This window comes from Thamnophis sirtalis, unplaced genomic scaffold, assembly GCF_051295495.1.
Source record: "Thamnophis sirtalis isolate CommonGarterSnake01/CBP01778 unplaced genomic scaffold, rThaSir2_p1.2 scaffold_6, whole genome shotgun sequence".
Taxonomy (NCBI): Eukaryota; Metazoa; Chordata; class Lepidosauria; order Squamata; family Natricidae; genus Thamnophis; species Thamnophis sirtalis.
Window position 1 is genome coordinate 20,007,922 of NW_028261386.1, and position 114,113 is coordinate 20,122,034.

The 114,113-nt window shown below is 42.9% G+C and overlaps 3 protein-coding genes across 5 annotated transcripts; 1 reads left to right on the forward strand and 2 right to left on the reverse strand.

Moving 5' to 3' along the window:
• Positions 1 to 6,229: 6,229 nt before the first annotated feature.
• SEPTIN4 (septin 4) lies at positions 6,230 to 55,687 on the reverse strand. Of its 3 annotated transcripts, XM_087717329.1 has the most exons (13): positions 55,598 to 55,665; positions 36,027 to 36,185; positions 33,513 to 33,830; positions 31,583 to 31,676; positions 30,598 to 30,684; positions 27,672 to 27,795; positions 24,042 to 24,176; positions 21,450 to 21,567; positions 19,930 to 20,031; positions 18,621 to 18,717; positions 16,402 to 16,564; positions 9,737 to 9,836; positions 6,230 to 6,973 (listed from the first exon to the last, which is right to left on the reverse strand). In XM_087717329.1, exons 2-13 carry the CDS (start codon positions 36,153 to 36,155, stop codon positions 6,917 to 6,919), a joined length of 1,524 nt encoding a protein of 507 aa, XP_087573455.1. In that variant the 5' UTR covers positions 36,156 to 36,185; positions 55,598 to 55,665; the 3' UTR covers positions 6,230 to 6,916. The 3 variants fall into 3 exon arrangements, with proteins under 3 accessions (XP_087573455.1, XP_087573457.1, XP_087573456.1); XM_087717331.1 differs by lacking the exon at positions 36,027 to 36,185 and having other exon boundaries at positions 55,598 to 55,687; XM_087717330.1 differs by lacking the exons at positions 6,230 to 6,973; positions 9,737 to 9,836 and adding an exon at positions 16,025 to 16,254 and having other exon boundaries at positions 55,598 to 55,672.
• A 28,247-nt stretch (positions 55,688 to 83,934) lies between these two features.
• LOC148044877 (uncharacterized) lies at positions 83,935 to 87,669 on the reverse strand. The gene is made up of 2 exons (XM_087718001.1): positions 85,113 to 87,669; positions 83,935 to 83,951 (listed from the first exon to the last, which is right to left on the reverse strand). Exons 1-2 carry the CDS (start codon positions 87,667 to 87,669, stop codon positions 83,935 to 83,937), a joined length of 2,574 nt encoding a protein of 857 aa, XP_087574127.1.
• A 5,089-nt stretch (positions 87,670 to 92,758) lies between these two features.
• Positions 92,759 to 112,520, forward strand: VPS37D (VPS37D subunit of ESCRT-I). The gene is made up of 4 exons (XM_014059263.2): positions 92,759 to 92,941; positions 97,872 to 98,043; positions 104,927 to 105,009; positions 111,451 to 112,520. Exons 1-4 carry the CDS (start codon positions 92,813 to 92,815, stop codon positions 111,946 to 111,948), a joined length of 882 nt encoding a protein of 293 aa, XP_013914738.1. The 5' UTR covers positions 92,759 to 92,812; the 3' UTR covers positions 111,949 to 112,520.
• Positions 112,521 to 114,113: the final 1,593 nt, after the last annotated feature.

A 114,113-nucleotide genomic window follows, 5' to 3' on the forward strand; every position in this document is an offset into this window, starting at 1 on the left:
TTCTAGATAACAATTATCAAACCACGTCCTGATTTAAATCAACAATACTGAGCTCCCTTACAAGGTTGTTAGTTGGTTTGCAAGGCAATAATGTAGGTGAAATATTGGAATTGCTTCAAATGATTTTTGCCTCAACTTTAATCTGGGCCTCTATTTTCAGTTTTTGTTTCCCTTCAGATCCGAATTTCCAATATCTTAAGAGCCCTACTGTATTTTGTTATATACTGCAGGATACCAAGGATATTTGTATACAATACATTAATTAAAATCCTAATGTGTTCTTATTTTTTTCAGGAAACTAAAGAGTGCACATCCTCTTCCCAGCATTCTTAGAAAGTAGGTTACATTAGAGGCCAAGCCAGAATTAAATCCAAGTTTCCCATCCTGGCTAGTTACAAGGTTATTGGTTTCTTCGAGCCTATTCATAAAGTTCTGGTTAATCTATGATCAGTGCAGGGGTGGGTTTCTCGCCCCGTTCCAACCGATTCGGTTGGAACGGGGCCGGCGGCGTCCTCGTGCACACGCGCAGTGCACGCATGCGTACTAGCACCCGTGCAATGCTCCAGCTGCTCCTGGAGGATCGCGCAGGCGCTGTATGCGTTCTGCGCATGCGTGGAAGCGCAGAACTCGTCAAAACCGGGTAAGAAACGCAGGTGGGCAGGTGGATCCTTCGGCGTTCCCGGAAGTTACTTACTTCCGGGTTCGCCGACCAACCGGTTTGCGGGGACCGCCGCGAACCGCCTGAAACCCACCCCTGGATCAGTGATATGAGTAGGGAAAATGCAACATGTGATTATTAGTGTATTGTCACAGAGTAACATAAACTGTCAGTTTAGGATTGGGAATTCAGTGTCAAGAAATATTTTCCTTAACTCTTTTTGGACATCCCTTGGAAGGCCCATTGGTGTTCTTGCTCTATTCTTACAAGTCTTTCTCAACCTTGGCTACTTTAAAATGTGTGGACTTCAGCTTCTTGCTGGCTAGGAAATTCTGGGTATTGAAGCCCACACATCTTAAAAGTTGCTAAGGAGGGAGAAACATTGCTTTGGAAGCTGCACCTGTCTTCCTTCAACCAGGCAGCAGGGGCACATCCTCACACCTACATTAACATGTCCTCCTCCTGTCCTTGAGCTGGGAAAGAAGTCTATCAAAATAATTTGGACTCTAAACCATGTTTTACTTCTCTTCAAAGAGACTGATAAATGGTTCTTGCAGACTTAATCTTTGCTATAGAGTAGCAATCTTTGGATGCCTCAGCTTCCTTTTCTCTACCACACAGTATTCATGTATCAGTGGGAATAGCTACTCCCAATCATTCGGTGTATCATGCCAGGACATGTTCAAAGGGGCATGTTTTCAGGATGCCACCTCCAACACAGCCTAGCCCAGTCCACCCTACAGCAGACAGGCAACGTCTGTAGTGGTACCACTGGTAAGGTGCAGTTTTCAAAATCTGAGAGTTGGCTTGGATCTTTCCGTACAAAGAATCTATCGATTTTCCAATTATTTGGGATTATCTTAAATCAGGGGTGTCAAACTCAATTTCATTGAGGGCCGCATCAGGGCTGGGGTTGACCTTGTGGGGGCCAGTCAGGTGTGGCCAACTGGGTGGGCATGGCCAGCTTGACACCACTCCCCAAACTGCTGGCATGCTTCCTCTTCTCATTGGGTAGACAGGGCCAAAGCAACGCGGGCTGGCCCCTTACATTTTCCAGGACTGCCCCTCGGGTCGGATCCGACCCCATCACAAGCCAAATCCAGCTGTGGGCCTTGAGTGACACCCCTGCCTTAAGTCTAGGAATGAGCAGATTTGTATTGGAATGTCTTTTCTGCGCACTGACCTGAGCAATGGCTCCTGAATTTCCCTGGCAACAGGAACCCTGGATATGCTACTTCATTGCCTTGGCTGATGACTGTTCCAAAAGCATCTTCTGTTCCAAATACTATAGAAGGCCACTTCCATTTTTCAAAGGGTAATCATTTCCCCCACTATAGGAACAGTATTTTTCAACCCAGCAACAAACATTCTGTAGTGGATGTGGGTCTCTTGCATGAATTGGAGATATCGCTGTTTTGATGCAATGCAATCAGACCAATCCCCACCATTAAATTAAGACTTTCATACATCACACCTGGAAAAGACCCCTGCTTTGGCTCAATGTTTTTTGTTTTTTTTAAAAACCCTCAAGTCTCAAACAGATTCATTGAAATTAGCTACTTTTATTGGTGGGATTAAAAAATAAACTACTAGAATGTATAAACCTATATATATATTACAACCTTTCAATAAATATTTCCCAGCCTCAGACAATTTTTCTCTTTTTTTATAGGAAAATATCAAGATTTGAAAAATGAATGAATAAAAGCAGAAATGCTGTTTTTTTTGGGGGGGGGGTGTCCTAAACATCCTACAACTCTCGCGCACACACACTCATCTTTTGTTACTCCTGGGACTAACCCAGCAATTAAGGCAGTGAGAATAAAGGAATACAATATTTTGGAAGCATTGTTGAGAATACACAATACTATGCATTCAGGAGCATCCATAGGACAAGAGGGAGAGAAGTTAAAAAAGCAAACTCCCCAATTGTGTGTTCAAAGCCCTGTCCCTTTTTTTACACAGGTTGTGATGCAATACATTTAAAAAGGGGCAGGGTTGCAAACACTGAATGCATTAAAACCTCCCCCCCCCCATACCACTGTATGCATTCCAGAATCCCTGCACTACATCTAACAGCCGTCATGTTTTATGCTTGGCATCTAACCACAGCGGCTTATCTTCACAACATGAAGGTTAGACATTAAAAAAAAAGATTGAAAAGAAAAGATAACTTTGGGGTTACTTTCTGCACTTTCAGTTATGGCACAAGAACAGTCCTCCTTGTATGCAACACGGAAGTTGGACTGAAGCGAAGGGGGGAATCGCTTGTCTGAATGTGCTAATGGGCATCCTTGTGGACGGCTGCTTCAGCTTTCGCCATGCCTCGATAGGAAATAATAAAATGATGTTTAAATAAGGTTATAAATAGTGATACTTTAGGTATTTGCCTTCATCTATGTAAACATTTCAGAAGTGCAAATGCCACCTATGTGTCCTGGAGGATAAATTAATAATAAAAAGTACGGTATTTTTCGGAGTGTAAGATCCACCTTTTTCCCTCAAAAAGAGGCCGAAAATCTGGGTGCATCTTATAGACTGAATACAGCATTTTTTGCCTCCTGAAACCCCGCCCCTTCACCAAAATGGCCATGCAGAGCCTTTAGGAGGCTTTCAGAGTGCTTCCGGGGACTGGGGGGGGGGGTCAGAAATGAGCAAATAACTGGCTGCTTTTTGCTTGCTTTTGTCCCCCCCCTCAGCCCCCAGGAGCACTCTACAAGCCTCCTAAAGGCTATGCATGCTCTTTTTTTGACAAAAAATGGCCCCATTTTTGCAAAATCAGGCCTTTTTTTGCTTGGTTTTGCCCCCAGCCCCCAGGAGTACTCTACAAGTCTCCTAAAGGCTATTCATGCCCTATTTTTGAAGAAAAAAAACGGGCCCGTTTTCACAAAAAAAGGGAGGTCTGCAGAGTGCAAAAACTTTTTTTTTAATTTGCCTCTTCAAAATCTTGGTGCATCTTATACTCCAGTGTGTCTTATACTCCGAAAAATATAGTAATCAATAATTAAGAATAAGAACATCAAATGATAGCATCACAATAGGAAGATAATTATAGTTTCAGATAGAGGACTGCTTAACAGTACCAATCAAAAGCTTCCCCATTCCCAGTTTTTCTTCACGTTATAGGGAGGAAATGGAAGAGAAATATAGGGTGTTTACTAGTGAAAATTACATTCTCATCCCCCCCCCAATAATATTGCACAAACCAGGTTAATTGCACAAGAAAAGCCTTAACTGGAAGCACCTCTATAAATATTGAAGCCAAGAGTATGGGGTCAGCCTCTGTAATAGCAGCTTGCTCTATCAATACTAGCAAGTAGTAATATTTCCTCCATGCAATGAAAAACATGTTTATGTATATCAAGATATCTTTAAAGCACAGAAGCAGGCCAGGTTATGCTAGGCTAAGGCTAGGCTTTCCTCCCACCCTGGTCAGTTGGCAATCCTATTGCATTTGGAGCTGGGTGGAAAGGACTGGTTAAAATCTAAGGATTTCTTACTTCAAGACCTACAATTTTGGGGGCCTTTCTTTAATCAGACGTTTCTGCAGGTGACATTATAAAAGTTGCTATAGAGATGGTTCTATGATGCCCAGTGGGTTCCAAAGCTTCTAGAAAAAATAACCAATATTCTGCAATTCTTGGGCCATATTACAAGTCTGTTTGGATCTGGATTGATTGACATTGTGGCAGCTATTATGACAGGCAGCTTATTAGAAAGAGAATGAGACAGAAGGGTACTAACAGGTAAGTAAAAGTAAAGGTTCCCCTCGCAAATATGTGCTACTTGTTCCCTATTCTAGGGGGCAGTGCTCATCTCCATTTCAAAGCCGAAGAGCCAGCGCTGTCTGAAGACGTCTCCATGGTCATGTGGTTGGCATGATTAAATGCCAAAGGCGCACGGAACACAGTTACCTTCTCACCAAAGGTGGTCCCTATTTTTCTACTTCAATTTTTACGTGCTTTCGAACTGCTAGGTTGGCAGAAGCTGAGACAAATAAAGGGAGCTCACTCCGTTATGTGGTGATAGGGATTCGAACTGTCGAACTGCTGACATTTCTGATCGACAAGCTCAGCATCTTAGTCACTGAGCCACTGCATTCCCCTCCTAACAGGTATCTATCAACCATTGACTCCTACTGAGCCTCCATGACTAGAGGAAAGACACCACTAATTACCATTGCTACTAACATGAGAGCTTTGGTCTGATCCAGCAAGTTCTCATGCTGTGCTGGCCTACAAATGGAAGATAGTTAGCTTTATTCAGAAGCATCATCTTCTTTTTGCTCCAACAGGTTGGTGTCCCAGTCCTACTCGCTTGCACTGTGAATTCCTCTCCATCCTCTGCCAATCCTTTGCTTCTCTTTCATTGTGGAGCCTACAAGGAGAAAAGGCCTGTTTAATGAGAGGCCATCCATACTTCAGCTCAAAACTGGACCAGCTGGTGGCTTTCATGGGTTGCAACCCATATCTCCAGTGAGATCGGATCACTTTGGTTTCTCTCAGGGCACTTTCCATCGGCACCACTCCTTGAAAGAGGAAAATGCCTTATTGCCATGGTTGACCATCAGGGATTCTGATGGTCCTTCTGAACAGCCTTGAAGTGAGGGAGACCTAGAAGGATGGATGGATTGGCTGTTTCTCTACTTTTGAAAGCATCTCACCAACATTTTCTGTGAGCAACCAATCAGCTGGTTTGAGAACGATGCATAGCTTTGTTCTCTGGGATCTTCTTTCAAAGCATAACGGCAGCATGCATCATCTCAGCAGAGACGGAAATTTTTAGCAGATTCAGAAGACTGATCCCCGCAAGAGCAGCAGCATGCAGATTCTAAGGACTGACCCTCCAGAGATTGGAGAGTGCCAGGCATTTTTTTTCTCCAGACTTTTAGGAAAATTTCCATTTGGAATAAGCCACACATTACAAGATCCACTTGCTGAAAAGTCCTAATTTAGGTGTTCTTGATTGAAGGTATGAGCTGATACATATTCACAAGAGAGACACGGTCACTTAAAACACGTGGGAAGGGACGATTTCAAATGAAACTGAATATTCCTTGCAAGAAGCTTGGTTATTTTGCACGTCCATCAGCGGCTGGGTGTGCATGGCTGTGCGTGGGACAGTACATTTCTTTTTGTTTTTATCTTGCTTTGATACAATAGCTTGAAAAAATTAAATAAAATTAATAATATTAGCTTGCAAAAACTATATTAACTCCATGGTTTGACTCCTCTCACTCACGAGGAGATAAATATAAAATAGAACCAAACAGAGTTTTCGCAAAGGCTCATGTATTTAATTCAGTCAAAAGTTTCTCAGTGCAAGATTCCGGCAGCTCCCAAGGTGGCGCAGTGGTTAAATGCAGCACTGCAGGCTACTGCTAGATCAGCAGGTCAGCGGTTCAAATCTCACCGGCTCAGGGTTGACTCAGCCTTCCATCCTTCTGAGGTGGGTAAAATGAGGACCCAGATTGTTGGGGGCAATATGCTGACTCTCTGTAAACCGCTTAGAGAGGCCTGAAAGGCCTATGAAGTGGTATATAAGTCTACTGCTATTGCTATTGCTATTTCAAGGGGACTAATCATAAGAAATTTAATTGCTGGCGTCTGCTAACGGCCTTCAGATTTTCCAGAAGGATTATTTTTAAAAAGCATTCCCAACATCTGATGCGAGGCTGAAAGTTCTCAATTTTACCATCGTAAAGATCGGAATTTTGTCATTTCATCTCTTGTGTACATATATTTTTGCCAATAATTTCACGGCGGACTTGGAGAGAATATCTTGTGTTTTTGTGTATGTCTGCTTTTTTTTTTTTTTACACTTGCATCTTTTTTACAACCGGGTTAGAAAGTTGTAAAAAGTTGCTGGTACAAATGATCACAGTCTGCCTTTCAGATGAGAGTTAAGTTTCCTTTCAGTGCTGGGTTTGCAGAATAGTTCGTCTCTGCACTCTGCAGAAAAATCACCACAATTATGATCAGTAGCCAGACGGGATGGAGAAAGGAAAAGTTCCCGCGTGTTAGAAGGTTGCGGTAGCATCTTGAAACCTTTCTGAGTTTTCTCATTTCTTAGAAGGGTAAGTAATTGTAGAACTTTGGTTTTAAGGCGATCATTGCAGCAATTTATGTTTGAAAAGGACCAAGTACTGGAGATGGGGTGAAATTCAGGGGGATGTAAACATTTTTCTGCTTTGGAAGGATGCCAGCCAGCAGGGGCAAAAAAAATATATACTGGGGAGGGGAGGGCAATTTATGATTACTATGAATCTTCCATCTGCTGTTGGATTTTCTGCAACCTTTCCTGCAGTCTTCGTAACTGAAAGGAGAAAAAGAAACCAGGAATTTATCTGCTTCGTTTTTCTGTGCAAATTGAAGGCCCAAAGCAACTTCCAAAATAAATACCTCCCCCCAGCCTAAAGTACAAAGTTGAAAATACCAAAACACATACATTACAAAACAAATTAACAAACTGATCTGTAAAGGGCCGTCTAAAAGAGAGATACTTAAACATGTCTTATAAAACTTACAAGAGTAGAGGTCAAATGTAGCTCTTAGAATAGTGTTTCTCAACCTTGGCAACTTGAAGATGTCTGGACTTCAACTCCCAGAATTCCCCAGCCAGCATTCGCTGGCTGGGGAATTCTGGGAGTTGAAGTCCAGACATCTTCAAGTTGCCAAGGTTGAGAAACACTGTCTTAGAAGAAATGTATTTCACGTCCACAGGTTTCACAGCTGAGAGTCAAGCAATGGGCTGTTGTCCTCTTTCCCATAAAACCATGTTTCTCAAGCAACTGGAAGAGGTGCCAATTCTGCTCTCAGAATTCTGGGAGTTGAGGTCCACACCTCGTAAAATTGCCACGGCTGAGAAGCACTACTACAGATTCATATTATACAATGGCAATGTCTAGGAGCCCTTGTGGCACAGTGGTTAGAGTGCAGAACTGTAGGCTACTTGTGCTGACTGCTGGCTGCTTGCAATTTGGCAGTTCAAATCTCACCAGGCTCAAGGTTTGACTCAGCCTTTCATCCTTCTGAGGTGGGTAAAATGAGGACCCCAAAATTGTTGGGGGCAATATGCTGGCTCTGTAAACCACTCAGAGGGCTGTAAAGCACTGTGAAGCGGTATATAAGTCTAAGTGCTAGTGCTAGTCCCAGCCCTCACCCTGGCTTAGCTTGTAATAAGACCCCCATATCATTCAATTACTTTACAGAATAATATATTATTATTATGAGCTGGCTCCTGCAATTTGGCAGTTCAAATTTCACCAGGCTCCAGGTTGACTCAGCCTTCCATCCTTCCAAGGTGGGGAAAATGAGAACTAGATTGTTGGGAGCAATAGGTTGACTCTGTAAACTGCTTAGAGCGGGGCTGTAAAGCAATATATAAATCTAAGGGCTATTATGCAAATTCAGAATACAGATTAAATCAGTAGCCAGATGAAGTGCACTGTACCTATAATGTGTTAAGTCACCAAGTTTAATGGACCTAGGAAACATTTTCCCACGTTTAGAAAAAAAAGTGGGAGGCAAAATTTTGTTGTTGCTGTTTCTATCTGGTTCGTCATCATCCTGCCATTTATTCTTTTTAAAAATGTTTTCAATAATTAACAGGAAAAAAGAATAACAGAGTTGGAAGGGACTTTGAAAGTCTTCTAGTCCAGCCCTCAATTGGTGAACCACCCAGAGCTGCTGAAAGTTGGAAGCATATAAATGTAATTGATAATGATAGTCATAATCTCAACTCTTGGGAAAAGGACGAATGATGTCACAAAGTCTTGCTCATTCTCTCCTGGTAAAAAGACTCATGGGATACCAGCCACTTCTTAGAGCAGTGTTCTTAAGCCTCAGCAACTTTAAGTTGTGTGGACTTCAACTTTCAAAATTACCCAGCACCCATATTAAAGAAGGTAGCCTAGCTTTGTTTTTGATCTAATTATGGTGATCAGAGGTGGCATTCAGCCAGTTCGGACCAGTTCACCCAAACCAGTAGCAGTGAAATGCAGGTGCCCCCCCCCCGCCCAGGCTCTAAAACGTCCTATGTAGCCTCGTTTTCGATGCCGTGCGCATATGTGCACCCCACGCATGTGAGCAAAGCGCATGCATGGAAAGCAACACGCATGCATGGAAGGCATGGGCACAATGCAAACATGTGCGTGGCCATGCTCACAGTGACGAACCAGTGGTAAACGTAAGTGAATCCCACCACTGATTATGATCAAGTGGTCAGAACCACCACTTTTTGCTGATAGAATTGAGTATGCTGTGGAAGCAGAAATGTGTCAACAGGGGGGATGCACAAATGCCACTATCTCTGATCCTGAGGACACAGACAACCTCCAAGTGGCCTTAACTACTCTCTAAAAATGCAAATAACTGGTTGTCTGCAAGGAATATAAATCCTTCCACTTCCCACCAACCAGCCAGAGCTGAAGCAGCTTCTTGGATGAGAAGCGAAATGTCAAAAACCAAGAAAGTTCAGCTGCCTTTGGGACAACCATGATCTGGATGACTGAGAGTCTCCAGAGACACAACGTGTGAACCTGCTGTTAAAGAAACTCGTCATCTTGATGAGTGAATCTGGCTTGTACTGAGCTAAATTGAGCAAACCCCCAATGTTGTACAATACAGTTCTCTATACAGGTAATCCTTGAGTTACGACTACATTTGAGCCCAAAATTTATATTGCTGTGTGAGATATTCGTTAAGTGAGTTTACCGCATTTTGCGACTTTTCTTGCCACCATTGTTAAGTGAACCATTACATTTGTTAAGTTAGTGACCCGGTTGTTAAGTGAATCCAGATTCCCCATTGCCTGCTTGTCAGAAGTTCACAAAATCTGATCACGTGACCCCAGAACACATCGTAAAATATGAGCCATTTGCCAAGCATCTGAATTTTGATCGTGTCACCAGGAGGATGCTGCAACCGTGTGAAAAATGGTCTTAAGTCACTTTTTTCAGTGCTGTTGTAACTTTGAATAGTCACTTAAATGAACTGTTGCAAATCGAGGACGACCTTGTATGTTTCTAAACTTTCAAGCACCAGCAATCTCCCCCCAAAACAGTACCCTGTTATTCACCTCCTCATCCTTCTCCCGGATCAGTTTCTCTGTCTCCAAGTCTGGCACCGTGGGTGTAGTTGGGATGGGGAAATCAGTCCCACTTTCTCGAGTTAGCTTGCTGTTGTTGTGGTTGTTTTTCAAAAAACAAAACCAGAAAAGAGAAAAAAGAGGAGGAAATACATTAAAATGTTCTCAGAGAAAAAGTGGCCCCAAAAAAATGTTTGGGTATGCAATCCCACAAGGGATCCCATTCGCTTCCCAATCAAACTGCTGTATTTGGTTTCCAGCAAACCCCCTTCTGTTACTTATTCCATGATATCATTTTACTCTGGCTTCCCCCAGCTCTTTGAGGTCACCTTGCAAAGGCACTTAGTAGTTTCACATTTATTTCTACAAAAACCTCCTAATGGCAAGAGTGGTTTGATGGTGGAACCAAATCAAGAGATGAAGCAGAAGAGAGGCTGGATAGTTTTAAGTCTGGGATCTCTTGTAGGGATCCACCTAGAAAACAGGTCGAAGATAGGACTTTTAGGCTAATGGCCCTTTCCAAATCAGTTTTAACAATCAAGCAGAATAGAGCTGGAAGGGAACTTGGAGGTCTTCTAGTCCAACCCCCTGCTCAAGCAGGAGACCCTATTCCATTTCAGACAAGTGGCTATCTAGTCTTTTCTTAAAAACCTCCAGTGATGAAGCACCCACAACTTCTGAAGGCAAGCTGTTCCACGGGTTAATTGTCCTCACTGTTAGGAAGTTCTGCCTTAATTCCAGGTTGCTTCTTTCCTTGCTTAGTTTCCCTCCATTGTTTCTTGTCTTGCCTTCTGCTGCTTTGGAAAATAAGTTGACCCCCTCTTCTTTGTGGCAACCCCTCAAATACTGGAATACTGCTATCATGTCACCCCTAGTCCTTCTTTTCTCTAGATTGCCATACTCAATTCAGGTATGAAATCCTCTTATCTTTGCTACTGGTTTGGTAGCGGGATCACTCTCTCTCACACACGCAGCATACCTGGGTATGCGCAGAACCTTCTGCGCATGTGCGGAGCATGCATGATGACATCAGGGTGGGTGGGTGGGTGGGCGGAACCTCACACTTCTGCCACTATCGGTTTGCCCGAACCAGTGCGGACTGGCAGAATACCACCTCCGACCCAATTCCTGCAACTGTTTATGTTTTTGTCGCCAGGTCTTTAATCATCTTATTTGCTCTTCTTTGCACTTTTCCCAAAGTCTCAACATCTTTTTTGTAATGTTGTGACCAACATACTAAGCCAGTGATGGCTAATTTTTTTGCCACTGCAATGCCAAAGGCGGCGGGGGGGGCTGCGCGCGCACACACACACACACCGTTTTTGGCACGTGATAGGATGGTGGACCTGTTTTTTGCCCTCCCCAGAAGCTTTCTAGGAGCCTGGGGAAGGTGAAAACGCCCTCCCCCCACAGGCCCTTCGGAGGCCGGAAACAGCCCATTTTCTGACTTCCGGGTTGCCTGTAGGACCATTTTTCACCCTCCAGAGGCTTCAGGGAAACCTCCCGAAGCCTCCAGAGGGCAAGAAACGGCCCTACAGGTAAGCCTCCGGAGGGCAAAAAATGGCCAAAAATGAAGGCCAAAATCAGCTGCCCTAAGAAATGGCTCTGCGTGCCACATAAGTTCATTATCATGGTACTAAGCTATACGCTATGGGACTATCAACTAGAAGAGCAGTACAAAGCTAGCAAAATGCACGATGCGTTTAATTTATTGCCCAAACCAAGCTACAATGACTTGTTCAATAAATCACGATTAAAATAAACATACCTTAGTGTCATGTGAATTCTGTCTAAGACCCAGAGCATTTAACTTGAAGAACAAATGATCTGTTTCAATTAACTTTGAAGGAATTCCTGAAATTGCAATAGGGATTTTGCTTAAGAAGAAGGGATCGGCTTCAGAAATGGAAGGGATGGGCTTCAATTTCAATGTTGCCTCTTCAAGGGATTTCTCTTTTTAACAGCAACTTTGGATGCTCATATATGTTCACCAGAAGTACACTAATCCAGACAAGGTAGAGATAAAGAAACTCTCTGCTTTGACTTTGGAGGGACAATGTTACTTCTTCATTTTTTATGACTAATCTCCCATCCCACTTTACCCCACCCCATGTCCAACAGCTTTGATTGAGCACAACAATGGAAACCGGTATGTGTACTGTCATGGTAGCCTTTAAGTGATGATAGTTCCTAATACATGCACTGGGTGGCATTGGTGTTAACACCACTTGAGGCCTATGTGTTTCCACCCTTGAATCATAACCCAATGCAGAACACATACATCGTCTACAGCAGTGGTAGTCAACCTGGTCCCTACCGCCAACTAGTGGGCATTCCAGCTTTCATGGTGGGCGGTTGGGGCTTTGCCCGATACTGAAGCACTTTCATTTTTTTAATTTAATTGACTTCCCTACTTTATAAATCACCATTACTTTGGAACCAGTGGGCGGTTAGAAAATTTTACTACTAACAGAGATACAAAAGTGGATGGTAGGTATAAAAAGGTTGACTACCCCTGGTCTACAGAAAGACTCGGATTCTGTTCTGGAATCTCTGCTAGAAAGTGATGGGAAAAACCTACTCTCTGTCAAAGAACATGGAGAACTGCTACCAAAGGAGACAAAGCTGGACTTCATCTGGAATGGAGTGACATCATCCTGAAGTTCAACTTTGTGAACTAACCTTCCGATGGGCCTGGGACCAAAAAAGACTAGGCAGCTACCTGGAGCCTGAGACTTTTTTTGAAGGACTTGGTTTGGTAAGTCATGACTAACTCGTCTTCTCTGTTATCATTTCACAGATCAGGAGATCATTATGGAAAGTAGATTACAGACTGCAAATTGAAAAAAACATCCTAATGATTATACTGAACTGAGACTGTGGATTCAAATCTGAAGTATAGAGCCGAGGCAGCGCAGTGGTTAGAGTGCAGTACTGCAGGTACTTCAGCTGACTGCTAGCTGCAGTTCGGCAGTTCAAATCTCACCGTCTCAAGGTTGAGTCAGCATTCTATCCTTCCGAGGTGTGTAAAATGAGGACCCAGATTTTGGGGGGCAATATGTTGACTCTGTAAACCGCTTAGAGAGGGTTGTAAAAGCACTATGAAGCGGTATATAAGTCTAAGTGCTATTGCTATTGCTTTCCCAATTAATATGGGGATCTCTTATTTCCCTCTAAACAGGATGACAAGCAGAACAGGGGAATGGAAATCTGCAGCTTAAATTAACCAAGTGAAGGCAGGGCGGGGAAGAAGTTTCCCTCTAACACCCCCTCCCCAACACATACACTTCCAGATTTTCCCTTCGCTTAGTGGATTGTTCCGTGTCCTAATTCAGGCACCCTGGACCAAAATCTGCCAGTGGTGGAACCACAGTTGAAAAGCCAGAGAGATGGAAGCAAAGCCTCTGAAACCACTGATTCTCAGTCCTCTTCTCCAATAGGGGTTGCCAAGAAAATAATCTTCTTTCCCAGATAGAGAGAAAAAAAGGGATGCGAAAGTATGTGTCTCAGAGGGTTATTGTTGGGTGGGTTGAAATGTGCAAAAAAGAGTTGCAAGTGCTGAATGCTTATATGGTCATGAGGAGTCGAAAACAATTTGGTGGCACATAATGACTTCCTCAAAAATACAATACAAGTATAGACTACTTTCCATTTATGGAGGACAAAAATCACGGTAAATGTGGGGAAAATCCTGAATAAGAATCAGGATCCAATAAAAAGGAGGACAGTTTCTTCCAAGTTCTCTATACCAGTGTTTTTCAATCTCAGCAATTTTAAGATGTGTGTAGTTCAACTCCCAGAAATCCTCAGCCAAGGCTCCCAGAGAATTCTGGGAGTTGGTCCATTAATCCTGAAGTTGCTGGGGTTGAGAAACACTGCTCTACTATGCACCATTTCTCCCACAATTACATACTGTCTAATTTGCTTTGTTCAGAAAACAGAAACTTTCAGTCAGAGCTGCTGAGAAAATAATTCATGTCTAACAGACATGGATGTATAATATACAGGGCTGTCCCCAAGTAGTTTGAGAAGTCTAACAGCTGCCAATACTTACCACAAGGAGAGAACAACCTGCCTTGCAGTTCAACACAGACAAACCAGGGGTGAAATGCTCTGAAGTTTGCTACCGGTTCGCTTTGCACGCATGCACGCCAAACAAGCGCTTCACGCGCATGCACACCGCAGGCACTAAGAAGCCTTTTCTGAGCCTGCAAAGTTAAGTAGAAGAGCAGGAGGGGAGGGGGGGAACAGTTGTGCCATGCGATTCGCTAGAAAGCAGGATTTCCTGCTTTCTAGCGAATATAAATCGTACGGCACAGCTGATGGTTACACAGCTGATCATCGGAACTTTTTAAACAACTTTTTTAAAGCATTTTTTTTACTACCAGTAGTTAAAAAATGCTAAAAGAAGTAAAAGAAAAAAAATTCTAACAATCAGCTGTGTGACAATTAGCTGTGCCGCACGATCGTTGAAACTTTTTTAAAAACTTTTTTTTAGCATTTTTTAACTACCAGTTCTCCTGAACCGGTAGTTAAAAAATGTTTTTAAAAAGTTTTTTTTTAAAGTTCCAACGATCAGCTGTGTGACAATCAGCTGTGCCGCGTGATTGTCGGAACTTTTTGTTTACTTTTACCGAACCGGTAGCATCTCACCCCAACACAAACCAATGCAAAAACAACAGCAGCACATAATAAATTTCTTGAATGTGCTACCTCCTCAGAATCCTTACTAAGGTTTCTTTTCTCTTCTTTTTCTATACTTGCATTCCTTTCCACCCAATCTTATTGCCCTTTGCTTTCTCACTAAGTCCCTTCCAGCATGCAGAGTGCAAACTGCAGCAGTGGAAGAGTTACAGAGGATCATCAGGTTAGTGCAGTCAACAGGTTAAGCCCCCAGATACTTAGTACTAACTCAAGGACCACCCAAGCAGATTAGCACATTTCATTAAAAGGCATAAAATGTAGGATTTAAAGGTCCCTGTAATCTGTCTCATGTGTAATCTGCATAATCAACCTGTTTTATTCTCCTTCCTCGACTTTAATCCCAATTTAAATCCTCCATCTTTCAAGCCACTCAATGCATCTGGTGAAATCAGATACAAGTCACAAAAGCTTATAGGTTTTAATAATATGTATTAGTCAGAAAAGAGACCATCAGATTTTCTTCTGATGCTTTGCCAATATAGACTAAACCAGAGTTCCATCTTATAATTACTAAGATTGAAAACACTGGACTAATCTACCTCTCCTCCAATGGCTACAGCGGAATATCCAGGGATTATTATTACTCAATTATTTTGTAAGCTAAAACAATGCCCCACGCTTATTTCTTAACTGTGCACCTGGCACATTGAGAAACATTCTGGTTTCTCAGGCTAAAACATGGATTTTATGAGTCAAATGAAACATCTTTTCTAGTTGGCCACAGCTGGCCAGAGAGGAATAGTGGCAAAAGGAGTAAGAGATGCAGTAAGACTTTAAAGGTAAGCTCTGTGAAAGAACAGCATCAATGAGTTAGCAGGACAGATTTCAAGGAAGTATGAGAAACAAGCAAGATCTGGGGAAACCGAACAACAGAAAAGATGAGTTAAGAGAAACAGAATCTCAGGAAAGTTTTGTTCAAGACCATCCTTGATAAGTCAGCAAGATGGTGAGCTGAAGGAAGTCAAGGGGCTACAGGGTATTCTATTTTGTCTCATGATTTTGATTTTCCTAGCCATACTGTAGAACACCTCCCCTTTTTTTATAACCAGCATATCCCATGGCTGTGTCAACTGGGAAAAATGAGAACATTTCTGAAAGTTATCAGATTTGGGGAGAAATGGGAAAAGTTAAGCAACCGGACTCAAGTATGTTTCTCCTTATAGGACAATTCACTGAAAACCTCAAGGTCCAATAAAAGCTGTTTTTCTCTGCGTTCACTTTGGTGAGTTTTCTTCCTGATGCCAACTTGGACATCCCACTCCCCTGGCTCAGCTGATAAAGGGAGGAGAACTTGTGGCTTAGAGGTTAATACAACTGCCTAATATGTAAGCAGCCCAAGTTCGAATCCTAGCAAGGGTATGGCTAGCTGATGAGAGCAAAATAACTTGAAACAGATCTATACTAGTCTCCCTTCATTTCTTTATCAGCAAATATATATATATATATATATATATATATATATATATATATATATATATATATATATATATATATATATATATATATATATATATATATATATATATATATATATATATATATATAGAATTGCCTATCTACAAATATCTCTATTAACACAAAATTGCACAAACCAGGAAAATGGATTTCAGTGTACATAATTTATTCTGTTTGCAACAAAGTGCTTATCCATCTGTTGTTATAATAAATACCTGCCTAAATCATCATTTAAAAAAAAATCTGTGAATTTAAGCCAGCATTAATTTTCCTTGATGAACTGCCTCCATCAGTCTCTGATTCCACCTGAGAATTTTTAAGGCCGCTTTGCCTGCCTTTCCTCCTCATACCTGTTGGAGAGGAGGTTACAACAAGGTTACTGAATGTGGGGGTCCCCACCTTTCACATCTCCTTCATCCTTCTCAGCTGTGCCATCTGCCCAGCTCCCCTCCTCCCCAGTTCCACCTCCTCCTCCTTCCCAGCGCCCCCTAACTTACTTGCGATTCCGCTCCTTCACCACCATGCGAGTCATGCTCTGAATGCACTGAGCCCGGTAGTTTTCATAGTGGGTCTCCCGAGTCACATCCTTCAGGTCCTGCATATGGGTCCTTACCAGCATGGTGCGCAGCTTGACAAAGTCACAATGCATTGGGTTCTCCACTGGCAAAAGAATGCAGAGCTGAGTGAGCGCAATTCAAGACCGCGTAGCGCAGTGACAGTCTCTAGCTCAACAATCTCACAACTGGAAACAAATCCACGGGAAATGAAAAGCCTATTGATGGCTTTTAGCAACTAGAGTGAAATGGAGCCTGTCTGGGGAATCGCTGAATGTCCCGACTGGCAGGCAAAACATGAAGGAAAAGCTTATCGTTTCCTATTTTGCTTGCAGCCTTTTGGTTCCTCTGGCATTCTTAGGAGTCTGCACCCCAGAGGGACCTGGCCAGTTCAAGATAAGACCCAACAGTATACAACTCCCACCCACATATTGGGAGGAAATACTTTCTGATGTATACACACACTGATCAGCTTCAAGTAATTTTGTTTGGATCTGTTGATGCCCTCTCTTCCATTTTTCATTATTACAAAAATGCAAAGGAAATGTAGCTCCTCATCACAAACATTGCAGTTGTTTTAGTTTTCCTAAAGTTGATTTCCCAAAGGTCCCTCCCTCTATGCTGCTAGTAGGGGTTCGTGACCCGACAAAAGCGCTGTCATAAGCGCGCCAACAACACCGCGGTGCTAAAACCGTGATGTCAAAAGCGTGCCGACAACAGCGTGCCGACAACAGCGCGCCGACAGAAGCGCGATTTAATTTAAGGTAAGGTTTAGAGTTAGGTTTAGGTTTAGGGTTAGGGTTAGGTTTAGGGTTACGTTAGCGCGCTTCTGTCGGCGCGCTTTGGTCGGCGCGCTTTAGGGCTAATTCATCGCTCATTCGTCGCACGGTTTTGTCACCGCACTTTAGTCACCGCGGTTTAGTCAGGCGCGCTTTTGTTGTGCGCGCATTTGTGGTGGAACCGTAGGGGTTGTGGACAGGCCCTCCTCTGTAATAAACTGCAGGACATTTTAAAGCAGCTGTTAGATTCACCACCTTAATTAATCACCATTTTCCGTAGTTTAGCTGTTTTGAGTGGTCTCATCTATAGTATTATTATCAAGAAGGATTATATATTTTCTCAATTTCTCATAGAATCTTAGAAAAACAGAGTTGGTAGGGGCCTTGGAGGTCCTCTAGTCCAACCCCCTGCTTAGGCAGGAAACTCTATACCATTTTAGACAAATGCTTGTCCAATTTCTCTCTCCCTCCCTCCCTCTCCCCCCCCCTTTCCCTATTTACCTACCTTTTGGCTTTCCCAAGCAATGTTTCACTCCAATTCATTTTTAGGCATACAACAAATCTTGAAATTCAGCATACTTCAAACACAAGCTTTGAAACTGGGTTTTTCAAGTCCAACAGGGACAAAAGGATAGGATGGCACCAGGGTTGGCTCTACCCTGGAACAGACTGAAGCAGCCACCTCAGACAGCAGGTGCCAGGACACAGCAGAGAGGAAAGGTTGTTTGCTGCACAGCCTGTGTTGTCTCTTGCTTTTTGCCTTCAGTGCACTAAAGGAGGCAATCTCAACTATAACACAGAAGAACGACTCAGCAACCAGTCCATTGGCTTTTGGATGGGATAGGGGAGATGCAGTCTTGTTCTTTGTCTCCCACATCTACACTGGGGACCTCTGTAGGGGTGATTTAAAAAAAAAAGGCCAAGAAGGGCACAACTGCATAACTGAAGCCCCACTGTTCTGTCAAGTGCATGCAAAAAAAGGCATCTGGCTTTGGATAGTTGTGCCCACCATCTTGACTTTTTTGTGGGAATCTCCCTATAATAAACCATTGGGATTGCCGAGAGGTGGCATCTTGTCTCCATCATCCCTATCTCCTGATTTTTCCAACAAGATATGGAGCAAAACTACCATGCTGAGGCCATGCTTCCCACAAAATGACTAATTTAATGCTTGGGGACAGGAAGCTTTTATTGATTTTTACAGCCAAAGCTAAGACATTAAGCTGCCAAAGTCAATATTTTGTATTTCCATCCCACAAGAGCATTGGTAATTGGATGTTAATTCAAACTAGGGGAGCATGGAACATTTTTGCTGAATTCGGTATTGAATCAATGTCGACCCATTAGCTGCAGCCCCCAGTTTATTGAGCCACTATAGGTTACCTTCAACAATTCCCCAAGGATACAGCCTCCCCCGGATTCGTCTGCCTTTCGTCTCCACAATGGTGTTACTGCCAATCACGGCGAAGGGGATGCTGTCCTGCAGAAGGACAGTGGCAATTAGGAGTCAAATAGGATGGCAGGAGCCTCCCCCAATCTTTGCTACTTCACATATATTTGGTGACGAAAGAGTGAGCATTTCTCAAAAAGATTCAAGGAACTGCATCATGGACTTGCACCAATTGCACTACCGAATTAGGCAGCGAAGTAAGAGATGGTGGGATTCTGAGGGCATCAAAGAAGAAAAAGGCTTGGAAAAGAGATGATCCCTGTTGTACAGCAAATGACTACGTTGCACAAGTGCTTTGCATTCCACCAATTTCCTTTTGTTTGTTTAAATGAAGCGGATTCTGCTTTTTAAGTTATTCAGGCCAGGCATCAAAAAGAGGAAAATTTAATAATCGTTAAATTTTATTAGTTAAATTGATACGCTGCCCATCTCACTGTGGGGCTACTCTGGGTGGCCTACAACAATAAAACAGAAAAAAGTGATAAAATATAACCTGTGGATTCCAAACTGAGGACCCATGTTTATAAGGACGGCAACAGTTTTAAACAAGGCTGTCTCCCAGCCCACTCTCGGTCTCCAGATGAATAAGATTGCAATGTCCCAGGCTGACATTCTGCAGTCCAAACACATCTGGAGGACACCAGGTTAGGGAAAGCTGTATTAAATCAAAAGCATAAGAGTCTGGGATGGGAGAAGGCTGAAAAGAAATATTTTCTTAGGCTAAGAGTTTAATCCAAGCCTAGCTGCCTCTCTTTAGTATGGCTTAACTGGAATTAGAGATACATGCCTGGCTTGGAACACTTGCCTTAATTTAAAAAAGGCAAGCAAATATGAAACATATTGTTTTCAGATATTAGGAAAAGCTCCTTTACAGTCAAAGCATCAGCACATGTGGAATATCACTGGGGGAAACTTAGGCTTTCTTCTGAATTTGTTCTAATCCAATCAGGTACATCTAGCCCAGTGGTTCCCAATGTGGGGCCCACGCCCCACGGGGGGGGGGGGGAGAACAATTTGCTTTTTAATGGGGGCAATTTGAACCTTGTTTGAACCAAATTAATGGCCTTTTAGGATTCCTCCATGTGAGTAGAGTTCATTTTTTGAGTAAAGTAAGAATTATATGTCATGGGGGGGGGACGGGAGCATCAGGATTTTAGAGATGCTTAGGAGGGGCATCGCCAAAAAAAGGTTGGGAACCACTGATGTAGTGGATCCGAATGTCCACTGTTGGTGGTCCCTCACTTTGAGTGCTTCGTCCTGCTGCTTGAATTCATCATCTTCATCTGAATCACAATCAGGAAACTGATAGATCCGGATCCCAAAATGATCAATTTCGTCACGAATCTAAAACAGAGGAACATGCCAGCAGCCAATGAAATTCAATCATAATTTTGGTTCCTTATATAACCAAGCGTTGCCCAGGTATTTATTTATAGTGGGAAAACATCCAGACCAAACGTAATTTCTAATGTTGGATTTCCCCCCGACCAGAGGGAGCCTCCTTGTGGAGTACTGTGAAACTGTTACCATGGCAACTCCACTGAGCTGTACAGTAGAAGTCATTTAACGGCAGTACAATAAAAGCCATGTTAAGGCACAACAGGCTGCATCTTAACAGAACACCCCCCCCCCCGAGCAACCTGCATGAACATGGGCACCCAATGCCACTCCAAGAATTCTTCAAGAGTCAATCAGGATCTTCTAGAAAGCTTACAGGGGAGTGAAGAGCTCAGCATTTAATCAGCATCACACCTCCAATTCCTCACCCGACTTTCTCATAAAATGCATGTGGCCACTTTGAGGGACAGACTGAAAGCCATCTGTATGCTCATTTTAAAACGAGTACAGATTTCACAATGTCACAGAATCCGGATATTGGGGAGGGGGAAGGTTGGAGAGGAAGGGAAGGCTGAGCAGGACAAAGTCAGTGTGAGGAAGAGGGGATGTAACAAAAGCATTAGACGTTCATATGGCTCCATATGGCCTACATTTAGCTCAGCATTTAAAATCTGAATTACAGCAGGTTGTGCATCTATACACAGGTAGCTCTGGCGTTCGTTACAACCATTCATTTAAAGTTATGATGGTGCTGAAAAAAGTGACTTGCAACTGGCACTCACACAACCAGTGTCCCCACAGTCATATGATCATGATTCAGGCACTTGGCAACCATCGTGCATGTATGACTGTTGCAGTATCCTACAATCATGTAATCTTCCCAGCCAGCTTCTGATAAAGGAAGTCAATGCAGAAGCCAGAAGGGAAGATTGCAAGTTGCGGTCACATGATGTCTCAGTTAACAACTGCAATACAGTAAACTGTATTGTGGTCATAAATCGAGGACTATCAGTACTTAATACTTTTATTCTTCAGAAACAGTTTCAAAATCTTGGACATTTCCTTTTCTGTTTTCCTTTTTCAATTAGTTTTGCTTAGGTTACTCTATTTATCTCAATGTTGTGTTTTTTACATTGTACATGGAACTTTGAACTTTAACTTTAATAAAATTTGTATGCCGCCCACTCCCTTGGGACTCTGGGCGGATCACAACAAGTAAAAACATTTAAAATATTTAAAAATACAATGTTAAAAATTAATACAACATTCATTCCATCAGATGGGGCTGAAAATTAATCAACAGCCCCAGGCCTGCCGGAACAGCCAGGTCCTGGTCACTTTACGGAAGGCCGGGAGAGTGGTGAGGGTCCGTGAGAGAGAAGTGAGAAAAATGCCCCCAAGTTTGTTCCAATCTCCTCTTTTACCTTGCACTTCATTCGTTCCACCTCGGAGGGCATGAGAGTGTCAGCCTTGGCCAAGACAGGAACAATGTTCACACGCTGATGGAGCGCTCTCATGAATTCAACATCCAGAGGTCGCAAACTGCCAAGAGCAGACAAGAGTTCGCCATATGCAGAATAAGTATATACATAATTTTGTATTTATTTATTTAGTCATGTTCATATCATGTACATTGGACAGCTGTATGCAACGAAATTTCATTTTAATGGATGCCGATTAGTGTACCTTCAAAATGACAATAAAGTTATTGCTCTGTTCTGTTCTATTTTTATTCTATTCCTGGGAGCTGTGGAAAGAGATTGTTTCCTCTTTTGGCCAATAAGCAAAAAAGTGGGAGTGCCTGATATGTGCTAGAATCTGTACCAATTATTTGGTGGCAATCAATGATACTCCACAAAAATAACAAAGGTACTTCAATTAATTATATAAGGAAACGTTAAAAAGAAAGACAGTATTGGCAGATGTAGCGAATCCTGACTGAAAAAAATTTGTATTTTTGGCAAAGATACAACACCCTTATTTCATGTAGTAACATCTGCAGAACAAATGATTCTCCAATTTCCCATAGGAGATAACCCTAAAAGGAGAAGTATGGACTTCCATTCAAACTGTTTAAGCATCATATCACTTGAATCACACATTTTAGAGTTACTTATATTGAAAGTGTGTGTTGTTTTCCAATTACTTTAACCCCTCATGGAATCTTTCCCAATTACTTTAACCCCTCATGGATAGACATCTTTATCCTAGATCCTGCTTGGGTCTATCTGAAGGACTTCAAGAATTTGAACTCTATGGGGAGCAAGGATCCCATCAGAGAATTCTTCTCCTTTAACCCCAATGTCCAGCATCCTGTGAGGAAAGATATGCCATGATGTAAAATCAATATAGCATTTTGTCCCAGATAAGCTGAGAATTTTAAGTGCTAAAATGCATCCAAAAATCAGTTTCTGTTTATCCATAGATGGGCTTATCTTCAAGTATATACAATAATGCTGTACTTTTAAAAAGTACCCATATTTCCCATATATCTATTTATAGATAAGCCCATCCGAAGACAAGTAGGCCCTCAAATTTGTAACCAAAATACTATGAAAAATACAGGCCAGCTTATCCACAGGAGGTGTGTTTTTCATAGTAATTGGTTTAAAAATTCAATGAGTTGCTTATCTTTGGATTGGCTTCTATGTGAATAGATACGACATTAATTGCACATAGACTTTACAGGTGGTGTAGTATTCTAACCACATATAACTTCCAGGCTGGAAAACCAGGGGTTGCATATTGGTCTTGTGATCCGCCAGCAGCCTGCGGATCTGGCAGCAGATTCAGACAGTGAGGAGGTTGGGGAGGATCATGGGCCAGTTCTGGAGTCTGGGGAAGGCTCGGACGAGACTCTGTGTCAGAGGCAGAGAGGGAGCCAGGGGCATCTGGTAGTTATGTGCTGTCTCCGGAGCCTCCAGAGCCTGACATCAGCAAGGCAGAAGAACAGTGTGAACTATTCCCAGTGTGCGCATGCGCAGAGCTGCCAGAAGGCAAGAGCAATTAAGACAAAAAGGGAGACTTGGGAGTAAAGCTTGGAGATGATTGGCCCCTCCCATAAGACATAAAAGGAGCAAACAGACGTGAGGAAGCAATTAGTTCATCTAGTCGGTTCAAACTCTGAGATGTCCTGTTTGACGCTGTGCTATGTTTGGCCTTGCAAAACTAATTGGCAGTTAGGTCTTTGGTAGCTGTTTCAAGGGAGATAAAGGTGGGTGCTTATCAGTGGTGGGTTTCAATTTTTTTTTAGAACCTCTTCTGTAGGTGTGGCCTGCTTTGTGAGAGTGGCTTGCTGGCCATGTGACTTGGTGGGAGTGGCTTGCCGGCAATGTGACTGGGTGGGTGTGGCCAACTTTAAAATGTGGTGAAACTCACTTAACAACGCTCCTGCTTAGCAACGAAAATGTTGGCTCAGAAACTCTGGTATTGAAGCGTGCAAGTCTTAAAGCTGTCAAGTTACAAGACCCTTGCACCCCTAACCCTTTAGAAAAAAACCCAGGGGTGTTTAAACTTGACAGCTTTAAGACTTGTGGACTTCAACTCCCAGAATTCCTTCTCTCGCTCTTCATCTTGATGATGTGCGGACGGGCGGGGGGTGGGAGCTGGAACCAGTTCTAAACGGCACTGTGGATTTGTGGAACCTCTTCTATAGAAGAGGTTAGAACTGGCAGGAACCCACCCCTGGTGCTTATCAACATTACCCTGAAAGACTGTGTCAACTCGAGCAGATATCTGTCGGAATCTTCACAGAATGTTTGTGAATCATTATGGGCTGTGAATGACCATAATTCATAGTTGTCTAAATTAAAGAGGGTTTTTGGGACTAAGTTTGTGATTTATGCTTTCCCAGGAAGCCTACGTCAGAACAAATGGAGAACATGAGGGATGGGCCAGACAAAAACTTGCTAAGAGTTGTTTAGATAGCAAGGCAATCGTGAAGACTTTAGTCAACTTTTTTTAAAAAAAAGAAAAAGCATGTTCCAGGATCATGAGTTGGTTGGTTTAATTCATACCCGTGACCAAAAGGAGAGATGAAGTAGAGGCAGCAATGGACACGGTTGTCTTGAATATTTTTCCGGTTAAGGCCGCTTTCATCCCGGAAATACTGCTCAAACTGCTGATCTATATAATCAGCCACAGGCTTCCAACTGGGAAAGAAAGAGAACATAATTTAGATTTGGTGGGTTGAAATGGAGACAGCCATCATGTTTGCACAATCGAAAGTTTTACTGTAAATATCACACAGAACTTTTTTTTTTAAATGCTGCATTAAGGAATTTGGAATTCCAGAACTGGTTATCCTAAACGATTTTTTCATACCAGCAATATAGCATAGGGCTATATTGATAGATATTATTGCTGGCAATTGGGAAATCCCTGATTTTTTTCCCCAAATCATCCAGGATCTATATCCAGATCTACTTTCTGCCATAATTAATTAAGGGGTTACATTCTTTTTCTTAGATGGAGAGAAGGAGAAAGAGCAGGAAGATAAGGAAAGTTGCATAAATGCTTGTGAAATAATTATGGCTAGCTACTCTTGGAAGCCTAAAGTTTGAAACCCACCTCTGCTAATCTCAATATATGTTCTTGAGTGAGCCACACACTTCTCGAGTGATCGTCTGTAAGTACCATGTTTTGCCGAAAATAAGACAGGATCATGTTTTCTTTTGATCACCTAAATGAGTGCTTGGCCTTATTTTCGGGGAGGTCTTATTATTTTTGAGGTGCAGGAGGCAGGTAATAAACTGCAGAACATTTTAAAGCAGCTGTTAGATTCAGCACCTTAATTAATCACCATTTCCCGTAGTTTAACTGTTTTGAGTGGTTTCATCTATAGTATTATTATCAAGAAGGATTATATATTTTCTCAATCTCTTATAGAATCTTAGAAAAACAGAGTTGGTAGGGGCCTTGGAGGTCTTCTAGTCCAACTCCCTGCTTAGGCAGGAAACTCTATACCATTTTAGACAAATGCTTGTCCAATTTCTCTCCCTCTCCCTCCCTCCCCGTCTTATTATTTTTGAGGTGCAGGAGACAGCGAGCGAGGTCACTTCATGGCTGCTGCTGTGTTGCAATATTTTAGGGGAGGGCTTATTTTGGGGGGAGGGCTTATTTAAGCACATGCACTCAAAAGTCTGATTGGGCTTATTATCCGGGCAGGTCTTATTTTTAGGGAAACAGGGTAGTATGGAAGCAAGGGTGAAATTTTGAACATCTCTTCTTATAGAGGGGAAGAAGGTGTGTTTTAGAGTACTTCAGTAGGACTTCTAATGTGTTCGTGCCTGATAAGCCATTGTGGAGATAAAGACTAAATATCTCCCTTCCCGTCTCCCTGCTGGTCCACAATTGCTGTAGCTCAGAAATCAGTAGAACTACTCTAAAGATGCAGCAGTCTTGCTTACATGTCAACACAGCTCACTCAATCTACCAGGAATCAAATTATCCACTGATATGGTATCTAATGACCTCAGGAATGGGGGGGGGGGAAATCCCGCTCCAGTTATTTTGAAAGAAATTATATCTGACAGGATCTTAGCCACCTTTTCAAAAACATTTAAATTGATTATGCACCATCACATTGGTATTGACTTTTAGCAACCACACAGATAGATTTTCTCCAGAAAGATGCGTCCCTAACTTGGTTATCCAAGTCTTTCAACAGGGCACTTGTTGTTCATCCATCTTGCTGTTGGTCGTCCTCTTTCTTTCCTCTTTTCCCAGCATCACAACCTTCTCCAGAGAGCTAGGACTTCACATAATGTGCCCAAAATAGAATAACTGAGCCAGGTCATTTGTGCCTTAAGAAAGAACTCTGGTTGATTTGTTCAAGGATCCATAGTATTCTCAAGAGTCTTCTCCGACACCAAAGTTGAAAAGTGTCAATACAGGTAGTGCTTGAATTATGATAGCAATTGGAGCAGGGGTGAAATCCATTTACCTTTGCTATCGGTTCGGCAGCAATGTGAGTGCGCACATGTACAGTGTCAAAAAGGTAAGGTAAGTGAACAGGGAGGGTGGGGGTGGAATCCGTTGTGCCGCACGATTCATATTAAATCCTGCTTTCTAGCTAATATAAGTTGCGCATCGCAGCTGATCGTTGGAAAAACCTGTTCACTCAAACTGATTTCATTTATGTTACTACTGGTTCAGGCGAACCGGTAGCATTTTACCCCTGAATTGGGGCCAGAAGTTCCATTGCTAAATGATGCAGGCGCAAAATATTATGTCAGGTGATCACATTGTTTAAAGATGGCAATGCTAGCAATTCCGGCTGCTATGATTAACTGAGACTCCCTTAGATTCAAAGGATCTACCCTGATCTAAGTCATTCTTGGCCTGGTCCCTCCTTTTTAAGTAAGGGGCTGCCTCCTCTTCAACTCCACACCACCACCACCACCACCAATTTCTCTCCATCTCTCTGCCCTTTTGGTCACCTTGCATTATGATACCTCTGTCACCCTGCTCTCTGCGTGCCCGGCCATGTTGTCGCCCCATCGTCCTGCACTCAATGCTCCTGCCATTTCCCCCGGCCCTGATGCCCTCAATTGACCTTCCTGCTGCTACTGAAGTGCCTGGCTTAGGCCTTCATGAGATAGTTGCTGGCCCCACTGGGACGTCGTCCCAAGACTGTGCCAGCCCCCCTTCCAAATCATATGTTGCCTTCTCATGAGATTGGACCTCTGCCTTCTGTACTGCACAGTGTTCACTCTGCTTGTCACAAGCAAAAATGTGTGCCAGTTGCGAAACACACTATCAGCAATCACATGACTGATGAACATTGCAACAATCATAAATCGGTCGCAAAGTTTATGTTTTTTACTACTGTCGTAACTTTGAACAGTCACTGTATCAGGTAGCCAGTAAGCGAGGACTACCTGTAGGTTACTCTTACTATTTTTCTAAGCACATTCAGCAGTTCGATGTGATCTACACAAAGATATTTCTATAACTAATGAAGAACATAGCGCTTCTTGTTGGTATTTGGCTTTCTCAGTCATCCAGCGTGCATCAGCAATAATGATCTCATGTTTCTAAAGCCAGTTTGAACATCTGGCATCTCTTTTTCCACGGAGGGCTCTAATCTGCGTTGGATGATCGGACACATTATTGTGCTAACATGTGATTTTTAAAATTAGCAATGGCTTAAGCAAAGAAAGAGCCTGAGTTCAGGGTGCCCCCTTCCTCTTTCTCTCCATACCACCCTCTCTCTCATCTATACCCCTAGGGAGTTGAAAAGGAAAAAAAAAAAAAAGAGATGCCATTTGGAAATATAATATTCTCAAGATCTGATGCAAGACAGGAATTCCTTTCTAGTTCAGATTTAAATTTTCTTTAATGAATACTATCAGACTTTCAACATCCGGATCTGAGCCCCAGATGAACAATGCATGTAAAAAAGACTCCCTCTTGAGCAAGTCTCAGTTCTTCTTCCTAGTGCCTGCAGCAGGATTTACCTGTCCGCCAGCCAGCTGGCCTTTGTCTCTTGCAGATTATTTTTACCATAGTCTTGGCCTCCATCCAAGGGTTAGCTCATCCCTGCAAGAAACACCTAATGGGATTCCCTCCCTACAATTTCCCATGATTCTGCAATCAGGCTTTTTCCTTGAGCAAATTCCTTTCCACTTTCCAGGGAAACATACCATTCTGTGTTGTTTACAGCATCTCCAAAGCCTGGTGTGTCCACAATGGTCAAGCGAAGTTTCACCCCTTTCTCCTCTATGTCTACCACATGCTTGGTAATCTCCACAGTCTGGACAATCAGTTCTATTCCCCGAGAGAGGAAAAAGGAGAATTGGAGAGGGTGTATTTGCAAAGTTCCAAATCAATTGAAATGTCAACTATGCAAGAATAAGATCTCTAATGGCGGGCCTTTCCACCAGAAATAAGATTCCTTTCTTATTTCCATTTTCTTTCAATTGTTTAGAAATCTTTTGGCTGCTTAAAACAGCATTGCTCCTGCGTCTTTGATTAAAAGCTGGAATTTAACAGAATCTGAAAAATCCAGGGAATGCATGCAGGAGCTAGAAATACTGCCATTGACCAATACCGTTTCATTGACTGCTTTGTACGGTTTTCCTAGTGCAGATTCTTTTAAGATGTGTGTAATTTCCCAGCCCTCTACTTTATTCTGTTTTGTGGACAACTGCTTAAAAAAAAAAAAAAAAAGGAACTTTCATCCTTTTTCTTTTTGTTTAAAAAAATAAACTTTCTATAAAACTAATAAAAGTGATCTATAAGTTTTCAAAGGAGAAGGAAACTGGCTTCCTTAGTCACACTCCCTCACACTACATCGTCAGGACTAGTAATAGTGGAACTACACTATATTGCCAAAAGTATTCGCTCACCCATCCAAATAATCAGAATCAGGTGTTTCAATCACTTCCATGGCCACGGATGTGTAAAATCAAGTACCTAGGCATGCAAACTATTTTTACAAACATTGGTGAAAGAATGGGTCGCTCTCAGGAGCTCAATGAATTCCAGCGTGGAACTCTGATAGGATGCCACCTGTGCAACAAATCCACTCGTGAAATTTCCTCGCTCCTAAATATTCCACAGTCAACTGTCAGCTGTATTATAAGAACGTGGAAATGTTTGGGAACGACAGCAACTCAGCCATGAAGTGGCAGGCCACGTAAACTCATCCAACATCAGTGTGTGACCTCACAAATGCGCTTCTGGAAGAATGGTCAAAATTCCCATAAACACACTCCTAAACCTTGTGGACAGCCTTCCCAGAAGAGTTGAAGCTGTTATAGCTGCAAATGATGGACCGACGTCATATTGAACCCTACGGATTAGGAATGGGATGTCACTTAAAGTAAGTTCATATGTGAGAAAAGGCGAATACTTTTGGCAATGTAGTGTTTTTTCAGTGATGGCTAACCTTTTTGTTGTCACGTGACAAGTGTGTGCGCGTGCATGACATCCCATGCCCCACCCCCTGCACATCTGCGCACAAGCCCCAACGATCCCCACATATGTGCATGCAACCACTACTACCAGCGCCGTTTTGGGCCTAATAGGCCTCATTGCATCCTCCTGGGATCAAAAACAGGCTGGGAGAGGCGTGCCGCACCCCTCCAGGCTCCCATCACCCCCGTGCATGCACACGACTTCTCTGCCCCTCCACACATGCGCATGTGTCTCACATATGCACCCTGCCACCGACGCATGCACGGCAGGGACCCAAAAATCAGCTGGGAGACGCGTGCGCAGTGCAGCTGAGCTGGGGTGATGGCTCGTGTGCCTGCAGAGAGGGTTATGTATGGCACACAAGCCACAGATTTGCCATTATGGAACTATTTCAATTTATTTTCACTTGCTGGTAAGGCACACAGGCTCACCAAGAAAAGATTTCCTCCTGGAGGGCGGATGGGTGTAGGCGTAACTAACCAACAGAAAGGAAGTGGAGCTAAGGAGCAATGATCCAAAGGACTTCTGGGAGCTGAGGATTCAGAATGTTTTCATCTTTCAGGCTAAGTATCACCATTATATAATTTTGCTTTATGATTATTTGATTTGCTTATTGTTCCACTGTTTCTTTTACAGTTATTGTATTTTTTTTTCCATTTTGAATTATATTATTACGTTTTTTGTTTGTGAGCTGATAAGACAGTGTTTCTCAAACTTACTGTCAGACCTGGAAGCCATCTTCTACATTGGTTTAGGTTTAGGTTTATTAGATTTATATGCCGCCCTTCTCCCAGGGACTCAGGGCGGCGTACAACATTAAAAGAAACACATAATACAAAAGTTAAAAAAAAATTAAATAGAATATCCCAAACCCAATTAAAATTGACAATGACATTTTTTTTAAAGAATTCAAATTAAAATTATCAGTAATCAATAATTTGTTTTGTTTTGTTCAGGCCAGGCTGGCTTGCTGGAAAAGCCAACTTTTTAGGGCGCATCGGAAGCGGAGGTCAGGGATTATACGAAGCTCCGGGGCAGCTCATTCCAGAGAGAAGACGCTCCCACAGAGAAGGCTCTCCCCCTGGGGGTCACTAGCCGACACTGTCTAGCCGACGCCACCCTGAGGCCAACTCTGTGGGATCGCACTGGACGATGGGAGGCTATTGGTGGCAGTAGGTGGTCTCACAGGTACCCTGGGCCTAAGCCATGGAGCGCTTTAAAGGTCATAATTGGGCCTTCAGACCTGCCACAATTTCTACTGTGGGAAATTCTTTTCTCTGAGAGTCAAGGACATCTTGCCTTGCAGCTGCAATGGTGCGACTGGGAGGAATCTCCAGTTTTGGATGGTACCTGATTGGACCATGTGACGGACATGTGAGTGCTGGGCAGGGACTTGAACTTTCACTTGGGTGGAGAAAACCCGGAAGCTTTCAGATTCGGGTTTTCCCAAATGTGCCAATATGACATCTCTAATAAAATAGAACTTTGAGGAAACTTAAGCCTCAGAGTCTTCTTTCGTTGGGGGTGTTACTTGGTATTCTGACATCAATTTTAAGATGGGTGAACTTCATCTGCCAGAATTCCCCAGCCAGTATGTGTGTTATGTATTGAAAGTAAGAATCATAAAGGAACATACAAAGAAGCAAATACCTTCTGCATTTAAGAATTTGCGATCTTTGTATAGATCTGTAAGAAAAAGGCTGTTCACCAGAGTGGACTTCCCCAGCCCAGACTCTCCTGAGGAGGAAAAGGAGGAACAGTTAATATTACATATAAGGAAAATGAGTTCTTAAGAAAGAGGTTTTCTGAGGGAAAAAGTGGGCAAATGTGAGGAATACTTTAAATAAAAAGAAATTCTTTAAATAAAGAAAATCAGTGGCAATTTGCATAGCAAGTTTGTATACCGTGTTTTTCGGAGTATAAGATACACCTTTTTCCCCTCAAAAAAAGAGGGTGAAAATCTGTGTGCATCTTATACACTGAATACAGCATTTTTGGCCTCCTGAAACCCCGCCCCCTTTGCAAAAATGGCCATGCATAGCCTTTAGGAGGCTTATAGAGTGCTTCTGGGGGCTAAGGAGGGCAGAAATGAGTGAGAAACGGGCCTTTTTTTTGCTCATTTTTGCCCCTCCCCCAGCCTCCAGGACCACTCTATAAGCCTCCTGAAGGCTATGCATGCCCTCTTTTTGACAAAAAACGGGCTGTTTTTGGGAGGTCTGCAGAGTGCAAAAACTTTTTTTTTCAATTTGCCTCTTCAAAATCTTGGTGTGTTTTATACACTAGTGTGTCTTATACTCCGAAAAATACGATAGTTAAAGCTAATCTTCCTATTTCTAGCTCTTTGGCATCTGCAGCTTAGACTATCCATCAGTTCACAACGAATACTAAGAAATCGAACTTTACAATCCAATCCAATAAAAATACTGTGGAATTATTTCTAAGATCTGATCTCATAGATTTAATGCAACAGAAAGTATTTTCCTCACCCTTTAGACTTTTATACACACATTATCTAAACATAAGGCAAATGAAATTTAGTTTTAATTATAGTTCTCTGCCATGAATAATGTGCTTTTAATCTGCAACAATTATATACTGTCTCCTGAAACAGCCCTTGTAATTTCAGCATTGATACCTGCAACCATTAGTGTGAAATCAAATCCTTTTTTCACAGATTTCCGATGGACCTGATTAGGAAGTGTTGCAAATCCCACATATTCTTTATTGTCCTAAGAGAGAGGAAAAAGAAGAGAGAAAGGGGGGGGGGGAAGCAGTATTACAAATTGCCAAGCCTTTTTTGCAAGAATCATTTGTCTGAAACAGGTTTTTCAAAGTTATTCAAAGAATAAATTTAACTTGGTTACAGAATTAATCTATTGCCAAGTTCGCATAATGCACTAATAATATTAATTAAATAGGCTTAGTTTCTACACCACAAATAAACTTTTGAAAAGTAACTAAACTTCTCATGTTAAGCAAATTGATTTGATTAAACACACTGCGTAAATACAATAGTTGTATCACTGGAGAGAAACATTCTTTATCAAAGTATTTTTATGAATGACATAAATCTTCTATGCAAGGAAATGGACCACTGTGCCTCTATACACCCAGTGTTCATGTCAGTGAGTCATCAACTTGTCAATTAAATAGCCTTTGTTTTATTTCTGTGCTTTCTCCAACATGGGAGTGTTAATACCACTTTATAATGCCTTGGTAAGGCCGCACTTGGAATACTGCATTCAGTTTTGGTCACCACGATGTAGAAAAGATGTGGAGACTCTAGAACAGTGGGTCTCAACCTTCCTAATGCCGCGACCCATTAATAAAGTTCCTCATATGTGTTTTCCGATGGTCTTAGGCAACCCTTGTGAAAGTGTTGTTTGACCCACAAAGGGGTCCCGACCCACAGGTTGAGAACCACTGCTCTAGAAAGAGTGCAGAGAAGAACAGATGATTCTTCTGTTGATGATTAGGGGACTAGAGACTAAAACATATGAAGAACAGTTGTAAGAACTGGGTATGTCTAGTTTAATGAAAAGAAGGACTAGGGGAGACATGATAGCAGTGTTCCAATATCTCAGGGGTTGCCACAAAGAAGAGGGAATCAAACTATTCACATGGGCACCTGAGTGTAGAACAAGAAGCAACAGTGGAAACTAATCAAGGAGAGAAACAACTTTAGAGCTGAAGACAAATTCCCTGACAGCTAGAACAATTAATCAGTGGAACAGCTTGCCTCCAGAAGTTGTGAATGCCCCAACACTGGAAGTCTTTAAGAAGAAGTTGGATAGCCATTTGTCTGAAACGGTGTAAGGTTTCCTGCCTAGGCAGGTGGTTGGACTAGAAGATCCAAGGTCCCTTCCAACTCTGCTATTGTATTGTATGGCAATGCCAAGGATATATCCAGCTTCAAAAGGATCATTTGGAGGGATTTCATTACTACAGCATTTGAAGCACAGCAAAACATTACCATATTTTTCAGAATATAAGACGCACCTTTTCCCCTCAAAACAGAGGGTGAAAATCTGGGTGTGTCTTATACACTGAATACAGCATTTTTGGCCTCCCAACACCCTGCCCCTTTGCAAAAAAATGGCCGTGCTTAGCCTTTAGGAGGCTTCCAGAGTGCTCCTGGGGTCTGGGGAGGGCAGAAAATGAGCAAAAAACACACTGTTTTTTGCTCATTTTTGCCCCCCCCCCCCCAACCGCAGGAGCACTCTATAAACTTCCTAAAGGCTATGCATGCCCTTTTTTTTTGACAAAAAATGGGCCCATTTTCGCAAAAAAACAGGTCATTTTTGGAAAGTCTGCAGAATGCAAAAACTTCTTTTTAATTTGCCTCTTCAAAATCTTGGTGCATCTTATACTCTGAAAAAAATATGGTACTTCTAGAAGAAGCTTATTCCATGACACAAGCAAAATACTGCCATCAATAGGGATGAAGGAATCCAGGTTGAGTATTCCTGTACATTCAAGCATCCTAGGTCCAGTTCTACAAAAGGGAGATTCTCAAGGGGCTGGAAAGATGGAAGATGGACAGAAATGCTGTAGAGATCCTTTACCTCATCTGAATCATATGGGTCAAGCCTGCCCCAGGGGCTTCTGGGGCGGGATGGACTTGGTGGTGCTGGAGCAGCCATGTGTTGCGGTATCAAGTCTAGAGGGTGAGGGCGGTAGAAGGCCTTCTGCTCCTTTTCCTCCAAAGCATCTTTGGGAATGGCCTGGACTGCAGCACTAGGGAACATTTCAGTCCCACCTAGACTGGGTCTTTTCTCCTGAGGGATGGCTTCTGGCCGATGGAAGGCCTTCTCTGTTGGGGAATCGTTAAGGAACTGGACCAGCTCAGCTTCTTCTGAGTCTTCCTTCAGAAAGTGCTTTATCTGGGCAGGAGAGGGTTTGGGGGAGAACAAAAAACAGAAAGCAATACTCATGTGAAGAGATGGACCTGAGTGTCCTATCCTTTCAGCTACCTTTCCATCCTGTTATTCGCAGGTCTTCATTCATGGTGTAGTATTGATTTCTTTTTTTAAAGTAAATTTTATTCATAGACACTTTTCTGAAAAACAGTGCATTGTCAGGGTATACCATTTACAAATAAAAAAGTTACACCCCCTTCCAAAAAAGTGGTGTTAAACATTGACATACAAGCTAATACCGTGTTTCCCCGAAATTACGAGATGTCCTGATAATAAGGCCATGCCACATTTTTTCTGGTGGGCAGAAATATAAGCCCTCCCATGCAAATAAGCCCCTTGGACAACCCCCCACCTCTGGCCAGGCAGAGCGCCGCTCACCAACCTAGCGGTATCCTGAAGGTGCCAAGCCGCGGGAACCGGGAGGGAGGCAAAGATGATCGTGTTGCCTAGTGCGGGATACCGCTAGATTGGTGAGCGGCTCTGTGCCCTGCTGAAGAGGGGGGTTGCCAGGCGGCTGCTCTCTTGTGAGCGGGCTCCCAAAGAGCCGGACACAGCCTCATGGGCGAATGGCTGTGTTGCGCTGTCGCAGCAGTGCAACACAGCTGCCATGAAGCGAGCACACTCATGAGCAGCCACCCGACAAACCCCCTTTCCAGCAGGGGACTTAACGCTGCCACTGTATGGCTTTTTCTGCGGCTTTCAAACTGAGTCTTCCGGCAGTGGCCCCTCTGGGCATACACTCTATGGTTGTATGCTCTGCTGCATCTGGCTCACAACCATAGAGTGTATGCCTAGAGTGGCCACTGCCAGAAGACTCAGTTTGGAAGCCACAGAAAAAGCCATGCGGCAGCGGCGGCACCAGAAGTCCCCAGGCTCTGCGGAGAGAGCTAGGCCAGGGCATTGTGAGGCTGGGAGGTGCATGAGCGAGAGCGGAATAGTCGCTCGCGCAACACCTCTCTCCAGCCGTGCAGAGCCCCATTCACTGCCATTTCGAAGGCGCCAAGCCGCGGGAGCTGGGCAGTGGCGAAGAGGCGCTCACGCGGCTTGGTGATACCCCTAGGTCAGTGAATGGTGCTCTACACTGCTGGAAAGGGGGTTTGCCGGGTGGCTGATCATGAGCGTGGTCATTTGCCTATGAGGTTGTGCCTGGTTCTTTGGGAGCCCGCTCGCAAGACAGCAGCTTCCCAGCAACCCCAAAATAAACCCTCCCCTCATAATAAAGCCCAAGCCATATTTTGTGTGTAAAAAGAAAATAAGGCCCTGTCTTATTTTCAGGGAAACACGGTAACAATAATGATATAGATATCCCTGCCTAAGCAGGGGGTTGGACTAGAATACCTTCCAACTGTGTTATTCTATTATTCTATTCTATTCTATTCTATTCTATTCTATTCTACTCTATTAACAATAGTAATAAAATAACCAAAAAGCTTTTAGCTAGGTTTCTTCTTCTTACATTAAAGTATTATAATTATTTATTTTCTTACTTTCAGTACTAACATTTATGATCTTACTTTTCTCTAATTTCTACCTCTTGCTTCTATCCATTCATATAATTTATTCCAAATCATATAATATTCTGTATCTTCTTGATCTTTAATTTTAAAGGTTAATCTAACCATTTTGGCACAATCAAAAAAATTTCAAATTACAGCCCCCTCTGGTGTATTGATTTCTAATACTGTGCTCCAGGATCCTTTCCTTTCCAGTGACTATTTCAAAAGCAGCAAGTTCTTCTTTCTTTTTATTCATAAACATGTGCAACTCTAACTTGCTTATTTAATTTGTTGTTAAGGAAATATCCTCTAATCCTTTTCTCTGATCAGTATTTCCTGAGAAGAGCATTCTGGGATCGCTCAAAATTTTTTTAAAGGAGTTATTTTTTTAACAATTAACCACTATGCAGTTGTGCCACCTGAATATCCTCGCTACTTAATTCATCATCCACAAATTCCAGACAGGAAAGGTAAGAATTATGGAGCCTCTTTTGATCCATAAATAATATACGCACATTATCATTTGCAGTACTGGGAAAATAAAGGATAGTTCAAGAAGAGTCATCTGCTAGGGACAAGAACCCAGACTGGGGGAAGAGGGAGTAAACTGAGGTTTGCAGAGGAAAATCAAGGGTCAATTCCATCGTGTATGCAAAATTCTTACTCTGTGCTCCTGAGGGATGCTGGCAGGCTCTTCAGCCTGCCCAAAGTGGCTGGGACTGGCACCCTCTTTCAGGGCACCAGCAAAAGGCATCTCTGCTTCACTGGGCTGCATCTCCTTGGAGTCTTCCATGACCGCTATGGTTCCTTCTACCTCCTCTCCCTGAGTCGAGAGGATTGGGCAGGGCAGGTGTTAGAATGAGGAGTGAAAGGAGCAAAAGACAGATAAAGCAAAGAGAAAAGCGCAGAAGAAGTCCACAAAGGCTCTGGCCTCAAACCTACATGCTCAGAAGTCAAAGCATATTTGCCAGTGATGTTTACGCGATTCCCTACTACAACAAAGATGCTTTTGTCCATAGTCATATATATGGGTGATGTGTGTGCATCAGAGCAATCATTTAAATCAGGGGTGTCAAACTCTAGGCCTTGGGGGCCAGATCTGGCTTGCCGGATACCTAGATCTGGCCCATGGGGCCACCCTGGAAACAGCGAAGGACTGGCCTATGGTGCTTCGGCCAGTGAAAATAGGCTCCTGAGTTCCATTTTCAGCTGCCATGGCCTCCTGCAACCCATTGCCAGTGAAAACGGAGCTTGGGAAGGCTGCACCTGTCCCTTCCAAGCTCCGTTTTCACTGTCAGAGGGTTGCAGGAGGCCGTGGCAGCTGAAAACGGAGCTTGGGAGCCCATTTTTGCCTGGCAGAGTGCTCGGGCCAACACAGGCACCCCTGATACGAATGACATCAAGTTGGCCACGCCCACCCTGGCCACGCCCACCCGAGGTCAAACGCAACCCTGATGCAGCCTTCAATGAAATCGAGTTTGACACCCCTGATTTAAATAATTAGGCAAATAGCTTCCTTGCACCTAAAAGGAAAAGTGTAATATATCTGTCAGGATTGACAATATCCATTTCTCAACATAATCCTTGACCTCCAACCATAAATTTAGTAACCTTCGAAGTTACAACAGCACTGGAAAAAAGTGACTTATGACCATTTTTCACACTTGTCAAAAGGTCACAAAAGGTGACCCCAGGATTTAGTGCCACTGTAACAGTTACTAAACAAAACCTCTTCTGTAGGTGTGGCCCGCTTTGCGGGAGTGGCTTGCTGGCCATGTGACAGGGTGGGAGTGGCTTGGCAGCCATGTGACTGGGTGGGCATGGCCAACTTGTAAAATGTGGCAAAACTCACTTAACAACGCTCTTGCTTAACAACCAAAATGTTGGCTCAGAAACTCTTGCATTTGAAGCACGCAAGTCTTAAAGCTGTCAAGTTACAAGACCCTTGCACCCCTAACCCTTTAGAAAAAAAAAACCCAGGGGTGTTCAAATTTGACAGCTTTAAGACTTGTGGATTTCAACTCCCAGAATTCCTCCTCTCGCTCTTCATCTTAAGGTTTATTGCATTTATTGCATTTATTGCATTTATATGCCGCCCTATTCCCGGAGGGACTCTTGATGATGTGCGGACGGGCGGGGGGAGGGAACTGGAACCGGTTCTAAACGGCACTGTAGATTTGTGGAACCTCTTCTATAGAAGAGGTTAGAACTGGCAGGAACCCACCCCTGCACCGAACGTACAGGCACTTATGTGAAAATACACGATGAAAGTTAAGATTAGAAATACTCTATTGTGCAGAAATGGAGGCTAGGTTAATATCAGCAATATTCTATTGTACGGAAGAGCTTAGCATTAGTGCTTTGGTAGTATGCTGAAGTGGAGATAAATATTAGCAATGTTGTCTTGAAACAGAGATGGAGCACTGGAATTTTCGCAGTCCCCATCTATTAGGTAACTTATTTTTCACTTCCTTCACTTTTGCAGTTGGCCATTTATTGCTGTTAGAAGTTGCCTTTGGTTAGGTGCTGGAAGAAGTGAGCGGTTATATTAAGGATGTTCTTTTCCACTGCATTATTTTAAAGTAATGCAAAGTTTAACATGTCAGGATAAATCACTCCTCTAGTGGTAAAGGATGTTTGCATTCATATAGCAACATTTTTAATCAGAGCGGGTAAAACCTCAGCTTAATTAGACCTAGCCTTGAGTATTTATTAATTTCATTAGTCTCGTGGCTGAGCACTGTGGTGAATGTAATTTCCTTTCCACTCAGAATAACTCAGACGTCTTCTTAAATAGACTTTGAATCACCTTCAGAAGGGAGGCACTTCTATCCTGGAAAGACTGAGAGATTCCCCTAGGTCCGTGATGGTGAACCTATGGCATGAGTGAGCTATTGCCCCAGCTCAGCTCCAACCGTGCATGCGCATGCACGCTTCCTGCCAGCCAGCTGATTTTTGGGTCTCTACTGCGCATGCAGGCAGGGGCTGGGGGTCCCATGAACATGCGCAGGGGGAGCACAGTCGGGTGAAGCACGCCCCCCGCACCCCATTTTTGGTCCTAGGAGGCTTCAGGGAGGCCTGCTAAGCCTAAAATGGGCTATGTGGGTTGCAGCATGGGTGCCCCCCATGGCCTGTTTTTGGTCTCAGGAGGCTTCAGAGAGGCCTGCTAGGCCCAAAACGAGGCACGGGGGGTGTCATGCGCACATGCGGTGGGGGGGGAGAATGGTGGGGTCATGCACGCATGCACAGGGATGAGGTGTGGGGGGTGTCATACATGCATTGCATTATGGATGTGAGCATGCGCATGCGTGCTGCCTCGCACACACTTTCAGCTTGTGAGGACAAAAAGATTAGCCATCACTGCCCTAGGTCAAATGGTGGGGAACAATGGCCCCTTTGTAACTTGTGTACTTCAACTCCCAGAATTCCTGAGCCAGTCATGCTGGATCAGGAATTCTTGGAGTTGAAGTCCAGAAATCATGAAGGGGCCATCATTCCCCACACCTGCCCTAGATTCTCCTTCTCCAGGGGACACAAACAAGATTGTGTTTGTGTATGTGTTTTTTTTTCAATGAAGCAAAGATGTTGGATGATGATTCAGCATCCACTACATGGTAGTTCTGAGGACCCAACCAGGGTGGATAAAAAACTATGTTTAAAAAAAAAAAAATCAAAAAATCCATTTTTTAAAATTTAAATCAGATTTTTTTTATTTTTAGCAACCTTTTTTTAATAAAATGCTTTTGGAGTAAATAGTTTTCTGTTTAAGATACATTAATAATTTAGTTTATTCAGCATGAAATGGAGCTTAGTTATGTAGCATGAGGCTGTATATTTTGCAATATTGGGACTATCGGTGAGTCAACAGGGGGTTAGAGGAGGAGCTGCTGTGGGATAGAGATGACAGTTGCTCTTTAAAAAATATTTAAATCGAGTTGATTTAAATCAAGCATTTTTACTAGTGATTTAAATCATGATTTAAATTGACTTGATTTAAATCAAATCCACATGGGACCCAACCCATATAGATGATTTCTGAATCAATGTAGTGTCCAGTATAGAAGATGTGACGATCCAGTAATCTAATTAATGCTGCTGCCAATAAACTAAAAAAGCAATTGAATCTTTGAAGTGACGACTTCAAATATTAACAATAAACTAAAACACTGCAACAATATCCAAAAAATCAGAATACAAGCCTCGATAATCACCCCACAAGATCATGGTGGTTACAAAGATGCTTCGGGGCGTGGGGAACAGATCTAAATTTGTCGCCTGTTTCCAGTCTCTATTATGCACCTATTCTCTGTTCCCAATTGCTGCCATTGTTACTCAAAGGTGGTTACAGAGATTTTACTTACCTTGAAGCTGCCTTTCAACAGCATCAGAAAAGGGGGAAATACTTCCTTTACACACTACTGCTAAGGACAACTTAAGCCTTATTTGCTCATGGGTCGAGAATGGGAAGATCCCATCTGTTTTTAAACTGTAAATCCCAATATCCTACCCAAGGTAGAATATGGTTTAAGAAAAACAGCTGTCTAATATACTGTACAAATATTTTATATGTCCATTTCCTACCACGCCTGTACTGGAATTCCCTGAAAAGGGTCTAAAAAATGAAAACACATCACACGCAAAGCTAAGCAAAAAATTTAACAAAAAAAATCACAAGCTTTCCTCACGAATTGGTTCAAATCAACTTGATGTTTTGCTGCTAAAATGAACAGTTTGGAACTTTGGGTTGGAGACATCTACACCTCTACAGATCCCCCGGGGAATTCCAGATGTTCCCCAGTCCCAAAGGATAGACTGAGATCACATCAAATTACTGAACCACCTACGCTGGTACTATAGGCCTGAGGCACAAATTGTTCACAGCTCTGCTTTTGGAATGCACTTTCATTGCAAAGGCCATCAGAGATCCAGGTTGGTTCTCCCCCCCCCCTCCTCCGGGCTATTGTCCAATACATGCTCTGCCAATCCTCCTTCAACTGGAAATTGCTTTATTTTTTTTACAATGGCCTAGGAATAAAGGCAGCATCCTCTGTTGCAGAATGGAACAAGGCAGGAATAGGGTCACAGTGACTCCCCAGCCATCCTGCACCCTAGTAGAGTATAGCTTGGCTTATCCAACCTAATCAATATCACCCATTATGCCTGTGTAATTGCTGCATCCATCCATTCAACCATGACCTTGAAAAGGCTGTGGTATGGGTATAGTTTACATGGAGCCTTCCCAAGCATTGTCGCAGCAACTCATGCAACCTTCTACAAATGGTCAGCTCTGGATTCTATAGCCTAGGAAGAAGATGCTCTGGTCCCCGAGTCTTGTAGAAACGTTGCAAAAGATCAATAAGCAATTCCAACATCATCAAAACTGCACCACTCAGTAATGGGCTTCCAGAAGTCAGTGAAGGCTAAACATTTTTGGGGTGTGATTGTTTGCCACAATTATGATGTATCTCTTCTTTTATTTTTATACCGTGGGTGTTTTAAGGAGGAGCCGTGGTTAGAATATAGTATTGCAGGCTAATTCTGCAATACCAGGAGCTTGATCCTGACTGACTCAAAGTTGACTCAGCCTTCCAGCCTTCCGAGGTCGGTAAAATGAGGACTCGGATCATTGAGGGCAATATGCTGGCTCTGTAAACCACTTACATAGAGTGCTATAAAGCACTATGAAGTGATATATAAATGATATTGCTATTTAATATAATTGTCATTTTATTGTATATTATTCTGATGTAAGTTACCAGGATTTGGAATGATTTTTGGTAGCATATAAATTTAATCAATAAATAGACATCGTGAAAATTAAGCCAAGTAGGAGAGCTTGATGCTTTTGGTCATCAATGTCACTAAGACAATGATGGATCCAAGGGTACCTCATAACATATAGCTCGTTGTTTCAGGAGGAGTTCAACCCCTAGGTAACCCAAGCAGTTTTGTAAATATCAAGAACCATACATTCAAAGTACCTCTGCCTTATCCGAGTTCAGATTGATTTTCTGCCACTCAATTATTAATTACATTTAAAAATCAAATTTCTAAGCCGCTGAGTTTGAAACCACTCTGGGCAACGTAACATATCCACACACAGACACACAGAAAACCAATCAATGATCAAACTCCATAAATAGCTTCAGTCAGAGGGAACAATGTCTCTCCTACACCAGCAGAAACACAAAGAGCTTCACCCAACCACACTAACTCAAAAACCCCGGGTAAGGTAGAGCCCAGATTTAATGTCTACGTTGGGGGTCAAGTACCAATTTTGTCTATGCATGGTCTGATTTGTGTCCCAAGACAGATAAAGTTGAGTATCATCAGCATTCTTTTTTAAAAAGAATTTGCGTATCACATGAACTCCCTAAGGTTATCACCAACAAAACCTATAAAAACAGCACAGAAACACCTTAAACATACAGGAATACTAAAATCCATTATGGGGCCAGTCACTCTCCTTCCAAACACTTCTGGAAGAATTCAATTATCATCAGCTCCCTGGAAGTTATCACACTTATAGTCAAGAGCCGAGGTGGCGCATTGGTTAAATGCAGCACTGCAGGCTACTTCAGCTGACTGCAGTTCTGCAGTTCGGCTGTTCAAATCTCACCGGCTCAGGGTTGACTCAGCCTTCCATCCTTCCGAGGTGGGTAAAATGAGGACCCGGATTGTTGTTGGGGGCAATATGCTGACTCTGTAAACTGCTTAGAGAGGGCTGTAAAGCACTGTGAAGCGGTATATAAGTCTAACTGCTATTGCTATAACTGCTATTCATTAAACTGGTCTCAAAAGAGAAACATGGATCACAGTCAAAAAGGCCTGTCTGCCAGCTCCTGCCACTTGAAAACGAGAACCTTTCGGACCAGCAGTTCAATATAAATGAAGCATCTCCTAAGCAGGACATTCCCTAAAGCTCACCTGCTCCACAGCAAGGACCAGGCCTAGGCTAGACCTTCTCAGTCTTACTAAAAACTTTTATGTAGAAGGCCTGATTGACGGAAACCATGACAGGCACGAGAGATCAATATTTGCAAGCCCACCTTTTGATAAATATAACATGTAAACAGTTATGAATTAACAAATGAAATGAAGGAAATTAATATATTTTATCAATAGATGTGCCATCCAAGAAAATACTGCATTTTTCGGACTATAAGACACACTGGTGTATAAGATGCACCAAGATTTCGAAGAGGTAAGAAAGAAAAAAGGGTTTTGTCCTCCCAAGCCTGCAGGAGCACTCTGCAGACTTCAACAGGGCTGGGGGAATGTAAAAACGTCCCCATTTTTGCGAAAAAAGGGCAGAAAATGGGCCGGTTTTTTGCAAAAACAGAGGCGTTTTTTGACTTGCCCCAGCCCTGCTGATGCCTGCAGAGTGCTTCTGGAGGCTGGGGGAGGGCAAAAATGCTTGTTTTTGAGAAAAATGGCCCATATTTTGCAAAAAAGGGGGCATTTTTGCCTTCCCCCAGCCCTGCTGAAGCCTGCAGAGTGCTGCTGGGGACAGGCAAAAATGCCTTAGGTTTTTGCAAAAAAATGGCCCTTTTTACCAGTTTTTCACAAAAATGGGATGCGGGGCAGGGCTTCGAGAGGTCAAAAATGGCTGCATTCAATGTATATGACACACCAACATTTCCACACTCTTTTAGGAGGAGGAAAGTGCATCTTATACTCTGAAAAATACAGTAAGTATTTTAAGTTAAGATATCATAAGAATATAGTAAGGTATTTCAGGAAGAGTATAAAATGGTTGTTTTTTTAAAATTTGTCGTAATAAACTTTCCTCCTGTACCCAAAACCTTAAGAAAACAGGTGCAATTCTCCACATTGCCAAATCTCGACCCACAATTCAATCTTTCATTTCTCTGCCATGACCAATGAGTTTTGTAAGCAATTTCTTGCTTGTTCCCTGATGAATGAAGTCATTTTTCCATTCTGATGTGAGCTCTAGATTGAAGAAAGAATGTTTTTTTAAGTTTTTTTATTAGATACACATTAAAAAATTGGACACAGTGTAACCGTCCTGGCTATCTCTTTGCCATATATTCTAAAATATAAAGTTAAACACCATAACCACCATGCTTATTTACAATTGGTCTATTCAGTATTTACAAATATAAAGATATCGTACTTCCATCCATGTTACTTTGTTCTTGTCTTATACACTTGCACTGTTATAATTTCATACATAATTCTAATCTCCATTCTATAAATCTTGTCATTGCTTATTTTGCATCTCTCCTTTTGTGTTCCAACCATTGATAAAATTTAACACCCCCACCACCCAAAAAAGAATGTTTTGCAATGCAGTTTATGAATTAGAGAAAAGTGTGGGGGTGGAGGTACTTTTATTTGCATGGCTGCATCCCAGCAATGCCTGCATGTCTTAAAAGCTGCATCGAAGCAGCTATTTTAAAAGGAAGCATGCTGTTTGTCCAGGAAGAAAGCCAATCATTCAGCTCTTACTCCAGATATATGATACAGCAAAATGGAAATGTATGCAGAGTTCCCTGCCTTTGCCTCCGAATAAAAGAGTCATTTGACCTCTTCTAATGGGTCTTCTCTTTTACTTACATTCACTAATTTATCTTTATATATTATAGTATCAATTTTGAGGGATTTCTGGTGATTTAACAATCTATATGCTTTATGGATTTCATTATTTATTTGTCTTATCACTCTTTTAAATGATATGATGTTTTAACGTACATTTTCCTGGAAATGCAAGACATCATATGCAGTAAGGAACTATTTTAAATATTTAAAAAAAGCCTTCCAAATCCAAGAAGTAGGACTCTGGAACAATTCCTCTGATGATCTGATTGCCCAATCCCTCAAAAAGGACTCAGTTATAGCAATGATGACCCTTTTCCAGGTATTCAAATGAGCCTACGTGTTTCTAAAATGGTGGAACAGGAAAAAATAAGAGCTACAGTCCAACACAACTAGAGGAAAGTTGACTCAGCAGCTCAGAGATATGAAGCCATGTTATAAATTCAATAAAAGTTCAAGTAATTACATACATCCACAGGCAGTGTTGTTAATTGTAGGCTTGCTGAAGATGAACAAGCAATTTAAATGTTATTCGCATCTGGAAATTTTAATCCCAGAACTACACAGTTTAGCATGTAGCAAATGGGCATATCAAGAAGTTAATGAAATTAAGTAACTAGTTAAACCAGAACTGCCAGATAAAACTGTCAACCAATTTAATCCTTCTTGTTTTAACAACAGGACTTTGGTGAGTAAATCTAAGAAAGATAATGTGGGAGAAAAAAACTATTTATTTCAGCAGCTGATTTCCAATAATGGTCTATTTTGAGTGTTGGCCACAATATCAGGCAGGCATTGCCTCTGACCACAGAGGATTTGCTTATTCAGAAATAACATTTGGTCTAGTTCAGCGTTTCTCAATCTCAGAGACTTTAAGATGTATGGACTTCAACTTCCAGAATTCTTCAGACAGCAGGGCTGGCTGGAAAAATCTGGGAGCTGGAAGTCCACACATCTTAAAGTTGCTGAATTGAGCAGCTCTGGTCTAGAATATAAGAATCAAGTTGTTAACAGGGACCAGATGCTAGGAGCATGATTGAAAAAAGCTTCCTATTTCCAAGCATATTCAATGTAAAATCTGATTACTTCTTCCCCCTGTTGACTAAAAAGGTCTTGGGAAACTTTTAAGAGTAGGCTTTTCCAATGACTACATCTCAATGTCTCTTCCAATAGAACCCCACTCCACCAGTGGACAAAACCAAAAAGCCTCAGTTCACGTTATGATAGCCTAGGTCCGTGATGGCAAACCCTCTCTGCGGGCACACTAGCCGTCACCCCAGCCCAGAGAACCTCCCGCAGATCAGCTGGTCTTTGGGTCTCTGCCGTGCAGGTGCGGGGCGCATACAGGGGATGCATGCATAGGGGGGCATGGTGCATGCGCACAAGGTGTTCGTATTCCATTTGGGGGCCTTGTGCAGCACCCCTGCATCCCATTTTGGTTTTCAGGTTGGTGCAGGTCGTCTTCCAGGCCAAGAACGGGGCATGGGCGGGGGGCATACAAAGTATTACAGGTACCGGTAGTCTTCAAATTGTGACTGCAATGGAGCTTGCCATCGCACTCATGATGGTCAAAACATTTTGCAACCTTTTTTGCAGCAGTTGACAAGAGAACCAATGGTTTGCTATGGATCGTTTGCTATAGTTGTGCCAAAATTGTCAACCACCATCACATGATCATGGGATGTTGCAAACAGCCATAAATGTGCTTTCATCCCTGAGCGCCTAATAGGCACTCAAGCGTGACCCGTCAAAACCGCGGTGGACTACAGCGCACCCGACAAAAGCGCGTACGTGACGTCATCAGCAGCGCGACGAAAAAAATTAAAAATAAATTAAATTAAAATTAAATTAAAGCAAGCCGATTCACATAAAGGTAAGGGTTAGGTTTAGGGTTAGGTTTAGGGTTACATTACGTGTTAGGGTTAGGTTTAGGGTTAGGTTTAGGGTTAGGTTTGGGGGGGTTAGGGTAAGGTTTTCGCTTTAATTTTAAATTTACCGCTCACAGCGCGATGTTTTCGTCGCGCTGTGATGATGTCACGTACGCGCTTTCGTCGAGCGCGCTTTAGTCCACTGCGGTTTTGTGGTGGAACCCACTCAAGTGAGGGTGGGGGGGACATGCATGGCAGAACTTTGAATCTGGGTCCCCCCGTAGGTCCGTTGGAACTTCGACTGGTCACTATCTGACTGGTTGAAAATCGAGGACTATCTGTATAGCAATCTAACTGGGGGGGGGGAAAGGGCTTTAGTCAATTTAGCAAGGAAGTTCAGCAAACTATAGAAAAGTGCCTATATCTTTTAAAGCTGGTGGAGATAACACCAGGATGGTCAAACTGGATTAATTCCCCTGATCACCATCGAATAACAGAATTACAGAGTCAGAAAGAACCTTGGTCTTCTGGTCTAACCCCCTGTTCAAGCAGGGAACCTTGTAACATTTCAGACAAATGGTTGTCCAATCTCTTCTTAAAAACGTCGTGTTAGAGCATTCACAACTTCTGAAGGCAAGGTATTCCACTGATTAATTGTTCTAACTGTCAGGAAATTTCTATTTAGTTCTAAGTTGCTTCTCTCCTTGATTAGTTTCCACCCATAGCTTCTTGTTCGGCCCTCATGTGCTTTGGAGAATAGCTTGACTTCCTCTTCTTTGTGGCAGCCCCTGAGATATTGGCACACTGCTATCATGTCTCCCCAGTCCTTCTTTTCATTAAACTAGCCATGCCAATTTCCTGCAACTGTTCTTCATATGTTTTAGTCTCCAGTGCCCCTAATCATCTTTGTTGGTCTTCTTTGCATTCTTTCTAGAGTCCCAACATCTTTTTTATATCATGGCAACCAAAACTGGATGCAGTATCCCTTCTGGTTATTGCTAACTCAGCTCCATAAAAAGAAATGTGAACATTTTAAACAACCTCTGCAGGCTCTGTAAAATCATGGAAGGAGGACACACAGTAGTGCCAGAGGATTGGAGAAAAGGATCTCTTGTTCCTATACTCAAACAAACAGGAGAAAAAGAAGATCCAGCTAATTACCAACTAGTCAGCCTGATGAAGATACCAGGCAAAAGTCTGTAACGCATTATTAAGCAGTCGGCCTGTGAACATTGAGAAAAGAATGTGGTGCTTGGCAAGAGCCAATGTGGGTTTATCAAGAATAAAACATGCCAAACCAATATGTTCTTCTTTTTTGGTCGTGTGACCAATTCAGTTGACCACGGGAATGTGTTGGACATAGTGTACCTTGACTTCAGCAAAGCTCCCACAAGATTCTAGTAGGGAAGATGATCAAAAATGGACTGCACGAATTCTAAAATTAGCTCAATATAGAGTGGATTGAAGAATTGTACCCAACTGGTATACATCAATAGTTCCACGTCAAGCGGAAGGGAAGTGTATGTGGCACACCACAGGTTATGCTGAGGCTTTCTGTTGTTCAACATATAAATGACCTGAATCGGGCATTTGAAAAGATGAAATTTGCAGATGATACAACAGTAGGAATATAGTAAACACCTTGGAGCAGAGGTATCCAACCTTGCCAGCTTTAAGACCTGTGGATTTCAACTCCCAGAACTCCCTAGCCAGCCATGGTGGCTAGGGAATTCTGGGAGTTGAAGTCCACAAGTATTAAAGTAGCCAAAGGTGGACAATCCTGCCTTACAGTAAACTATCAAGATTCAGAACCTTGACAAGTTGGAATAATGGGCAGAAACACAATGAACTTCAACAGCTAGATGTAAAATCCTATATGTGGTTAGGAACATATCTATAGTGGATGGGACTATAGAGAGAGGAGTACATGTGAAAAGGATCTGGCTATCTTGGTGGATCCCAAGCTGACAATGTGATGCAATTGCCAAAAAAAAAAAAAAGCAATCCAAAGGTGTATCCAAGAAAATATGATATCAAGATCAAGAGTTGTGGATTTGGGCAGGGAGCTGGACGAGATGGTTCCAAGATCCTTACATTTTACAAACCAACAAATATCATACTCACTGTGAAGTCAGACCTGGTCCTCTAAGAACTCAGCAAAATACTGCTATGTTAAAAGGCATATTTTTAGCAACACATGATGATTGGCGTTTTTTTGGCACCAAGAATAACAAAACCTATCCATTGACATTCAAACAGATGACCCATCAACAGTATGTTCTGTTTTGTTGTGTGGGTGTGTACCAAAAATTCCTAAATTTTTGCCATCATACCTTTAGTGTACTCTTAATGTAAACACCCGCCATAAAAATCCAAACACGACAATGAACACAAATGAGCAATGAAAACAATACAATGAAACTTTGGAAACTTGGCTTCATAGTAACAATGTAACTAAAAGGCATTTTGCACTTCCCCTGGATTCTGTCTGAAATTCCCAAGGGAGATATACCTCCCAGTTTTTGAAAACTCTGATTAAAAGTGGAATTTGTGAGCACTCAAGAGAAAATGGATAAAAGAGGAAGAAGGGGAAAAAGAGTTGTATTAGTAGATTAAAGGGGAAAAGTAGTATGATTCGCATTGTTATGCAACTAATTAAGAAATAAAGAAATTATAGTATATTGTTAATTGTAAAAATTGAAAGAAATGCTTTATGTCAAAACGTAACTAGAGGATATATATTGCTTATAGTAAAATAAACCAATAGAGAAATATGAAATGATAAATTGGTGTGATTTTTGAAGGGGCAATTGAAGATATTGTTTATGTATTAAGAAAAAATGAATATAGAAAATGGAAAATAATGGAAGAAAATAATTTGGCTGAAAGAAAACCAAGCTATGATGTAAAATGGATTATGTAAATGAGAGGATGTAAAAGGAAAGATCCGGTCAATACTTTGTTTCTATAATATGTATAAAGTTGTATTAAAAAATAAATAAAACTTTTTAAAAAAAGGAAAACTCTGGTATATAGTTATACACATTCACATATAATATACATGTAGTCCTCAACTTTACAACAATTCATTTAATAATGATTGAATGAATCATTATTGAGTCATTCAATAATTCATTGAATTATTCAATGATTGAATGAAATTAAAAGTTATGACGGCCTCAGAAAAAATGACATACAACCCATCCTCAAAGTTATAACCATCCTACCAGCCTTGTAGTTAATATGATCGCAATTTGGACATTTGGCAAGGGGAACACATTTACACCAGTTGCAGTGTGTTGTGGTTTTGTAATTGCAATTTGCAATCTTCCCAGATGGCAAAGTCAATTGGGGAGCCGGATTAACTTAATGACCAAAATAAAAATGGACATAAAAATGGTCTAGCCATGTGACTCATCTAATGACTGCATTGCTTAGCAACCAAAATTCTGGTCCCAACTATGATCATAAATCAAGGATTACCTGTAATACAGACTTATACATACAGTGTATATATTTGCATGCACATTTGCTCATTTTCTTTAAACAATAAGGTAATTTTTCAACCCCAAAGATACATATCTTAAATACTATTATGTTATGCCACTACAGATTAAATGAACAGAGCATTATTTGATTAATATATCAATTAACACTAAATTGCTAGAGAAGCTCAGCTGCAGTCTCCTGCACAAATCTCAGGGAACAGAAAAGCCAGATCAGAAGCCTAGATGCAGGGGTACTGACCTCATGTATTTTTGGAATTGGTGGGTGTGCTCTCTGGGACTGTCCAGAAGCTCATTAAAGATGTCTTGGACTTGGAAAGCCCGAATTCCTGATGTCTCATTTAGTCTCAGCTATGGTTCCTACAGCTGTACCCGGGCCTCCAAACTGAAAATACTGAGGTTTTTTTTAAATAAAGCAAAACAATTCCCCCAAACCTGGCACCCTCTCAGTGTTGGGCCCGAAACTCCTAGAATTTCCAATGAAATTCAGGAAGACTGTTGGGAAACTGTAAGTATCTTGTTCCCTGCACACCTCTGGTCTTTGTCCCATTACAGTTTCAAAATGAACTTCTTAAGCACATTACACTGACCCAGATTTGAACCACGAGGGTCCTTAGAAAAATGCTTTCTTAGCTGATGGCTCTCTAGAGCTAGAAAGCATCTCCTCCGGGAATTTTAAAAATCATTGATTCCAACTTACTGTGGCACTGCAAAAGGATTGGTTGCCTGCAAACATTTGACTTTCTGCCCTATATTCTTACAGTAAGAGCCACTCTGAATGAAGGTCAATTAACCTGTATTGTGATCCGAAAAATAAGAATTACTAATGCATCGCCAAATCACATTTTAAACTCCGTCCTCAAAAGCAAATAGTTTGGAACCCACTTTAACTCTTGCATAAACGGTGTGACTGAACAAAATACATTCCACATCTTCCTGAGCCACACCATCCAGAAAGATGTTTTTGAGCTCAACAGTTTTTGAGACAATTATTCTAACATTGTTTACTGATCATTTGAACTTACAACAGCATTGAAGAGTGACTTATGACTGTTTTTCACACACACCCTCTCCTAGAAGAATGAAATATCCTAGGAAATATTGAAAAGGCAAAATATTACATTTCCCTGGATCAGAAATGGAGAAACATGTTTTAGGCAGGAAACTGACTCACTCTTAATAGCCCCCACCTTTATTAATGGGCCATTAAAATGCCTGAGCCAGTCTATTCTACAAAGCAAAGATCTCCCCCTCCCTTCAGTTCCAGGGTGATGGGATTAAGGCATGATAGTATTAGCCCTTAGCCATCTCACTACAGGGCAGATGGGAAGAAGCAATGCTCAACCAAACTTGGATTCAAGACAGCCTACAGAGTTGCCCCTGCATGGTCCCATGGGAGTCTGACAACCAATCAGAATACAAGATCAAGATCAAAGGCCAGAGAGGGCATCTCTTTTCTTCTTCACCCAACATCTGGAAGCAAGTGATCCCCATTTTCTGTCCAGGAGCTCAAGCCATGTGATCCTGTCCACCATTAAACCATCTTTCCAAGCAGCTTCCATGTTTCCAATGTCTTTTTCCCCACTTGGAGCTGAACCCAGAAGGACATTTTCTTCCAACATGACTACTGCTGGCATGTATTCATGATGCTTGCAGTATCCTGGGTTCACATGATCCCCTTTTGCCAAGCAAAGTTGATAGGGAAGCCAGAGTCACTTAACAACCGTGTTACCAACGTAACAACTGCAGTGATTCACCTGATAGCTGGGCATGAAAAGTTGTAAAATGGGGCAAAACTCCCTTTTAACCACTGTCCTGCTTATCAATGGATATTTTAGACTCAATTGTGGATGTAAGTCGAGGACTACCCCTATAGGAAGTCTTTGGTTAACAACACTCGTTCTGTGATCATTCAGAGTTACAAGTGCAACTGAGTGCGTGGTACTATGATCAGTCTTCAAAGTTACAACTATTGAAGCAGCTCCATGATCACGTGGTTGCATTAGAGGGGCTGGCAACTGACTCACAGTTATGGCACATCATGTGATTGCCATTTGCAGCCTTCCCTACCAGCTTCCAACGAGCAAAGTCAATGTGGAAGCCAGCAACAGGTAAGGTCACAAGTCATTCCTGGAGTTTTTTCTCCCGATGAGCCCTACCCAGACTCTCACTGCAGCAACCCACAACCACTGTGCTTGGAACTGGGCATCCACCTGCACTCAGCACCACTTTTATATGCCCACTGGTCTGCATACAAGCCGTCTAAAGCAACCTTGGCAACTTTTAAGACTTGTGAACTTCAAATCCCAGAATTCCTCAGTCAGCAAAGCAAAGCTGTCTGAGGAATTCTGGGAGTTGAAGTCCACAAGTCTTAAAAGTTGCCAAGGTTGGAGACTCCTGGTCTAAAGGAAGTCTTGTTCTGACCGGAATTTATCTGTACTTCTTGCCAGTTTTCCAACAATGACTGTGTTTCTTGAAGGCCAGCAGCAAATTGCAAGTTGTGATTGTGTGAGGTCCTTTCTCAATAACCTGCGATCCTCACTTAACAACAGCAACTGAGACTGCCAGGATCGCCATCACTAAACGAGGTAGTCACAACGTTTTATAACCATTATCACTTAGTAAAGGAAATTCTGGCCCCAATAACCATCATTAAGCAAGGACTTTCTGTGTTAAAAATAGAAAGGGTCACAAAAACCCAAGAGACTGCCTCTCACGCTTCCAAGTGAGTCTACTATATCTTTTTCCCCGCTCTGAGAGTCTTAATGCATTTCATTTTTTGTAAGAAGTCCAATCACATTATTCAATAATTCTCAGTTCGTAGAGATAGAAATGTCATGCCATTTCAGAAGAAAATACTGCCTGGATCTCTGCATGATGTGCTTGCCTGGTCTCTGATCAGCATCTTCTCTAGTTATAACTAGTTTTTTTTTTTTAATCTGCTGTCATAAATGTTCCGTTTGGAAGAGAACAGGAAGATTCCTCTGATATATTTACCTTCCTTGACTGGTTTTGAATAAAACCTCCCTCCAGTTTCCAAAGTATCAGGACATTTGACAAACATTGGACCGATCTAAATATTTCAATACTTGCTCGCATATGCCCCCCAAAATGGAACAGGGATTATATAATATCTTTTTGCCTTAAGCACATTCCCAAAACGTGAACCCACTAAACCAGTCATGAAACAGGCCGAACGGCACTTTGATTGCTTGCAATTTCACATGCACACAATAAACATTCTCCCAGATTTTTAACATCATAATTTTTAACATCATCATTCCTTTGAACAACAAAGACACTAAGTGGGGGCTATAAATAACTAAAACAGGACCATGGAGCAAACAGAAAAAAAATCTTTACATTTTTTTTAGAAATAAAAGACAGCCAAACAAACAAACAAACAAACAAAAGAAATACAACAAGGATATGTTTAGCCCACTGGTTGTCACTGAAAAATAAAAGGAAAGGAAATTAAAAAATGGGGAAGTATAATAAAAGTTCCTCCAGAAAGGGCTTGGCTTTCCTTGTTGGCTGGAGTCCTGGACAGGTGCATTTCAATATACTCCACCATATCGCTGCAGGTGATACTTGAATCTTTTAAATCTAAAATGGTTAAACATCATTTTTTGAAAAAGTCTGCTTTGAAACTAATTTGGAATCGTGTCCCACCACACCTTAATTGTGGGATGAAGTTTGAAAGTAGTCATGTTAGAGAAGATAATAATGGGTGGGTAGGTTGTGGGCCATTTTCTCTAAAACCGGACTGAATGTCAAATGATTGTGGAAAACCCTTCACTGATTACAACTATGCCTCTCTGTTATTTTTGCTAGCAAAGCTGAGGCGGGGGGAGAGGGGGGATAGAAAACCCTGAGAAGCCGTTTCCTGTTCCCACAGAACTGCCGGCTGGCTTCTAGGAGAATTGAAAATATGCAGGGATTTGGCATACTCCTTGGCATGTTCTCCTGTCTGACGTAAAAAGCTGCCATAAAAGCTATAAGGGAGAGAGTTGGCTAATCCATAACAGGGTGAGAGAATAAGGATTTGCTGGCAAAAAAAAAAGTAAACCAAATTAGAAAGAAGGAAAAATATGTTCTGATTCTCAGGACCAGGAAATCTCATATGGCTGGAAAACAGTTTTGGAAGAAGGAAGGTTCCATTTACTCAAAGATCTCATTTCGAGGACAAATCAACCACATAGCATCCCAAGGCAGGAGAAGGGAACATGGTGAAGCCACATACCAGTCCACCCGCAGCCAAAAAAGCTGACTGGTTAACTTCCAGTTGCTTATTTCTCAGCCCTTCCTAATGCCTGGATTGCTGTTATTATGGGGATGAGTTGGAAGAGGGAATACTATGCATGAGAGTGAAGGTTCGTTCTCCTAGCTTATACGTTGGTTTCCGAACATTTTGTTACCAGGCTAGGTAACATCTTCAGCAAAATTTAGAGTTCTTAAACTCCGCTGAAGATGTTACCTAGTGTTGTGGCTCGCCAGCAGCTAGCAGAGCTGGCAGCAGATTCAGACAGTGAGCATGTTGGGGAGGAACATGGGCCAGTCCTGGAGTCTGGGGAAAGGCTCTGAGGAGTGCTCTGTGTCAGAGGCAGAGAGAGTCTCAGCATCCATCGTTATCTCAAACTCCAGATTACATTGTACGCTGTAACAAAAGAAAATTCCATTCTGTCAACCTATTTGCATCTATCAAAATCAAATTTTGAATTGCAGAGGATGGATGATCTCTTGGTTGGAATTAGTGGTGGTCTCAAGGTTTCACTCAACTGGCTCAATGACAGCAGGTTGGAAAAACCATCAGGAATATCTGCTCAGGAACAACATCCCACTAGATTCTAGCACAGGGGTTCCCAACTTTTTCTATATCCCGCACCCCTAGAACACTTTAGATATATTCTCGCACCCCTTACAAAAGTAAATACCTGGTTTGAATTATCCATATACACTCTAATTTTGAAACGTCTAAACCCAAGTTTTTCCACCCACTGGTATATTGTCTCACACCTCCAGGGGGTGCAAGCACCCCCCAGTTGGGAACCCCCGCGCTAGAATACTCTGCACCAGAGGCACCCCGAAAAGTATTTTTCCCCATAGGTAATGCTTGGACTGTAAATATGTCACAAATAGCTATCCACTACATGGAGGAAAGGCTAAATGCAGGGCAATGGGGGGGGGGATCCTTTTTATTGGAAGAGAAGAGACATCCTGTGGTAGGGGACACCCCCCCCAAAAAAGAGCAAGACACTGGCCTATGAAGAGATCATCATGCTTTGCTTCACTCTGTCTGCACTAACACAGCCCATCTATTTCTAAATTAATCCAGGATCTGGATTCACCTGAAATCATCATTTAACTAAGGAATCTGGGTTGCACACAGGCTGCAACAACCAAAGGGAAAAAAATAAGGCTAGCATTAAACACATGTTGGGGTGTAATGCATCTGCTAGTCCTTCACTGATCCACTGATCCAATTAAGGGAATTGGGTGAAACAGCTACTGTGAGTATCATCAAATGCTTCGCATATATCACACCTCAGCTCAATGGTCAAAGGCCTATTGAGATAGGCTGGTATTCTCAACCCATTTCTGCAAGCCATAAAGCTGGGCCAGAGAGAATGGGATGAGTTCCAGATTTCCTGCCACCGTTTCCAGACTCCCAGATTTCCTCGTTTGAATCAGGTTCGTTTTGGATGCTCGCGCAGAAAAAGTAAAGCCCCTGCCCCCCCCCCCCTTCCTTAAGCGTGCGGTCCAGGCTTAAAGTAGGAACGATGAAACGCGACTTATAACCTATGCGCCACTGGCTCCTTGCTTACGTAATGGCCTGAAATAATAATAATTAAAAAAAACTCTGTACACGCTCAGACGACCGCTGTCCTGCGGTATCCAAACTTCCACCTCTTCCAAAAAGGAAGAATGGTCGTCCCTTCCAAACGAATCCCAAGAGAAAGTTCTGGGCTGGAAAGCAGCAGCGCCTACTTTCGCCTGCATCGCCGATTCTCCAACCGCCGGTGACACCCGGAGACGGGATGAAGAAATGCGGGCCCTCCCGGCCTTACTTAGACCCAAAAGCATCCCTTCCCGGGTGGAGGGGACACCATGAAGCAATCACCCCGACGGGCGCCAACGACGCCGCGCAAAACCATTCGCGCGATCCGCCTTTGGCTCCCCGTGGGGAAAAGGACGGCGGCGCGTTTCGGTGCCACCGCAACGGCAGCCGCTCCGCTTCCCGACTTCCCTGCCCCAGCCGCTCCGCCCCCCCCCCCCCCGGCGGGAGACCCCGACTGGCTTACCCACTGCAGGGGCAGCAAATCCGGCGACTCCAGTCCTCCCGCCGCGCCGCCAGGTGAAGCTGTTCGGCTCGCTCCGTCCCTCTCAGGCCGGGCGCAGGATTAACGGAGGCTGCAGGCAGGCATGTGACTGGGACCGGACGGGAGGGGGAGCCGCGAAGCAGCACCGCAGCAGCCTGGAGGGAAGAGCCGCAGCTCTCCCTGAGCTACAAGGAGAAACACCAGCAGGCTCCTGCTGATAACTTCTGAGCCTTTTTCTCTCCCCCCCCCCCCCGCCTCCTGCCTCGAGAGAACTTGAAAAGGGCAGTGCCTCTGAGCATGTGCAGCATGCATACCTATGGCATCCTCTGAGCCAGAAAGCCTGTACAGGAGGAGTGTGATTCCACAAGGTGTTCTCCTTGTGCAAGCTTCAGAGGTTTTCCCCGCATCTTTGGAAAACTGCGCTGTAAAGGTGCTGTGTTCTCACGATAGGCTTTTAACGTGTTAAAGTCACTTCAAGCAGGGGTCACCAACCTTTTGGACCTCAGGGACCACTAAATTGATAATTTTAAATCCCGTAGACCACTAATATGATTTTTTAAAAAAGACAAATAGGATTTAGCGCAATCTAAAAAATGCAAATAATTTTTCTACGGACCACCAAATTTTTCTTGTGGGCCACCAGTTGGTGACTGCTGACTTAAAGGAACAAGTTCGCCTAATCAAAATGAAGATGGGAGGATACAAAGTTTTTTAAAAAAATAGGTTGGTTTTGTTTAGCCGGTGTTTCCTTGAGCATAAGCAAAAAGATCTAAAACTGGAAGATTCTGTTTTAAAAAAAAAAACTGCCAAAAACCTCGGAGGCCAAAATGCTGTGGAAGATGATGGCTCTGGACATGGGTAGACTACGGCCTGAGTTTCAGCAGTAGATCTGCTTTCTGTGCCAGCATTCATCTCGTAGGTCTTGATGGATGAATAATGAGGGCTGCTATGGACGTGTGAGGAATGCAGAACTTTCTGGTTCTCAGGATTTGTTCTGGGAACTGAATCTCTGACTGAATGTCACCTTCAGAAGTGCATTGAGTTAGATCTAGGAAGAATAGGAACCTTAGAGCCATCATTCAGCCTGGAAAGGATTTTTAAAGAGAAACAATCCCCAAATGTAGAACTGCACTCATTTAGAAGAAGAACGTATGAATTTGGGTTCGCTATCAGAAAAATATATATATACTGCTTCGGTCATTGGACAGATTTTAGATGCAGAACTGGGAATCCAGGACACTCCCAAATTCTCAATACAGATAGTCCTCAACTTAGGACTGGTCACTTAGCAATTGTTCAAACAACTACTTAAGGTAAAGGCAAAGGTTCCCCCTCGCAGATATGTGCTAGTCGTTCCCGACTATAGGGGGCGGTGCTCATCTCCATTTCAAAGCCGAAGAGGGAGCACTATTCAAAGACATCTCTGTGGTCATGTGGCTGGCATGACTAAATGCCAAAGGCGCACAGAACGCTGTTGTCTTCCCACCAAAAGGGGTTCCTATTTTTCTACTTGCATTTTTACATGCTTTTGAACTGCTAGGTTTTCAGAAGCTGGGACAAGTAACAGGAGCTCACTCCATTACACGGCGCTAGGGATTCAAACCACTGAACTGCTGACCTTTCTGATCGACAAGCTCAGCATCTTAACCACTGAGCCACTGTATCCCTATTTGTGTTGCAAATAATAATAATAAAATAAAATAATAACAAATAAGTAGCAAACCAGCTACTTATACTCCCCAATTTCAAAGTTATAATGGCCACAATCCCCCCCCCCAGTTACGTGATTGTATTTTGGGTGCATGGCATCTGGCTCACCTTAATCCTGCAGTCATGTGACTGATTTTCTATTTTTATTTTAATTTCCAGCATTTACTTCTATTTCCTGCAAAAAAAATGCCCATTGTGTACAATTTATTTGTTTATTGACCGTGCCGTTCACAAACAACCATGGGATTTGCTTAGTGATTGTCACACAAAAAAAGTTGTAAAATTGGTTCTGTTCACATTGTGACCCACTTAACAACCATAATGACTTACAACTGTAATTCTCAGCTCAGTTATGGTCATAAGTCAAGGACTATTTGTATAACAAAGTTGGCAGAAAAGACAGAAAAAAGTTCTGAGCATGCAAACAACATGCAGTACATGTCAGGAGGTGGAAAATAAAAATAAAAAGGAAAATGAAATGGGGAGATTAGAAGCTTCCTTTAAGCCACCCCAGGTTTCAAAGGCTTGAAAGAAAGTGTCTTTGATCATGTTCAGAATTCTGAGATTAATTTCAATCCTGGACGATGTATGCACATGAAGGAAACTATTTGCAATGCTTTTAACTGTTTGGTACAAAAACTTCGGTAAAGTGTCTTAGAAAGCAAGGACTCGGGCAATTGTGTCCATGTTGTACTTGCAAGAACTGATTTGTAAAATTAAATCAAGGATCAAGGTAAACTTAACTGGGACTTTTTCTATGCAGGAACACAAAATCCCACAAAATTCCTATTTCATTTGAAGGTGATGTAGCCTAAAAATCTTAATGTCACCATCTCTTAGCTTCCTAGTAAACAGCCTCAGTATCTGCTCAGAATCAGCATCAGTTAAGAAGATATTAAAACAAGATTAGTGAAGAAAAATATTAAAAATGCATAGCTAATAAGACTGACTCCTTTTATCAACTTTTCATATTTAAAAAAGATATCAAATTCAGTGAGCTCACCTTAACTTGTAAACAGAGTTATAAAACTTTTTTTCTTTTTTAAATGTGGCCTATCAAGGCAGCCTGGACTTAATAAAGCTACCTCATTAATTACATCACTATTGCACTGTTTGCTTTATATATGTCAGCTTGTCTGAATAGGAAAATGTCAAAACATTAAAACAAAAATATTTCAATAAAATGAAAGCAAATCTTGTGCAGATTTCATTTTGGATCTGCGCAATCTAACAAAGCAGGTTTGGCACAATTGTTTTGAAAATGAAGTTGCTTTTCCTTGATTTTGCTGTGGATAAGGAAAAAAAGGGAGTAAGCATTGACCTAGATCATGGTTCTCAACCTGTGGTCCCTGGACTCCGGGGGCAGGGGTTATGATGTCATTGCAGGGGTTCAGCGAAGGCTTGAAAAAATGTTATGATTTAAATCTTGAGTTAAATTTTGGGGGTCCATAGCCATGATCCATGGCCACAAAAGGGGACTTGTGGTGAAGAAAAGAGTAGGAGTCTGTCTCTGGCGATATTTGGTCATCCAGATCATGGTTGTCTCAAAGGTGCTTTTTTCAAGAGGCAACTGGACTTTCTGGTTTTTCTTTGAAGACGTTTTGCTTCTCAGAGCTGAAGAAGCTTCTTGGATGAGAAGCGAAACCTCTTCAAAGGAAAACCAGAAGGCCCAGTTGCCTCTTGAAAAAAGCACCTTTGGGATAAAAGAGAAGCCTAAAATATTCTGCATCGGATGAAGATGGTATCCCAAGAAGAATCTCAACACAATGAAAGTAGTGATGGGGATAACACTGTAAATATCAGAATAAGCTCTGATGCAGATTGTTTGCAAGAGATGTCTCCACTTACAAGTGCTTGGAACCAGGGAAGACAGTATATAGTCTACAAGGGCAGCCTCCACCATCAAGGAAATCAGAGCAGAAGAGTGAAAGGGAAGTTGTGTGCTTGATGTTGAACCTAAGACTTTCAGCTCCACTGCCATATGAACAGCTCTCCTGGAGCAGATTGACACACATACAGTTGGCAGGATTCGCACATCATGTGATCTTTGATTGCAACTTACAGGAATCTTGGCCCACGTGTTTTTTTTTTAAACCATGCCCAACCCCTCCATTACAAAGTTATACACCTCCAACTGCAGGTATAAGAGGCCTAAACCAACAAAGATTTTGACAGAGTTTGGTCAGTCCTATTTTTACCACTACAGGTAACTCTTGACTTACGACCACAAATTGAGCCCAACATTTATTTTGCTAACTGGGACGTTTGTTAAGTGAGTTTTGCCCCATTTTACAACTTTCTTGCCACCATTGTTAAGTGAATCACATCAGTAGATAACTTAGAAACACAGTTGTTAAATGAGTCTGGCTTCCCCATTGACTTTGCTTGTCAGAAGTTTCAAAAAGGGACCACATGGATCTCGGGATACAGCAACAGTCATAAATATGAAGCAATTGCCAAGCGTCTGAATTTTGATCACAGGGATGCTGGAAATGTTGAAAAACAGATCATGAGTCACTTTTTTCGGTGCCGTTATAACTTTGAACGGTCACTTAACAAACCCTTGTAAGTCAAGAAGCAACCTGTAGTTGCTTTGTCTGTTTCCCCAGCTAAACCTTATATTGGAAACCATCCCAGTTTGGAGTGGGTACAACTTGGGAGATGCTGTGGGGAGACCAATCAGTGCTTCTCCTTTTCCCCAAATCTTTACATGTGGGTCTTTTATCAAAACAAAGCTGACCTAGATGCATTTAGACAAGCACATACATCACTGCCTGCCAATTATCTTGGGATGCTGGGCTCACCAAAGTTTGCTCAATAACTCTGTTGTCACCCTGTTCCTTTTAGCATCCTTCCTTCCTTTCTAGTGTTTCTTTAGGCCTCCGTTTCCAGTCGGGCTCCTTGACTCCAATGTCAGAGCAGAAAAGTGAACTCCTTAGCTGGGATAGGATGGATGAAGGCAGACCACTCTCAAGCCGCAGGGTACAGATGTGGAGTCTGCCGCCTCCGAGTGGCATGGAAGAGCTATAATTATCCATGGAGGCCCAATTATTTTGGGAAGCCTCTGGCTGGCTGCCCAGGCGTTTCTTTTAATCCGAAGGGGCCAGATTGTGGGATGCCCAGCCAGATGGCTCTTCCCTTTCTTCTCCCATCCCAGCTTCTTCTCTCTCTCTCTTTTTTTTCTCTACTTTTGTTCCTGGGCTGTAGGAGTTACATGGTGTGACTACCGTTTGGGTAGGTGAAGCTTCTCCCAGCATGCAGAGAAAATGACTCTGTAGTTGTTGTTCCCATGCTGAGCTTTTTGAATCCAGCCTAGCCTAATCCTGTGCTGCAATTAGGTGAATTACAGACTGATGAAGATAAATTAAAGATTGAAATTCCACACCAGCCCTTATCCTAGCATGGCATTACTCATTAATGCCCTTCTTGTTACCCCCAGCCCTGTAATACATATAGGATCGTTCTATTCAGCAAAGATTTCCAGTAACATTACTTCCACGTTCTCACTGATAAGTTTCAGTAAAATCTATGAGGGACATTAATTGAAACCTTATTCATGAAGCTGTTGTACACAGGCTACATTTTGACATTGCAGAACACCTTGTAAATAGTCCAGAATGATCCAAGTCAAGAGTACAGGTAGTCTTTGATTTATGACCACAATTTTCATGTTGTAGGCCCCTTGATGGTAAACCTATGGCACGCATGCTACAGGTGGCACACGGACCCATTTCTGATGGCACAGGAGGCATTGCCCTGTCAGCTCCAGCATGCATGCGTGTGCTGGCCAGCTGATTTTCAGCCATTTTTTGCCCTCCGGAGGGTGAAAAACGCCCCAATGGCCAACCCGGAAGTCCGGTCCCGAAGTTCTGGTTTGCATATTGGGCTGTTTCTTGTCCTCCCGGGGCTCCTAGAAAGCCTCTGGAGCCTGGGGAGGGCGAAAACGGACCTACTGGGCCCACTGAAAGTCAGAAAACGGGCCATTTCTGGCCTCCAGAGGGCCTCCGGTGGGTGGTGGAGGCCATTTTCACCCTCCCCAGGCTTCAAGAAAGCCGTGGACGCATGCACGGGGTAGCGGGGGTGTCATGCATGCATGTGCAGGGGGCACGGCCCAGGTGGCATTAAATTAAGGGGTGGGCATGTGAGTGAGTGCAATAGATGTTGCAATGGTCATAAGTGTGAAAATGGTCATAAGTCACTTTTTTCATTGCTGTTACATCTTTGAACAGTCACTAAGTCAACTGTTGTAAGTCCAGGATTACCTGTATTTGCATTAACTGTGGTTTGGTGATTTTTTTGGTGTGTGTGTGTGTGTGTGTGTGTGTGTATCCAGCCTATATTACTAATTTCTGGATACATTCATAGAACACATTTAAACAGGTTACTAAAGTAACTCATATATATGCATTTAAACATATAAACAGAAAAGAACAGTTGCACAATGTACTGACTGTCATTGAATAGTGAGCCTGCAAAAGGCACTATGCTGTTGCTGTTGTTAGTTGAGAAGTTGTGTCTGAACCATCGTGACCTATGGACAATGTTCCTCCAGGCCTTCCTGTCGTCTACCATCCTCTCGAGTCTATTTAAGCTCATGCCGACTGCTTCAGTGACTCCATCCAGTCATCTTATTCTCTGTCGTCCCTTTCTTCTTTTGCCCTCAATCTTTCCCAGCATTAGGCTCTTCTCCAGTGAGTCCTTCTTTCTCATTAGGTGGCCAAAGTATTTGAGTTTCATCTTCAGGATCTGGCCTTCTAAGGAGCAGACAGGGTTGATCTCCTCTAGGACTTACTGGTTTGATTGCCTTACAGTCCAAGGGACTCGCAGGAGTCTTCTCCAGCACCATAGTTCAAAGGCCTCAATTCTTTGGTGGTCAGCCTTTCTTATGGTCCAACTTCCACAGCCATACATTGCAACTGGGAAAACTATAGCCTTGACTAAACACACCTTGTCTCTGTTTTTTAAAAGGCACTATAGAGATCAGCATTTCAAATTTTGGCTGGAGACAGCTTAATGTAGAACCTCATTATAAAGTGCCCCTTGGGCCAATTGCAGTCCTGAGTCTAGCCTATCTTATTGTGGGAATATAGCATTCACACAGGAAAAGAGATAAATTTGCAATTCTTTCTACCAGCCTTAGCTAAGGAAAGAAAGAGTTGGGAATCAAACAGAAAGCTATTAAATCTGCAACCTGTCACTTACAAATGGTGGTAGGATCTTTCCTGAGCTCTTTATAACGGGACCATTCTATGGTTTTCTAAACATACCTTTAATTTTAAAAAAATATTACCTATTTTTTCACATATATTTCAAAAACACATTTTGAAATAAATAGAAAGCGCAAGAAACTGTCCTGCCAAATGAATGCAGTTGCAGTATTTTGATGAACACCAATGCTTAGCCATAGAGTAACATATAATACAAATGCTTAGACATTTTAATGAGAACAGTGCCTGCCACTTAGTTCAAAAGCACTATCAAAACAGTGACTGAATAATTCATCATTTTTGGATAACCTCCCTCATGACACAAAGTCACTGTCTCTTCGCGCTCAAGGTGGGGGGGAAGGGGGGGGAGATTTTATTAACTGGCTTTGTGCCCAAAGCAGAACTAAAACTAGAGGTCTCCCTGTTACTAAATTGGTGCCTTAAAAACTACACCAAACTGGTTTTCACAGCAGACTTAGAGATGTACACACAGGTAGTCCTCAACTTACAACAGTTCGCTTAGTGACCATTCAAAGTTATAGTGGCACTGAAAAAAGTGACGTATGATCAACCGTTGCAGCATCTCCCTGGTCACGTGATCCAAATTCAGACACTTGGCAACTGACTCACATTTATGACGGGGGTAGTGTCCTAGGATCGTGTGATCGCCCTCTGCAATCTTCTGACAAGCAAAGTCAATGGGAAGACGGATTCCCTTAAAACCGTTTTACTAACTTGACTGCAGTGATTCACTTAACTGTGGCAAGAAAGGTCATAAAATGAGGCAAACATTCATTTAAGCAATGTTTCGCTTAGCAACATAAAAGTTGGGCTCAATTGTGGTCATAGGTTGAGGACTTCCTGTATATCCCACCGTTGATATCTGGCTAAAATCATTTCTTGACCTGCTCCTTAGAGACAAATAGAGTTTTCTCTTTGCTCCCTTGGATTTCCCAAATTCTTATACAGTGACAACCCTTTGTTCAGAAGCTCGGAAACATTTTCTCTTTAGTTCCTCTTTCCAGCCCAAATATGTTACTTCTTGCTATCCTGTTTCCTGCTGAAGAACTGCTTGGGGCTTCTCCCCCGCCCCCCTCCACCAAAAAAAAGCCTTTCCCCTAAATAGGAAGGTCTCGTAGGGAATACTGCAGTCAAGAGGAATCTCTCTGAGGCAAAGGGATGTACAGTGGTCCTCTGTCTGGGCAGCAGCTGTCAATCTCATCATCTGGTAGCAACCCAAGTCTATTCGGACTTTTGACGTGTGCACAGGCTTGCAAAAATGGCACGTGCTGGGACACTTCCAAACAAAGCACTGGGCTTCACTCATCTAAGAGAGCGTTTGCAATTCATTTAGGGCAGGGGTCGGCAACCTTAAACACTCAAAAGAGCTACAAAGGTCCTAACCGGAAGCCCCCGTTCAATTTTGGAGCCAAATGGACAATATAGTTTCCCGCACAATATAGTTTCCTCCTAGCGTGGCATCCTTTGCCTGTGCTAGCCAAAAGCCCTGTCAATTGTGGAGCCAACCAAAAAAACCCAGCTCTTGCCATAGCCTCCTCCTGGCGCACAGTGGTCCCCCCGAAAAAAATGGAAGCTCCTTTCAAAATTGTAGCCCTGACCAGCAACAGGGAGCTGCAACGGAGGAATGAAAAAGCCACATGTGGCTCTAGAGCTGCAAGTTGCCGACCCCTGATTTAAGGCAAAGAGGCATTCTTAGAAACAAAGACAGTGCCAGAAGAGGCCATCTATATATGACATCTTCCCATATTTTGAGAAAATGGACTCCTTGGGTTCCATGTTGGAGACCCCAGAGCTAAGGTTTATAGGAATTGTAAACCAAATCTGAAAGGCAATAAGTTTCATTCCTTTGTATGGACGTGATACGTGATTAATAGATTAGTAAAATGTGCAACACACCCAAACTTCAACAAAAAAAGGATGATGACACTCATTTTGTATCCATGTCCTAGCTGTGTGGTCCTTACCTTTCCCATCTATTAATATAGGCTTTATATAGACTTTCTCCAAACAGCAAGACAAAAAGATATCCAAAGATGCTTCTTGAAACTTAGATGACCAAAAACTCTGGTTCATAATAAACGTTTAATTTTTACAGTGGAGAGTTGGGGGGGGGACCATGGTCCTTTTACGACTTGTGGACTTCAAATCCCAGAATTCCTGAGCCAGCTAGGAATTCTGGGAGCTGAGGTAAATATTTGAGGAAATGCTTTTCAAGTGTTTAAAAATGTGAGGAAGAGACACTGGCTATGCAACGCCAAACACTGCATTCTCAGTAAACAAACTTGCATTCTACAAAAACCAGCAGGTGTTTTCATTAATCCCACCCAGCATTTTGCCTCTTGAAACTTATTCCACCCAACTTCAGGACAGAGGCTGCACTGCCTTCTACTGGCTGAAAAACAATTTTATTCTACTGGAGAACTCTCTTGTAAGGCTGCAGAATGGCTGGCTGATTGCTAATTTAATGTTGCCACCTACAGGAAGAATACTGTTATCTTATGAGATTGCTCCATATTTTGGAAATGTACAACCTTTCAGTAAACTACAGGTGGATGCTGGGGTCACATCCTAAGGAGTAGGCAAATTATAATAAACTAAAGTCAAAATTACAATTTTTAGCAAATATATTTAAAAACTTTTTTTTTTGCTTTCTACTTACAATAAATTACAACTTGGTGTCAATATCTGGATGGCTTTGGGAGCACACTTGCACTCTGCACATAAATCAGATCCAGGGAAGTAGAAAAGCATAGCGAAGAAGAGCATGTGGGATACTCAAATGCGCAACTTTACATATAACATGATATTTTGTTGGGTTTGATTTAGCATTCCAGCCGGTTGTGGTCTATTTGAAATTATTAATCTTCTATAGCAGAAATTATCAACCCACCTGTATGTTTAAAATAAATATGGACAATTTTCAGACTTGAATATTTGCTGGAACTATTTTTTTTCTCCTGTTAATCTTGTCTAGCTAAAAGTTCCCCGTGGATACATGAGCATCACAGAGTTTGAAAGTTTCAAAACTATCGCCATAAGAGTGGGCACATCCTTTTGGCTACCTTTTGGGCAGTTGTGTACACATACACAGACACACACAGACACACACATACACACTTCACATTATCATTGGAAACAAAGGGCATCTAATATCATATCTCTTCCTAAAACCTAAGACACACATTATCTATTCCAGAAACCTGAGGTGAGAACAGTCCTTACCAAATAAAAGTGGGGATAGAATAGGGGTGAAACCAAATCCAGATGGGTTTGTAAATCTCTCAAACGTTACAATAGTGAACAGCTCATTAAATGGATAATTTCTCTCTCTTACCTCTTACCTCTTCATCTGGAGGGAGGAGATTCCAAGGAGTCATCATTTCCAAAATTGAAAGGAAAAACCATTCGAAGATAATAGATTAGAAAGAGAAAGGTCTATATTAGATACTTATAATTACAGCACCATCAATCTGAAGACATAAATAATTAACAATAGGCAACCTGGAGCAGGAGGGAAAGTCAGGGACTCCTGCTTTCTCAGAAGGTAAGAGCCAAAATTACCAAACTGGGGAATTTAGAACTGAAAGAAAAGCTAATTAGGCATTCATTTCAACCAAGAAAAGGGCTTTAACTTTGGCCCCTTAAACTGACAAAGGACAAAATAATCCCCCCCCCCCGCAAAGTTAGGGCCAACCATTCTTGTAACATCACTGCCCATTGGTATACCCATAGCCCCCAGCTCTAAGTGAAGGTAATCTACATTTCGATTCACAGTCTAAGACTGGTGGAAACTTATGATTCATTTCCTAACCATTATTATTGTTGTTGGTCACACCATCAGCCAGATGTTTAGACTGCATTTGGCATTTTTATATGCCTATCAAATACTTCTCAAGGATAGATAGATGTTGTTGTTTGATGTGTTAAATATATCACTGCAGAATGTAAGCTGTTCCAAATAAAGGTGCCTTTTGCAATTGACTGGTGGTGATTTTGCCAATGCTGATGGTATTCAAGTGGTGCTCCAAATGTTTTGGGATTGCACCCAAGGTGGCTATTAATATTGATACTATTTTTGCTTTCTTTTGCCACAGTTGTTATACCTCTATTTTCAGGTCTTAATACTTTTGTGATTTTCCCAGTTCTTTCTCTTCTGCTTGTCACTGTCCAGATATTTTTCTCTTTCTAATTGACAGTTGTTAAGTCTAGAACATTATGTGACAGGTGCTTGACTTTTTGAATTCTACAGTCCCATAACACTTTAGCTTCTTCATTTTCTATTACTTTTATATTTTGTGGCCTCACCAGTCCTTGCTTGCAAACAAACAGCATTTCCTGCAATTACTCCAAAGCGGGATTGTTGCAACTATGTCATGCTTTTTTTTTGTAGCCAGTCTATGTATCTTCTTGCAGCAGCTAACTAAGCAGTCTATTATTTCTTCAGCTTCTTTGCAGAAGCTGTACTTTTTGCTGTCTACTGCTGTCTTCTCAATTCTGGCTTTGTATGAATTTGTTCTTAAGGCTTGGCCTTGTGCAGCCAGAATTAGCCCTTCTGTTGTTGTTGTTGTTTTCTTCAACTTTCCTGCTCTTGTGTGGCAGGGAGTTGAATGTCTTCTTGTACAGTTTTCCAAAATAATGTTGTCACTTAGGAACTGATCTTTAGTTTCTCTGCTGTTTGGATAGTTTCCTTTCTGCTCAGGTGGAAAGAGCTTGTTTTCAACTAGATGCTGTTGGACTGCATTAGCTAGCAATTTGAAAGTTAGTTGGTTAGCAAGGTAATTGGCCTGTGGTTGCCTGGTGCTGCCCCTTTTGTTGGATCTTTCATTATCAGGGAGGTTTTGCCATATGTTAACCAATCTTCAATTTCACCTCCTTGCAGTATGTTGTTAAACTGCTTGAAAATGAATGGGTGTAGATCAGTCAAATGTTTCAACCAAAAAAGCCTGTAGTTCATCTTCACCTGGGTAGAACTAATTCTTGATCTTCCTTGTTCTTTTTCCCACCATTTCTGCTGTTATTACAAGTTCTTTCATTTCACCTTTAAAAAAAAATTATTCACCTCCTCTGTCCAAGCTGCATTATTGCTGTATTTCTTTGGGCTGTCTCATCGCTGCTTCCAGAACTACGCTGTTCCTTCTTTATTGGGTGTTGACTGGTTCACTGCAGACTCTGTATTGATGGATTGGTAAAAATATTTATGATTCAACCGAAATTGGAGATTCTGTATGTAGTGTGCAATTCTGGTTTTGCATCTGCCGATCTTCTTGACTAGCGCAATTATTTGCTGATTTATTATTTGCTTAATCTTCCTTGTTTCTTGAAGATAGTTCTTAATCAGGTGTTTTGAGGTTTGTTTGTTTTTTGTTCTTCATCTTCTTTTTATTTATCTGTTCTTATTAAATAATAATAATAGTTGTTGCTGCTGCTACAATTGGTTGCATAGTCAGTCAGATATTTAGACTGGCTTTTTATCCACTTATTGAGTCCTTCCCAAGGAACTTGAATAGGCAGGTGTTGTTCGATGGTGTTGTTTGATTGTTGCTTGATGGTGTTAAAGGTATCATCCCAGGATATAAGATGCTCCCAATAAAGCTGCCTTTTGCAATTGACTGGTGGTGACTTTGTCATTGTTAATGGTGTTCAAGTGTGTTCTGGTTGCTTTTGGGTTGCACCCAAGGCACCTATTGCTATTGGTGCTATCTTTGCCGTCTTTTGCCACAACTGTTCTACTTCTATTTGCCATAATCAATATACCTATTTTATTATTATTTCTTTTATTCATTAAATATGATACTCAGTCAACTGAACATTTAAAAATGTGTCACAAATACCACTGACTGGCATTGATGGTTGACACAGGTTGTTGCCAGCACCTAGGTATCAACCAAGTATCTTCTTAAAATGTATGTTGTTCCGAGTAGCACAGTTTTTTGCAGTTCCACTGGTGTTATTGCAGGAAGCTGCAATTTCTTGATATATTTTTTAAAATTCTTGGACATGGTACCAAGTGCACCAATGACAATGAGTATAACTCTTACATGTTTCAGCCATAATCATGCAGTTTCGATGACCCAAGGTGCCCATTACAATTGGTACCATCCTTGCTTGTCTTTGCCATAGTTGTTCTATTTTTATTTGTAGGTCTTTGTATTTTGTTATCTTCTCCAGTTTTTTCTCTTCTATTCTGCTGTCTCCAGGCACTTCCACATCTATTATTATTATAGCAATAGCAATAGCAATAGCAGTTAGACTTATATACCGCTTCATAGGGCTTTCAGCCCTCTCTAAGCGGTTTACAGAGTCAGCATATTGCCCCCAACAACAATCCGGGTCCTCATTTTACCCACCTCGGAAGGATGGAAGGCTGAGTCAACCCTGAGCTGGTGAGATTTGAACAGCTGAACTGCAGAACTGCAGTCAGCTGAAGTAGCCTGCAGTGCTGCATTTAACCACTGCGCCACCTCGGCTCTTATTATTATACTTTATTAATTAAATATGAAACTCAGTCATCTGAACATTCAAAAATGCATCACAAATACCACTGGTGCTAATGGTTGATATGGGTTGCTGCCAGCGTTCTAGTTATGTTGTTGTTGTTGTTGTTGTTGTTGTTACAATGTTAATATACAGGAGAGGGATATTGCACTCAGGGTGGTCCAAAGCATTTTTAAGTATGCACCACCCTGTGAGTCAGCACCCTGCTCCACCTATAAATTTATTAAACACTAATACTAATACCTGACTCAAAAATACATCCAACTGAACCCCAAAATTGTCTACTTCTAGCAGAAGTCCAATCCAAACCAAACTTCTCTTTCCATACCAGTTTCTCTCTCCATTACAACAGAGGAAGACTGATTCATATGCAGGGCTGTTCATGAAGATTTCCTCCCTTGCAATGAACAGAGAAGGTTACGCCTGGAAAGTTCAACAAATACAGACTGAGCCGTGTCAGCTTTTTTGTTGTTGCTGCTGTTGCTCCTGTTGCCCTGAATGAGCGCAAAAGAGATTAGATCTGCCTATTTCATTTGGCTGTCAACTTTCTGGGTTACAGCTTTCATTCTCAAGTTTGCAAGAAAGGGATTAAAATCTCAGGATGGGCACCGCCTAGCCCAAACTACAAAAACAAAGTTTAAAGTTTCAGAAGTGAGACAGTTGCCTTATTCCTGATTAGTAACACCAGCTGAACTTGCCATCCAAAGCAGAAAGTGTCACAACTCCCTTGGGGCTGGAGACATCCCCTGAATCTCTTTTTGGCAATCCCCAGAAACCTCTTTCACCAGAACTGCCAAAAGTGATCAGCATAATTTCTCTTAGTTTTGAGATGGCACTCACAGGGAAAAAAAACTATTAAACCAGCTTAGGGTAATTCCAAAAAACACAGAAATAAACAAGAAGCCCCTATTTTCCTTAAAATCCAGGAGAAGGACAGAGAATCCTGACTTCCTTCATATTCCATCCATTTTCATATTCATCCTATCTATTTCCACCGTCTAAAACCTATTAACTGGGCCCATCTTAAGACTTCCTTCTCTTGCCCAAATGCTATCACCATTCCAATAAAAACTAGCGTTATTCACCTGACGGCAACTTCTTTTAAAGTTGGAGTTTCCATCGCAATAATGCATATTGTACTTATTACCTGTTGAAGCTCCACAGCATGCCCTGATACAAGGAATAATATTACAGCCTCAAATTGGAAGGGGGAGATGGTGGAGGGAGCCTTTACTTTTTAAAAAAATAATAATTTTATAATGCAATCTTGATACTAAGTACCAGAACTGGTGGAGAAAAATCCACTCAGATTTAAGTAACACTGTATAACACTTTGCTGTACACATATTTGTCCAACTGCTTTTTGTTAGAATGCTTAAAGACTTTTTTTTTAAGTTTTGCTGTAGATAAAATTTATTTAAATAGGGTGAATTATCCAATTGCACTAATTTAGATAATGAATCTGATTTAAGGCAGTCAAAGCTGTTGTTCATAGCTGCTATATACACACTTCAAGGTACATTTGAGGAGGATGCCGCTGACGCCGCCGAAGATGCCGCTGAAGCCATATTTAAGGAGTTCGAGGATGTTTTTGGCACCGGTCTGGGTGAGTACAAAGGTACCCCCATTTCCTTTAACTTAGACCCTACAATAGCCCCAATTAGGCTAAAGCCCAGGAGAGTACCTTTCGCTCTCCATCCAAAAATTGACAAAGAAATTGATAAGCTAGTGAGCCAGGGCATTTTAGAACCAGTTGATCATGCGCGCTGGGAAACCAATTGTGACACCTGTCAAGCCTGACAGGTCTGTACGCATCTGCACAGACTATAAATGCACAATTAATAAAGCGCTACAACAAAGCGCTTATCCTGTACCTGTTGTACAACACCTACTGCATTCCCTTGGCCCAGGAAAAATATTTGCAAAATTAGATATGGTGCAAGTATACCAACAATTGCCAGTAGATGGTGCTACCATGGAGGCCCAAACCTTTGTGACGCACAGGGGTGCATTCAAATACAACTGCCTGCAATTCGGTGTTAGTATCGCTCCCGGACTGTTCCAAAGTATAATGGAATGACTTTTATAGGGGATTCCAGGAGTCGTCCCCTATTTTGATGATATTTTGTATCAGCTGCAAACAAAGCGCAACTTTTAAAACGCGTACAAAAGGTTTTGGCTAGAATTAGAGACAAGGACCTCCACCTTAAAAAAGAAAAATGTAAAATCAATGTACCAAAGTATAATTTCTAGGGTACATAATCAATGGGTCTGGAATTCACCCGACCTCACAAAAAATTAAAGCCATTAAGGAAGCCCCCACACCTCAAAATCAAACCGAGCTACAGGCGTTCCTCGGGCTCCTTAACTTCTACAGCGTCTTTCTCAAACAGAAGGTGACAGTTGCTGAACCACTACATCAACTCTTAGTCAAGAACACGAAGTGGTCCTGGAGCAAAACCGAGGCCACTGCATTCGCCACTGTGAAAAGACTATTATCAGCAGACTCGTTCCTAGTCCAATACAGCCAAACCCTGCCTTTGGTGTTAACCTGTGACGTTTCCCCTTTCGGTGTTGGCACAATCCTCAGCCACCGCATGCCAAATGATGCCGAAACCCCCATTGCATTTTACTCCAGGACATTATCCGCCGCTGAGAAGAACTACAGCCAACTGGACCCCGAGGCTTTGGCTGCAGTAGCCAGAGTAAAAAGATTCCACGAGTATCTCTACAGCCGGAAATTCGAACTGATTACAGACCACAAGCCGTTGCTAGGACTGCTGGCGGGGGACCGCCCCACTCTGGTTTCACTATCTCCCCGAATGACCAGATGGACAATATTTCTGGCAGCTTATTCCTACAGCCTCATCCACCGACTGGGCACCACGTTAGGGCACATGGATGCCTTGAGCCGCTGCCCATTGCCCGAAGTCCTCGCTGACCCCATCCCCAAGACAATGGTCCTCCTCATTGACTGTCTGGAAACAGGACCCATCTCATCTAGTGACGTTGCACGTCACTCTGCAAAGGACACCATTATAAAGCAAATTTTGAACTGGGTGTGGAGGGGGTACTCCAAGGGGCCTGTTGGGGCCGAATTCAAAATGTATTTTTCTAAGCGGGATGAATTGTCAGTTATTAATGGTTGTTTGTTTTGGGGGGACAGGGTAGTCATTCCCGAGAAATTGCGCATAGCAGTCCTAGAAGCACTGCACGTAGGACACCCAGGGATTGTTAAAATGAAGTCTCTTGCAAGGAGTTATGTTTGGTGACAGGGACATACAAGAATGGGTAGCCATGTGCAAACCCTGTCAGGAGTCCAGACCAGCTCCCCCAGAAGCGCCCGCCAAGGAATGGGAGCACCCACAAGCACCATGGTCCAGAATACACATTGATTTCGACGGACCAGTCCATGGCCAAACTTTCTTCATAATTGTGGACGCATTTTCTAAATTGTTAGAGGTAGTCCTGATGAGTTCCACCACAGCAGAATCGGTCATCAAGGTACTACGGAAACTATTCACCACGCATGGGTTTCCCGATGTATTAGTCTCCGACAACGGGCCTCAATTCACGGCCATGACATTCGAAACATTCTTAGCAGCCCAGGGAATCAGACATGCTCTGGTCACACTATTCCATCCGGCCTCCAATGGCCAGGCAGAATGGATGGTAAGATCCGCAAAGGAAGCCCTCAATAGGATGGGCCCAGGCAATTGGCAGACACAAAATGATCATTACTTACTCATACAACACATCACACCCAGTGCTACTACCACTGGGGGAAGCCCAGCTGTGCTTCTCATGGGCTGCCGCCTTAGGTCTTACCTAGACCGGCTACACCCAAATTATTCCATCTCAACACCCCCTGACTCCACTAGCAAAGTCAGTTCTTTCAACATAGGAGATTCAGTATATGCACAAAATTACACCGGGGGAACATTATGGATTCCTGTAACTATAATTAGCATTACCAGTCCTTGGTCATACACAGTAAAACTTGAGGATGGTAGAAACTGGAGAAGGCATATTGACCAACTCCATAGCCACCTGGCTAACTCACTGCTTAGACAGCCAAACATAAGTTCCACACAATTTGATAGAAACTACACATATAATAACAGTCCTGAGGAAAACCCAAGAATGCCGTATGACTTATCCAGCTACAGAACACTGGAAATCATACATGCTACTATTCGAGTGCTTCCTGGAGGTGAACTATCTCATGGGCATTCCAGAAGTCCGGAAAAAGAACTTATTCCTAGGGTACTGCGGTCGGGAAGTTTTCGAGATGGCAAAAAACCTCTCCGAACCGACCCCTCTACAAACAGTATCCTGGTCTGCACTACAACAGACACTGAAGACCCACTATGCACCAAAACCATCTAAATACGTTCGCTGGTACCAGTTCAATATACGGAACCAGAAGAAGGGCGAATCGATCAACGAGTACGTGGCGGCTCTCCGGAAAGCCACAGTCCTCTGTTCTGGTGGGAACAGAAGTGAAATCTCATTGGCTGGGAGGTCTGACAGATCCCTTTAAAAGGGGATGCTGTCTGACCATTCCCCAGCCGGATGTTTACTTGACTTGCAATAAAAAGCTGTTGTTATGAGTCTTTGTGTGCCTTCTTTAGCCGATCTAACACAAATGACCTTTGCAATGTTAATTAAAAAAAGATGAAATGTCTGCTGTTGAATTGCATTCATATAAATCAAATGTAATTAATAGTGAAATCTTCTACTTGTCTCATTGGAAGCCCTACTGGGTTCAATGGAAGTGACTCTCTCATAATTATAAACAGAATTGTGCCCAAATATTATTTCCCAAATATTTGGGAACTCTTTAGAACCCCTTTCATTGTAAAAAATAAAATAAAAGAAGTTCTCTTAGGAGATATAGCGGGCTAACCAGTTTCCTTTGAAACAAACTCACTATGCAGTGAGTTCATTGCTTACTCAAGAGTCAAATCTGCTAAAACCCATGGAGCTTATTCTCTATTAAGTGTTCATAGGATTATGTCTTAAACAGTAAAATATAAATGCAACGTGTCTTAATCCAATAGTTATGAGTGGAATAACAATTCAGCATCATTTTCCATGTGCAACTCTGAACAGCAGAAGCAAAGCAAAGTATTGCTTAATACCTGAAATCAAATATTTCCTTAAGAAGTGTGAAGGACGTGCTCAATCATCCTGTTCTTACCACCCTTGATGTTTGTAAAGTACAGAAAATAATACAGAGAAGATGCATCTTCCAGGAAAGGCTGTGACCAAGGACAAGTGAGATAAAACAGGAGGCATGCTTCTGTCTTTTCAGAGTTGAAATCATGAGCTCCTAATACCCACCTTTCAGCCACCAGAGAATGTCAGCATACATCTTGTCCGAGACATCTGAAACAGAGATGAAGAAAATGGTTAGGAACTGGAGCGAAACTGTGGCTGAATGAGGGTGTGGACTCAACTACTCACTCTTTCATTTATGCTCCTCGTCCTGGTCAGATTCCTGAGCTTAAGAACTGGTTCGAAACCTGCTACATTTCCACCTTCCACCAGAACCTTGTACTGATCCCTTCTCATCTCTAGCAAACCTTTCCTACTCGAAAGTTATTGGTTTAGCATGAAGAGCCCTGCCTTGGAACTAATCTGACCCCCAGCAAACAAAGGCTGTGTATTACTGAATGTATTTCTATATATTTAAATGGAATGCGTCCCCACCATGCAGTGGTCAAGGACATTTTCTGCACAGAGAAGGGCCCAAGCAAAAATGCTAATTTTCATTTTGCAAATCAATGGGCTGAACCCACATCCATGGCCCTGAGCCAATCCTGTTCATTTTAATAGGCTTCTGCTTGCAAACTAGATTTCTAAATGTCCCGTTCTACATTCAGTGTTTAGTGGCTTCCAGCGTTTATCACCCAAACTTAATAATAGCTATGGTAATGGCAAAGGTTCCCCTTGCACATATGTGCTAGTCGTTCCCAACTCTAAGGGGCGGTGCTCATCTCCGTTTCAAAGTCGAAGAGCCAGCACTGTCTGAAGACATCCTGTGGTCATGTGGCCAGCATGACTAAATGCCAAAGGAGCACAGAACACTGTTACCTTCCCATCGAAGGTGGTTCCTGTTTTTCTACTTGCATTTTTATGTGATTTTGAACTGCTAGGTTGGCAGAAGCTGGGACAAGTAATGGGAGCTCACTCCATTTCGCAGCACTAGGGATTCAAACTGCCGACCTTTCTGATCGACAAGCTCAGTGTCTTAGCCACTGAGCCACCGTGTCCCACTTTATAGCTATCATAAAGATTAATAAAATAGAATACAGTGCAAGCCTTTTTTGAGATCTAGAGCCACAACAAGCCTCCAAATCAGGGAAAGGGTATTGATGGGAGTCAAGATAAAGGAGAGGAAGGCAATATAAATTAAGTTGGATTTTATTAAAATTTACTTGATTATTATAAATGACTAAGTACACTTAATATGGAGAGCAAGTTTAGTGTAGTGTTTAAGATGCTGGCCTAAAACCAGGATATTTGTGAGTTCTAATTCCACCTTGAGCATAAATCTAGCTGGGTGACCTTGGGTCAGTCACTCTTTCTCAGCCCTGGCAATGGCAAACAACCTCTAAAAATGTTGCCAAAAAAACCCTCACCACCCTCCAGGAAGTCCACTAGAAGTCAACACTGACTCAAAGGCACACAGACAGGGGGGAAAACCCAATTAATATGAAGAGCCAGGTTGGCATAGTGTTAAGGAACCAGGTTTAAAAAATATGGAACTTATGAGTTGTAGTTCTGCCTTAGGCATGAGGAAAGTTTAGCAATGGAAAAACTTTCCAAAAATATTACTAAAAACAAAAACCCTGCAGGGACTAATTCAGTGTTTCTCAAATTTGGCTAAGGAATTCTGGGAGTTGAGGTCCACATATCCTAAAATTGTCAAGTTTGAGAAACACTGGATTAGTCAACACTAACTTGAAGACAATAATAATATCTGTAAGAAAGAACTGCTGGGACCACAAATAGACAAAGTAATTGAAAATAATGTATCTAAAGTGCGCTGGGACTTCAGAATTGAAAGAGACAAGCATTTGCCACACAACACCCTAGACTTAACTATTTTTGATAGGAAAAACAAAAAAGTCTGGATAGTAGACATTTCAATACAGAGATAGCAGAACAGATGACCCCAAAAAATGGAGAAAATCACAAAGTATTAAGACCTGCAAATAGAAGTATAACAACTGTGGCAAAAGAAAGCAAAGTTAATACCAATAGTAATAGGTGCGTTGAATGCAATCCCAAAACATCTGGAATACAACCTAAACACTGTCAACATTGACAAAATCACAAATCTACTGCAAAAGCCTTACTTGGAAGAGATTATATCCTGCAGTGATACTTTTAACTCCATCAAAGAACATATCTGCCTATCCCAGGTCCTGGGAAGGACTTGATAAGTGGTCAGAAATGCTAAATCCAGTCTAAACCTCTGGCTGACAGAATGACTGATAATATCAAAGTATTTTCACATTAAAATAAAATTAAAATTGAAATTAGGTTTTAAGATTTTGAGGGGCTCCCTGCAACATTCAGTTTCAGTTTCCATGATCTTGAATTAAAATCATTTTATAATCCTTAAAATTCAGCAGTTAAATGCCAATAGCAAGGAACAATAAACTGACTAAAATGAAAGTAGAGTTCCTTAATTATTTCCAGTGGCGGAGCTGTTATATTTTGGGAGGAAAGGGTTTGGTAAGTATGGGGCCACTCCCAAAAGAGTTTCTTCCTGGTACTTTCAGCCCACTATAATTTATTTATAGAGTTAAAGTGCTACAGTTTTAAAGCACTTCCCTGGCTGGTTGTAAGGCAGTCCTTTAGGTAAAAAGGATCCCTAAATTTTGCCAGTCCTGATGTATCCTCTATTCTGCCCATCCAGGTCTCACTGCAAGCTTCCTTTTGAAGGAAGAGCTGCAATGAATACACTAGTTAAGAAGATCTGTTTTGGAGCCGAAATGTTTTTGAGTACTTTCCATTAACTGTATATATGGATCTGCTCACAGTCTGCACTAGTGATGAAATATAAAAAAATTGCCACTGGTTCTCTGGGCATGGCTTGGGGGGGGGATGTGATTGGTTGGGTGTGGCCAACTTTTTAAACATTTTTAAAACATTTTTTACTACCTATTTGCCCGAGCCGGCAGTAAAAAATGCTTTAAGAAATGGGGGAAAAAATGGTTTAGCTGTGGCCTGCGATTGTGGGAACCTCCCCCTCCCTTTTTAAAGCATTTTTTAATTTCTGATTCAGGCAAATAGGTAGTTAAAAAATTCTTTTAAAAAAGGGAAAAAAGGCTCCCACGATCACACAGCACAGTTGATTGTCATGGAACATTTTTTTCACTTTTTAAAGCATTTTCTTTTTCTTGCCGGTTCCAGTGAATAGGCAGGAAAAAATCCTTTAAAAAGTGGAGGGAAAGTTTCCGACGATCACGCGGCTCACAGCTAAGCCACACGATTCTTAGAAGCTTTTTTTACTACCAGTTCACAGAACCAACGACAATCGTTTCTGCGATTGTCCCCGGGAGGATTTCACCCCTGGTCTGCACCAAGGAAATATGTGCAGCTTAGCTCAAAAGATTACGCATCTCACTGTCCACAAGAAGCACATTTTTGTGATTGCCTCCGTTTGGCTTTGACAGAGAGTAGAAACTTTTCACTTATAAAGATTGGCTGCTTCCACAAAACTTACTCCTCTCAAGCAAATGAATTAATTCAACCAACCAAATGCACTGGGTTTGCACGACACACACAGTTTAAAAAAAAAAATGAATCAAAGTGATACTAAACAAGCTGAGCATGTTGAACAAATGAATCTGCTGAGGCTTTGCCTAATCTGATGATGCTCAACTGTACAATTTGCACACTTACAGCCCTTAAACCTGTAAATCGGGGATGTGCAATTTCCATTGGCTCAAAGGACAATGCTGGACTTTGCCCCATTTGTTGATAGCCAGGTACTCCAAAGTGGCCTAGCCAGGACCTATAGTTCTCTTGAAGGGAAGGATGGATCCCTTATTATCTTCTTCCCAAACTCAGTTGTTGGCTGTGGGTGGCAACAACAAAAAAATCCAGGTCAGGTTTTGAAGCTGTGTTTTAAATCATTAATGAGTAATAGGGTCTTATCCCTTTGCTGAGCTAAAGTGCTCTCAAGCCATCTTTAAACCAGAAATTATGCCAGCATGAAATGTTCCACATTCCCATTGCTGATCCCTGTCCTGCCTCCCTTGTCTCTGTATTACCGGCCACCAATCTCCTGATTTTCTGCCAAGGTAAAGGGTGGACAAAAGTAAAGGGTGACAGATTTTTACATACCTTGAGGCTGTTCTTTAATACTTAAAATTAGAAGGGAAATAATATTTTTAATACCAGTACACTTAAAGGATGACTTAATCACGAGCAGGGAATGAGAGGAATATAATGTAATGAGAAGATGTAAAAAAAGAGAAAAAGAGATATGATTAAAGTACGTTTGTGCTATGGTAAGGTACTAGTGGAGACATAGAAAGAATCCTGGATGAATCAGAGCATGGGAAGAACACCCCAAAAAGACAGTGCCAGGAACCACTTAAGCAGTGCCAAAAAACTAAAAGAAGCTCTACCTCTTTAAGAAAATCAAAACCCCAAAGTGAAGGCACCAGCTGCAAAGAAAACTCAGAACAGCTCCTCAGACTAATTGAAAGACTGGGCATGCTGCCAAAAAAACCACACTAACAAAGTATCAAAGCCTGACCATGGAAACACTTAACAGAGCAATAAAGATAAGCAGGATTAAGCCACAAAGGCAAACCGAGGCACACTAGAACACCTCCTTCCTGCGTCCCTGACAGGATTAACCTTTAAGATAGAAAAGACAAAAGACCTAGGCCCAGGATTAGCCCATTAAACCAGGAAAACAAAAACCCCAGGCAATCACTTCAGATAGAGGCACATCAAAACCCATCAAACTGTAGGAGCTTCAAAGGAAAATCAAGTATAAAAAGGCAATCCCCAATCTGCTAGCTAGCCAACAATGCTTGATCTGAATCACTACAACCTCTTTTCTTCCTGAATTAAAGGATTCTGCTTTCTGGCAGCTGGCTTCTGTGTCAATTTCTTGTCAGCGCCAGTGACTACGTCTCAGCTGGGGAATGAACCAAGGAGATTTCTTCCAACAAGAGAAATGCTCCATCTGATTTGGTGGCCAACTGAGACATGAAGACCTAAATCAGTGGTAGTCAACCTGGACCCTACCACCCACTAGTGGGGATTCCAGCTTTCATGGTGGGAGGTAGGGATTTGCTGTAACTCTGCTTTATAAAATTTATAAAGTAGTTACTTCCCTACTTTATAAATCACCATTACTGTGGAACCGGTGGGCGGTTAGAAAATTTTACTATTAACAGAAATACAAAAGTGGGCAGTAGGTATAAAAAGGTTAACTAGCCCTAACCTAAATAAACTATATCTATACAGGCAGGCAGCTGGCAATTACCAAAAGTTCATTTAGTGACCATTCAAAGTTACACCTGGCACTGAAAAAAGTGACTTTTTTTACACTTACAGCATCCCCATGGTCATGTGATCAAGATTCAGACTCTTGGCAACTGACTCACATTTATGGCAGTTGCAGTATCCCGGGCTCATGTGATCCCACCTTCTGACAAAGTCAACGGGGAATCCAGATTCACTTAACAACTGTGCTACTAACTCAACAACTGCAGTGATTCACTTAACAACTGTGGCAAGAACTGAGGCTTAAGTAATGTCTTACTTAAGACTTAAGTTAAGAATAACTTAAGTCATTCACTTAAGTAATGTCTTACTTAGCACCAGAATTTTGGGATTCATTTGTGGTTTTAAGTCAAGGACTCCCTGTAGTACTCTGTCCAAATACTAATGAGGTCCAACCTTACTTAACTTTTTCGATATCAGACAAGATGAGCTAAATGCCTGCCTCTAAACCAGGACTTAATTATCATAGCTAAAACTACAACTTTTTCGAGTGTGGCTAATTCCCAAATTCTTTAGTAGCATAGCCAATGTCTTACTGTGAGAACAAGAACATATTAGCTTGCCCTTTGTGATTTCATTCAGTAACAGTAACAATAACAGAGTTGGAAAGGGACCTTGGAGATCATCCAACCCTCTGTTCACGCAGAAGACCTGTACTAGGAATTCAAACTGCCGAATTGTGGGCCTTTCTGACTGACAAGCTCAGTGTCCTAGCCACTGAGGCAAGTAGGCAGGCGTGTTTTGACCTATTTTCCTCCACCGTTTGTGCCCATGAAATAGCAGCATGTGAATTAGGAAACCAAAAATACTGAAATAACTTTGGATTGTTATTTTTTTTTAAAAAAAAATTATTGCCTGAATAAAAAGCAACCATCACTTCAGTGCCAAAAAAGCCTGCCTGAGGCTCCTCTTTATGTGGGCCCTGCCACTTCCTGCTGCTGCCCCTCCTCACAAAATGCCCAACTCCTGAATTATCACTTTGAAGTAGCCAGGATCTGGTGGAGGAAAAGTGCCTGCCTGTCTTCTGCTGAGCCACTGTCCTAGCAAAGATGCCATTGGGGTGCCACCTCTTGTCCACAAGCAGAAATGCAGGAGAAACAATCAGAAAATAAGTTTCACTTTTTTCTTCAAAAAACCAGAAAGAGCCTCAGGAGAAGTCGGATGGATTCCGGCCTGGTATTGAGCCAGAGTGCTACTGAACAGGGCTCTATAGTTAGGCTGAGGACAAATCCATGAAGCCTCCTTCTCCTGGCATGAGGACAACCCTTTAACTATTTCCAGAGAGATGTCCACATACAATGTACCTTATCTGTCAATATTCATCCACAAGTAGGCAGCCAAGTGTGGTGGAATATAGTACATCAGGGGCAGAAGTGGGCTGCAGCTGGTTCGCACTGGTTCAGGCGAACCAGTAGTTCCAACCATCGGTTGCCGCCCCACCCCACCCCCGGTGCTATCCCATCCTATATAATCGCCATGCTTTTGATGCCATATGCGCGCTCGCATTTTCAGTTCTGCCTGAACCAGTTGTTACATTATGTGACAACCTCCTCTGATCAGGGGGTCTTTCCCAAGGAGCAAAGAGGCAGCTCAGAGTGGAATCTTTGGAATGTAGAAACCCACAGCAGACCCTCCCTAACTTTTCACAGGGTATGTTACTGTAACAGTTATGGTAATAACTATAACAAAGTGGTGTTCAATTATCCGAAAAGCAAACCTTGTGTCATGCCTGCAAGCCATCTTTATTTTTGGACTTCAGGCCTACCACAATTTCTACTGTCTATTTTCTATTATGGGAAAATGGGAGGGGAGATTATACGGAGTTGGGCGATATGTAGCCATAATAACATTCTTCTTAGAAAGCCAAGGTTATCTTTGTGTCTGCACCTGGCCAGAACTGGATGGGAGGAATCTGTCTTCGTGGCAGTGGAAGATTGGACCATGTGATGAACTTGTGGGTATTAGGACAGGATCTTGAACTTTCAGCTGGGTGGGAAAACCTGAAAGCTTTCAGATTAGGGTTTTCCCAGATGTGCCAACATGGCTCTTTTAATAAATTGGAACTTTGAGAATTAAGCATTATTGGACAGTGTGTTATCTTTTTTTTTTTTCTATCAATTGAAGTTTTGTGAATATTTTTTACTTTTTAAGTGAAAGTTTTGGATTTTCTTCTTCTATTTCTTTTTTTATCTATGGATTAAATTTTTTCCTTTACTTCTACAATACTGGTTGGGATGGATTTTTTATTTTTATTTGGTTTCATTTAAGAACTTTATTTCTTCTAAGCCTGAAACATAAAGAAGATTTAAAAGGTATATAAAGAGGGTAGTAACCTTAGAGCGAAAAGAAGTTACACTGCCACTTGGAGATTGAGACCTGGAAACATTGCTTTATCTTTTTTCCTTTTGATCATTTTGACCTTGCACTTCAAAAGCTTCAGCTTGTTTATAAAGAAGAACATGGATTGTTTACGCAGGTTCTCTCTGGATGTTTGTTGCTAGCTGGAAAGAAGTGAAAACAAAGATTTGTTTTTAAACTAGAGTGGCAGTGTTTATTAATTGGAAGGATGACACTACTTCAAAAAGAAACCATAACATTACAACATATTAGGTCTGGAATTCAAAAATTATTAGAAACAACAGAGAGAATTGAGAAGAGATTGGAAACTATTGAAAATATAAAGTTCAATGTGGCAAAACCTGATGGAAAAATGGAAGATACTCAGCAAATAGAAGATATTCAGCAAATGGAAAAAGTGGAGGCTGGAGTCCTAAAAACCCAGGGGAAAAATGAACAAAGAGGCAAGATAACTGTGGATATTGACAGTGAGTGTGGTTGGAGATGGAAAGAGTGGAACAAGGAAAGGGAAGAGATGAAAAGGTGCTTTATTACAGATTTCAAGGTATAGAAGAAGAAGAAAGAGAAGAATGGATGGACTTAAGGAGAGAAATTTTGACAACACTACTGATAACCAAAGATAAACTGATTAAGGAAGCTGATGGAGGGTTTCGAGATTTTACAAGATATGTAATAAGCAACAAGTTGCAAAGAGAAGTCCAAACAAATTTGATTAAGGAAATAACCAGAAGACCAATTCCTCAAATGGCAAAAGAAATAGGACTACACTATTACTGGAAAGACACAGGTTGAGATATGATAATTAATAATAAAACACTAGTTAAATTTTTGTTAAAATTAGAGCATTATGTTAAAAATGTAGTGATAATGATAAAGTTAGGTAAATAATTGATAATGATAACAATGTATACATATGTATTGGTTTGATAAGAGGAAATTTGGTATAAATGTTTAAATGGCGAAAAAAGGGGAAAAAGTAAGTTAAACATAGTCAAACTATTGATAAATAAATGACTGATAATGATAATAATGTAATAATTTGTATTGACATGATAAAAGGGAAAATTGGATATAAATTGTAAACAATGATTAAGAGGTTTAAAATTTTTCTTAAAATTAGAGCATGTTAAAAATGTAGTGTTAATGGATAAAGTTAGATAAATAATTGATAATGATAACAATATATATATGTATGTATGTATGTATGTATGTATGTATGTATGTTTGATAAGAAGAAATTTGGTAAAAAATTTAAATGGTGAAAAAAAGGGAAAAAGTAAGTTAAACTTAGTCAAACTATCATTAAATAAATGACTGGTAATGATAATAATGTAATGATTTGTATTGACAGGATAAAAGGGAAATTGAATATAAATTGATGATTTATATTCATGATTAAGAGGTCTAAAAATTTTGTTATTAAACATAATTAATTTTTATTTTGAATGTGTTATAAAGGTATAATGTTGTTGGATGATATTGAAAATAGATAAAGGAATGCCACTATGTAGTTTTGTTTTAAATTTTGGAATGTTTGTTATAAAGGGACATTAAAACAACTATAGTCATATGAAGGATGAGGTATGATGATAGCAATATATATAAATATATGTGATGTAAAATAGATAATTTGATATGAATCAGGGGTGATGACTGTGGAAGGGATGCACGAAAGCTCTTTGTAACCAAGTGACACACTTTCTACAATTTGTAATGGAGAATGATTTTGTTTGTTTTTATTCAAAAAATAAAAACTTTTTTGGGGGAAAAAAGATAGACTCTTCTATAAATGTAGCCAACTTTTTCTTTTAACTGGTGGCTACCTTTGATTGCTAAGCTGTTTTCCTCTTAAATAAACTCCACTTCTACTTCAAGTAATTGTCCTGTGCTCTTTGAAATCCAGCTCAGAATGAACCAGAATTTCTTTTAATACTTGATTCCTTGCTCCTGACACCCAAGGTTCCTTTAGTAGTGCTTTCCCTCTTATCCCATCTCCGGATCTGCACACAGGGGATTTAGGAAATATTCATACCCACAGGGAAGATAACCTGAAATGATATGCTCCATATCCACAAATGTGTGGTGCTAATTAACCAATTGATGCTGCCCTGCTTGTTTGGTCTTTGACCTGTTTTCCCACCTCTCAACTATGAAGATCACCTGAATCCCAGGTGCTTTTTTTCTTTTTTTAAATGGGCTGACAATATTCTTTTCTTGATGCATGTAACGGAATTGTAAAAGAAAGGATATACCTTTTGTCCTTCTGTAAGCTTGCCTGGCAGGGAATTTTCTTTCCTCCTTTCCACTCTTCATTTTTTGTCCTTAAGGTACTTTATAGCTCTCACACTGCTCCCCATAGCCAAGTCCCATTCTTAAACTCCAGCTCTTTCGACAGAATTATCTGGCAGTTGCCCAAATATGGATGACCACCAGATGGCAGGCATGAGACAAAAAAACCTTTCTTTGCTACCATCTAATGGTCAATGCATCACATGGTGGAATAGTCAAGCCAGTTTCAAAGAACTATGAAAAAGTTCAACTGACTGATGGTACAATGAGAATTTTAAAAAAAATTAACATTGCAACACAAAGATAGCCAAAAAGTTGTGTATGTCAACTGGAGAGAATTTCCACATGGTGGTTAAGGTGGACAGAGCAGGAGCTGAAACCAGGGAAATCACCAATGATGGCTCTTACAATATAATGTTGCACATTAAAGCTACAGGACTAGAAGCATTACACATGAACCAGGGGTGGGTTTCTCGCCCCGTTCCAACCGGTTCAGTTGGAACGGGGCCAGTGGCGTCCTCGTGCACGCGCGCGGTGCACGCATGCGTACTAGCATCTGTGCGATGCTCCAGCTTCTCCTGGAGGATCGCGCAGGCGCTGTATGCATCCTGCGCATGCGTGGAAGCGCAGAACTCGTCAAAACCGGGTAAGGAGGGCGGGTGGGCCCTTCGCCGTTCCCAGAAGTTACTTACTTCCGGGTTCACCGACCAACCGGTTCACAGGGACCACCGCGAACCGGTTGAAACCCACCCCTGACATGAACCATACAAGTGGTTACAAGTGAACCATAAATGCCTGCTCTGGGGAACAGCAAGACTTTCTGTTGCCTCTGGAACAGGAGGGTAAGCATAGATTAAACTTCAATAACATACCCACAAAGAAAGCACTAAACCTGGCAACTGACTTCCCTCTCTGTAACTTGAGGAGGTCATCAGCCTCAGGGTTGTAGATTGCACGTTCTGGTCCTTGGCATCCAAACTGTGAAGCCAAAGAAGTAGATGGTTTTTCTGAGCCCACTTTCATCACTGCCTGCTTTTTCCATGGGGCAGTAACACAGTCACATGGGAAATCCAAAACTGCCTCCGACTCCATAGTTGGCTTGTCCAATAAACATTCTTGAGCTGGCCCACTGAAGTGCATCTCTTGCCAGTTTTGAGCTAGGTGGGCAGTGCAATGCTGCCTAGGTTCTGGAACTGAGGAACTTCTGTACATCTCCCTCCAGTCTGGGGCTGGTAGACTGGCACGCTTCTTCGACTCTGGAAACCAGTGGTCAGTGTCTGCTTGAAGTAAAGACCACCAAGGTGACTGAGGTCCAAACTTATCTAGACACCGTGGAGGTAAGATGCCACAGGTCCTGGCAACCCCTGTGTGTGGCAAGGCTCTGAGGTTGGTTTCTGCATCAGGCTGATTCCCTGCAGCCAACCAAGTGGGGTCAAGATTCCCTGGGTGAAATGCAGGTATGACCTTGGGTGTGGTTTCAGGCCTGCTGGTGAGCAAGTTCCTCTGAGGCAGGAACTCAGCTCCTTGTGCAAAGAATGGCTTCTGGGCTGCTTCCCATTGTTGATGCAGCATACACCTGTACTCGGATTCACTCTCTGGATGGAAAGCAGGTTTACTGAGGAGTGAGTTTTGGTCACTTGGTAGGGATTCAGACCACAAGGGCTCCTGGTGGATTGAAGTACGCATTGCTTTCTTCTCCTTGTATCTTCTTTCTTCTTTGTTTTGCCGTAGGGAGCCTTTGCGAATAGGGTAATGTTCCTTGATGTTCGTAATTGGGGTAGAAACTGGTATGGAGGAGAGTGACTCATCTCTAAGAGAAAGATCTGGTTTGAAGGCCATTGGCTCCATCTCTTGGTGGAGCTGACAACGATACTCAGACTCGGTCTCTGGATGGATGACAGGCCTTTTGGCTTCCTGGGTCAATTCATGTTTTGTTTGGAGGTTCCTCCTCACATCAAGCTCCATAGGTATAGCCTGCTGGTATACTGGTTTAGTCCATGTTAGGAGAGAGTTCTTTCTCTTCTCGGCCTCTGAGGAGAGAGAAGCTCGATGAGGTAACTCAGACCTCGGAGATAAACGTTTGTGGTCCGTGTCCATCTCTTGATAGAATGGCCTCATATAATCTGATCCACGTTCTGCATGGAAAGCACACTTATCATTTGGTTTTATTTCTGAATGATAAGAAGATACGATGACAGTTGGCACTGGGGATGATTTGGGCCTAACTTCTGCTCCAGGAAGTGGTGTCTGGGTTGTTCTAGTCCACATCTCTAACTGAGGACACTCCTTTTTTGAAAAGAAAGTGTCTTGATAAAGAGTTTGTGTTTGAATACATTTATCTTTTGGACTGGGAACAGGTTTACGAGCTAATTTCTTTGGGGTTCGGGATGTATATTGCTGTCCCTGTTCAGTCACTAACTGAGAAGTCATCTTGGATGTTTGAGTCCATGCATCCTTTAAGCTGTTATCAGGGTTTTCAAAGAATCGGGGCAATGCTGGTAAGGAGTCATCCCACCCTGGGATGAAAGGCGTGTGTTTATTTTCCATTTCAGGTTTCTCTGCAGTTGATGCAGATCGGCGTCTCTGGTAAATCTCATCTCTTTGTGAATTCAGGCTCTGCTTCATTGCTATAAGCATACGACTAGCTGTCATTTTAACCTGGGCAGGTTGGAGGGAGTATTTTCTATGCGAGTCCATGACAGCTTGAGGAGATATGGTTCGGGTTGATGGCTTTCCTTGTTGTGGAGGGTTGGTTTCTCTTTGGGGTGGAGTATTCTGGTTGAATTGGCTCCCTCGCCTTGGGGAAGTACTCTGAGGGAACTCACCTCCTCGATGGGGTGAAACATTTGGTGGGACCTCCATCGCTTTGTATGGTGAGGCACTCTTGGTGGTGTTGTTCCTTTTCTGAGGAGGAATCTTCTGTGCTGGGTCATTTGGTTGCAGAAACGAAATCTGGGAGACCTCACTCTCTCTCCGTGAAGAAGGACTGGAAGAAGTGGGCATCACTCCTCTTGGAGAAGGCAGTCTTTGGGCAGCCTCACTACCCCTCTGAAAATTAGCAGTACTCTGTGGGATCTCAATCCCTCTCCGTGTGGAGGGAGCTGTGGGATAAGATTTTCGGGGAGCTTCATTTACCCTTCCTCTTTGAGGATAAACGTTCTGGGGAACTGTGCCCTGGGAAGCGTCACTTCCTCTGTGGGGAGAGGCGCTCCGGTTGATGTCATTTCCTCTGTGGGGTGAAGCAGTTTTAGCCATCTCGCTTCTTCGTAGAGAGAGAGGTGCCATTGGAGGGCTGCTCCTCCGACGGGACTGTGGACTAAGGGTCCATTCCCGCTGAGGCGAATCTGTCCTTGGAGGTTGATTATCATGATGGGAATATGGGTTTTGATATGGATCATAAGCTACTTTGACTGGAATAACACGAGACATCTCACTTGCCAGCTAGCCCAGTATGGTTGGTGATATTTTGTCATTTGATATTATACATTGATCAATTTTCCTTGGATTCTCCTTCAATTTTACACTGACCTTATCCATCCAACAGTGGGCCATTTCTGTTTTTCATAATGGCTCCTTTATTTCCTCAGTTCTACACTAGCCCAGCAAGATCATAAAGCAGTGATGTCATTCCCTTAGACTATGACATCAACTACTCCACACCCACTGGAAGCTTTCTTAGGGATCACACAATTCTGCCACTTCTAATTTTCAGTGTTTCACTTTGTTCATTTCTTCATTACATACCCATCCATATTTTTAATATCCAAATCATCTTATAAATTGTAAGAGTTTAGAAATAAGATGCCATTACCAAACAAGGTCCCACATCTGTGACAGGCCTTTTCTGGAGCTGTCCTCACCCTGCAGCACATATTGCCTCCTAAAATACCGAATGCCCCCCAAATTCATAAATTGCTTCAGATTTGGCTATTTCATCAAGTGTTTCAGCCTAGTGGTGTTTTAGATAGATTGACGTACCTGTTTTATTGCCCTGTTTCCCTGAAAAGAAGACCTCCAGGGATAATAACCCCAATCGGGCTTTTGAGTGCATGCGCTAAAATAAGCCCTCCCCGAAAACATTGCAACACATCATAAGAGCCGAGGTGGCGCAGTGGTTAGAGTGCAGTACTGCAGCCACTTCAGCTGACTGCTAAGCTGCAGTTCGGTGGTTCAAATCTCACCGGCTCAAGGTTGACTCAGCCTTCCATCCTTCCGAGGTGGGTAAAATGAGGATCCAGACTGTGGGGCGATATGCTGACTCTGTAAACCACTTAGAGAGGGCTGAAAGCCCTATGAAGCGGTATATGTCTAACTGCTATTGCTATTGCTACATCAGCAGCCCTGAGGTGACCACACTCGCCACCTCCTGCACCTCAAATATAAGAAGACCTCCCTGAAAAAAAGGCCAAGTGTTTACTATTGGGGGGGGGGGGGGCAAAAGACAACAAGACCGTCTTATTTTCAGGGAAACACAGTATATGTATTTTTTTATTTTGTAAATTGCCTCGAGTCCATTAGAAATTGGCAGCATATAAATTTGTGAGAAACTCAGATAGGTGGTGAAATGTATAATTTAAAAAATCCTAAAACACAAGAAGCACAGAAGGGCACCAGGCGCTAAAGGCTTGTTTAGTGACTATCTTGTACCACAAAAGTTCGCAATTACAAGAATGATTAAAAGTAACTTTGCATTGTTGACCTCTGAAATTCTGTAAAACAAAGGAAACTGAAGTAAGCTCATATGCAGTGTCACAATTTCACTTAGCGACTGCTTTGCTTAATGACACAACTGCTAGTCCTAATTGTGGTGGCTAAGCGAGGACTATCTGTATGCTGTATGCTTTATTGTTGACCACTATGTACATTAATGTTTGGTTATTGTAATTGCTTTTACTTTATCTTTTGATCAGAATCGTTTGTTGAGATGGATGGCCATACAAATTGAATCTAAGAATGAACAAATGAAGGAATAACAGAATTGAAAGGGACCTTCTAGGTCTTCTTAACAGCAGATAAAGACATTTGTAGAGAGAGCAGCAAGGGAAGTGTGTAACATTTTTTACTTTTTAGCTGCAGTGCCCATGGAATAAAAAATGTCTTATGTCACATGATTGGATCCACATACCTACTGTAAATTGCACCACCTAGATAATCTTGGCTGATCTTAAACTAAGCAGGACCTGGTTAGGATCAAGCTCGGATGGGAAACCAGGATACGTCAGATCTGTAAGATAATGGAAAAACAACCAGAGAGAATGTAGCAGCAAATCTCTTTACTGACTATTGCAAGAAAATGACCCCAGGAGTCAGGATTAATTTATGAGGGTCTTTACTTAAAATCCACTTTCTAGCTATTCTTAGAAGTTTGACTCCCCCACAAAAGCTTTCTGAAATTGAAGGCAACTTTTTAAAAGTTGAAAGCCAGCTCCACTAGCTGCTAGTTTGCTTCCCAGTTCAATACAAAGTGCTGGGGGTCTTTCATATCTTACACAATATGGAGCCCAGTGATTTGAGGAACCGCCTCTCACTGGTTACTCTACCTATCTAGCAGGAGGGACGGGTTATAGCAGGGGTGTCAAACTCAAAGGCCCGGGGAGGGGGGGGGGAGATCCTGCCTGCGGGGAACTTAGATCCAGCCCATGGGGCCGCCCTGGAAAGAGCAAAGGACTGGCCCACGGTGCCTCTAACAGAGAAAATGGGCTCCCAATCTCTGTTTTCGGCTGATATGGCCTTCTGAAACCCTCTGCCAGCAAAAATGGAGCTCATGTGGCCCTTGCAAGCTGTTTTTTCTGGCAGAGGGTTGCAGGCCGTCCCAGCCAAAAACGGCACTCAGGAGCCTGTTTTCTCTGGCAGAGCACTTGGGCCACCGCAGGTGCTCCTGACACAAGTGACATGCCCATCCCGGCCCCCCGAAATCAAACACAACCCTGATGGAGCCCTCAATGAAATCAAGTTTGACAGCCCTGTGTTATAGGTTCTGTCTACTGACGGGACCCAGGAGTTTTTGGGGTGTGTGGCACTTACCCTTCGAAACAATATCCTCCCCCGCAGGTGAGAATGGCCCTGACGATACTGACCTGCCAGATGGTCCTCATAACCTGGTTTTGCCATTGGTCCTAGGAATCCCATAGAAATACCGAGCCCACAAAATGGCTTTATTGTGTGTAGGATTGTGATTGCATTCTCCCATGTGTTTCGCTCCAGAGGCTTTATAGGAGCCTGAGAAGGGCAAAAAGAGCCTCCCTGCCCCCTGTCCCGGGGGTCCTCCGGAGGCTTCATGAGCTTCCCTGAAGCCTCCGGAGCGCAAAAAACCCCGCCCTACGGGCAAACCGGAAATTCAGAAACAGACTTCCGATTTGCTCCGAGGGTAATTTTGACTGCTCCGGAGGCTATTGCCATTAGGAAATTTCTTAGTTCTAGGGTGCTTCACTCCTTGGTTAGTTTCCATCCATTGTTTCTTGTCTTACCTTTTGGTACTTTGGAAAATAGATAGAAACCCCCCCCCCATCTTTGTAGAAGCAACTCAAATATTGGAACAATGCTATCATGTCTCCCCTAGTCCTTCTTTTCATTAGACTAGACATACCCAATTCTTGTAACATTCTTCCATGTTTTAGCCTCCAAGCCCCCAATCATTTTGTTGCTCTTCTCTGCACTCTTTCCAGAGTCTCAACATCTGTTTTATATTGTGCTGACTAGAACTGGGTGCAGTATTCTAACTGTGGACTTACCAAGGCTTTGTAAAGTGGTACTAGAACTTCACCCGCTCTTGATTCTATCCCTCCATTTAGACCAGGGGTCTCCAACCTTGTGGAGTTCAATTCACAGAATTCCTCAGCCAGCAAAGCTACCCATGAGATGGGCAGCTATAAATTCAAGGAAGGACTCACTGGAAAAGAGGCAAATGCTGGGAACAATTGAGGGCAAAAGAAGAAGGGAACGACAGAGAATAAGGTGGCTGGATGGAGTCACCAAAGCAGTAGGCATGAGCTTGAATGGACTCCAAAGGATGGTAGAGGACGGGAAAGCCTGGAGAAACGTTGTTAATGGGGTCGCAATGGGTCAGACACAACTTAGCAACTAATAACAACATAAATTCAACAAATAAATGTTTATAACCATCTTGGTAACTATGATCACCAAACAGCTTGACGAAATCCATTCAGGAAAGTTAGTACAGGGGTGGCACTCCAACCTAGGGAGACCCTTCCCAAATGCCAGGGATTTGGGCATGCCAAAGCAACCTCTGGATGCTTTTTCAGGAATCCTACCTCCCTGCATTGGCCCTGGAAAGAGAATTCATGGCAGTTTCTCTTCAACTGACACTTTGATGGATTTATAAAAGGGTGCTTAAACCTTAAACTTTCCAGTTGCAAGGTAAGGCTGTGAAAGTTGGACCATAAGAAAGGCTGAGTGCCAAAGAATTGAGGCCTTTGGGCTATAGTGCTGGAGAAGACTCCTGCGAGTCCCTTGAACTGCAAGGCCATCAAATGGGTCAGTCTTAGAGGAGATCAACCCTGACTGCTCTTTAGAAGGCCAGATCCTGAAGATGAGACTCAAGTACTTTGGCCACCTAATGAAAAGAAAGGACTCACTGGAGAAGAGCCTAATGCTGGGAATGACTGAGGGCAAAAGAAGAAGGAAATGACAGAATGAGGTGGCCGGATAGTCACTAAAGCAGTAGGTATGAGCTTAAATGGACTCCAGAGGACGGCAGAGGACAGGAAGGCCTGGAGGAACATTGTCCATCATGGGGTCGCGATGGGCAGGACACAACAACTAACAACAACAAAACCATCTACTAGGAATGTTAATTGCACCAAAGGGGATTAAGGGGTCAAAGGGGTCACGATTCAAATCCCCACTGGACCATGGGGCTCATGAGATGATCTTCCCAGCACCAGGTACCATATCAATTTATATCATCATCATCATCATTCTGAGATTTGTTCATTTTGCCCAGCACCGGCCTACCTCACAGTGTCGTTATGAGGATACCATGAAGAGTTACCCCTGCTTCGGGCTCCTTCTAAAGTCTGATGGAGGATTAAATCAGTTAATCATACCTAAAACGAAACAGGCTAAAGACCTCACAACAAGCCGGCCATTCCCGCCTCCATGGCCCTGCCTGCCTTAAGCTTAGCACAAAGAGGAGGTGACACGCGCTTGCAGCCACCAAGCGACAGTCCCATTTTCCCAGCGCAGAGCGCATCCTTTCTCTTCCCCCCCACTCGAGATCCCCCGCACGCGGAGACGGGCTGGGTGTACTTTACACATGCTCAGACGCTCCCTCTGCCTCCCAGGCAGCAGAGCCCCCTCCCCTTTGTCTGCTCTCCTCCTTTGAGAGGAGGGGGCTGCCCAGCACGTGCAATTAACGCCCTCCTTCGCCGCCGCCTGCGCCGACTTTCTGCCGCGCCCACCCTCCTCCCCAGCCGAAACAACGGAAGCTCGGCGGAGGCGGCCCCTTTAAGAGCGGCGGGGCCGCCCTCTGGCGGTCTGCGGCGGCGGTGCAGGTGCAGGTGCAGGATCCCGCTCCTCCAGGTGCGGCCGCTCCGTCTGCTCCGTCCACATCATGGAGCGCGATCGGGGCCCGCGGGCCTCGGCGGTCGATCTGGGCTTCGGGGCGCTCAGCACGGCGCAACTCCGCGCCCTCATGCGGGACGAAACCTGGCTCGAGCGCATCGTCAAGCTGAGCAGGAAGGTAAAGCCGCGGCTCCCGGGTTGGAAGCCCAGGAGGAGAGAGGATCGGGCCCTCCGGAGGGGAGAGAGAGAGAGAGAGAGAGAGGTGGGAGGGTGGCATCCTGCTTTCCAGCGGGGTCTTCTGCTGCACGCACCCGCGGCTTGCTTTACTCCGACCCCAGCAGCCATCACTCTCCATCCAAATACAAAGACCGCCCCCGCCCCCTTGGAAAATAATCCGAGCATACAAAGGGGCATCGATGCCCGCCGAAAGTGCCCGTGGCATCCCTGGGGCTGTGCCACCCGACCCCCTTTTGCAGCAAATGCAGCTCTGGTTGCCAGGGGGGCTGGGAGTCTGGCAGGGGAGAGGGGATAGTGCCAGTCCAGCCAGGCCTGTGCTTGGTGCCAGAAACAATGCCCAGACCTTCGGCCTTTTCACAGAAGCTCTTGGCCCAAATGCACAAGACTCAGAAGAGGAGAGCTGGGCCCCAGGCGGGGAGGCCCTCTTGCCCCAACTGTTGGCTATGCCCTTGGAAGATCTACCCCCTTCTCATCCCGTTCTACTAGCTCCGTGGATTACAAGACGCTCCGTATCTCCCTGCCCCAACCTCTAAAAGCTGCCCCTGGGATCCAGTTTGAACCGAGGTGTTCTGCTACCTCTCCAGCCCCCAGAGATGCTATAGGCCCCTTTGTGGACTGTTGTCAGATTTTGGTCTTCTCCACCCACCTGTCACTCAGCTCCCCTCCTTTCCCTGAAAAGCAGTCTCTCTCCCCCACCCCCCCAAACATTCTTTGAAATACACCCCGTTTATTATGCCGAGGAGAAGCAGCATCCATTTGTTTGGGGTCCTGGAGATGGAGTCATCCAGGGAGGGTGTGGGTGTGATGGTTTAGTGGGAGGGGGGATGCTCCCAAGGCCTCAGTGCTTTTGTCTTCGCAGGATAGATCCATCCTGGACCAGACCCTCCCTTCCCTCTTTTTCTCTGGCGAAAATCAGCCACAATGGTGACCACAAAGCCCTGTTTTGTTTCTCTGTGCTGAAAAGAAAGGGATTTCTTTTCCCGAGATCCAGCAAAGCCTCATTGACTCAGCCATGGAAACACGGGCGGGGGTTGGGGTGGGGGGGGTGTTGACTGTGTCTAGCCAGGCAGGCAACATGTCTTGTGCTGGGCAACAGAGAAAGGTTGCCGAATTAAGTGCCACAGCATGTCAGGCATTTTCATCATAAATGGCGTATGATTTTTGCCTTTCGACAGGCGTGGAAACAAAGCAGAGCCTCCCTCCTTCTTTCCCTTATTTATTTGGCATCCAGCTAACTTCCTCCTTGCACGCCCCCCACCCCAATTGCAGGAATTCCCCACCCCTTTTTGTGCTCCCCCCCCCCCCAGACCTTCATTGGAATCTGCTCCTGGTCTCACAGTTGCAACGTCACACATGTTGTCATCCATCCTCACAAGGAGACGTTGAGGCTGTTGATTTTGGAAAGGCACCTTCTCTGCCTTCTCTCCAACAATGGCCAGAAAAACAGCCTCACTTTTACAAGATCTTTGTCAGTTCGGCTAAGCTGGGTACTCTTAGCTTCCTGCCCTTGGTGTGCTCTCCAGGCAATGCCTTGATACCAAATCCTTAACCGGGTCAATTAGAAGACTTAGCAGCTGCTCTCAATCGTTGGGCTAATTGTGGTTAATTTTAATCTCGGTCTTTTGTTGCTTGGTATGTTGTGTGAACCCAGCCTGTTTGGAGAGTTATGGTTCAGTCTCCTATTCAAACCAGAGTGGGTTAATTTAGTTACCAAGACAGCGTACAGTATTGTGTGAACAGGGGTATTGAGTTGCTAAATCTCACATGGAGCCCAGTGCCCTCTGAAAAATTGCCCATCAAGATAGTCAAGTCCTTTCCCCATAGTTTACCATCCCCAATGGCCCCCATAATTCTAACTAAGATGGTCCAATAAATACATTTGTCTTCCCCAAATATGAGCTCAAATGAAGTACAAGATAAACCACAAAAATTATATAGTATGTTTACTAAAAGACCATCCCAAAATGTTACCTTTTAAGCTTAGGGCAATTTATCATAGTTTCAAGACTCCCATAGACTCACAGTTTGGTTTACCAAGTCAAGAAATAGTAAATATTTATCAAGTCAGTAAATAGTAACTTTTGCTTGAAGGGTTGTACTCCCCCAAAATACCTGATGCATAATTGAGATTGGGGGGGGGGATCTATGTATTCTCCAAAGCACTTGAAAGCAGGACAAGAAGCAATGAATGGAAACTAATCAAGGACAGAAGCAACCTAGAACTAAGGAGAAATTTCCTGACAGGTAGAACAATTAATCAGTGGAACAACTTGCTTCCAGAAGTTGAGGCTGCTCTCACACTGGAGTTTTTAAGAAGAGATTGGACAACCATTTGTCTGAAATGGTATAAAGTTTCCTCCTTGAGGAGGGGGTTGGACTAGAAGACCTCCAAGGTCCCTTCCAATTCTGTTGTTATTCTGGTTTGCTCAGAGGTTTGATAAGGACAGTAGCTCTAGATTACGAATAACCTTTTGGCAGCTTCTCAGTGGCTCTATGCTTGCTGTAGCCAGAAACAGGAAGCCACATTTAGTGATTGAATCAGAAGTGGGTTGCTCCCGGTTCGGCCCGGTTCGGCCGAACCAGTAGTGTTATTTTGGCCTGGTTCGCAGAACCGGCAGTGACCCAGGCTGGCCACGCCCCCAAACCAGTTCCCCTGGTTGCTGGCATGTTGTTTAGTAGTGCACACACATGCACAGTACATTGTAAATTGTTCTTTGCGCATGTGCAGTTTACATTGAATTGCACACGCATGTGCAGCACACACAAAGCACACACAAAGCGAACTGGTAGTAAAACCAGGAGCAACCCACCTCTTGATTGAATGCCAATTGTTGACAGAGAATACGCTGACCATGCTCCTTAGATATTTTCTTTCATGAAAAGGGTTTGGAGTTAGCTAGAATGGAGTAACTTCTCAAGGGCCCATGTTATTAGGGGAGGCCTAAAGAGCGTCTGGCAGTGGGAAGATGCTGCCGGATTGTGACAGCTAAGGGCTGGCAATACTTATTTTTCAATCAACTGATTAATGGGGAAAAGACAGCGCTAATAAGTACCATTTTGCAGCCTGTACATTGTTTTGTGATAAAAAGGCATGTACAACTTTTTAAAAAACTGGGCCTTATTAAAAAATACAAACATGACTAGATCTATAAATTAATGTGTACCAGAGATGGGTTGCTCCCGGTTCGGCCCGGTTCAGCCGAACCAGTAGTTAAATTCAGGCCTAGATTGTGGAACCAGTTCCCTCGCTGCTCCTGAGCTTCCGCCATTTTGGTTTTTAGTGACTGCGCGTGCGCAGTTCACTGTAAATTGTTCTGTGCATGCGTGAAGAACAATTTACATTGAACATCGCACACACGCATTGCGAACCAGTAGCAAACCCGGCAGTAACCCACTCCTGATGTGTACATTCCGTTGGCTTATACATCTGTCAAAAGTGTTGTGTTTGAAAAATTATAAAAACTTTAAAAATCAGGGGGAAAATCTGGGTCCAATCTCAAATATTAATGTTTGGATTTAACAGGAAAAAAAATGACTTCCCCTCAAGTCTTTAATATGGAGTATTAGTTGAATTCCCAGAATGAAAGTGTGGCATAATGCCCACTGATTGCATTCGCACAACACACTAACACTTTTTTTTTTCTGGGTTTGTACAATACATTAAATCTCACAGAAAATCCCTAACCAAGATTAAAATTAAATCAAGCTTGCAAATTATGCCCATACAGCCATCAGGATTTTAAATGACTCTCTTCACTAAGTTGTATGAGTGGTTCTCTCATCTAATCCTTTTAGAGTTATTTTTTTTCTACTCATAGGTACAAGATCCTTCTAAGATAGGTAAGAATTTTAGCTCAGGCTGAAAGTTGGTCTTTTGCCTAAAGTGGTCATTTTGTGGAGATTAAAATCCATGACTTTGGAGCATCACACTCTTTAGGCCTGTTTATATTGGTGGCAGAAGTTGCAGCTGCTAAATAATTAGACTTATTTTAGGCATCTATTCAGACCAGCTTGATAGGTCCATTCACATTAGTTTTTTGTTTTTTTTTAACTTGGTTACCAAGTTAATCCACTGTCTGGTTTGAGCAACACTCCGAACCATTAACTAACCACACGGTTCACTGGGTTAACATTATCAAACTTTGTATGCTGCATCCAGGCAGCCTTACTATGACCTGCTTCAGCATGTTGTATGAACACAGCTATTGAACTTCCTATGGCATATATTCACCACAATATATCGCTCCAGGCTCCAAGCAGTTTCTTTTACTGTTTTGTTCTGAATCAGCCCAAATCGCTTGGTAACGAAAAATGTAATTTGTATCTTCAGATTGTATTGTCAAATACTGTGTCAATACAGCATTGGCTCAAATATATTTTGAATCTCAAATGATGTTGGTGGTGCTAGAGATGGCGGGGATGCTAGCAAAACCATCACTAGGCATAGTGCATAAAAATATACCCTTATAAACAGATAAACCCAGACAAGAGTACAGACAGCAAAGCAGAGATTAAAGAAAAAAAAGTAATTCAAATGAGGATGATAAGTTGCCAGATACAGAAGAAGCCAGGTTCTAAAGATCTGTGGAACAGTAACTTGGGGGGAAACATTGAGGAAAAACAGCAAATCAAACTAGATTGCTAGGGGAGGGGGGGGTGCCAAATAGGCATGTTATTTTAACAGGGAAAACAGCTTTCCCTGTTTGGGTGGGAAGTCCAAATCTTGTTCTTCATGCATTCATGAGAAAACCCTGTACTGTATGCCCAGGATAGCCATGTAGAACCCAAAGAAACTCTGACATGCTGAACAGATAAGCATACACAGACCTTTCAGCCTGGCCCAGATGCTCATTAAATATGTGTCTTTTCAGTTCCAGAACCTGCAGCTGGAGCGGGAGGTGCACCTAGCTTCCAACTATAACCTCGCCAAGCAAAATTTGGGCTTGCAGCCTCGGCTAGAGAATGGCAAAGCTTCCCTCGCTATCAAATACCAGGAGTTGCAGGAGCTGCGGGAAACCTGTCACGACAAACAGCAGCGCTTGGGTGAGCAACAGTTGGTGTCTTCCTTTCTCCCCCTAATCCTACCTAGAGTAGAGGCCAAAGTAGGACTATTGGATCTGGGCTGCCTTAACCTAGATCGGCCTTTCTCAACATTGATTGCTGGTTAGGGAATTCTGGGAGTTGAAGTCCACCCATCTTAAAGTTGCCAAAAGTTGAGAAATTATGTTCTAGATGATCAAGCAAAGGGCAAAACATTTGTTAGTGGTCTGGACGTTTGCAGGTCTGAGAGCATCTTTAAGCAAAAGGGCTTCTTCATTCATGACAGGTCTATGAAAATTCGCCAAGGCCAACTCTCCTTGGCCAACTCACCACACAAGTCATCATGGCCAATTCACGGCGAGACAAGAGTTACACTAATAACAAAGAAATGGTGGAATAGAATTATTTTTCAAAAGGGTGCAAAAGGAGAAACAGAATGAAATGTGAATGGAAAAAATAAAATAAAAAATATTTTAAATAATTAAATAGAATGGTTAAATTGTCCCACAAACGGTCTGCCGCCCTTTAAACTAAGCCTACCTTGCAAAAGGTAGGATTCCAGAGTAACTAGTTGATGATACAGGTAGCCCTCAGCTTATAACAGTTCACTTAGGGACCGTTCAGTTCCAATGGCACTGAAAAAAGTGACTTATGATTGTTTTTCACACTTACAACCTTTGCGGCATCCCCACAACCATGTGATAAAAATTCAGATGCTTGGCAACTGACTCATATTTACGACGGTTGCTATGTCCGTGGGATCATGTGATCATCTTTTGTGACCTTCTGACAAGCAAAATCAATGGGGAAGCCAGATTCACTTAACAACTGATTCACTTAACAATGTTATTAACAACTGTGGTGATTCACTTACCAACTGAGGCAAGAAACATTGTAAAACGGGACAAAACTCAATTGAGGAATGGATCATTTAACAACAGAAATTTTGGGCTCAGTTGTGGTCATAAGTCAAGGACGACCTGTGGTTAGCTGTAAAGAAGTTTTGTCTTATTCATAATGGGTGGGCCTAGTTTGTGATCGCAGTTGGTTTTATCGAATTTTAGTTTACTGACAACATCTAGATCCCTTTTCCCTATTTCCTGTTAGTCCCTGCTCCCCGGGTACAACTGGAAGGATGAATAGATGGAGAAACACACAGAGTGAGGGCTCAGAAACTTTATACAAAAAGTGTTTCTTCACTCTGGAATAGTGTTTCTCAAATTTAGCAACTTTAAGCTCCATGGACTTCCCAAAATTCCCCAGCCAGTCATGCTGGCTGGGAAATACTGGGAATTGAAGTCCCCATAGCTTAAAAAATACTGGGGTTGAGAAACGCTGCTTTGGAAGAAACTCATGTTTCTTCCACTGTAATGCAATATGTGAATGAGAAATATGTAATTTTACTGAACACACATTGTGTTTTGATTATAGATTTCAACTTGACTACAGTATAGGTCAGTGTTGGCGAACTTTTTCAGCACCAAGTACTGAAATGGGAGTGCATGCACGCGTGCTGGAAACCAGAAGAGCAGCCGCCCGGGGCGCATGCGCGCCCCGGGAGGCTGCTTTTCTGGTTTCCAGCACATGCATGCCACCAGCCACCTGGTCTTTCCATTTCTGGCACGCATGTGCATACAAAGACCAGCTGTCCGGTGCACATGTGCGCCCCGGGAAGATGATCTTGTGGTTTCCAGCACATGCATGCGCACAGGCCAGGTGGTCTTTGCACACACATGGGCTCCAGAAACTGGAAAATCAGATGGCCATTGTGCATGTGCATGCCAAAAACTGGAAGAGCAGCTGCCCTTCTGGTTTCTGGCTCTCCCACATATGCGAAGACCAGCTGCCCAGAGCACTGGAACCCGGAAGAGCAATGAGCGATGGCTCATGTGCCCAGAGAGATGGCTCTGCATGCCCCTTCCAGCTCATGTGCCATATGTTTGCCACAGGTAGTCCTCAACTTACAACCATAAGGGGGTCATGTGATCACCTTTGCTAACCTTCTCAGTTGGCTTCCCACAAGCAATTGATGGGGGGGGGAGCCAGATTCGCTTAACAACTGCATGATTCACTTAACAACTTTGGCAAAAAAAGGTCATAAAATGGAGCAGGATTCATTTCACAACTGTCTTCCTCAGCAATTGAAATTTTGGGCTGAATTGCGGTCATAAATTTAGGACCACCTGTATGTGATATTTAGGGAGACACCTCTTGGGGATCATATGACTTCATAAAGTCTAAACCAGTGAAGGCAAACCTTTTTCTCCTATTGTGCTGAAATTGTACCCCCTGTGGCCCATTTTGGGCCTAGCAGGCCTCCGTGAAGCCTCCTGAAACTAAAACGGGACGCGGAAGGGCACCGCAGCCCCCTGTAGCCCGTTTTGGGCCTAGCGGGTCTTTCTGAAGCCTCCTGAAACTAAAACGGGATGTGGGAGCGCACTGCTGCCCCCCGCGGCCCGTTTTGGGCCTAGCAGGCCTTTCTGAAGCCGCCTGGGGGTGGCTCGCACGATCCTCTCACTCCTCATCCATGCGCACGCGTCTCCCACATGTGCGGCAGAGACCCGAAAATCAGCTGGCTGGTGGGAGGCATGAGCGGTGGAGCTGAGCTGGGCGACGGCTTGCATGCCCACAGAAAGGGCTCTGCGGGCCACCTGTGGCAGGAGTACTATAGGTTCACCATCAAGGGTCTAAACCCTCCCTGGAGTTGGAGAAAGAGATTGACTGAAAGAGACAATTAAAGGGCACAGCAAAAAAACAAACCCGTCTCTCCTCCCCTCTTGCCCTATAATCGTGATGACAAACCTATGGCACACGTGCCCAAAGTGGCATGTGAAGCCATGTCACCCAGCACGCGTGGCCTTGCCTGTTTGTCTTCTGGCTTTCTGGCACGCATGCACATGTGATGATCAGCGGTCCTTCGTGCATGTGGCAGTGCCGAACACTGGTGTGCACCTGCGCACCAGCCAGCTGATTGGTCACGCATGCATGCGCACTACAACCTGGAAGTTGGGTTTTTCCAGAGCATGATCCGTTCACATGCGCAGCAAAGCTGGCTGAGGAACTCTGGGAATTGAAATCCGCAAGTGTTAAAGTTGCCAAGGTTGGAGACCCCTGATTTAGATCCTGGGAAATAGAGTTTATGGAAGGAGATCAGAGATGGGCCGCCTGCTGAGACCCCATTCCCTCTTTCCCTTCCACGTTTGCCCAAGAATCACGGGCTACCTTCTCTCCAGAAGGTACACAGGTACTCCTTGACTTACGGCCATTTTTAAGCAATCATTTGAAGTTACGATGATGTTGAAAAAAACTGACTTCCGACTGTTCCTTGCAATTACGACCGTCACAGCATCCATGCAGTTGCCATCTGGGTGCTTAACTTGCACTTATGACAGTTGTGGCATTCGGCAGCCACGTGATCCCAGCTTGGGATCTTCCCAGCAGATTTCCAACTTAAGCAAAGTCAGTGGAAAAGCTGGCAGGGAAGGTCACAAATCAGGTGGTTCGGTGTCTTCCTTAATGCCCACGGTGATTCACTTAACGACCCTGGCAGAAAAAGATTTTTTTAAATGCCAGGTGGGGCCACGTGGTGTTTCAGTTAACATTCATGCAGCCTCGCTTAACGACAAATTTTCTTGTTCCAAGTGTGGTTATAAGTAGAGACAGTTTTAACTATTTGATTGCATCCATGTGCTCTGGATGGGCTGCCTTTGAAGAACACCCAGAAGTTGATGCTGGTGCAAATGCAGTTCCCCATCTGCATTTACGTTATCCTTACCTGTTCCACAGACATTGCACAGGCTTTTGACAGGCTAGTGCCATGATGGCGAACCTATGGCATGCATGCTGGAAGTGGCACGCAGAGCCATCTCTCTGGGCACACCAACCATCACCCTGCCGGGTTCCAACATGATAGCTGGTGCGCATGCATGCGCCAGGAAGCTGACCTTCCAGTTTCCGGCGTGTGCATGAATACTGGCCAGCTGGTCTTCGCGCACCAGAAACCAGGTGACCAGCATGCGCATGCTTGAAACATGTGCGAGCTGGGGAACTGCTCTTTGGGTTTCTGGCACTCCCATGTGCACGCACCGAGGAGCTGTTCTTCCGGTTTACAGCGCTTCCCTGTGCGTGCGTAGTCCCCCATTTCGGCACTGGGTGCCGAAAAGGTTTGCCAACACTGGGCTAGTGAGTACAATTTAAACTACACATAGTCCTCGACTTACAACAGTTCATTTAATGATTGTTCAGAGTTACAACAGTACTGAAAAAAGTGACACATGGCCGTTTTTCACACAGCCATTGCAGCATCCCCATGGTTACATGTTCAAAATTCAGCTGTTTGACAACTGACTTATATGTGTGATGGTTGCAGTTTCCAAGGGTCAAGTGATCACCTTTTGCAATCTTCGGAGAAGCAAATTCAAAGGGGAAGTCAGATTCACTTAACAACTGGGCTACTAACTTAACAACTGCAGTAATTCACTTTACAAACGCAGCAAGAAAGATTGCAAAAGGGGGGGGAAATTGACTTAACCAATGTCTCACTTAACAACAGATGTTTTGGGCTCAGTTGTGGTCATAAGTCGAGGGGACTTTACTCAGATACTTCTAGGACTACCTCCATGGCATAGAACCAACCTACCTGGTGTGTTGGACACAAGTTGAGAATTTGAGATTCTTCCCTTCTCGAGTGACATGGAAGGGACAGAAAAAGTTCAGAGTTTTTCACTTGATGCTCCGTCTCCGTGGAACAGTTTTATTTGCTGGAGAAGCAACTAGTACCCTCCTGTAAAAATTCAAAGCAGAGCTTTTCACGTTGAGCTCTTAGCAGAGCATTAATTAATTTGCAATTTTGAATGATTGGATGTGATCAATCAATACAGATGCTGGTTTATGCAATCATGTTTCTGATTCTCATTGTTTGAATGGATTCTGTTCAATTTTGTGAACTCCCAGAAATCCATGGAGAATCAGCAGTATGTAAGTACTGTAAATAAGCAAACGCTTCTAATTCTTTGAACATTTGTGAACACAAAGGGCCAACCTGAAGCCACCCTACAATTCTTTTACAAGCTCCAACTGAATCATGAATGTTGAAGTCGAAAGGGACCCAATAGATCTTCATACCTGGTAGATGGGGGGAGGGAATGTTCCAAAATGTGCAAGATGGCAGTTGTGCCTAACCAATTGAAGTCCCTTCCCATTTTTGTATGTGACACACGTAAAAAGGGTTGGCGCTTCCATTGCAAAATCACACGTCATCTTGGCATTATGGAGACACATTCTGATTACCGTGTTTCCCCAAAAATAAGACAGGGTTTTATTTTCTTTTGACCCCCCTCTCCCCCCAAAATAAGCACTTGGCCTTATTTTCGGGGACGTCTTATTATTTTTGAGGTGCAGGAGGTGGAGAGTCTGGTCACCTCATGGCTGCTGCTGTGTTGCTATATTTTCGGGGTGGGCTTATTTTTGTGGGAGGGCTTATTTTAGCGCATGCGCTCAAAAGCCCGACTGGGCTTATTATCCAGAAAGGTCTTATTTTCGGGGAAATAGGGTAGATATGGATTTGGATTTGAATTGGGCCATATGGGAACCCATTTCAAGTACATGACTGTGAGTGGGGTTTGTCTAATCTAACACTATATATAAATATATGTGTGTGTGTATGCAATATACACACACACACATATATATATACATATATATGTATATGTATATGTATATATATATATTAGATTTTTACAACCCCCGGTAAGCCCCAATTATGGGAGGAAGCTAACTGCTTCCATCATCTGTCAATCGGCCCGTCACAAGAGTCCATCACGACAGAAACCCAATATTTTTACTGTTGCCTTTGTTATATTTGTGTTTTTTTAATTTGTGCTGATATCAGCACAAATAAAAAAACACAAATATATATATATATATACATACACACACACACACACACACACATATATATATGCCTATAAGCCATATCAAAGCACAAGGTTCAAACACACATCACTAAAATAAATACAATACTTATAGGATACGATACAATATAATTTAATACACAAATATGTAAAATAGAATAAAATGACATAAAATTATATTTCGGTGTTACCCTTACAATCTACCCCAAAGAAAAGTGTTAACATTAAATCAGGCTCTCCTGCAACTTACTACATTACTGTATCCAGTGGTGGGTTCTGGATCCGTACCGATTGGAACGGGTCCTGGCGTCAGCCACAGGAACATGCACAGCACGCACACACACACATGTGGCATGCGCAGGGATCGTACCTGCCTGCGACGCTCTGCGATGCTCCAGCTGCTTGGTGGAGCGTTGCGCAGGTGCCGTATGCGCCATGCACGTGCATGGAAGCAGCAAAGGCTTAAAGGACAGGTGGGCAGGTGGGCCCTCCGGAACACCGTACCAGAACAGTACCTGGTGCTCTGGGCAGGCTCCGGTACGCCCATACCACGGCGTACTGCCTGCAACCCACCATTGACTGTATCCCACCCTAACCCTAACTCTAACCCTCCAGTATGGAATGAGAGAGAGCAGGTTTGACCACCTTCTCGTGAAATCCCTCCAAATATCTGACAAATGGTATTCTATCCTTCCTTGGTCCTCTTTCCTCAGAGCTAAACACCTTGTCCCCAAATCAGTCCCCATAGGTCGTAGACTTCCAGTCCCTTTCAACAGGAGAAAGAGCGAAGACGGAAGCTGAAGGCACTATTATAGTCTCTCCCTTCGGAGTTGGTCACCTGGGTTTATATTCTGCTTGCACAGATTGGGGAGCACGCCCTGGTAGGCATTCCTTCCTGCCAGGGTGCAAGGATCACACAGCACAGCTGGCTGACATGTGGATGTTAAAGCTGAACTTGCCTATTTGTCCAACAGGAGCGTGTATGGCAAAGTGGACTCCAGAGAATGCCCTGAGCAGGCTACAGGCTGAACTGGAGAACGTAGAGGCCAAAGTGGAGGTGAGTCATGACCAACAAGCTACCATCGCTTCTCCAGGGCTGCTGCCAGAAGTCCTCTTTTTTTAATATGCAAAAGGAATAAACTCTTTCTCTGAATCTTCTTCCCACCTAGAGATAGAGGAGCAAAGTGACTCCAGGCCACTGTTCTCCATGCCATCCCATCAGAGGTCAACTTCCCAAACTGGTTCCAGCCTATGCCCGGAAAGGCAGAGGTGTGATGCACCAGGAAGGGAAACAAGAGAGTTTTCCTGTGCTTCTGTCTAAGCTTGAGAAAAGGGGCCCTTTTTGCTACTTGAATGTTGAGCTTCAAGGAGGTGCAGTGCAGTGGTGGGTTCTGGATCCCATTCCAAGTGGTACAGTTGGAATGGGCCCGACGGCGTCCATGTGGATGTGCGCAGCACACGCGCATAAACGTGCATGGCGCTTACAAGTGCGCCAGGCACGCATGCATCTTAGGACCTCCTCAAGTCTCCACAACTCTCCGGCTGCTCCATGGAGCGTCGCGTAGGTGCTGTACGCTCCATGCGCGAGCGCGGAAGCCTTAAAAGACAGGTAAGGAACTTGGGCAGATGGGTCCTCTGAAGCACCATACTGGAACAGTATCTGGTGCTCCAGGCAGGCTCCGGTACGCCTGTACCGGGGCGTACCGCCTGCAACCCACCACTGGTGCAGTGATCTAACTTTTCCAAGCTGCCTATTCAAGAATTGGCTTGTGGCCAGTATGGAGCTTTGAACAGCCTTTTTAGCTTTCACAAGCTACCGTATCTATCTGGCTATAATTGCAGACACACAACACACTGAACTGGGCCAATGAAAGATCTAAACAACTGCATTCCCAGAACATATCAAACTTGTGCAGGATTAACTTTAGGACTTTTTTCTTTTTTATTTGTTAGCTGAGCCCTCGAGCTGTTTGGTTCATTTCGGTTCAATGTATTGTGCAAAATTTTTTTAAAAATGGGTTGAGTCATCCAGTTCAATGTGTTGTGTGAAGCCTTCCTTTATGTTATTACTATTACCATATCAACGATAAATATCAAATTAAACATGTTGGACTGTTTCAGTGGTACTCAAGCTATGGAACGTCGTCCCCTCCTTGGGAGAGACAGCAGCAAGACACTTGGAGTGGAGGTGAGGCATGATGTTGTAGGGACACATAGGCCCCTACAGCATTTATATATTTAAAAAGCCTCCTTCGCATCAAGCTCAAAGCTGGTGACATCATGGACACACCCAGGCTCACCATCTGCCTGCTTCAAGGATTATTATTCCCCAACTTTTCTGTCTAGTCTAAACTCTGGGATTCCAGGAGGTCTCTCATCCAAGTGTTAACAAAGGTTGATGCTTGGGGTTGGACTGGAAGACCTCCGTGGCCTCTCCCAACTCTATTATTCTATGTTCTATTCTATCTTCTAACTTAACTTTCTGGATCAGTCAAAGCTAGCTGAGTGCTGCCATCTGTTGATAGCCAGAGTTTTAGAGTCTCTCCTGGTAGGAAGAGCGGGTAGCACAGCTTTAGTACTGCGGCCACCCCGGCTGCCCTTCTTACAATGAGCTTGCAATGAAACAAAACGCCATACAAGTAGTCCTCTGCTTGTGACCGTTCATTTAGCAGCCATTCAAATTTATGACGGTGCTGAGAAAGGTGACTTATGGACTTTGATCTTACAACTGTTGTCGTGTCCAGGCGCTCATACAATCACAATACGGATGTATGGCAACCAGCTTGCACTTATGACATACAATCGCCTTCTGTGACCTTCCCAAATTGGCTCCTGGCAAGCAAAGGAATTGGGGAAGCCAGCAGGGAAGGTCACAGTCACATGATGTCCCACTTAATGACTGGAGGTGGTTTGCTTAATGACTGGGGCAAAAAAGGTTGTAACATTCGATGCAGTCACCTGGTGCCTGCCTTAAGGAACACACTGGGTTAACAGTGAATGTTCTGGTCTTAATTGTGGTGGTTGGTCAAGGCCTACCTGTAGAGCTTTTGACTGGAACAGCTTCTTTTCCATGAAGGCAGTGTTTCTCAACCTTGGCAACTTGAAGATCTCAAGACTTCAACTCCCAGAATTCCTGGCTGGGGAATTCTGGGAGTTGAAGTCCAGACATCTTCAAGTTGCCAAGGTTGAGAAACACTGCATTAAGGGATGACTGAAAAGCCTTTTCCAAATGCCGTTGTTGGATTAGCAGTCTAAGCCACTGATACTGTGTATCTGGCTGTTAAATCCCTGTGCATTGTGTGTCTATGTACACACATGTGTTCGTAGGGGATTTTGCATCTTGGTTTGCAAAAAAATATGGTCAAGGGGCTAAGAAAATAGAGGAAACCCATATGCCAATTATGCTTGTTAAGTTTTGTGCTGGTTTGAATGGCTTGGAAAGAACTGGTTTCCATTCTTAAATGAGATGGGCAATGTGGGCCTCTCCAACCGTTTTGGACTCCAGCTCCCATCAGCACCCATTAGCATAACAATGTTACAGGAATTGTAGTTCAGGACAACTGAAGGAATTTGAGTTACCTAGCAATGTTTGTAATCTTGTCCCAGGCATCCTTCGGCAAATTCCTTTGGCAAATTGTGAATGTATTGGTGTTTGCAGCTTCCCTTAATCACCTTTTGAGCTAATACAATAGCAATTTCCCATAAGATTGTGCCAGGAGTTGCATTTACACAGTGCAATTAATTTGATTTTTGAATTAACCCATGTTCTGGATTTGCACAAAACATTAAACTGTGATAGCATTGTAGAGGGTGTGGCTCTTCTTCTAGAGTTTGGCCTAGGGCAGAGGTGAGGAACAATGGCCCTTTATGACTTGTGGACTTCAACTCCCATGGAGGGGGCCATGGCTGGCTCAGGAATTCTGGGAGTTGAAGTCCACAAGTCATAAAAGGGCCATCGTTCCCCCCAAGCTGGACTAGGGTGATTGGACCCCTTGTGAGTTCGATATTGGCCAGATTTACAATCTTCTTCTTTATTGGTTTTCACTGATTTGTTTTTGACTGGTATTATATTTTATTCTTTTTATTATATTGTGAGCTCTCCAAGTCACTTGAAGTTAGGAATGACCTAACTAAATAAATTAATTTAATTTAAACAATAAACTAACTCAACAAGCTGGATTCACACCAGCAACCTAAAAACTAAGGTCAGTGATTAAACTTAGTATGTTGAATAAAAACATGTACCATGTTTTCATGTGGTGGCTTTCTAGATTTATACCCTATCTGTCAGCCTCCTCAACTATTCCAGAGGACTACAACTAAATGAGGTAATTCTACTCTATTGTAAGGTTACATTAACTTGCAAGAATCTTGCAAGTCTGAAAGTACAAATCTCCTACCGTTGCTTTTTCCAAACTGATAAGTTAGGGAGGTTCCTTTTTGAGGTTTTTTATTTGCCTGTTTTGCAGCTGCAGGTTCCCCCACCACTTATTTAATTGTTCCCTAAGCAGCATATCTTTCCCTCCACCCATCTCCCAGAGACCATTCTCACATACCATTACATCACTTGTCCTCTACAGGCTTATAGTGGCCTTCATTACACCCCCTTCTCCAATTTCTCTCACAATAAAAACTTGGGTTCTGGGAGTGCTTGAGTGCTGGGAGTGAGTGACCCAAAATTATCCACTGAGCTTCCATGGTTATGGATCGACCTGAATCTGATTGAATCTTCTCAGTCTTTATCCAACACTCTTAGTCATTAATCAACACTCTTAACCATTGTATATATTGGCTGTCTTTATTGGATTGCTTAAAAATACAAGCAGGGAGATGGAGGAAGAAAGAGAATCTAGTCTATATAAACAAGCTAGGTGAGACTACATTTCCAAACAATGGACTCAAAATTTAATTTGCTCTGTTTATTAAACATTGCAATACATTTTCAGCAAAACTGAGCCAACAAGAGAGTTGGAAAGCTCCTAGAAATAGCAGAAGTAAGTTTGGAATTTCTTTCTATAATCACAGCAAGCACAAAAGGAATAGGAAATGCCCTGTGTACAAACTCAGGGGAGAAAATGTCCATTTTAGGTGTCTACGTAGAGTCTGATGGGATGTATGTAAAATGCTATAGGAAAGAACACAATCCCCGCCTTTCTATTCCTACGCTCTTTTCTGCCTTTAAATTCACTGTACCATCCCTAGTGTTACAGAAGGCTTTAGTCAGAATCCATTTGGAATACTGTGTCCAATTCTGGAGACTCACTTAAAAAAATATATAAAAATATAAATATAAAAAAAAATATTGATAAGATCACGGGTGGGCTTCAAAAATGTCAGCAGCAGGTTCTCTGCCCGGATGCTGGATGGGCGTGGCCATAGTGGGTGTGACCTACTCCTTATCAGCCAGCCAGGGTGGGAGGTATATACTTAGAGTCGCTGCCTGATAAGGAGTCGTTCTCTGTAGCTCAAATGGTTAACTCCCTCCCTGGGAGGCAATAGAGCACAGGTTCGATTCCCAAAAACTTGGGTATGGCTAGCTGATGAGAGCTAAATAGCTTGAAATAGATCTATACTAGTCTCCCTTTATTTATTTATCAGCATAAATATAACAAATGTAACAAAAAAGGCAACAGTAAAAAATATTGGGTTTCTGTCTGGATGGACTCTTGTGACGAGCCTAATGACAGAGAGTGGAAGTGTGACCTTCCTCCCATACTTGGGCATACCAGGGGTTGTGACTCTAAGTATATACCTCCCACCCTGGCTGGCTGATAAGGAGTCGTTCTCTGTAGCTCAAATGGTTAACTCCCTCCCTGGGAGGCAATAGAGCACAGGTTCGATTCCCAAAAACTTGGGTATGGCTAGCTGATGAGAGCTAAATAGCTTGAAATAGATCTATACTAGTCTCCCTTTATTTATTTATCAGCATAAATATAACAAATGTAACAAAAAAGGCAACAGTAAAAAATATTGGGTTTCTGTCTGGATGGACTCTTGTGACGAGCCTAATGACAGAGAGTGGAAGTGTGACCTTCCTCCCATACTTGGGCATACCAGGGGTTGTGACTCTAAGTATATACCTCCCACCCTGGCTGGCTGATAAGGAGTCGTTCTCTGTAGCTCAAATGGTTAACTCCCTCCCTGGGAGGCAATAGAGCACAGGTTCGATTCCCAAAAACTTGGGTATGGCTAGCTGATGAGAGCTAAATAGCTTGAAATAGATCTATACTAGTCTCCCTTTATTTATTTATCAGCATAAATATAACATATATATATATATATATATATATATATATATATATATATATATATATATATATATATATATATATATATATATATATATGTTGTATTTGTGCTGATAAATAAATAAAGGGAGACTAGTATAGATCTATTTCAAGCTATTTAGCTCTCATCAGCTAGCCATACCCTTACTGGGAATCGAACCTGTGCTGTATTGCATCTTAGGCAGATGTGTTAACCACTAAGCCGCAGAGTTCGACTCCTTATCAGCCAAGCCAGGGTGAAAGGTATCTATTTAGAGTTACAACCCCCGGTATGCCCAAATATGGGAGGAAGATCACTACTTCCATTCTCTGTCCTTCGGCTCAGAGACCATCCGGACAGAAACCCAAAATAGCTTGAAATAGATCTATACTAGTCTCCCTTTATTTATTTATCAGCACAAATACAACAAATGTAACAAAAAGGCAACAGTAACAATATTGGGTTTCTGTCTGGATGGTCTCCTGTGACGAGCCAAAGGACAGAGAATGGAAGTAGTGATCTTCCTCCCATATTTGGGCATACCGGGGGTTGTAACTCTAAATATATATATATGTATAAGATTGAGCAAGTATAGAGATGGGCAAGAAAAAATTGCAAGATCTGAGGGACAAAACATATCAGAAGAGATTGGAGAAAGAGAATATGTATGGCCTGGAGGACAGAAGGGAAAGGCAGAGACATGACTGAAACCTTTAAATATATTCAGGGTATGAATAAAGTTCTAGAAGGCAGTATTTTTAATATTAAAGCAAAAAAATCAAGAAACACGGGGACATAACCTCAAATTGACATGAGGGAAGTTCTGAAGGAATGATAGAAAGTATTACTTCACAAAAAGAGGAGTGGAAGCTTGGAATTAACTCCCAGCCGAAGCAGTGGTCATCAGTAACTGAGTTTAAACATGGTTGGGATAAATATATGTCCATCATCCGACAAAAATTAAAATAAATAAATAAATAAGCATACCAAAAAAAAACCCGAAGGTCAGACTAAATAGACTACTAAATCTTTTTCTGCTGTCAGTTTTTTTTATGTTTCTATGCTACGTAAAGATTAAACTCCCACTTTTGTAAATAGAAATGGGGATGAGCACCATATTGGTCTATGGCTCAGCAGGAAAACCCACCGGGAAATGCTGGTTTGTTGAAATTTGCTTGGAACACCAACTATCCAAAGTTGGCCGTTTTCATCCTCCTTTCTTTGTCCACAGGAACAAATGGAGCAGTTCCTATGTTGGGATCTCCCTATTGAGAGCTTTGTGGAGTCTTTCCAGCACAGCCGCATGCTCTCCCACCTTCGTCGCACTCAGCTGGAGAAGTTGCAGGAGATCCTGAAGGTGGAGAAGGCAAAAACTCCTGAAAAGCCAAGCCCGAGCTGTGAAGAGGAACAGCCTGCAGTCTCCCCAGCACTTCCAACTCCTCCTCCTCCTCCTCCTCCTCCTTCGGCTCAAGCGGCCCCAGCTCAGAATAATGGGCCACCTCCTAAGGTCTTCCAGCTCCGCTTGGCACCGGCATTCTTGATCCCCTCAGAGGCTGTGCTCCCCATCCCCATGACAGCAGCCCCTCAGAAGTGCTGCCTGCCCACTCTGGCCACCTCGCACTCCACCACTAACTTTGTGAGCTCTCCCTTGAGCCTGATTGGGCACATCCATTTGCCCCAGGCACACCTGCCTCACCAGCAGAAGAAGAAAGAGCCGCCGCATCGGTAGCTGCCACAGCACCAATGGGACATTTTGACCAGAGCCTCTGACACCAGCTACAATGGGCCAGAGTCTGAGGTGTGATGCCAGCCTGCCAAGAACTCCACCTTCCCAGACTTGGTGGGAGTTAGGGGTGGGCGTATGGCAGAGAGCTGGCTCCCTTTTCTCTCTGGCTGCCAAAATAATTTAGATTCCATCTCCACTCTTCCCCCCCCCCTCACCATCCCCCACCTCCCCAGGCAGTTTGGCTGGCGGGGTTGATCCAGTGTTAACTCTATGTATAGGTGGCCAAGACCGCAGGGAGTTGTGCCCTGCCTCCCCCTTTCCCACTTGAGAAATAAGGAAAGTTATGTCGCTTCTTCCCCCCTTCTTTTTCGGGAGCCTGAATTCACCATCATGCACTCATTACGCCTATCTCTCGAGTTAGGTGGGGGGGGGAACCTCTTGCAAACTGCTTGTTGCTTTTCTGGATGCTGGGTGTGATCAATTTCAGGCAGGGCTATCTCTAACCCCCCTCCAGGCAGTCGGCCGGCTGATCTTCTCTGTGGCACAAGGGACTCCATTTCAGTAGCAAGTAGGAAGAGAACATACATGGCAGGGGACGGGGTGGGTGGGGGTGGAGAATAGAGCACAGCACATTTCTAGGGGGTGGAGAAAGGAAGGGTAGGCCAACTGCTTGGAGGGGGCAGTTTTTGGAGCTAAATTGGCCCCCTTCCTATTCATTTTTTTCTACTGGGGCAGGGGGGGGTGTCTGCAGATGAAGTGGGGAGGGGGTCTATTGATGTGATGGGGAGGGGGTTTGAGGTTGCAAAGCACAGGGTAGAACATTTTAGCCCAAAGTTTATGCCACGGCTAGAGAATGGGTTAGTACCAGCATAGGCACACGGTCTCAACAGGGTATGCATAAACGGGAGAGATGAGGCAGCCCCACGATGCTCTAAGGGGAACATGCCTTCCAGGATGGGTGGGGGAGGGAGCAAGGAAATATTTTCAAGCAAACTTTTCTCTTGATGCGATGTGCTTGCTAAAAAAAAACAAAAAAAACTGAAGGATGAAATTCTGGGGACAGCAAGGAGGGAGATTTGAACTGGGGAAAAAATTAAGGTTCTCCTAATTTTAATCCCTTCCCCTCAAGCAATTATAGGTGTGATTGGACTTAGAGGGTACAATGCAGGTGACGTTAGCTATACCGAGATCCCGAGTGCCATTGACTACCTATCCAGTCTCCAGAAAAACCTTCCTTGATTAGAATGTAAAATGGATCACTTTTTATATTCGCCTCTGTGGAGGCTGCCCGCAGTATCTCTGAGTGAGTCACTGCTTTTGGATTTTCCTCTCTGCAGTGGCCTTCCAGGTTGTGGATAATACAGTACTGTTATTTATTTCCCTGCTCGGGGATATAAGGGTGCATTCGGCCATTCCCAGCAGACAGCCCTGGCTCTCTTGACCTCCTCAGAGCTGGCCAGAAAATAAATTACCCTCTTCAGGCTGAGATCAAGGTTGTTTGTAACACTTTTCTACAAAACTGAATTCCAAAAAGATCAAAATTCCCAAGCCTTGAAATGTCACTTTCAAATATCAAAAAGTTCTTCGCTTTTCGCTTCTGTGCAATGAGATTTTGTTTCAGCTCCAGCAAGGCTGAGTTTGTGAAGACCCATATGGCAGGACACCCATTTAGAGAAGGGCAGCTGAGCTAGCAAGGGATTGTGGCAGCCAACTGTGCCATTCCCTTTAGAGCAGGATTGCCCAAGTTGACAACTTTAAGATGTGTGGACTTCAACTCCCAGAATTCCCCAGCCAGCCATGCTGGCTGGGGAATTCTGGGAGTTGAAGTCCACATGTCTTTAAAGTTGCCAGGGTTGGGAAACTGCAGTAGAGAAAGGGACTTTGGGTGGCTTGTGATTAGAAAGTGTGAAAGGTGTGGCTCTGAGCCGGAATTCAGTAGACAGATTGCCCAGGCTCACCAAGTGAGGAATGGCTACTTCCTGCCTCAGTGGGTAATGATGTCCTGCAACTGAAGCCACCACAGCCGGTTTGGAGGACTGGGGTTGGTGGAAATTGTGCCAGGAAGGACCCATTGGGCATCTTTTTTTCAAATCCTGGGTTGCAAAACCAAGCCCCTAATCTTTGTACGAAAAGATTAGAAGGCAGGAATTTCTCTTGCAATGGGGGAA

Coding starts and splice junctions, on each gene's coding strand:
- VPS37D (XM_014059263.2), top strand. CDS start 92,813: ATGGAGCGCGATCGGGGCCCGCGGGCCTCGGCGGTCGATCTGGGCTTC. Junction 98,044..104,926: donor CGACAAACAGCAGCGCTTGG/GTGAGCAACAGT, acceptor TTTGTCCAACAG/GAGCGTGTATGGCAAAGTGG. Junction 105,010..111,450: donor ACGTAGAGGCCAAAGTGGAG/GTGAGTCATGAC, acceptor CTTTGTCCACAG/GAACAAATGGAGCAGTTCCT.
- LOC148044877 (XM_087718001.1), bottom strand. CDS start 87,669: ATGTCTCGTGTTATTCCAGTCAAAGTAGCTTATGATCCATATCAAAAC.
- SEPTIN4 (XM_087717329.1), bottom strand. CDS start 36,155: ATGGAAGACTCCAAGGAGATGCAGCCCAGTGAAGCAGAGATGCCTTTT. Junction 33,831..36,026: donor GCATCCCTCAGGAGCACAGA/GTAAGAATTTTG, acceptor TCTCCTGCCCAG/ATAAAGCACTTTCTGAAGGA. Junction 24,177..27,671: donor GCTGTAAACAACACAGAATG/GTATGTTTCCCT, acceptor TTTCTTTCCCAG/TTGGAAGCCTGTGGCTGATT.